The sequence below is a fragment of the Cloeon dipterum genome, chromosome X (genome assembly GCF_949628265.1).
Source record: "Cloeon dipterum chromosome X, ieCloDipt1.1, whole genome shotgun sequence".
Classification (NCBI taxonomy): domain Eukaryota; kingdom Metazoa; phylum Arthropoda; class Insecta; order Ephemeroptera; family Baetidae; genus Cloeon; species Cloeon dipterum.
The window spans coordinates 23550952-23689744 of record NC_088790.1 but is presented as its reverse complement, the minus strand read 5'-3'; the positions used below and the strand labels follow the sequence as shown (position 1 = coordinate 23689744).

Here is a 138793-nt window from a genome sequence, read left to right as displayed (position 1 = left end):
GGAACTATAGCAGATTCCAACGCGTGTATAATTTTCCGTTAACGACCACCAATTGCGAACAGATCGAGAAGCCACTTTCGATGCAATCGCAGGGCTCAATGGCTGGGTAATTCGAGTTTAAACGCAGGCCGATTCCATTTTGAAATCGGTTTTCGCGAGCCGATAAGCCTGGGCGCCAAGCAAAAAGTGCGCGCGTGCGGATTAAAGGGGGGCTTTTGTCGTCGTTTTTATGACGCCGACTCGCTGTGTCCTGTCCACCCCGGCCGCAGATTCGAATTAGGCTGGAGGGGGTTGGGGGAGGGAGGGGGAGTCGCGGGGCGATATTGGTCGGCGCCAGCTTCCTACTACTATTCGGCGCAGCGCATTTTTGCACAAGCAGAGCGAAAGGAGGATTTCGTCGGCGCGAGTATTGATTTTATCCCGGTGGTGCCGCCGAGTGAGTGCGCCGCGCTCTCTTTCTCCCTCGCGCTGCTGCCGCTGCTGCCTCTCTGTGCTCTGCTCTGCTCTGCCGACGGCACCCCCGCGATCAAAATTAATTATTCCTCCACCGCCACAGCCCGCCGCTTTTGCAAAAGGGAAGCAGTCGTCGTCGTCGTCGTCGTCGCCTGTTCAACTCCCCAGACGACCCAGCCAGCCAGAAAACAATGGCGCGCTGCACAAAAATGTCGAGACTGACACGCAATTTTTATCGACGAGAAGTCGATTTGCCTCCTCCAAAGACATGCAGACAGACTCTTTCCCACCAGCCATGCAGCCATCACCAGAGTTTGACTGATCGTTTTTCAGCCGGGGGAATTTTTATAAAATACACACGAACAAATTTTATTCTTTCACTTGAATCGAAATTTAGGACATTAAACAGGGATATGTTTATGTATATTTAAGGCATTTTTTATTTTTAATGAATTCAGGTTTAACAACACTTTTGATGAAGTAACTAAAAACACAGGATAAAAGCCTTTAAATTATTACAAACTGAATAATTGTTTACAAACAAGGCACGTGGGATTTTTCAGGGTAAAAACCTCTCTAACGAGATCATTTTATGCACAAACAATCCTCTCTGATGTTTCTACGGATTTAACAAGTTTAAAAATTCTGAAAGCGCGCAATTTATCATCTATCCTACCAGTTAAAATTAAAAGAAAAAACGTGTTCTAGCTTTGGATTCCTCGAATAAAAAAAATCGAATGAAATACTAAATTCGAGGTCTTCAGCCACGTCCAAATTTACAGTGTTTTTTGTTTCTATTATTTAGTTGAAATTAATAGCAGCTTACTATAAGGATGTATTTCAAGCAATTAATTTTTCCCTATTTCTTCAAAAACCTCCAGCTCGATCAACTGTTATTATTATTATTTATTTTTAATTTAAAAATCTCCTTACATTTAGTCGTAAAGCAGAGTGGATTTATGCTCTCGTAGTGGAGAAATTATACTTTTAAGTTAATAAAATCAGGGATTTTTCTTATCTCTAAAAACGTCGGGTGATTTTATATCATTAAAAATTCCCGCTATTGCACAAAAAATAAATGTAAAACTCCCCAAAACTAGTTTCAAGACATGTGTAAAAATCAGAGTGTTTTTGCTTCCTTGTTTTTAATATTAATCGATAAAAATCTGGAAAAAATTATTTTTGCAAATATTTTGACCGCCAAAAATTAAAAAACCAAACGCTGTTTGAATTGTTTAGACTTCTTCTTGCAAAATAGGATTGTATTACAGGCTGTAAAACATGTTTTCCATTAGCTATATTACCTCGATCTTCATTCAGCCTGTCGATTTTTCTGCAGCAAAAATGCAGAAACAGTCGATTTCCTAAGAAATAAAATAGTTTCTTAATTTCCCCATTTTTTAAGCCTTTATATTTGTAATTTTTTTCCAAGCTGGAAACTTTAATGGATTTGTTAAAAAATCCCTTCCGAGCAAAACAAAAATCCCGGAGACTATAAATGAAAAAATTAGAATCATAAAAAGCTCCGAATCCTGTTCATAAAGCCTGATTTAATTTCATCATCTCTGGTGGTTCAAAAGCAAAACCGAGACAAATTAAGAAGGCGAAGCCTGGCACGGGCAATTCAAACACTTTTATCGGGTTTCGTTGGAAGCAGGTAAATGCGCGCGACAGCCGAAATTGCCACCTGCAGCTCTGCTCTGCTCTGATCCGAGAGAGCAGGTTATGCAGATCATCTTTTCTTTGATATACGCACAAAAAGTGGCTGCTACTGCTGCTGCTGCTGCTGTGGGGTTGGCAGCTTTTTAACTTAAGACGGCGGGCGGCAGGGAGGCGCGGGGGAGGTGTCATGTTCGCTGTAAAACGACCTACTCAAGCAAGCAAGAGAGGGAAGAGAGAGAGAGAGACAGTCATCTCTCGTGTCTCCAGCATCGATTGGATGGCCCGGCGAGCGAGTGAGCGAGCGAAAAAGAGACGCTGACTCACTTTGTTAGCGGCTTCTTGCAATTGTTTCTGCGGCAAACTTTCGAGCCGTCTTTTTCTCTCCCGCCTTTTCGCTGACAAGCCATATAATTTGCTGACACACAATACAATCCGACTGATCGTCTTTTTATCAGATTAGTCTAGTGTTACCCGCAATTTTCTTCGCACGGAGCTTCAAGGAAACTGCAAGAGTAATTCGTAGAGGATTCTTTAATTGCGGGACAGGGTTAAATTTTCCCTGTTTAAGTCGGAAAATTTTTACAAATTTATTTTTATCTGACAAAGAGAGTTGATCATTATGCCAAATAATTTTATGTTTTTTTACTATTTCAACCAAATGGCATTTTCCTTCCTTGCTCTATAAAGTCAAACTCGAAAAGCGATCCTATTATCGACAGTGCTTAACTCGCAGACCACTCTTAACAGGGAAGATGGAAGGAAATTGATGTTTTTAAACTGTCATCTGGTTAAAGAAAGCAAATAAAAGGGTTTATGGCAGAATATTAAGGTTTCCTTGTTAAGCTGATTCCTATAGCAATTAAAAAGAATAATGAATTAATAATTCAGGGCCATTAAAAATAAATTTCCGCTCTTTTGGAAGTAAAATGAGAATTTAATTTTGTTCTTATTTGTATCGATTAAAGGAATTTTAAGACTTTTTCAAAGCCCAACTCACAATTAGTTGTTACAATATAATTTAAATTCCAAATATGCTCTGATAAAACGCCTCAAAATTACAAACTTTTAATTAAATATATATTGCTTAAAGCATCTTTTACATCCATAATGAAAGAAAATTTAAATAGTAAGAATATAACGTTTTCAGTAATTTTAGCATAAATGCAAATATTTGTAAATGGGAAATCATTTAAAATTATTAATTTTAAATAAACTTGTTTTTTCATTCAATTATAATGAATGATATTTTACTGGTAAACTCTACCTGACAAGACGAATCGATCGATATGGGGCGTTTTTTACTTTCCAGAAAAGTCCCTATAATTTTCAGACTTTATAGCCGGGAAATTGGCCAATTTCCCATCAACGGTTCAATAGATGATGTTTTGAAAATTTCAGAGCTGACTTTCATATCACACGTAGCTCTATTTTTGGTCCTCAATAAAAATATTCCGTTTTTTTCTCATTTAACGCAGTGCGTCTACTACAATTAATAGATAATTTGAGCAAATAAACTGTATTTTTAATAAATTTTGGTCCAGAAATCTCCAAAAATTGCTAAATACCGTTTTATTCGGGAAATATCCACCACTGTAAGTGGTTCACACGAATTCCATTGTTACACCAAAAACTAAACAGTCAAAACCTAAGAGATTCCTTTTGTAACAAACAATGATAAATTTATTTAAAAATCATTAGAAATATGAAATACTCCCGGATATAATTTTACTCGTCTTCAGAAGATTTCTCTTTTTACAAAATAATTTTTTTCTCTGTTTATAAGAAAATACAAACAAAAAAACTAACAGTGCAATTGAATTTCTCTTTTCACAGATTGGGCCTTATGTCTCACTTGGGGGCGTTGGCCGTTGCGGGCCGCAACTCCTTCCTCACCTCCATATACCCTGAGAGCAAGCACCCTGGCGCCAACTCGTGGTACTCGTCGTGGGTGCAGCGCTCGCCGGCGGCCGTCGTCGCCCTGAACGCGGCGGCCGCGGCCGTGGCCGCGCACAGCGACCGGCCCAGCCCCACAGGTGAGCTCCAATAATATATATTTCTTTTTTATATACATATGTACAAAAAAATATAAGCGCGGGAGGCGGCGGAGGAGTCGCGAATCCGCTCAATAGCAGCAGACAAATGGGAAAAAAGTTGAAAGGGGAAGTTGGTGGAGCGATATTGCGCTTGTTAAGGATTGATTTTATTTAGAGAGAGAGAGCAGAGAGAGAGAGAATCAAACGCGGACGTGAGTGTGGAGTCGTCGAGCCCGGCAGTGGTGGCTGCGATTGCGTCTGCGCCTTTTCAGGCCAAATATGCTCCTCCGACTAAATAGCACCCCGCAGTAGAATGGATTCTGAGAACCTTATTGGACGGCGCGTGTTGCAGCCAATTTTTCCGCTCACCGCCATCAGTCTCTTTTCCCCCGCACACAAATCATATTTATACCAACGTGGATTTTTTACACGCAGAAAGAAAATCAGTAAAATCTCTTTTGTGAGAGCAGACTAAATTAAGTTTTAATTGCAGGGAATTTTGCAAACGCCAAAAGTCACTTTTGTACAAAAATTATTGATTTGATAATTAAGTTTTTAGTACTTTTAATTGGCTGTAAAGCAAGTGTGCCAAAAGACTTCTACTCAATTCCAGATGCCTTAAAAATAAATACAGGGTTTGGCAAAAGAAAGTTGACATTAAATATACGCCTTTTACAGAAATATCCAAATTTGTGAAACGTTAATAATCATATTAAATTTAAAAAAATATATTTGTAGCACGTATATTTCAAACTCTTAAACCCGTTTCCAAAAATTGTTTTAAACGTCTAATTAATCTAAAATTGTCTAATTATTGCACAATTTTTAATCCTGGACTTTTATATAATGCAAATATTTTCATATTTAAAAAATTTACTGGTCTTTTAACTTTTTGGATTTTAAATTTGGGCTTTTATTTTGACTCTAATGACTTTTAGAATTTTTTGAAACCAATTTCTTTGCTAGTGAAAAACTCCCTAAGCTTTAAATAAAAATTTAATTAGTGTCTTCGTGTGTACATGCATATACAAATTCAAAAATATTTTCGTGTTTTAGATTATCCGGCAAACCCTCATAAAGAATTCTATTGTAAGCCGTGAATACATTAAAAATACATAATAAAGTCTCCTACGATAAAATCTAACAGAAAAATATTATGTCTGCTAGTTTTTGCCTGTCATCCATCAAAACTGAAATTTTATGAAAATTTTCCGCAAAGAAAGAGAACGAATCGTTTAACCTTGGTGCAGGCGTTCCCCAGCACACCTTGTAATTGCTTGGAGAGCATCAACACCGTTTGCCGTAACAAGAACGTTCACTTAACACTATGCATAAGCCATAAATGGGAAACCCTTCAAAGTGCGCAGCTTGCTGAAAACTATTTCCTTACAATATTGAACGAGGAGCGCGCGGCACGACAATCGGCCTAAATTGGCCGCATTTGTACAACACACCAGCCAACACTTAGCTCTGATTTGAGCTGCAAAATTCGTTACTTTCTTACTTTGTTTGTTTGTGTTTTAATCTTTACTTATAACTACTAAAATTAAATCAAGAATTATTAAAATAATAATTATTAATTTTTTTACAGAAAATAAAAATATACTGCTTTTTGGACATGTTTTAAATTCTTCAAATCACGATCTGTTTTGCAAAAATGAAAATATAAATTAAGGATTAAGTGAGAGATAATAATTACAGAAATTTTAAATTCAATTTGAAAGTGCTTTTATGTTCTATTTCATTTCAAAGCTAGATTTGTTGTTGGGGCTTGCAATTAACCAATATTGCAACATGACTACGGAATTTCATCGATATTTTTTATTAAATCGAACCAATCAAGTAAAAAGACTGCAAATGATTTAATTTTATTTATTTTTAGCGCAATATCCAGCATTGATTTTACTTTACACAAATTGAACTTATTTTAAGGTTCCAATAAATGTCAATTTTATTTTCTATTGAGGTAAAAACCAATCATTTCTGACAAAATGTTCTAATTGTCGCAGGTAGCGAGAGCCAAAGTGCCCCGAGTTCTCCCGGCGGAGTGAACAGAAACGACGAGATCCCATCGCCGAGCGGCTCAGCGCGCTCGAGCGTCGTGTTGTCGCCAGGCGCGCCGTCGCCGCGGCCGCTGCCGTCGCCGAATTCGCTTCCGCGCCACTCTCACCACCACTCGCACCACCCCCTGCTGGGCCACCACAGTCCCAAGCCGGACGACTCAAAAAATAAGCCCGCAAGGCCCAGCAGCACCTCCAGCGGCGGCAGCAACGCGGGACAAACTAAGCGCAAGAAGAAGACCAGAACTGTTTTCTCCAGGTCGCAGGTAAATTTTTTTCTGCATTAGTTCTCAGCGTTAGAATTTTTACTTCAAATTACCAAACGTGACAATTTTAATTATAAAACAATAAAAATCTGGAAACTGACGGTAAAAATTTATTTGGCTGAAATGTCAAACGTTTCCTCCTAAAATTTTCAATTTTGGCCATTAATTTAATAATTAGTAATATCTTCTAAAGTTTTAAATTTATAAATATCTAAAAACTTTAACCATTCAAGCAATCTTAATCAAACTATTTGAAGAGGAAACGAATTAAAACGAGCTTAAAATTAGCTCTTTAATTTATATAGGTGTCAGATTTAGAACCTCAAAATCAGTGTGTTTTGTCAAAAAAGTGAAAAATAAATTTTAGAAAATGTTCAAATTTCAACATTAAATTATTTGTTTTCTAAATCTAAAACAAATCGGTATCACTAAAAAATTTAAATTCATTGGGAGTATTCTTCGTAAACATAGCTTTTTGCGGTAAATAAAATCTTAAATGCGCCAATAATTTTAATTCATTTTTGCCCTAAGTGTTTTTCCAGCTTGGTAAACTTAGACGGTTTTTAAGAGTCTCTGAATTGCGGGATTCGATCTTAATTGGCGTCTAGAAAGTTTTAGATGCACAAGAATAATATTGTAGATTTAATTATTCTCTTTAAATTCCCAACAATACCAACCCCATCATTTTCCACATCAAAATTTTCGGTTTTGGAGATTGAAATGCCAGAGTTTTTGACTAATCGGCCTAATTTCCGTTCTGATCGACAGGTGTTCCAGCTGGAGTCGACGTTCGACATGAAGCGGTACCTGTCGAGCTCAGAGCGGGCGGGCCTGGCGGCGTCGCTGCACCTGACGGAGACGCAGGTCAAGATCTGGTTCCAGAACCGGCGCAACAAGTGGAAGCGGCAGCTGGCCGCCGAGCTGGAGGCGGCCAACATGGCGCACGCGGCGCAGCGGCTGGTGCGGGTGCCCATCCTGTACCACGAGGGCGCCGCGCCAGGCGGCCAGGGCGGCTCCGGGGTGGCGTCCGGCTCGGACGGGCCACCCCCCTCCGCGTCCTACCCTGCCCTCTACTACCACCACCAACACCAAGCGGCCGCAGCGGCCGCGGCCGCCTTCGGCTCGTCTAGTCCCGTGAGCCGGCCGCCGCCCCCGCCGGCCACCCTCTCGGGGCTCGTCTAGCCATCACTGGACCTCGAGCGGCGCCACGCAAAGTAGATCCTTTAGTTTCCCCCTCCCCTCCGCCGCCGACTCGAGACACTAGCGCCGCCAACGGACGCTTCCTCAGTTTATAAAGTGTTATTGTGCAATGTGTTCGTTCGTTCGTTGACTTTTTGCAACCAATTCGGCCGCTGCGATCGATTTCGTTTCTTCCACAATCACACACACACACACTGTTTATAATCCTGAATCTACCTCAGCAAGAACGATTAGCAGCACTTCGAACAGTCTTTTTGAGTGACTCACACGCACCACGCCCCTTCTGAACACAAAATAATAATTCCTCATTTAGATTGCAAACAGGTAGACTGACTAAATCAAAAGATCACGCGGAAAGAATAAAAATCTTGTGTGAAACGAAAAATGATTTCGCCCCCACAGCTCAAATTATATATGAATTGTTCGTAATTGAAATCGGCTATATGATTGAGAGGAAAAGTAGTGTATCTACATATAGCATTTAAGAGCAAAGTTGATTTGCTGACGAGAAACATCTCAGGATCCGACACTTTGACATTTAATCACGATATTATATGGAGATTTTCTTCACTGCGATTCCTGATTCAAGCCTTGTGCATTTTTTACGGGATTAGATTTATTTCGACGTGATGAAACCTCCAGAATTTATTCAGTCAATCGACAGCTAATAAGAATTTTTGTTTGAACTGATCTTCATGGTTTTCAGTTCATCGAATCTGAAATCGCAGATATATTCAAAGTGTCGGATCTGAAGAAAGATGTCGGTCGTTTCTTGTGAGCTCTCAGCAGCCAAATGGACAAACCTCAGAAATTTCAAGATATATATTCTGTGATTACGCAATTATTATTTGAATGAATTAAATTGGTAGCACTTATATAAAAGTATGCGCATTCACTGCTGTAGAAAAAAAATAATTCAGAAAGAAAGTTGCATTTTTCACTCCTTCTGAAGTAAATCTCGTGTAATTATACAAATGTTAAACTGTAACACGCTCTGACGCATTATTAAAATGATTTTCTCAAGATAAAATTTAGGGTTTAAGCGGGAAAAAGCTCATCAGCTGCCTGAAAAGATATAGAGAGAAAAAGCTCAGGTGGAGTGTATCGTTTGGTTTTTTTTTTTTTGAAAATATAATTAAAACACAATCACACACTGCGAAAGGGTTAAATTGTTCAGCTTTATGTGTCGAATCTCAGCGATCATCAAATGGCTTAACGAAACCTTGTGAAAAATATACAATATTTTTGCCATCGAATGTATATGTGCTACAGATATGTAACGACTTGTTGTAAATATATACAGTTATCATTTATAGAGGACGCGCGAGTGGATGAAAAAGAGACACGCACTAGTGCGAAAGCAAGCGAAAAGGCTCTCCATTACAATTCATGTTTGTAACATAAATGGAAAATTTAATAAAACCACAAAACTTCGTGTGAAAATACCTCAAAAAGTTAAATGTTTCAATTTGTGTCGCTCTCCTGTTCAAAGCACGCGCGTGAGAACAAAGCGCGTTTCGCGGGTAATCCAATATCAAAAGACGGCGCGGCGAAAGCCTTCCTTCTTCTCTTCTGCTTCAGAAATTTGAAACTTCAGTTTATAAAATAAGCAGCTTATACGGGCTTACTTAAATGCTCTTCTCGTCAACACGACTTTCCTTCCCCCTTTCTGCCAGTCAAATGCGCGCAATATAGTGCCGCGTACGCCGGAGTCCGCATTTCCACTTCTTCCTCGAGCAGGAAGGAAAATGGAATTTTTTTCCTACTAAGGAAGGAATAATGAGACCAGCTTTTCGTAATAAGTAATAAAATAAAGTTTACAAAGATATTAGCAGGAGAATTTAAAATAGGACCTGCCGTTTTTTTCTACCAGAGGGATTAATTTAATTTAATCATGCTCGCTTTTGGTTTAGTTTTTTGGTGGAAATTGTTAACTTATCAAATTTAACTGTCTAAAAAGTGTGAAACATTTTTAAATGATTCCTACCTGACCTAAAAGGTTCCATTTGGGTTGAATAAAATTAATTGTGTGTTTGTGCAGAATTTTAATGGCTGTATTTCGGTTCAGCAACCTGTAAAAATCGAAGAGGGCTATCAATTCAAAAAATTTCGTACAAAAAAGTTCTAAAAAGTTGACCTTATTATTTATTGTAAACTCAAAATTCGTTTAGGATCAAAAGATAAGGTGGAAGGTCAAACTTTCAAATTGAACAAATATTCTAGATTGGACTCTTGTTTTTGGGGGGCTTTTGAAATAACAAATAACTGGACAACCGACCACTTTGTCGACCTCTGACCTCCATTTCCATCAGGAAAGTTCTGTTTCAGTCAAAATTTCCAATTGCTTCCGATTGCTCCCCAATCTCACGTGGAATTACTAATTTATAAAATTAAATTAAACCAATATCTGTATCCCTAATGATAAAATTCAAGGCTAAAGATACTGCTTATAATAATTTTCATATGAATTACAAATTATTTTACCACACAAACTAAATTTCCATTGAAAATAAAGAAAATGGTTTAAAAATGGCTAAGAATGAAATCGATCAACTCCAATTTACTCTATTTATTTATCAAAGTATAATTTCCTATTTGCAAATCCGTTTATAAGTTGGGCTTGATCTTAAACCGTTGATTTTTTTATCAAGTCTATAAAATGTTTATATATTAATTAATTTACTTTTACTTACTTGTTACAAAAAACAAGAAATTTTAGTTAATTGAATCTTAAATCCTTACAATTTTATTTATTTTTATTGTTTAATATATTTATATATATATATATAGTTTTTACAATTAATTTTTGATACATTTTAAACATGTAAATAAATTTTTATTTTTTATGATAATTCTTGTTAGTTAATTAATTAGTTCCTGGGATTTTAAATATTTCATATAAATTTAGCAGCATACCAATGAACCGAAATCGTTAGATACAATAACTCTTGAAGGCACGTATAATACATTCCTAGTTTTATTGAAATTTGAGCTTAACATGTCAATCATGCATGCACGGCAATAATTAGAAATACGCAAAAAGTTATAAGATAAGGTGCGGAAGATCAAATTTTCAAGTGGAACAATAACTATAGGTTGAACTCTCTTTTTTGGGGATTTCGAAATAATAAAAAACTGGACAACCGACCAATTTGTTGACCTCTGACTTTCCTGACCATCAGGAACGTTCTGTTTTAGTTAAAATTTCAAATGCCTTAAAAATTCTAATTGCTTCCAATTGCTCCTCAATCTCACGTGGAATTACTCACGTTAAATTAAGCCAATATCTGCATCCTTATTGTTAGTGATAAAATTCAAGGCTAAGATAAAACCTACGGTTTAAATATTTAAGATAAATTCCAAATTATTTTACCACAAAAAATAAATTTCCTTTGAAAATAAAAAAACAGGATTAAAAAACGACTATAGGAATGAAATCGATCAACCCCAATTACCTCTATTTATTTATCAAAGCATAATTTCCTATTTGCAAAGCAAACGTTTTCACGTAGGGTTTCGTCTTTGCGGGCAATCAACGGAATGTATTTGCGTGTCGTCGGCTATAACTAATTCGATTTTCAGTGACCCTTGACAAAAAGGCGTTCGTGCTCGATTTTGTTTGCTTCCTCTCACAACTGTTGGCGTGTAATTTTCGGCCCGAGAGCAGATAATAAACGCGCGAGGCATGCGCCGCAACGTAAAGACACACACACACAGAGCAGAGGGTGGATGGCTCGGCAGGCCGGGGGTGGTCCCCCTCCGCGCGGCGGTGGCGGCCAAGTAGTGTGTAATGCTTGCTAATAACAAAATAATCAACAGCAGGCGAGCTCCTGCATTAAATAAACACGCGCCTGCCCACCCGCCTGCTCTTTGATAATATCTCTCGCTCTCGCTCTCTTCATTTTTATGTCCGACCGCACTTTAATTGGCAGGGCGTGCCACCGGCCAAATATTTACCGCACCGACTGAACCAGCCAGCGGGCGAGAGCAGAGCGCATTGCATTAGCACCTAAAAAGCGTGCAAACCCGGAATAAATTTAACGCAACCTTCCCGCACAATTATGCGATCATTTGCGTTTAAATGGCGCATTTTTGACGAGCTTGTTTGCAATTGCGTTTAAAGCAAGCAGAGATTTTTATATGAACTTGCTGCAATTTAAATTTAAGCAGGAGTTTAGGTAACTAGTATATAGCAATTTTAGCACCAATTTCTGTAATTATTCTAAAAATATTTTTTACAGTTTTCAAAATGCATCGATATTCATATCAATTTTTTAAGTTCTTACAATACCATCAAATTAGCACGGGATATAGTCAAGTTATTCAATAACCATCTAATGCTTTTAAAACCGTGTCTGTAAACGACTGTAAACCATTTTAATCTGGTAAAATTCCGAGGGAAACCATAATTTGGAATTTTTTATGTCATTTTTGACCTAGGTTGACTAAATTGAAATAAAAATATGTTTTCAGAATAATTTTGTGGGGTTTTTAGTTAAAATCTTCAACAAAATTATGTGTTTTGATTTAACAAAAATAACGAAAAATTTCCCATGAAAAAATGTTTTGTAAAAAATAAATCCTGATTTAAGTAGTTGAGCTACCGTTAATTTTTAAAACAAAAAAATTACAAAATAGTTGTTAAAGTTGATTTACATTTGGTTAAAACAATTAAAATTTATTTATAAAATATTGATTTTAATTTTTTAAATTTATTAATAATTTGTATTTTAATATACTATAACATATTTAAAGATTTTTATATACATTATAACTGATAAATAATTGATTAATAAGTTTTTATTTAATTTACATGAATCCAGGAGCACTCACATCGATCACAAAGTCAATTGACAACTCTCTGATCAGGAAAGCATTGACGAATAATGAAAATGGTGCACATTATGCGATGAAAAGAAACACATTTCTTGAAGTAAATTTTCTAGAAGAATTTATGTTTAGAATTGAAATCTAAGCAATAATATAAATCACACGGCACAGCACTCATATGAAATAGGTAAAACTGCATGATGAATTTTATATATAAATTTATTTGATTCATATATATAGATAAGATATTTTAATGACAAATCAATTCAAGTTTATTTTGCCTTGTAGTAATTCCATACTTAAAAGGGAAACCAGGCATGGTCTTTCTGTCCCCTAACATGCATTTTTTGCATCAAACGCGCATGATGTAAACATGAATAACCAAATAGTCAAAATTTTCTAAATCTAGCAGTGATTCCAAGTTACGGACTGGACACAATTGTTCGGATAAATAATTAAAATTATAATATGGAAATCCCATTTTTCTTCGATTACGATAATTTTTTTATAAAATGTCCTTTGACGAGACAAATCGAGTGGTGGATTTTTTTGTGTACTTTCTGAAAACAAAAATTAATTACAATTAGATCACTTATTGGCCCAATAAAATTAAATAAAACTGACGAAAAAAATATATTAATTTCATTTATATTTCATAATTCTTGGTCTATTCGAGAATTATTCCTCGTTATTTTGGAAAAGTTTCTGTCCGTTGACAAAAACACGAGCTTTTTACTGAGCCATCATAATAAATATCATAAATTTCCGTGAAAAATCGCGAAATAGTCAAAATTGAACGATTTGTCTCGTCTCTCGTCAACAGGAGAGTCGTCGTACTAAATTTCAAAACGATTGAACAAAAATTTAACAAAGGAGACCCCGTCCACAATAAGGTTGCCTCCATAGCTCATATAAATGCTGATATATAGATAGAATAAACCTTCCACTGGTAATTACTAATTTTCTTCTAATTTTCTTACATCTGATGCAAAAAAACCTTTTAGTTTCGGTCGGTATGCGGGGTTTCCTTGTTAGTTGTTAATTTTATTTTCATTTTCAATTGTCCTCAATTAACCTGCAATTTACAAGAAAAAAAATCGAGCTAATTTAAAATTTTCGGCGCAAACCGAAAGAGTGCAATTTGATTTTGATTAGATTATAATACTGATTACTCAAGATGAGCTGCCGAAAAAAATAAGTTTTTTTAGAGCGGCACAAGTCAAAGGACACGGTCGAGCGGTCGCACGCACTTTTTTTCTGTCGTGTGCGTCAGGAAATCTGTCGGGTGGACGCGTGTACACACAACAACACACACATGTACAAAACAAAACGCAGATGACTATAGCTTTGTATGTAATAAAAAACGTATATTATACGCGTGTGTGGTCATCGAGCCGTCAATTTGATAATGAGTGGCCACTTGGCCGGACGGCACACACACGCAATGCGGCCCTTATCGCCGCCGACCATCATTATTTTTCCGCCGTGCGCGAATCAATAGAATCATCCGCGAGCCCTAACGACGTCTGCATCTGCCGCCGCCGCCACTTTAATTCCTACCTGTGTGTGTGTGTGTGTAAATACATTTGTATAATCATCCAACTCAATATCAATTAGTGCCGGGCGCGTGCGTGTGCGATGCGTGTGGTCATCGTGCGCGCACAAAAACGCCTTTATCAATTAATTAACGAGAAATCTTCCCCCTCACCGCCGCCACCGCCGCGACTTGTACCTTTTTATCGCACATGTCGTTTTTTGCTCGACCGCCGCCGCCGCCACCGGAAGTGCTCGTTTATTCATTCAAATCTTTTACTGTTTGCATAAACACACACACAACATTATATTTGAATAAACATGAGAGCGGCTTAATCGCTTAATTTTCTCTCTTAGCTTTTCTAACAGGATACTGACAATAAGATAAGAATTTGACTATCAATTACCACTAGGCTGTTAGTTTTTGAGCTTTTAATCTTCATAATGTGCATGAAAAATGCAATTTTAGGCCTTAACCATTTATTTTGTGTCACAAATTGTTCCATTTTCACCGATATTTCGAGTTCTAACAATCAGAATTGCAAAAACTGCATACCGTTCGATTTGTCTGGACCTCCCCTAGATATTCAAAAGGTTTTGAGGGTGACCAACCCTCATCCCTCCTCCACCTCATGCGTTGAAGTAACGATGAAAATCTCGATCGACACGACTTTTTCAGCAAACTTATATTAGATGATCAAAACTCTCTTTTAAATTGATAAAAATCTTCCCCAAAACTACTACCTTTTTACCCCTTTAAAGAGGATTAAAAAATCTAAATAGCAGAACCAGAAGTTTTATCACTTTTTTATTTAGGAAGTAGAAAAAATGCAAATCGGAGTCGATATATAGGTGTCAGTGTACAAGAGAGATTTTGCGGCGTTTGCAATGCAATAGGTGGTCATCCCCAACCCCCAAAACCCATCGGTTATCTAGGGGAGGTTGAGACGAGTCTAATGGTGTGCATTTTTTGTAATTCTGATGGCTCAAACCCGAGATTTGGCGATGACAATGTTGGCAAAAATGGAAGGGTATTAATTTTTTTAATATTTCCAAGGCCTAAGAATCATCGTGATTGATTAGTCGGCCCAATAAATCATCTTTATCTTACTTTCAATAAAAATCATTGATTTAACTATTTCTATACATCTGTAAACGCATAACATATTGTTCCATAACAAAATTAATTTTTAGGAAACTGTGCACATCATATAATTTTTTAAAAACCTGCCGACCCACAGAAGAAGAAAAATTGCTCCAATAAATTTTTTTAAAAATTAACATTTTAATAGGTGAATTTTTATATCGACTGACAAATATTAGCAAATGATAATAAGGGTTTATTTGTATTTAAATGTTTTTTAAAAAAATACTAAACTCTGAAAAATATCTAAAAAACATGTTTAATCTACTGAATTGAATTGAGTGTATGTAATTTGAACAGATTTCAATGCGTGAATTTGTTTAGACAAATTTAATCTCAACCACACGAGTCATAAATTATTTACTGCTGCAATCGCATTGCCTTGAAAAGATGCCACGTTTGTGTTGCAGGATTTAGCCGAAACGAGTATAGTGTGCAGCGGCTGCTCGGCTTGGCAGAATTTATCGGGGAGCTCAAACGGAGCGGAGAACAGACAGTTTTACGAGCGAGCGCAAATTTCGCGGCCGCTTCTTGGCGAGGGTGGGGCCGGCGCGCAGTCTCTTTTGATTTTTTTCACTCTCGTCGAGTCGGCGGTGGAGATTTCAGGCGTTAATCGGCGGCAGAAGCGAGCTTTCTACCCCTAGGTTGGGGTTGGGGAGGCCGATCCCCTGAAATATTAGCAGGGCTGGAAGTGCACTCTGGATGCTACTTTTGTGAAAGCCATTGCCGCGCCGCACCGGCCGGGCTCTAATCTCTCCCGATGGACTGTTCGTTCGCTCGGCAACTCCACCCACGGAAAAGCTTTTTCTCCTCGCAATGATTGGCACGAGTGAGCGCAAAGAGGGCTTCTGCTCGGCAATAAACGTCGCTCGCTCCCAACACTGCGAATTAACAACAGAGGCTATTAACTTTAGATAGCTGACCGCCGCCGCCGCCGCCGCCACCGCCGCCGCCGCGCCAGAAGGAGCAAAAACTGCGCCTTGAGAGCCGAAAGGAAAAAGCAGCAGCGCCGTTTCTTAATCACGGAGAAAGCTGCTTTATAGCTAGTCTGTCGCCCCTCAAGTGCACTCATTTAATTTCTGATTGAGACTGAAATGGATATCGTTTTAGATTCTTAGACTTTTTTTATAACATTTTGTTTCGACAACTAAATAATTTCATTTTGATGAATTTTAAAAACCAAGAAAACTAAAGACAAGAGGTTAGACAGTCACAAAAATGAATATAAAATGCCCAAGCAGAACGTTATGAGTGAATTGTGTTCTCCTGAACATTTATTTATACAATTGAATGGAAAAATATTAAATTATCTGACTGTATACATACCTGGCGTGAAAATCAACAATCGCATTTTATTTTTCAATGTTTTGTATTATTTTAAATTTTAAATTGGAACAGTCTCTCCTCTGTTGAGCGAGTTTTAATTTACTCATATTTATCGTTAAAACAAAAATGTGGAATTTTTAAATTTTAAAAGAAAATGTCTGTTAATAGATTACAACAAATTCCTTACTGGATTAACTCAGAAAGAGGAGAATACATAAATAGCGGCTCTTTTCCTATTTTTAGGCTTTTTATTTATTTAATGCTGTCGTTAGACTTGAAAGACGACTTTATAAAGCAAATTTTTCCAGTTCTAGACGGATAGCAAAAGCAATAATTTAATACTTAAGAAAATCCTCGAACATCTTTTAAAAACTTTCTTACTTATGATCCATAATCTTTATTCCATAAATTCCCCAGCGGGCAAATTTTGAATTTTTCAATCATTTAATGGTTATTTACCTGCAAAACAACATTATTTACACCAGCAAAAGAGTATTTATTGAATGTCCTACTTTTTACTTTGCTCCCTATGCAAGTTAATTTTTTTAGATTTACAAATTAAATTAATTTATTGACTTTTAAAATCGTTTTTAGTTTTTCATCAATTATTTTTTGTTGACTGCTGATGGCATTATAGCTTGAAAAACCTGAAAAACAGTTCTTAGGTTCGGTGTATAATTTGACCGAAACAATAGCTTTTAATTAGAAAACTATTAAATACTTATCATTTTAACGAATAAAATTTGGAAACTCCCCTTTTCTCGCTTGAAATATTCCAAAATTGTGTCATGCTGGTTATTCCAGGTTTCTTCCATTATTCTATAAAAGGTTGTGTTTCTTAGAATGCCTTCCCTTCGTAAGCGTGAGTATCTGAATTTTGTGAACTTTTGACTGATTTTAGAAATATTTAAAAATTAACCATAACTCTGCCATCTTAGAGAAAAGTAGAGGAATCTCCTTGATGTTTTTTCTAATTCAGCTGAATTTTATAAAAAATATAATTTTAAATTTAATCCTTTACCAAATTATAGCCCATTTTTTAGGAAAGACAAAAAATCCTCTTTTAAAATCGAATGAATAATTAATCTTCTTTAAAAATTGAGTATTTAAGTTTACTTTTTAACGAAAAGTAAAATAAAATATAGCCAAAAAAACTGTAGAATTAACATAAAAAAACAATACCGGTGGTGATACATTTTTATAAACTCGCAGCCGTCAGTTTCATGCGGCTCCCATTAGACCATAGGGTGTGTTTATGTATAATATAAATAATCGAATTGCTTTGCGCGGTCCCTTTAGCCTTCAGCGCTGGCGTAATTTATGTTTATTCAATAGTTTGAGTAATAGTAGCACACTCGGCCGAAAGTAACAACAATATTAGCGCAATTGAGTCGTCCTGGTCGTGAGGAAATAAAAAGCCACTCGGCGCACTCATCGCGTCCCTCGACGCACGAGCAGATTTTCAGGCCATATGGCGCGCGGCGTGCCACCCGACTAAATGCATTCATTCATTTTATTATCTCGGCGAACGAACGTATTAGCGCCCGCCGATACTTGATACCCGCACTTTTGTGGGGTCGGCTGACAGAAATAGAGCTGCAGCATTAATTTATTATAATTCGCTTTTTGCATCGCGTTTTCGCCGCTCTCGTCCGCTCAACAGATAATTGAGGTAGCATGCCCCATTGCCGATATAATCGCTGCAACATATTAATGCCTTGCTAGCACGTGTCTCATTTTTGCACAGTTCAATGCTGCATTTGAATTTTAGTGATTTGATTTCATAGATTTCTAAAAAAATTACTCTTAAAAACGAGATTTTCTTGCTAAATGTACAGTGTTTGATTGTGTTTTCGTGTTGATTCCCCTTTTCGGGGGAAACTGCTAATATATAAAATAATATTCCTAGTGTAAAGGGCGACAGTTATTATGGCACGTTTTGTTTAGTTCAGACCAAAAACTGATGAAAGTAATGGTTTGTACAATTCCATTAATTTTTGCCACGTCGTGTTGAATTCTTGATCAAATATTTCACCAGTTGTATAAACACTAAGAGTTTGAAGTCGCCAACAGATGGCGGCACCGTATACTTTCGTAATAAATTGAATTTTAAGGCACTTCCGCTGCGATTTCAGACTCGAACCTGCTGTTGTGCATTCTTCACTTAATATGCTTTCTTTTGACGTGCTGAAAACCAAAATCGATTTAGCCAATCGCCGTAGAATAGTAAAAAGCTATTTTTTGAAATATAAAATATTTGGCAAAGTTTGTACGGCGATTTGCTAAACCAATTTTGGTATTCAGAACGTCAAAAGAAAGCATATTAAGTGAAGAATGCACAGCAGCAGGATTGAGTCTGAACTCGCAGCGGAAGTGCCTTAAAATTAAATTTATTACGAAAGTATACGGTGGCGCCATCTGTTATTGGTGGCTTAAGCAACTGCAGTGAATTTGGTCGCTCAACCTAGTTCAACCTTCAGGATTCTCTCTCAAAAATGATATTCCAGTGCTACTTTTAATTGAGTACATGTGGTCTAGTGGTCGAATTGATTAAAAAAAAGAGTTTAGTTAATTTAACCCTGCGAAATAAATCATCAATGAAAGATACATCTACGAGCTCATTGAAGTCAAAGATGGGAAACCCGTGCCAAATGGAAAATGTGAAAAGTAATTAAAAATTTTATCACTTTTAATGGTTTAAAAAAATATAAAAAGTGGGCAGCCAGTCACCCCCTCAAAATCTTGCGGGCGAATCAATTTCAATTTAATTACAATCCAAATAAAAACAGAAGAGCAACAAATTTATCAGCCCGAAAAAGAATGAATGCATTTATTTGAAAAATAAAAATCGAAATTTTTGTAATGTGAATATTTCTCTCTACTACATATTTTTCTGATCTGATTGTGCGTTAAAGAGGGGCGCAAAGCAAAGAGCACTACTTGAAACATTGCACACACAGATTTGGAAGTGGCTCTCGGTATTGCAACTAATTTTCCTGTCGCACGTCGGTGCGCGTGTGTGTCTTTTATTTGGTCCATGACACGGCGGCAAATCGGCAGCAAACTAATTGAAAGAGAGCGCCGAATTGAAGCCTCTCTTCCTGGCTGCTGGGAGAGAGAGAGAGAGAGAGAGTAATCAAGCAAAAGGGGGGTGGGACGGGGTGAAGATGCGAGATGACCCCAGATCCATTATTATTTGCCGCTCTGAGGGATGTTGAATAACAAGCGAGAGGGGCTCGTCGGTCGGTCCATAATCGACCCATTACTTACGTCTCCTCGTGCTCGTGCTCGTCTGGCTGGTGGTAATGCGGGGGGAGCCGATTTTAATCATTTCCCGCTGCTTTTGCCAAGATGACGTACAAAGAACACACACACACATACACACATAATAAAGTGCCATCGCGTATGATGTTCGGCGCGCACTGATTGCAAAGCAAAGTGCATCGCAGATTAGATTTCCCCGGCTGCCACCACCGCCGCTTTTGTTGCCTTTTCATTTGGCTGATTGCTTTTTTGACATATAATAAAAAAAACGCAGAGTGCAGTGCAGTGCGTGTGTCCAAATAAATACTCTCCGTCTCCGCTGCCCCGATTAATTCATTCGCAATAGCAGTCAGGTGGCCGCGCTCACTCGCTGCCCCTTTTTTATCTGCGTTTCATTTGGGTGAATTACTGTTTTTAATTGCACAGTTAAAAAAGGGTAATATTTAATGCATAAATAATTGAGGACAAATTTATTTTGTAGATCTAAATGTAAGATTATGTGTATTCTTTAGCGTTTGCATGAATCATGCAACATTTCTAATTAAAATTCACACAATTATTTCAAATTCAAATTTCTGATCATATTAATTCATTTATTTCTAAATCAACAGTTTTGTTTTATTGAAAGTGTCAGGCTATGCACTCTCGCGCGGCAAAGCAGAACATAAAAGTCTTTGATTTCCTCACTCTGCTCTTTATCTGCGCACAATGGCTGCTGCTGCATCTTCAAAGAACAATATTGCGTGTTACATGCGAATCAATAGCGCATTTTGTTTCACTGCACTGCTCTCTCAGCAGCCGCGTTTCTCAACCAATCCCATTGCAATACAGTGCAACACGCGTTGGGAAAGAAGATATCTAGCTTGAATTGTGATTTTTCGGACAAATAAATAATTAAACCAACACATCGTACGAGAATGATGACGCACTTTTCAAATGAAAATGATTGATTGATTGATTGACTGATTGATTGCAGAGATTTATTAAAAAGAGAATTTGAGTTAGAAAACAGAAAAGTATGTATTTTGCGATTAGGTGCAAAAATTGACATCTGTACTTTACTGGTTGAAAGTTACAAATTGAAAAAATAAAATATTAAAATCAAAATAGTTGATAAATTAAGTTTATTTTGACTTAAATATTTTTAAATCTAACTTACAACTCAAGTTTATGAATTCAAAAATAATAATTAATGAGTTTGTTAATTTAGGGACAAATATGTGCTTCCTCATCTGATTTAATATGTTTTCTTACGTGACTCGTCGTGGTATTATCTTATTAGATTTCTATCCAAAACGTCTAGTTCAAAAGAATTAAGAAGTTTGAATTTTTTGTTTATCTTTCGTTGCTTTTTACAAGATATTTATTTAGTTTGCTTGCGATTTTTTCATATTAAAAGAAAATTTGGACAAAACACTTCTTTTCATGCAGAAATGTGGATTTTGGTGCCTTTTTATTTAAATAACTACTAAATTGACTGTAAAAATATTTAAATTGTTGTCTGAAGTATATGGAAAAATATTTGAGAATTTCGTTAAGTCAAAATTGACCTATCAATCGATTCGTCTCGTCAAGGGGAGTCTATACCAAAAATCATCACGGTTGAACAAAAATTGTATTTTTAAATTGATATCAAAGTTGTATAAAAATATGCCAGGGATTAAAATCTTTGCACCGGTGGGCCATTTGTGAAGCTCATACATTAAGATTTGTCTGTTGAAATATCATCAAAACTGAGTTTTTGAGCTTTGCGTGTCTATTTTGTCTTCTCTTGAGGAACTGTTCTTTTAAAAACTCTTTTAATGCATTGAAGTTTTCGTTCAAAAACAGAATCGGTGGGAGATCATTCCCCAGGCGGTAACTTTGAACTTGAAAGCAGTTTTCGGGCACTTCCACACTTACAAACGGGGCCAGCAGTTTCATTTGATGCGCTCTTGTCCTGCCAAATTGATTAACATCGTATAATGCGGTTACTTCGTATTTTAGATAATTCAAGTGAGTCAATAGTCTAACGAATAGAAGTTTCTTTGGGGCAAGAGGGGAAATAGACTGAATGCTTTGTTTAAAACAATTAAAAACCGTCACATTTAATTCTAAATGACGAGTGGCAATTAAATCATAACTTTCAGTTCAATGGTTAGTCATTCACAATCATACTCAACAAATATACAAATTGGTCTTCAACTGACGATCTTCAACGGAGCCAATCTCATCTTCGTACAAATCCGATCCGAGTATTAAACATCCTATTGATTCGTCCTCTACTAACAATAGTAGCTGGTCCATGTCCACGCTACAGCCTATCGGCCAGGTTGCCTTAATAACATACATTTCGCCATAGTAAATACACAATTCATATGAGGAATAACAATGATTTGGAAACAAATTCACATCAAAAATGTACTCACAAAAATTGATTTTGAGCATCGGTTCAAATCACAAAGGTACGCAGATCCGCATCAAAGCGTGCGTCATTCGTGGACATGGCCCGTCGTGGCCATTCCACCTTCAACGAGCTACGTGCTGCACTCGGCCAGACACGCACTCCTAATGCCAGGCTTAAGCATTCGCTCATGCCGGCTCACAAATATTCTCAATAGCGAATTACAAATATTTCCAAACATATCCCTCAGATGGCGAAACATATCAATCATACAAGAAATTAAACGAGTGATATACAATTACTCGTTACAATAGAACAGCGTTTCTGTCTAAGGTCAAATCCAAGATGTTCTAAAGCTCGACATTGAAAAAATGGTCCATCTGCAATTGTCACCTCCAGAAAACCGAAACATGCTTTCTCATGTACAAAAACTTGCTGTTTTTCATGAAGTGTTTTGCAGGTGCGACGGAATACGAGCCGATGGCGTGCGTCAACCTAGGGCGCGTACACCGCGGCGACGACCCGTTGCATCCCACCTGCCCGCATTGATCTCGTTTGATTTCCGCGTTGTGAAACAGTTTTGAGTGATATGCCACCCGCGCTCAAAGCATGCTGTGCGGCACAGTTTCCCTCCGTTTGCAAGGCGTGTCGCGACGACTTAAGTTTGGGCCCATTTCGACTTTTCTCTCCAAGTTGTTGGTGCCCTTTCTCACCGCTTTCTATTCCAAATTGTCATTTTATATTTAAAGTGAGACTGAACAAAGTTATTTTGAAATATGTCGATTTAATGCGAGGTGTCGGTGGCTCGGCGAGCAAGTGGACAGAATTTTATTCCCCTCGCGGAGCAGCCATTAAAAGCAAAATCCCCGAGTCGTGGTGAGGACGGACGGACGGACAGCAGGCGGAGGCAAATGAGCAGTCGCGTGTGCGCCGAGGTAATAAATTTAATAACAGAGATGCCGGAGCAGAGAGACGGGAAAAACACGGCGGCTCTAAATCAATGCAGGCGCCGAGAGCCAAATGCAAACTAACGTGTTTTCTGTGTCGTCGTCGTCGTCGTGGTGGTGGTCGTGCGCATTTTCATTACGAGTCGTCGGTGTCGGGGCTTGCACCCCTAATACGGTATTCCGAGAGTCGCCTATTAAGGTGGGTGGCTCGTAAAAGGCAGCCGGGCGCGCGGCGGCGACAAGCAAACCAGCTCATTTCATCTCTCTTTTCCTCTCTCGCTCGCTCTGCCGCTGCCGCTGCAAACTTTTTGTGACTGCATAATAAAAACGGGTGTAAAATTTCTCCGCCGACAACACAGTTATGCTCTTTCCCTCTATTGGCTTGCTCTGCCTCGCCGACTTGCGGCACACGCACACGCGATATTGCCCGCCAGCGCAAAGCACAAAGCACACACACACACCACAGCCTTGCAAATTGCAATGCGCCGCTGCTGCTGCTTCATCCCTCCTCCTCGCGCCCGGATAATTCGGCCCAAATCCGCGTTGTAAAATTTTTATAGAGCGAGCGAGCACCACGAAAAAGGACAACCAGCTCGCTGAGATGAACGGTTTCATTCGCTCTTTTGTCCTGGTTCCACGAAAAGGAATAATTATGTAACAATTCGATCAACTACTTCAAATAATTCTCAATTATCTTGTTCAATCCACTGCATAAATTAAAAATAATCAAAATTTGTCCTAAATAAACCATTATTTACAGCTAAAAATATAATTTTTATTTTTGAATTTCCCAGAAAACACCTTTTGAAAATCAGGATAAGCAGCTTTATAAAATGAGAATAATAATTGCTCACTCGAGTTTGTATTTTATGAGTGATAGAGCTCGGCAGATTTTATCGAGTGACAGCGAGCGAGCGGCTGTTTACGCTCGAAACGCAGCAAGCGGAGGTTTAAAGATCCGCGTATTCGTTAGTTCTTTTGTTTGCGGCGCGAGTTCAAAAAAAAAATAAATAAAGCTCGCTCACACAGTATATGGAGATGACTTTCATCACAAATATTGCGCGCACGCTGCGTCAATTCCCTCGAGCTCGTCACTTTTATTTTCACGCTCTTTCATCCCCGCGACTCTTAAGACTCTAAAAAACGCGTGCGGCACGCATACGCACGAGTGCACGACAAATTTTGGAACAATCCCTTTTCTTTCACCTCTCAGAAAAAAATTAAAAACACACGAGACGGTCCAAACTCTTGCTTTTTAATTAAAATATCTCTTGTCTTCATACAGGAGCGTGTGAATTTTTCTCGTCGCTTTTATAAAGGCTAGAAAATTAGTTTTTAATTACATATATTAATTAATTAAAATTTCGAAAAATATTTTTAATTAGGGAAACTGTGTTTTTGAAACTTAAAATTGTAATTGTTAGCTGTAATTTCCGTTATTTCTCATTCAAAAGACTAACTCGAGTGAAATTTGGACGGCTATTGACAATTTAATTTAAGTTTGAGCAATATTTTCATGATCGTTTTTTAACGTTTAGAATATATAATCATGGTTATTTAAATTATAAAAATATTTTTAAAGCCCTTTCAAAACTCTGAAAAATCTGAAGAAATTAAATTTTATATAAATAGTCAGTCCCGTTCTTTGTAGATTAAAAATTGTTAGGATACTTATTTTAGTTTGGTGTTTTTAGGTTAAAAATCGAAGTTTAAGTAAAATAATTAGGTCATTAATTCATCTAAATATTTTATTTAATTAAAATTATTACACAAGGATACTTTTACCCCGCTCTAACCTCAGTTTGAATTTTAAATTCAAGTATTGAAATAAATCAGATATTGCAAAAAATGATCACAAAAATTAAAACATTTGAGAGAAAAAGAGCACTCAGTTAATTTTGTGCTTAACTTACTTGAAATTCCATGAATTTTGCCAATCCAAAGTCTACTTCTGGGAAGCATGTATCTGAAAAATACTAAAAAAAACTACGTGGAAATCAGATTTTCAATTTTCGGGGTGTCGCTGCGTTTGATTTACATTTAGGGATTTTGCAGGAAATGCAACGCGGCACAAGGAGGGTTGTGTGTGTGTGTTTTATTTTTCACTCCTGCTCGTGAATTATGATTATTCGGCGAGGCTTGCGGCACAAAGAGGAGCGCTTAGCCAGATTACAATGACAGCGAGGCTCAAGTTGAGAGAGAAGAGAGATCCTCGGAGGAATGCAAACGAGAAGACGCGGAGCTCCCCAGGGTGCACGATACTTTTTATATTACTGTTAGCGCGGCGGGGGAAACAAAACGAGGGATAAATGAGAAAAAAGTCAGCCGCATGACAAGCAAAGAGATTCCGCACACAAATAATGCAGCAACATTAAACCGCGCGCGCACCAGGCACTTTCATAACACTACTACAAAATAACTCTGCACCGCAGATACAAATTTAAAGCTACATGAAACCAGGGTAATTTTTTATATGAATGTAGCTTAATGAAACCTTAATCCATGCAACATAATTCAAGGAGGCCCTTTAAGATGATAGGTTGACCGATTTTTTTCGATATGGCAATTTCGGAGTTTTAAAAATTGTTGAAGTTAAAAATAAAATTAAAATTCTAATGTTGGATGCACCTCCGAGAATTTTGGATTAATTGATTTTTCTCGTCAAATTTCATCTAGGTTGAATAAAAATTGCAACTTTAAATTTGGTTTTACAATTTTCTTACAATATTTTATCCTTTTATGGTTTGTTCTGGGCTCCATGTTTTATTTAATAATAAACTTCAATGGAAAATATCCATGGGACTAAACAAACCCATTTATTTCAAATTGATCCAAATTTTCTTGTAGTAATGAAGCTGAAATTTAAAATCTTGAATTGCGCTTGATACATACTAGTAGGGATTTATATGGGTAGAGAAATTCTGAGAGGAAGAATTAAACATGTAATTTTTCCGAACATTAATAAATACTAATCTGAGCAGAAAATTTGGAATATTTAAGAGATTTTTGTCTTCCGCTTAACTATATTTCGACAAAAACCTACGCCCAGATCACAAATTTAATACAGTCTATGATATATTTATTAAAAATCGTCATTATAAATTAACAAAAAGTGGCTTCAAAAATTACATTTTGAAGCACCGTTTAATACCAATAAGGCAGCAATTTATTTATCCGAAACTGATTAACTCGCATCACATGCAGGCGTCAGAATTGCTGCGTAATTTTTAATCTTTTAAAGTGGAGAGCATTGTATTAACCATCCGAAAATGAAGGGTCATACATAATTGAATTGTTGCATTTACTTTCCACCAGAATTTTTCACTTTTCTTTTTATCTACTTTTTACGAAAATTATTTAATTGACGAATTTCATTGAAAAATTATACAAGTTTCAGAGCAATGCTGAGATAAAACATTATTTCTCATATCCTCTTACAAAAATATTGCAAAATATTTTAACTGCATGAAATTAAACTATTTAATCACCAATTTCGTGCATTACTTTTTTCAATAATGCTGGTTTATTAGCAGCTCTGCACATTTAATTAAAAGGAGACTATCATTCATACCTCAAAGAATAAAAATTTCATACGCTGATGAAATTTCAAGAGAAAACTAACTTACTTTATTAAATATCCGATCAGATAGGGTTGGAAAGTAAAATGTCAGGGAAATAGTTACAAATGCCTTTTATTTTGTTAGGAATCAGTGTTGTCATTTTACAGATAAAAATAGGTCTAATACCCTGAGCGTGGTGGAATGCATACCATTAAAACAACAGCAGTTAGCAAATGCAATAAATGTTGAACACATCAAGAAGTTAGGTAACATTTTAGGAATCTCACAGCACTTCAAACAGCTTCGGGGCGTCCTCACTAGCAAGTTTCCTTTTTGAGGGCTTCTTTGTCTTGGCAGCAGAATCCTCAAGCATCTCACTTCTATCCAGCAGTTGATTCAGCTCAGCATCACTAAAAACTGCGACAAAATGCATTTCAAATTTAATAAAATTCAACTATTTTTATAATTTAAGTTAAAAATCTTTAAATGCAACAGCATTTCTCACCATATCCATTGGCCTGCACTTCTCTGGTGTAGTCCTTGGAGTTGAGCAGCTTGAGCAGTTCCTCAGGCGACAGCTCACCATTTGACTCGAGCTTCTTGATGTTCTTGTGGCCAACAAAGTGTCCCTGTTTGATGATGAGTTTCTCGAGACGCCTCTTGCCAGTGGCTCTCTCGACCATACGGCGGTCAATCGTGCCGTCCGTTGTCAGCCGGTACACCACGACAGGCTTCGTCTGCCCAATCCGGTGGCAACGGTCTTGAGCTTGCAGATCACATTGAGGATTCTAGAACGACAAATTTAGTTAATTTTCTCATGATGTAATTTAAGAATTTCAAGAAATTCTCCTCGATAAAAGTTAAAGGCGATATTTAAAAATTGTTTATTTTCAGGGCGTTCTTGCGGGCCCGTAATGTATATTTTTGCATTTGAATTTGTTAAAATTAACCAAAAATAAAATTATGAAACTGACCCAGTCGCTGTCATAGATGATGACAGTGTCGGCGGCAGTGAGATTGATGCCGAGTCCTCCGGCCCTGGTTGAGAGCAGGAAGGCAAAGATCTTGGGGTCCTTGTTGAAGGCGGAGATACTCTGCGCCCGGTCCATCACTTTAGTCGAGCCGTCCAGGCGGCAATAGTTGTAGCCGCGCAGCAGCATGAACTCCTCGATCAAATCCAGAACCGACCTCCACTGCGAGAAGATTAGCACCTGAGAAATAAAACGGATTTTGTTATTCAAACTGATAATATTTCAGCCAATTTACTCTTCAACGAACCTTGTGCCCTCTTGACTTGAGTTTTGCCAGCATGGCGTCTAGGACGAGCATTTTGCCAGCTTTAAGTACTAGATTTTCGTCGATGAGCGGCTCCTTGGTGCCTTGGACCAGAGGCATTTGAATGAGGTACGGGTGGTTGACCACCTTTCTCAGATCGACCACAATGCTGCACGGATTCAAGCTGGTTATCACGCCTTGCTCAATGCAGTTCTTCATGAAGGTAGATTGGCTTCCTGAATTCATCTGAGTGTGGTATTCAAGATTGGCGTTGTACCTCTCCTCACTGAAGCAGCAGAAAATCCAAATTAATTTGTAAAAAAGAGGTAGAATTGAATATTAGTTGGTGGTGAATTTATTTCATTTGTGTAACCTAGCGTATTTTTTTTTATTTTGCAGATTCATTAAAAAATTAAATAATTTTTGTTAAGTTCACCTATACTGTGGTTAAGCATCTAATTTTTCTGGAATATACATTTTATTATGAAACTAAAACACCAGGAAAACAATTAAATTAATTTACCAAAAACTGCAACATACAGGATTAGAAATATTTTCTTGTATAATTTTTTATATTAAATAATTGCTAACAGAAAACAACAAAATGCACTCACAATTCCGCATCAGTAAGCCTGTCCATGTTGTACTTAACAGTAGCCTTGCTTTTCCTCAGTCTTTTGGCCACACATCCTCCTCGATCATCACTCAGGATCTCCCTTTTCAACTCTTCTTCCTTCTCCTTCTTCAACTGCAATCCAAAAGCATTTATTAGAAAAAATTTAAACACCAAAAATCTGGCCTTGTCAAACTGCTGATTGAAATCGATTTAAATTAAATTACCTTATCCTCCAGAACCTTGTCGTGAATGGTCCTATGCAGAATGTGTTTGTAAAGATCAGTCTGCTCCGGGGTCATGGGTGTGAAGACGAGCAGTTCCTTTTTTGGCGGCAGCTTTAAGTCAATGTCGCACTTCATGCGACGCAGCATGAATGGCTGCAGGATTTTGTGCATCTTTGCGATGATATGGTCCTTTTGCTCACGCTCCACAATCATCTGGTTTGTAAGGTCGCGGTCGCCTGTCTCGTTGCTCATGTCCGTTACGACAAACCAGCTTTCGAAGGCGGACAGGTCGGCGAACACGTCAGGAATCAGGTAGTTCAACAGAGACCACAGCTCTTTCAGGTCGTTCTGAAGAGGCGTGCCCGTCAGCAGCACGCGACATTTACTGTTGTACAGCCGCATCTCCCTAGAAAATAATTTAAGATGAATTATTAATGTTTTAATAGTACAAAACCTTAAAACTTATCATCGGAATAATTAATTCCATTCGCCTTTAGTTATTAATTAACAAATCTATAAAATTTAATTTAAATAGCCCAGCTATAAAACTACCTTCCAAGTCTGCACTTGTGATTTTTTATTCTGTGGCCCTCGTCAATGGCAACAATCTCCCAGTTACGCCTTTGCAGCACGTCCTTGTCTCGCATGGCCACTTCGTAGGACGTGACGACCACAGGGTATGCCCTCCCCTCGAAATCCTCGCACTGCACCGTGTTGAGCTTGCCAATCTTTGAGCCCAGCAGGCGCCGCTCGTCCTGCGTGCCGTGATACAACAACACAGGCACCTAATAACCAATTAATATAGAAGTTTTGGTCAAAATTTGGATTTTTACTCTTGGACAGAACAAGGTGAACTCGTTGATCCAGTTGGACAACGTGGACAGTGGAGCCACGATCAGGAACGGGCCCTTCAGTTTGTTCTCGATCATGTAGCAGATCAAGGCGATTGTCTGGATTGTCTTTCCTAGGCCCATTTCATCAGCCAGAATTCCATTCACTCCGTTAATGTAGAGCAGCTGTAAAAATTTAAGAATTCGTTAGTGTAAATTTGTAAATCATGCTCAATTTTTTGTAAGCCAGCTTGTTACCTTGAGCCACTCATACCCATCCACCTGGTAGTCTCTCATACAGGCTCCTTCAAGCAAGAAGGGTTGTCTTGCATCAACCTCTATTCCCATAGGAGAGATTTTCGTCCGCAATTTGTACTCACTCCTGACTTCCAGCTCCTCTTTCACCTCCTTTTTCCTCTTCTCCAGCTTAGCCTGGTGAGATAATAACTTTATATCTTCTCAAATACAAAAAATCAGACCAAACCTTATCCTCCATATACTGCTTAGCGGTGGCCTCGGCTTCCTTCTTAGCTTTCTTTCCACGTTTTGACGGCCTAATTAAAAATTAATAAAGAGCAATAAATTATAATTCCAAGCACGCACTTTTCATTGACTTCGGCGGGCTGCTCCTGCTTCTTCTGCTCCTCGATCCTCTGGGCAATGAAGTTTGAGAAGAACTCGCTCTGGCCCAACAAAATAGACAGTCTCTGCAGTCTTTTCTCAGTCTCCTCCTCCTCACACTTTTCCTGTGTAATTCAAAAGTAGTATGCATCAAAAGCCTTACACAAAAACACTTTAAACCAACCTTGGCCTTCCTTAATTCAGCGTCCTCGTCCAACTGCCGCTGCTTCTCAAGTTCCTCCTCCTCAGCTACCATCTCTGGAGTGATCTTGACCTCGTCCGAGTTGGAATCTTCATCCAATGATTCCGAACCATCGTAGTTGCCTGAATCAGGCGATGATCCTCGGCTGCAGCTAATTTCAGTCTTCACATCAGATTCAAATTCTTTTTTCTTCACGAGATCCAAATTTGTTGCAATCTCCATGGTTGATACCATACAAAACTTGCACACTGGAAAATTCTGAAATTTTAAAATAAGTACATAGCATGAAATTCTTCTGAGGTTTGCTCACACTATGTACTTCTCGTTTTTCTCCTAAATTACGAGAATCACGCTTATTTAGCACCGTATTATGCTACCGAGAAGTGTGGTCGAAAAGTGTGAGGTCTCTAGTAACACGTGTTAGAAATATTTTCAGTGACATTAACACAAATAAATTTAATAATTTGAAAGTATCTATCTACGTATTTTGACACCATAATAATAAATAGCTTCATTAAATAAAACAAAACAGTAAACAGTCAAACACGTCGTGCATTTAACTATACATCTAACTGACGTAATCAATGAACTTATGTTTTGTTTTTTACTCATGTGTTACACATCATATGTGTATCTAATCCACCACAATATTTCGACATAATTCTAAATCAAAAGGTAATATATTTATGTGATAAATAATAATGCTACTGCCACAAATTCGTAGGATTATCTGCATTGTTAGAAATCGTAATAATATTTACCGAGCTCCGAAGCAAAATTTAACTGCCGGGAAGAGAGCGAATTATTATGTCACCCCTCACCATACAGCGGCAACGTGAATGTGAAAGTGAAACCTACAAATCTAGACAATGCGCGGGAAATTTTCTTTCCGTGCGTCAGGCAACAGCGCAAACAAACACAAGCAGCTGAAGCGGCTGTGTAGTTGTGCAGATGCCTTTGCTATTTACACTGACGAATCAAAGGACATGAAAATTGGCTAAAAGAATGTAAAGGATGGACTCTAAATTTAAGAAACTAGCCAATGGGTTCTTTAAATTTGTAATTAGTAGTTTATTGATCATGTATTTCAATATTTTTAATTGATATAAAATATGTCTTATTTGCACAAACTGGCACCACGCCCTCGTCATGTACACCTTTCTCGCGGCCAGTGCTGCCAAATTGAAACTCATTTCATTACACTCGCTCCACGCCCCTCATTTGTCTGGTCTCTGGTCCGCTCTGGTCGAAGGAAGACAAGAAAAACACGAAAACAAAACAAAGTCAAGGGCATTGAACTTGACTGTTGACGGGAAAGAATAGGAACCCCTGCCGGATTAGTGCGAGTCCAGAGCACCCTATCTGTTAAATAAGTGTCACGAAGATATACATACTCATTTTAATAAACAAAAATCTCACAGGATACATAATTGTGATCGATTGCAGCTAAGATTTTTGGTTAGTGAAACAGGCGTCTTAATTTCCTATCAAACAAAATGACTTCTCGAGCTATTTTTCTGCTCACACATCATTTATATGTGTAATTAAGGTGGTCCGATTGCTGAAGAAGAAGCAACCCTCAAGTGTCGTGTGATGTCATCTTTGCAAAAATCCATACTTAAATCCAGGCTACCTCCAACTGGTCTCTCTTATCCAAACAGGCTAGTATCACAAATTGATTTATGCGTAGATTATTACAATAAAATTGAAAACGTTTTTAGAATGACAAGCCGAAAGTCTCGAGATTACACTCCCACTACTTGGGACCTGTACTTCAAGGAAAAGCATTCTGTCGTGGTGTCCGAGACGGACACTTTCTGCGCCTACACGGCTGGCGAGGAGGGCAACCCGATTTTGTGTCTGCTTCATGGCGGTGGCTTTTCAGCCCTCACCTGGTCTCTATTCGCAGTACGCATGGAATTTTTAATTTAACTCTTTTTACCGTGCACCTAAATTTTATTTGAATATGAATTTAATCACTTTATATTTAGTTTTAAAAAAAATCAATCTCATATTCTAAACATGAAATTTAAATTAAATTATCTGGAAAGGGAAATTGCAATTTCTGCGCAGAGCTGAACCATTAAGAAAAATGTTTATTTTAATTCTTATGTGATAATCGCAATAATTGAGATATTTTAACAAATCTGAAATTTCAGCAAGAAGTGACGGGAATGGTGCACTGTGAGGTGGTGGCGATTGACCTGCGCGGGCACGGTGAGACGGTGACCTCGAACGACGACGACCTCTCTGCAGACACCCTAGCGAGGGACGTGGGCAAGGTGGTGGAGCACCTTTTCCGAGACCGCCCGGAGCCTGTCCTACTGATGGGCCATTCGATGGGGGGAGCGGTCGCCGTGCACATCGCTCACATGGACCTGATTGCCAATCTGGTCGGGGTGGTCGTCATCGACGTGGTTGAAGGCACGGCCATGGAGGCCCTCACCTCCATGCAGAGCTTCCTCAGAGGCAGGCCTTCCACTTTCAACTCTCTTGAACACGCAATTGAGTGGAGGTAGGACTTCATAAAGCTTCATTTTTATAATAAAATTTTGCCAAATTAGAAAAAAATAATAATTAATAAAAATAAAATCCCTCTGGTAATAAATTAACCAGAACTTGCTGTTAAAAAAATTATTAGAGATGCATTAAATTTAATTTCAACCTTTGTTATTAGCGTGCTTTTTTAGTACGCTTTTATTAGCATGTGTGGTACATGTGGACCAAAGGCTGGCGTTTTCTACTGTAACTTTGTGAAAATATGTAAAAATTTTGAAAAAGGGATATACTGACCTCTGTGGTGGGGAAATTTGCCCCTTGCAATCACCATTTTCAAGAAAAAAATGATATTTTTCAAAAAGAGTATTTCAATTGGATATTTTCAAATTAAAAAAAAATTGCAACCCCTGCTTAATTAATTTTCTAAATTTTGTTTTTGTTTATCAGTGTGCGCAGCGGTCAAATCAGGAATTGCGAGTCGGCGAAGGTTTCGGTTCCAGGGCAGCTGAAGAGTATTAAAACAGGCGAGGTTGGCGTCACCATGATAAGCCACGAAGCTGGAAGCTCGAACAGCATCGCTTGTACGGAGATTTTGGAGGAAGAAAGCGAGGTGGACGGCGATAAGGAAAAGGCGGCTGAGCAGCCTGAAATGCCTCCTCCGGGGGAAGAGGTAAAACAAAAAATACTGTCTCTTGAATCTAATTAAACGTTTTGTTTTAGGAGAAGAACGGATTCACGTGGCGAATCGATTTGCGAAAGACTGAACAACACTGGCCCAGCTGGTTCCAAGGTCTGTCGCAAACTTTCCTCGAACTTCCAGTGGATAAAATGCTGCTCTTGGCGGGAATCGACAGGCTGGACAAGGCTCTCACTGTCGGTCAGATGCAAGGTAAAAGCAAGCGCTGTGTAATCTTTGGAGTTAGTCCAAAAATTTACCATTTTAATCTTTCAGGAAAATTTCAAATGCAAGTTCTATCCCACTGCGGACACACTGTCCATGAAGACTCTCCGGACAAGGTGGCTTCGATTATTTCTAATTTCTTGGTCCGACACAAACTTGCCGAACCATGCGAAAATTTCGAGAGGTAATTTTTTTTATATTTTTTATGCTGAATTTTAGTTTGTGGTAAATTTGAGCTCAATTAAACAATATAGGGACATTTTTTAATTCAAATCATGCAGCTCCAAAGGAATGAAATGTATTTTTTAATTTTCCCTGAACATAATTTAAAAAAAAAACTAAAATATTTTAATCAATGATATTATGAAACTTCAATTGGTTAGTATTATTTAAAATTTTCATTGAACTAATATATTTTTGGGAGAATTTTCAAGTCTCTGTAAAACGGGTAAAACGATACAATTGTTGAGTCAAAATATTACGAGCCTAGATTACAGGTTACATATAAATTCAATTAATTTACCACGAATTAAAACAGCTGTTCATATCCTCGTTATTAATTATTATAGATCCAATTTTATTTTTAATTTTCTGCAGATCCCTCCCGGCGTGTTAAAAGGACATGAATATATGGAGATTCATCACTTCTAGTTTTTATCTTTCTCACAAAATTTGCTCGACGTGTTTAAAAAGCCGTTTTTAGTCATTAGTTATTTCATTAAATGTGTACCCGAGACTTCTTTGTGTATCAACTCTGGAAATCTTAAAAGATGTTCCCCTTGTAAGTATGGAGAAGACTGCTATTATTGGTCAAAGGCTCACAAATAAAAGAATAATATGCTTTTGCTAGCTGATTATGCTGTATTTGGTTAAACGGAACAACAGTTTCATTATTTCAGCCTCTGTTGCACAGCAACTATATATCGTGTATTAAGTGCCTTTACTGAAGAATACCTTTGGAATTTATTGTATATATCATTTATTCGTGTAGTTTTATTATTGGTTAGCAGTTCTTGTAGAGCTGGAAGTAGATAGTAGGCGCCGTCCTACAACAAAAAAGAACAAACACTACTTTCGAGAATTATTGATTCTAACAAAATAAACTCACCTGCATTGCTTGAGCTTGGTGATAAACTAGTACTATCAGATGCCTCTAAAGATGCACCTCGCTTCTTAAATTTTTCTGTTCACCAAATTTAATTTAGACAAATGATAAAAACAAAAAGACATCCAAAGCGTACCTGGCAAACTAAATGGCGCACAAATAAACGGGTCATCAGGTATATCGTGGCTTGTGACTAGACTCTCCTGACTTCTAATGTTTTTAATACCTGGAATATTAAAAGGGACCAAATAAATAATCGAGCTGTGTTTCCACGAGAGTTAAACGATTTATACAATTTTAATTTGCACGATAATTTAGACCTGAGATCAGAACAGGTGAAAAATCGAACCCTGGCGTCAGGATATCCAAAAATCCAGGGTGGAGCTCAAATGAAAATTTAAATAATCTAATCTTTCGCGGAAACAGCGGAGAGAGGAGACAAAGACAAACCAGCTGAGCCCATCGGGTCAAAATCGCCACTCGACATAGGAGAAAAGGGTGAAGTTCCAAAGGGATTCCATCCGGCCACTGAAGCTGTCAGCAAGGTGCTACCAGAATTCAAACTCTGAGTGGAGCCTACAACGTCCTTATTATCACAATAGTTATCAGCAGGCAAAGGCTCGCCCGGCAAGTTAGTGCCAGATAAAGTTTTGGTTGGCGCGTCGAATGGTGTCGCAAACTGGTTCATTTCAAATACTCTGCAATTAAATTAAATTTAAAATCCCGGTTGGCCTAAAATTAATTTCAATTTCTCACCTGTTAAAAGTTGTGGTATCACTGACATTTCTCCTATGTCCTTTTGATACGTTTAAGTTTACTGACTGGGGTGGAGAGTTACACTTAGTGATGCTTTGCGGGGCTGGCTGCTGCGAAGGCTGAGTCATGTTTAGCGTAGGAGACGCAAACACTGGGAAGCCCGTCACGTCCTCTGCGTGTTCAGCACCTTCTTTGAAAGGATCTGGGAATTCTATAGAGATATAAATTGAAATTTAATAAAAATAATAATAAGGAAAGACACAAAATTATTTCAATTGTTCTAGAAAAAAGGGTAATAAGTACCTGGCGAAGAAAAGAGATCCTCGAACGCTTGGTTTTGGTGGCCGCCCATATTTGTCTCGTCCGCAGCACTCTCTGCAGGCGCGTGCACGACCTTCGGAGCGACTGGTGGGTTGAATTCGGCCGGCTCTGGAAACAGCACCGTCGACGACACCGGCTGCACCAGCTGCCGCCGCGAACTCTGCTGCGGAGGAGGAATCGGCAAGGCGCCAACCTGCACCTGATGACCTCCCTGGTTGCAGATTTTTTAATTTACTTTTTTGAAATTTATTTACTTCTACGGTGACAGTTACCAAAACAAAATTGTAAAAAAGGATATTAGTTATTAAAATCTTAGAAGGAAACATTTTACCAAGCTATAAGCTATTTTTCCAGCTGAGATCTAAATAATAGGACATTTTCCGGGACGTAAAAATAGACAATCTTTAAAAAATCATCACAACCAACAAAACCTGCGTTAAATTTCGATTTTAAAACAAGTGTATTTCTTCGGAGCACCATTTCCCTCTCGGACCAGTCAAATTATAAGTAATTATTTAAATTTACAACAAATTAAAACGTAATTCAAAGAGTCTTCACTTTTAAATTAATAATTATAATTCAATTTTTTTCTAAACTTCACTCTTTGATACCATTTTGATCTGAAAACTACATTTTTGTCATAATAAATTTTTTAACTAAATTATTTAAGCGCTAAATTAGTACCTTTGGTCTTTGTCTGGGTGTGACGCTGGTCCCTTCAACGATGGGCTGGATTGGCACACTCTTTGGTATTTTTCCTAAGGCGCTTTTCACTTCTGACTCTCTTTCGGGGCACGGGAGCTTGTCAATATCGGCTGGGGTTACTTTCTGCAAATTAAATATTCATTTGAATAAATGAGAATAATCCAGATTGAGGGGCTACTCACATTAAGATTTTGCACAGGGCAGTCTTTGCCCAAAAGCAGGAATGCTATATACGCTACTTGATAAATATCTGGTCTCTTATCCTGATCTGACTCTAGCATATACTCTGAAAAACGTCAAAATTACTCTCAAAACTCACACAACCAATAAATTTTAGCGCTTACTTATGAGACAGTGGAGGCCTTTTGAGTATCTCGAGTTGTCTGGAATGGTAAAGTGGCCGGTCTGGATGGCCAGGGTGCTCTCGCCAAAGGGCAGAGCGAAAAAGCACAGCTTGTAGAGCAGGCAGCCGAGTGCCCAGATGTCCGCTTTCGTGGTGATCGGCTGCCCGGAGTAGAGGTCCACCATCTCTGGCGCTCGGTACGACAGGGTCGTGTATTTTTTTATTTCCTCCTCCACGTCCGTCACTCCGTGCACCACAGGGTTCAGCACCTTCCCGGTTGCCGAGCCAAAATCACACAAAACAAAGTTGCTATGCTCATCCAACAAGATGTTTTCCACCTGAAAAATTATGGGTTGTGTGTAAACAATTAATTTAATCTTAATCTTGATAACGGAGGATTAAAATTGTTATGAAATAATCTATGTGGAATTCTTTTTGACAATAGGGGTTTCAGATAAAAATTAATGGAGAGACTGACCTGAAAATTTCTAATAATCTAAGAAATTATGGGAAACCTTTGAAAAATCGTTAAAAAAATCAGGATTTATTGAAATCTGGAAGCTGGCTTCAAATTTAGATTTACAAACACAATTCAAATTGTATATTCTGTAATAATTATTTAATTCTTTTGGAGCTCCACTAAATTGAATTACATTGTTTTCTTCAATGAGAGCTCAATATATTCCCCACGTCAATATTAAAAGAGTTTCAATTTCAGTGTTTTGAGTCATTCAATTTAAAACAATAATATTGCCAAGAAAAATATCCATTAACCGAGCATTTAACTATATTTCAAAAAAATATCTGAAGTAAAAAGACCAAGCGTAATAATTTCAGGATGAAAAACAATAATTTCTTTTCATCTTGAGAAATTTATTTCTCATTTATGTTAAATCTTAGCTTCACCTGGACTGTGGTTTAAGGATAGAAAACCTTTGTTAAAAATCAGGAAGGCCAAGCGGTGGAAAAAACGAGATGATTAGCTAATTCAACGCTTAAACTAACAATAGTAAATTTTGTTTTTGACAAACAGTTGTGTAAAAATTAAGTTGCTGCTATCGGCTGAATTGTTTTCAATAAAAAACAATTTATATAAATATGCAAACCTTCAAATCTCTATGGATGATGGGAGTCTGGCAGTGGTGGAGTCTTGATATCGCTTCAACAACATCACAGAAGATTTGGAGCACTTCGAGTTCGCTGAACCCGGACTGCAGGCGCTGGTTCATCATTTGGAGTATGTGTGTTCGGCAGTAGGGCATCAACATTAAAACTTCGTACACGCCGTTCCCCGTGTGTGTGATGCTCGAGTCGATGAAGCCAATTATATTCTTGTGGCCGCTCAGGTTGCTCTGTAAATTCAATCGTTATTTTGTAATCGAAATCCATGATTAATTAAATTAATTAGAAACCTACGGCGATTTGTATCTCGCGTTTGGCCACATTGAGGTCGACGTCGTTGTTGACGTAGAGCCTCTTGAGGGCGTATTTGGCGTTGGAGCTGCCCTTGCAGAGGAAAACGACGGCGAATCCTCCCTCGGCGAGCACGTCCTCGACCGTGACCGAGTGTTTGCCCACCGTGAAGACCTTGCCCACGTACGACTGCGGCTCTTTGGCTGCTCCGTCCGCCCTGGTGTCCAACTTGGAGAACAGCTTCTTCATTTTAGCGCTGCTTCTGGAAACGCAAACGCAAATACACGACTGACACACTTTTCGATCATATGTGTTGAGCAACACAATTCGATAAATTCAATCGACTGACAGCAATGCAAAAAGAATTTAGCCAATGAAAGGCGTGCCAAAATTAATTAATCGAGCCCGAAAAGAATTGATCTACTTTTTTGGAGCAATGATAAATATAGTGTTGCCACACTTATTATCACTCGCGCGCCGCTCTCCTTTCCGCTCGGCTGTCAGAATGAACTGAGAGATAGATAAGAGAATTAACTCCCGAATGAAGCAAATAGCAAATTAGGCAGCACACACGGGCCTATAAATATATTATTGCCAGCGCAATTGCGGCAATGCGCAATTATTTTTACTCGGCGGTGGCGCTGGCCGTTGACCCCACCTTTCTGCAGTTCATCGACGGAAAATCGAGGGTGTGCTCCCTTTTCCGCAGTCCTTCCGAGAGCACCCTTTCGCTCTCCAGTTTCTCCTTCTCTCCTCTCGTCTCCTTCCTCCCCGCCGTGTTGATCTCTCGCTCTTCTCCACCCCCGACGGACTGCTGCGATCTCCCCCAACGCCCCCGAACTCTCTTTTTCTCCTCGTCCCGCTTCCGAAAAGCAACGTCCCACGGAAATAATTCCGTGACACTTTTTTTAAACTCCAACTGTTGTAGTTGTACAACCCATCGAATTTGTAGTACGTCGACGGGCGACGGGCCGAATAATATCGATTTTCTGACCATCAATTTCAATGCAGGCGCATGCGCAGCTTTTAGCGCCAAATTACGAAGAGTTTTGAAACTTTCCACGAATTGTATACTCAAGGCTCTCTCAATGCATTTTAAAACTCGTTTATGCTGTTTTGAAACTGCAAAAAAGTTTTATTGGGTCCAGAATTTGTTTGGCAAGTTACACTTTAATCGCTATAATTACACAGTGTCGCCTGCGCGGACATAAAAATTTCTTCGTGCTACAAACACTTGTCTTGCGACTCGTCGTCGGCATCGGCATCGGCACACAACTTATATACCCATGCGATAGCGTAGCTCCCAATAAGGACCAAAAATGTGTACAATATATATATCCCGTTATAGGCAGGCAAAATTGACAGACTCCGACTTCTTAGTTATAGCGTACAATGTTTTGCCACTTAAAAATTAATCAAATAATAATTATACAGATATCGCAGTTTTTTCAAAATGTAATATGGACAATCAACAGTGTTTTTATTCAAACTTAACTGCTCTGCTGTAATTTAATTCAACTTGCAACTCAACGATGATAACAACGAGATAACCCACGAACCATTTAAAATCACACGATCAAAACATATGTATTTCCAACTTTTCTGCCACGCGCGCGCGCAGCTCTGCTTTCACTTAATTCACTTCTTGATCAAAAATCGTGTAAAAACCATCAGATTGCGTGTGAGTGTGTAGTCAATATTAGAGTTTACTTCAGACGTTGAGTAACATTGGCGAGTGCAACTGCAAAAGCTTGGAGGGCTGAGAAAGGATATTGGAAATCAAGCGTGTAAGCATTTCCGTCAATTCGGCCGAACTGCATAACCTGCAAAACGAGAATATATCATTAAAAATAACTCGTAGTGACCAGAATATTCAGTTTAATGGGGTATTTTTGCTTTTTTCCTGGAATTTTATGCCTGAGAAGATTGAGCTTGTTTTTTTTTAATTTAAAAAATTGCTGTCTTGTAACTTGTAGTTTATTTTAGAGGAAAATTCCCAAATAATTTCTGATTCTATATATATATTTCATTTTAAAATTCATAGAGATTAGAACAAAGTTGTCAATATATTTAAATTTCAGGTTGAATTTTATTGTTGAGAAAGCAAATATAAAAATATTCATGGTTTCAATGCAAGATGTGGCTTCAATTTCAAACATATTATATATTAATTTAATTGTTAGTCAGAGAACAATAAATAATACAACGCAATATTTGTACTTTATAATAAAACAAACACTCTTGACCTCTTTTAATCGTATTATTCATAAAAACAAAATAAATGAATAAAATTGGCTCAGAAAATATTTAAGACATCATTTGTTAAGCAAAAACATAATCTTTAATAACATTATTCAACTTCGATAAAATAGAAACTTTCGACAAAAATGTAGATTTTCCGAAAAAAATGGTTATTTTTTTCAACCACAGCAATTAAAATTTATTTTTGGTCTTAAAATCACAGTCTCTCTTTAAACCTTCAAATCAAAGGCCGAATTTCATGGATTAAAGCGCCCTGCTCACACTGTTAAAGTGGAATGATACTGGGCAACAATTGAAAATTATTTAAATTGTTGGATGCCTTAAACAATTGAGCGATAAACAATTTGTTCAACAATTTGCAGTAATAAAAAAAGGACCTTCCTACAATAAAAATTCAAATTTTGCCAATTTTCTCCAAAATTTACAGTGCTTGAACATATTTTCTTGGCATATTCCGATTCCTCTCGTCGAGATCTGTCTGACGGTGTATGCCACTTATTTGGGAAACTCTTGGTTTTGAAATTAAATCGGATTTCAAGTAAGGAGACAGCTATTACCATTTGAAAAGCACGGCAACTTTCCAGCCAACTTTCTCAGAATATTACAGAGTGCTTCTTAGGTCAATTTGGGTTTTAACTTAATCATAAGGGATGAGTTTTTGCACTGGCAACAAGCATTTTCCAGGCTTTTCCAGTATCATTCCTCTTTAAAAAAGCTGAAACCATTTTAAATTTTTCGAAAAAATAGCCCCTTTTGTCACTGGTTGAATTAGAAAAATGTAGAGCATGGTGAATAAACTCGAGTTTTTGGAGCCGTACCTGCTTTCCTCGGAATTCAATCTGAAAGTTTTTGGCCGACTCCTGCGTGACGCGGCCGCCAAAGTCGAGCTGATAAACCTGGCTGTTCTCGTTCCACATGGGGGCCTTGTTATGCATCACAAATTCCCTGTGCCTCGCAGCAGCAGGTACGGAGGGAGGGTCGTTTTTTCCTTTTCTTAACTATTCACAAATGAAAAGTAATATATATATATATAAGTTTTTTGCTTTGAAAAAAAAGGAATTTCGGACCTTTTGTCTTAACTGCGCTTTCTGAAAGGTTTCGAGATCTCGAAAGTTGCGCCCGTTTATCACTTCCTCGTTAGGACACGCAACTTCGTCGTCGGAACTTTCATTTGTGTTGCGGTTTTTCCACACACGCCTTGACAACAAGGGTGAGTTGAGAAGGTGTCTCCTGCAATCCAAAGCAAAGCTTCTAAAACAAGCCAAGAGAAGAAAGAGAAAGTGTTAATAAAACCATTGTGCTCGCGTAAAGTGCAAATAAATGTAATAATAAAGTTTTGCTGGCCATGCTCAGCGTTTTAAGCGTGTGTGCGAAGTTGTTTTTTGTTTTAGCTGCGTATAAGAATGGTTTTAAACGCACCTCAGGGGAGACTGGTTCCTTTTCTTCTTTCCTAAGGCTGGACTGGCCGGCGAACTGTGCGGCAGTCGCGACGTGTGATTATTGTGTTCGGTCGCGCTGCTCGCCAGTCCGTCGTTTTGGTTCACAAAAACATGGTCCTCGGCCTTTAAGTCTTTATTTTCCGTTTGCTCCACTTCCTTCTTCTGCACCGGCTTCCGCGTCACCTGCGATTTCTGGAAAGTCTGCAAACAAAGAAGAGTTTATGTAATTTACAGAACACTAAAGTTTGAATTATAACGCTCTCTAATTTAAAAAAAATCAACAAATTTTTGTTATATTAAAAACACTTTAAAAACTGCGTAAAAATTCACCTGATTGCAAAAATTTAATTTAGATAGCTACATTTAATTTTATATATCTTTGCAAACATTTTTTTCTTAAAGTAATGTTTGGAATAAAAACTGTTGAATATTTATTTAAGAATATTATGAAAAATAAATTACAAAAAGCAAAAAATTTTAAATCAAAAAGTGTGATGATATAAAAATTGTAATTGAATTTTTAGGGCTTACAAAATAAAATTATAAACCCTGAATTTTTTTAACAAAATTCAAACGTATCCCTAAAAGTTTATATACCCCTTTAACCCCTTCAGTTCATAAGGGTGTGTCTAGACGAGTTTTTTGTGGATTTTGGACGGTTTAAGATTAACTTTTCAGGGATAATTGAGTTGTAATGGTTATTTCGCTGTTAAAATTTAATTAGGAATTTGAAAGGGGTGGGGTTCGCACCCCCTAAACCCTGCAGTTAAATTTAAGAGGCCGAGATGAGTCTAACGGTGTGTAGTTTTTGCAATTCTTACCATTTAAAGCTGATAATTGGAAATGCGAATATTTCCAAAAATCGATTTTTATTTCATTTTCAAATTGACATTTCTCAAAAAGGAAAAATATGTATATTCTGAAATTTTCACACAAGTTCACACGTTCCTTAGGACTAATTATGAGGGGATTTTCGGGATTTCAAAAATTTAATTTTTTTAAATTTAATTTTTTTAAAGTTACGAAAAACAAAAAATATTTGAATAAGCTTTTAACCTTAGAATTAGAGAATTAGTGTCCATTCAATTGGCCTCCATGAGAGGAATCCAAAGCACATTTTATTTTTTAAATTGGACCGGAAGGGGGTGAGATATTGCGTTCTCAAAGTTTTATAAAAATTATTCCCACCTAAAAAATTGCAAAAAAGATTAGGCTGCGTTTTTATCTTTGTTTACAAAATGTAAAATTAAATAAAATAAAATTCTCAAATTTAGTTCAAAATATCGAACAAATAAAATATCTCCTCATATATAATTTTGAAAATTGAAAAGCGCCTAACCATGTTGGCGTTTCCGCGAGCCTGCTTCTTTCTTTCTGCCGAGGGGAAGATTTCGCTGGAGTCAAAGCTCTTGCTCTTGCCGCAGTTGCTGAGTTTCGGTTTCGGCTGCTCCTTCTTGTGCACCAACACGAGCCGCTTGGGGGGCGCGTCGGCGGGGTCGCCGAGCGGGCCGTGCGAGTTGAGCGTCAGGTCGACCAGGTCGAGGTAGCCGACGCTGCACGAGCGCACCATTGGATCCAGCAGGATGCTGTACGTGGACGGATTGACCACCGTGGGGCCGCGCCCGGGGGCCGTCACTGCCCCCGCCGCCACAGCCGCCGCCGCTGCCGCCTCCTCCTCCTTGCACAGCGACGACACCGCCTGCTTGTGGCTGCACGCCTGCTTCTCCCGACGCTTCGTCCGGCTCTGCTCCTTTGCCTCGTCCAATTGGCTTGCCACCTGAAAATATTATTTTTTTTTACAAAATTACTGATATTATTTATAAAGTTTCCCACTTTCAAAATTAATTTTCAGCCGGAAGAAATTTTTTATTCGTTCCTACAGATTTTTGTAATGCGTATAATTTTGACATCTTTATTTTTAATTAAAAATTAAATTGTTACAACTATATGCGTTATTTTAAAAGAGATAATATCGAAGGGCCAGAAATAAATTGTATCCGTTCCATCCAAATATTAAATTAATAATCAATTGAGGTAACTTCTTTCTCTATTTTTGGAATTTTGAAAAAAAAATCAATTCAAGATTTTTGCAGTTACCATTTCTTAAATTTTGTTTTAATTTTTTTGGTGGACAAATTCTTAAAAAAAACTACCTAAAAATAATATAATTTTATTATATAATTAGAATTTTACGAATTTAAAAAAATAGCCCAGAAAAGTCTGTGTGGGTTTGTTAATGATGAATAAATCAGACTGGTTGTTATTCCTTCTAGAAGCAAAATTATTTTCTTCCAAAAATCTTCCTGTCGAAGTGAGTTTCTTTAATTTAAAGTAATTTTTAAATTCCCTTTTTGTCTAAATATTTTTTTGTTGAATTAACCTTGATGGACGACTTGACCCGCATGCTGGTGCTGGGCTCGGAGGGCAGGTCTTCGCGCGGCGCGACGGTGTGCTTGGGCGTTTGGGGCTCACCCCCGCACAGGGGTGGCAGCGAACTGGGTGCCCGCTGCAGGCTGGCGGAATTCTCGGTCGCCTTGGTGCTGGGCCGCGAGCTGCGCGACGACTGCTGCTGCAGGCGCCGCGACTCGCCGGCCGGACGCGGCGTCATCGGCGCGATCGGCAGGGCCAGGTCCGTCAGCGGGAGGCTCCGTTGATCCACTTCGCTCGCCGCTAATAATATTACACACAAACGACAATTTAAGATCAATAATAAACTTTTTATGGTGTTTTAATTCCAATTTTAAACTGAAAAAACAGTCGGAGGACAAAATCGATGAAATTTACAACAGAAAATAATGCTTTACTAGGAAATAACTACTTGACATTTTGATTTTTACTAATTCATATTAATTTTAAGATTGATTTTGTGTTATTTTGTTGTAAAAAATAAATAATAATACAGATTTAACTTACATTCAGGTGAAGTAAGATTGCATTTTAATGAAAAAAGTACAAAATTATATTCTGTGCAAGTCCGTTACCTTCGTAATGAGGTTATCAACTCTATTTAAATTTATTTATCAATAACAAAATTGTTTTAAACCTATTGCATACCTTCGTCCTCATCCTCAGAAAAGAGATGAGGGTTGAAATTTGGGTCGGGTCCGAGAACAACGTCATCACCGAGCTCAGTCATTACCAGCGTCATTTGCCTCGGTTGCAGATGCAGCAACGACGTTTTGTAGGTTATCTTTTGAACGAAGCGAAAATACAATCAAGCACACACGGTAATGGCGAACAAAGAATAGTGTGCACTCACGTGTCCCAGGTTCTCGGGCAACGACTTTGCCAGGCCGTGCACTTTGAATTTCGTTCCCCAAATGTTGGACGTCACTTGTACCAGCCTGGCGTACTAAAATTATTGTCACAGCTCAGCGAAAATTGCGATGAATAGAAAACAGCACCGACCTCTGGTAAAATATCTACATAAGTCAGATCATCGATTTCTACGAGGTCCCGTTTCTCGTGCGCCCGCCGGCACCGCCTTTGTCTCATTTGGACCCGCGGACTGGCACAACCGTCGTCCATGTCCGAGTCGGACGAGTCGGACGTCAACCGGCCGTTTGGAGACACGTCATTCAAGCGCAGCTTTGTCACGTCTAACAATTCCGTCTCTGCCGAAGTTAAAAAAAAAGATAAAAATATTAATTTTGTGATCAAGAAGTGCTGGTCTAGCCCTTGGTTATTAATGTGGGGGTGCTTGCGAATTCCAAAGTTGTGCGAAAAATTGAAAACATTTTTTGGACATTAAATAATATCAGATTTTGATGTTGGAAGGAATTCATCCCTTCTCGTATGTCACCCCCTCTACAATAAGAAACGATTGCATTCATTTAGTTTTTTTTTTTAAGAAAAATATATTCTCGTTGAAAGACTTATTTATATTAAAAAGGGATGAAATTTTTGCACATCTTTTCGCAAAGTTACAGCTGAAAACCCAGCCTTTCGTCCACAATAATTAAAATTCGCGCTAATAACCAAGGGCGAGAGTGATTATGGTGTTTTAATAGCATTTCAAAAGAGGGAAATTTTCAATTCAACTGAGTTAGCAAGTTCCACAGCTCTGAAAGTTAAAAATCTTAACGGAATTTTACATGGGAATCGCTTCAAAGCCGAAAACGGATGAAAATTTCCCCACGAGGAAATTAAAAACTGCGAACCTTCCACTTGAGGGTCAAATATCACAAATTCTGGTTTGATTTTGCTGGTCCTCTTGCCCTTGAGCAGAGGGACTAGTCCTCCTAAAAATTCCAAGTACAAAGTATAGCAGGTTCCAGCAGTCAGATTGGTGTCTTCGTCGTGTCTGATCATGGTGCAGTACAGCCGGAAGTTTTTACTCGGCGGTCTGCTGACGAACTGGCGCATCTGATTGATTTCTGGCAGGTAGCACTGCGCATATTCAAATGTAAAAATTAAACCGAATTGCAAGCCTCGATTTCCGATCGCACACACCTCACTAACTCTGATAGTCTGAGCAAACAGGTTCGACAGAAAAACTCGAATTCTGGGCGGAAGGGGCAGAGCCGGCACCTGGCTCTCGGACTTCAGCTGCATGTGCGTTTTCAAACCGCTGAGCATTTGCAGGCTGGCAATTCTCGTCGACACCCAGGCGATGTGCATCTGGCACCCCGTGGCGATAAAAAGGCGCTTGTCGTTGTGGCCCCAAGTCAGGGCGGTCACGTTGGACTGGAAATCGTCAAGAATTTCGTCAGAATAAAAGTCAGAAGCATTTAATTGAATTTTATCGTTTTTAGCTTAGGAAAAATCTGAAGAAATAAATCGCGTCTTGGGCACGTTTTACGCATTACCTGCCTGTACGGAATGGCCGTCGAGTGGATCAGCACTCCGTTGTCGGAGTAGAACTGGAGCACGTTCGTCTGGCTGTCGGAAGGCACGGTCGATGCTTTGGTGCCCGCCACCGCCAGCAGTTGCCTCGAGTTGCTCCACTCGATGCACACGCCGAGCAGTCCGGTCTGCAGCTGGATCGGAGACACGTCGTCGAAGCTCTTCATCAGCAAAATGTTGCCGTTCTTGAAGCAAACCGCCAGCACGAAACCCCGGTTGTGATCTGAGAATGAGAAAAAAATCAGTTTAATAAATTGATTTTAAGGAATTTATTTACATGGACTAGTAGTGTCAGATTCATTTTCCTCCATCTTAAACTTTTCGCAGCTCCAGGCCATGGAGACGATCGGCCCGAAGTCTTGGCACAGCTGAATTTGCGACACCATGGCGCCGTGCACGTCCATCACGATCAGACGGCCCGACGTGGTGCCGAAGTACACTTGCTGGTCGTCCGGCGTCCACAGGCCGCACGTGATGGTCGACTCCAGGCTCAGCATGGACGACCAGTAGCGCTGCCCGGCCACAGACCCCACCAGCACGAATCCGTCCTGATCAAGACGCAGTCCAAAATTTATTTTGAGTAATCGTAATTATTGGAAAAAAGCAGAAACTGTTGCTGATGATAAAGTATTTTTTTATCATTTTACGGAGGTGTGAAGGATTTTTTTTTTATTTAAATTGAACTTAAGGTATCGTAGACAATATTTAATACGATGGGTCGTTCTATATTCTAAAAATATGATATTTCAGAATATGTTCAAGGCCTTGACATTTTTAGAAATTTTATTTATAAAAACATTTTGCTGTATCTTTCCTATTTACCTGTTGATACAAATTTTTGTGCAATCTTATAAGTCAATTTAAAATAAGAAAATATAAAAATTTAATTCGACTCCTTGTAAATCATTTTGGGGCAATTTATCAGTAGCCGCGTGCTCTTTAATTTTCTTTTTACCAAGTTTTAAAATTTAAAAACTGGTTATTTCTCTTAAATTGTGAAGCATTGAGCGCTTTTAATCAGTTCGTTAAAACTAAAACGTATAATTAATACTCTAAGTTTCCTCTCCAGGGATTTTCTACGAGAACGTCCAAGAATAAAAATTGCTGATTGTGATAAAATTATCTATGAAAGGTTACAAAAATATAGAACAAACGAGACTAAACTCTCAAACTTAAAGATATAAAAACGAACAAATATTTCAAATTTATTTTGTGAAACAATTCAATTTGACGTTGAAATCAAATTAAATTAAATAGAATTTAAAAATAACTATACTAAAACAATTAACAGTTAAAAACTGTTTATTTTTGTCTCTCTTGTAACAATTAATTGTAGATTGTGGAATATACAATTAGCAGAGAAATGTAAATTATGAAAATGATTTATTTATTCATTATTTCGTTAACAAAAGGCTATTTTTTGTGGAAATACGCGTCCCAATCTTTCTGGCAATTATTAACATGGTGTTTACAAAATAATGAATAAATAAATCATTTTCATAAATTACATTTGTCTGCTAATTCTATATTGCACAGCCTGCAATTAACTGTTACACTCTTTTGAAACTAACCAGCACTGGATCATTTAAAAATTATTTTTTATTGTTGCCTCAACAAATGGACGGTGTTGCTTTAGCTCAAAAACATTTGTTTCCGAGAGAGCTGCAGAGCTAAAACCTGATCCAAGAATCCAAGTGTTTTTGTAACAAAGACCAGACTGATTTCCTGAACGTTTTTCTGAAAGGAATCACTCTTTTGTGGCACACATTGAGAGCAAAAACTGATTCAGCAATCGTTGTGTTCATTTTTGTGCTGATTATTTTTCGAAACAAAGGCGGCCGCCGATCGGGGGTTATGCAACCGGTTTGTTACGTGGATTGCGCGGGTTGCATAAAGCTGAAATGGAATTGCGCGAACCTGATAACAAATGAGGGCCATGCGGCCGTCGTGCGACCATGAGAAGTGAGTGACTGGGGTGTTGCGATCGTTGATTAGTTCTATGCTCCAGCGGCCGTCGTACTTGATCCACACGAAAATAATTCCAGAACTGTCGCACGACGCCAGTTTTTGGTACGGCTCGTTCCATTTCACTAGAATTATCTGCAATTTTTTTTGTACATTGCTTAATTTTAATTTGGAAATAAAAATAACGCAACCGACCTCTGAGCGGTGTCCTCGAAGGTTGTAGTTGGTTCTCAGGGGAAACTCTGAATTTTTGCGCCAGTGCGAAGTGGTGAAGGTGACGCCGACAATGCCCCGCACGTTGCCCGCCGCCAGCCAGCCTTCTTGGTAGTAATTTGTCCTGCTCAGCTTCCAACCTTCATCCTGCATGTCACACACACACAACACACAACATGCGCCCTCATTATTAATACTGCCAACCGTAGTAATAAACTCATGAATAAACATTGGAATAACTTAGACTTGATCAACGTGTCGAAATGCATTAATTCAAAATAAATTACACCAAGGCAAAATGGGTCAGAACCGCATCAATTTCCTGGTTTAAATTATATTTGTTTAGGTCGAAAATCACGAATTTTTTAGCAACGCCTGCCTTAAAAAAATATTTGCCAAGCTTTTGCCTCGAAAAATGTGAAATAATATGAATAAACCGTGCATTTTTAACTGGAATTTTTAGTAGAATAGAGAAGGAATGCGAGGTTTGTTTTATTTTGCATTAATTCAAAATAAATTAGATCAAGGAACGCATAATTTTTTTACTTTAAATTAGGCTGAAATTCCGAATTTTGTAGAAAAGCTAGTCATAAACCAATAGATTTTTACCTTAAAACACAAATTTTGACACGAAGATGGTGAAGCCGTGATAACCCCTAATAAGACTATTTTTTGGTTCCCAATTTGAATATTTCAATTATATGATTGTGAGGGAGCGATAAATGTGACAAAATATGTTCCATAAAATTAATTCACGCATGCTGGAAAGGAGAAAGCCAGAAAGTAGCTAGTCGGAAAGCCATCGCAATCCTCCCAAATTCAAATGGACTCGTCATTGTAATGCAGGAGAATCAAAATGTAGGCGCAAACCAGCCCGCAATTGACCCCAAACACCGCTCGGATTCTCACGAAGCAATTGCACGCAAAGCGAGCGCTCAACAACGTGAGCCAACGTTTAGTTTAGGTTTTTTTTCAATTATTTTTCTGTTGCTTGTTACTTGAAACGAGCACGATTAGTTGAATTTCAAGCCTTAAAAAATTAAATATTTATTAATTTTTTCATCCCATTTTATGCTTTAAATTAATTAATTAGAGTGAAGAATTTGACCCAGTTTTTAGCTGTTTTTTTTGCTAAAAACTGCAACAAAAATTATTCAAATAAATAAAAACAGAAGTGGTTTCCTATTTAACGAAAAATCAAATTTAATTTTTATTTCTGCGTTTCATTGTTGTTGCACAATTTTTTAAATTTGTAAGAAACAAAAAAAATCGTAAAAATTTCTTAAAATCCGAACGTTTCAAAATAAAAAGTAATAATTCAGAAAACTAGAAAGTACATTGATAGGTATGATCTTATTTGCATTCAAAAATGAGAAAAGAGTAAATTTTAAATGTCAGAAATTGTTGTCCTTCCGTTTAAAAAAGTCCGACTTAATAACTACAAAAAAAATTACAACATTTCCATGCACAGTAACTTAAAAGTAACGAAACCCAGAAATTTTGAGAGTCAAATCCCTTTCGAAATAAAAATATTTGCACATTTTTCTGCTAGCACCTTTATCAGTTCAGTTTTATTAAATTTTAAATATGTTTACAGCTCTGGTAATTTTCCAGATGAAATATTTCTATCTTTAACGTCTGAACTAGAACAAATAAACAAAAGAAATTGTACTAAAACCCTCAAGTACTTAAATTAATTGAATGTGGTGCAACAGCAACAGTGGCGAATGATGCAACGCTCCATTTCGCCAGAGCCAATTACATACCAAATATTGCCCTCGTTTCGAGTCAGTGCGGAATTAAAAATATATCGACCGTTGCCTCTCTTAGTGGATCACATTGTAAATCGTGTTAAGCACCTGGCTACGCAGTAAAAAGCAAAAAGGCGTACCTCCGGCAGCTCATCAGGTACTTTTCCCATCCACGTCAGGGACAGGATGGAGCAGTCGCACTTGGCGTTCAGGTTCCTCTCGAAGTGCAGATGCATGTTGGCTTAGCTCATCTCGAAGAGCAACAACACCCAACTGGCTGGCGCTAACCTATTTGTGAAAACATATCCAGCAGCAGCAGCAGAGAGCGACCAAGCTGGCGGCTGGCTGCCTCGCTCGCTCACTCGCTCACACCTCCTCGACGGAAAATCAATACCGCCGTTATTTCCCGAGGAAAGCAAGCAGGACCTAGACCATGAACGCGCTCTTGCCAAAAGCGCCGCCGCCGCCGCCACCGACAAACACGCCCTGCCAAAAACACGGCATTTCGAAATCTCCTCAAAAAAATTTGCACAAAATTTTAAACCAATTTATTTAATTTGAAAATAAAACTTAAAAATAATTAAAATTAAATTCCACTGTCTTTTAAATGGGGAAGAAAGCCTACAGTATGATTTTTTGTTTTTAAAACATAATGTATTTTTCTCAAAAGGGGAATTGGGGTGGCGCAAAGCAATTACCGAGCAGCGCACGTGGCGCATGCGTTGCCCACGTTTTATTGGCACGACCAAAAGTCCTCAAAATTTCAACCCCTCTGAATATCGGTTAAATAAACCACGCATTTTATTCATTGAAATGAAAATTCAAACGACCCTGAGTGTGAGCAGCGTTTTTCTTTGAAATCATATACATATTAATAAAAAGCACGCAATATGAGACGAGCTTACGTGTTTAATTCCGTTTCCATAGGAACGGGTTATGAGGACAAATTGCGAAGGAAAATGTACGCTGTAAAGAAGTTTTAATTGCATTTCACGCGCGAAAAATTACTCACGAAGAATCGTGATGCAGCAAAACCAGCAGATCGGCGAGTTTTTCCGGGACCAATTTTTCTCGCTTTTCAAAACCAGGCAAAAGCACGAACGGAAGCTGAAGCGGAGTGACTACATCAACGAGCAAGTCTGGACTTCCCTGTGTCGGGTTTGTTAAAATTTACTAGGTTTTGCACGGTTTAAAAAAATTATTCGTTAGGTTTTGAAAGTCGAAAAGGACTACGAACTGTCCGCACCAGACGTTGCTGCGTGCATCGAACACATTATAAAAAATGTTTTGCCCACAATTTTCGTGCAGAAATTTCAAAAACCTGCAACAGAACAACTGGACAGGTAATTCTACAGCAGCAAGTTTATTCTTCTTTAAAATAATAAATTCAACAAGTTTATTCTTCTTTAGACGAATAAATTCTTAATTTATTTGAATGCAATTGAGATTTTTGAAATTAAAATATTTCTAAGCTTCTCTGATTGAAAATTTAAATAAATAAATTTGATATGACAAGGCTAGGAAATTCTGGTTAATTAACTTTAAATATTTAGGCGCGTTACCTTTGGTCAATTAAATGTTTATTTCACTTTTCTTTTAGACAGAATCCTCTTGAAATTATTTCTAGTTTATGCCCTTCCTCACATATTCGTTCTGTGACAAGGTAAAGAAATGTATTATATTGATTTGAAATAAAATGGCAATAAATAATGGCCTTGAACGCTGTTCCGTTAGGGGGCGCGGCCCTATTCATTCCTCCTCCACCCTTGTCTTGAAGGAATTAATTCATTTTTCTAGCGCAAATTGCAACGTAGCTGTTTTAAATCAAACAGAAACGTATATTAAACCCTCCCTCATCAACCCCTAACGCACACCCCATCAAAAATATATATTTTTGCATGTAAGGAATAATTTTCCAATCACTAATTAAAAATGGTAATAAATTACTTTTACATGTGAGAAAAAATTCGACCCTAAAACAAATTTTATTTGGCGAGAGTTGCATTACAAGAAAAAGTAAAATTTACCTAGAATATTGCAGTAATGAGATTTTTTTATTAAAATGCTGAAACTTTTTTAAAGTGGAGTGCAACTGGCTTACGACAAAGTTTCGAAAGAAAAAAGGGTGGCCCTGCTGGAGTTGCAGTATCTGGAGGCGTTGGCCAGGATGACCAGCACGCTCAACAAGTGGCTCTTCTACTTCCAAGTCAAGGAGATGATTTGTCAGCTGCAAAATCCGAATTACGACGGCGCCAGGGTTCCGGTCCAACCGCACAACCAGTTGACGCGCCTGCCCGCCGGCGACACAGTCCATTTGTATTCGCAACTGAAAAATTCCCTCGACCAAACTACGCCAGGTTAATAATACTCAATTTTATTTTTAAATTAAATTAATTGCGTGGTTCAAATAGACTGTCAAAGTTTGGATACAAAACGGTTTTTCAACCTGATGCAGAATTACGAGATGGAGGGACAAATGCGATACAAAAACGCCAACGAGTTGAAATGCAAACTGGGCAGAATGGAAGTGGAATTCCAGGCACAGAGGGTGAATAAACTGTTAAACAGGTAACGATTTAATTGATGAAATTAGGAAAAATCGCTTGCCATGCTGAGAGACTACACTGAAGAGTTGGAAGGACAGAAAGAAAAGCTGGAGTCGCTGAAACTCGTCGCGCAAGTCAACGCTGACTATCGGTGAGACAAAAAACACAAAATGGTTCTATATATATTTTTTGGCGAATATAAAAATACATTTTGTTCTCATTTTGCAAGCACAAACCCGAAGAAAAATTTTGCCGAGGAGAGAGAAGAGCTTGTTACCGTCATTTCTTTATTTGAAAACGTCCTGCACACCAATTGTCAGGTATATTATATTTTATAAAGCAAAATATAATAAGAAAATGTATTTCTTTTCAAAGACCCTGCGGCCCACGCAAATGATAAGTCTTTTAGAGCGGAAACTACAATCGATGCACAATGAAATTTTTCATCTGCGGAGAGGAATTTCCGCCACCGAACAGGTTATATTGGAAAAGGTAAATTGCAGCATGAGCGAAAGAGCAAAAGTTTCAATAATGATGAGGATTTTCAGGAGTGGATTGCCAAGGAAAGGAGCAGACTGAAACATTTGGCGAAAATGCACAGCGTGCAGAAAAGGGCCGAGCGTCTGGCAAAAAGGTCGCAATTGGCTCTCTTGCAACGGCAGGAAAAGGTTCATTTTAAGATTATCTTCAGATGTAAAAAATTGATAATTTTTTTTATTCAGATTACAATTGAGCACAAAAATTATTTTGTAAAAGTGCCTAAAAAGAAAGCGAGATCGCCGCCAGTCGAGGTGGACCACCGCCGAATAGAAGAGCTCGTCTGCTTTGACGAACGTTGCGGCGAAAAGTTGTTTGTGCAAATTTACGAGCCGCTTGAAAAGGCGTCGGAAAGCAACAGCAAAGAGGACCAAATGTTGACAGAGTGGATAGTAGAAGTTAAGAAAAACGGTCCCTCGTAAAAATTTAATTAATCATAACATTTTGAAATTACACACCAACCTAATATTAATTTAAAAACAGTGGGAAATTTTATTTGAAAGAGCAAAGAGCGAAATTTGTAGAAAAAATTTATTTACATTTATATGTGAGAGGTGGTTGGACAGCGGAATTCCTTGTTAGGCATCTGTAGTGCTTGAAAAAAAATGACGTAGCATTCTGGTTTTAACTATTCAAGAAAAAATTGTTTTTAGTCTCAAGAATTGAATAATATATAATAATCTTAACTGCACGGTTTCCTCCTAGAAATACAGTCAGGTGTTTTTGATGAAACCTAATACAGCTTTGATTTTTATATAGGAATGCTTTATTGTTTGAAACTCCACGAAATTTGGGTAACACATGGTTCTTACTCGATATAATAATCTGCAAATTTAAATTTTTCCATTTCAATCAATATTCAGCAAACTATAATACGAATTATACAAATCCAAGCGCAAGTGTGTGCACCGGTCGATAAGAAATTTGTGTCACTATCCACCTAGCGAACCGATGAAGTATGTGGAAAGAAGAGTCAGGCAAGAAGTTCCACTCGGCACTAACATCCGAAGCAGCTTGCTGGAAGCGCCACCGCGTTTTTCTTTCCTTTTTTAAAGTACACGAGAAATGTTTGTCTGTATTCACAAAAACGTACGGCTCTGTTCGCATGAAAATAATTGGTTCTGTGTGTCCAGTGTTCAATTCGCCATTGGTGCGTTAAACTCACTTATCGTGTGCATCACGGCTGCGGCGCTGAGTTGGCATCCGATTTGCTTGGATCTGAGGACAAACAAATTGGCGTCAATGAGTCGGAATGTGCTTTCAAGAGAATAACCTATTGATCGGATTTTTTTTAATAAAATAGCAATTTAACATAAATGGATTATAGAAGAGCAAATAATTAAGATAAAAAGAGCTACTCACAGGCCGTGGGAGGCGTGCAACAGTGTCAGAGGCAATGAACTGAGCTTAGACGAGGACTAGCAGCCACTATAAGGGTTTCTCGTCCTCCGGAGGGCGTTGGCAGCCGGGAAAGGCCACCTGGCCGACCTCGCACTTGTACAAATCGACGAGACTCGGCCCGGTCGACTCCTCGGGGCCCTGGTTGCTGTTGCTGCTGCTGCCGCCGCCGCCGTTGGCGCCGCCGTGCACGTTGCGGTGCCGCTTCAGGGTGAAACGGTCGCTGAAACCCACGTCGCAGATGTCGCAGCGAAACGGCCGTTCGCCTGTGTGTACTTTTCGGTGGTTTTTCAAATGCGTCCCCTGAAATCGAACACAACAAAGGTTAACAACCAATTGGTAAACCTTTTGGGATGTAAATAATTAAAGAGGTAATAAAATGAGAACACTAATATTATTCATTTTGGTGCAAGGTTGCAAAACACCCGCATTTTAAAAAAATGTACTTATTATTTTCTCATGATCTTAACTTGAAAAAGTGTCAGAGAGAAATTTCTAGATATATATTGAGGCTTCAAAATGGCAATTTAAAAAATAAAAATCGCCCAATAGAGGAAATTTTGTCCACTTCGACCGCAAATTTTACATTTTCACACGGGGAAAATGGAAAAAATTTAATTTCTTGCGCAACAAATTGGTAAAAATGGAGTTGAAAAAACCAGTGGTGAAAAATATCGGGTAGTAAGCAAATGTAACCCCGAAAATGTGTAAAGCATCCGATGTGTTTTGATTAGTTTTAATTTATTTTATCTTTTTTTTCTTCGAACAGTAATTTAACAATTTTTATTAACACAAGAGTAGTGTTTCTAAGTGGCGAAACTTCAATTCAATCGAATTAAAAAAGAAACATGTTTATAAAAATTTATCTCCCTATTATGGAAATTCCCTTGAGTTCAAATAAGCTACCAACAGATGGTTTCAAGCACGTCATCAAATAAAAAATGCACAAAAGCAGTACTGAACCTGATATTGCAATGTAATTGGCCGAAAATTTTAAATAACCGGAGTGGTAATGGCTTTCAACAATAAGTCCATCTGGCTAAATTTATGAAATGTTTTGAGCGGTTCTGGGTGAATTTCTAGCTAAATCTTTTGCCCAGTGGCTGGCCATTTTCACCGGCGGGAGGCGCGGCTAAAATTATTTTAAACGTGAAGTTTGATAGCGCCGAAGGGCCAGAAGACATTTTACGGTGGCTGGCGGCTGCCCACGAGACTCAAAATTTGCCCGTTGGCGCGACGCAGCGTGGCTGGCTGAGCTTTAGAAAAATTGACTATTTTTTATACAAAAAATCGAAAAGTCCGTTGAGAGGCCAGATAAACGAGTAAATTCTTCAAATATTCCTGTTTTAAATACTGGGGGAAAACCTTTGCTATAAAATTAGATTACATTATTAAAACCAGATGTAAAGAAAGAAATTTTTTTTTAATTTTGCCACAGGGATCATAGTTTGGCCTGTACGATTATTTAAGAAAAAGTGCAAGAAAATTCCAGTTGTTTGGAATTTTTGTATTAATTTGCTGTGGAAATCAAATTAAAATTATTGTTGAAAGTAAAAATTTATTTAAAATATAAGGTTAAGAAATTACTTTGGTGATAAAAATTCGATATCACAGCCAAAAAATTAAATAATTGTAATTTAAATATAAAAAACACGATATTCTTTTTTCAATGTCCACCCTTTTGACAAACCCTTGAATAGTATGTCATATTTTAAGCCAATTCGACTCATTTCGGTCAGTGCTCAAGCAAATGATAGTACCTGGGAAAAGGAGGAGCCACAAATGTCACAACGATAGGGTTTTTCTCCAGTGTGGATGCGTCTGTGGTTCCAGAGGGTGGAGTGCCTGGAGAAGCGCTTCTGGCAGATTTCACACACATAAGGTCTCTCGCCGGTATGGATGCGCTCGTGGTTCTTGAGATGCGGCCCCTGGCTGAACTCCTGGCCGCAGGTCGAGCATTTGAACGGCTTCTCGCCCGAGTGCACGCGTTTGTGGTTCTTCAGGTAGGCCTGTTTGGCGAACGACGCGTCGCACTGGTCGCACGCGAACGGCTTGTCCCCTGAGTGCAGCCGCTTGTGGCTCCACAGCGACGAGTAGCGCGAGAAAGTGTTGTTGCACAGCGTGCAGTGGAATGGCTTGTCGTCCCTACACCAAAACCAGAACAGATTAGAATTTGGAATTTAATTTTGTGAGACAAGGAATGGTTTTGGGACATTTTGAATAATTATGCGATTTCTCATCTCCTTGTGGCACAATTTAAAAAATAAAAGTGATTAGGAATTAGGATTCTTCTCGTCAAGGCAAAGTATATGAATGAACACCAAATTTTAAGCCATAAGATAAGATCAGAGGTCATTTCGGGTTACTTTAAGATAATTTTTCAACAAAATCTCGTTTCTTTTCAACTGCACACTAATAGACTCATCTTGACCTTCCCTATTACCGAAATGAATGATGAAAGAGACCCTCCACCTTCAAATTTTCAAAGAACGCCCTTTAAATATTGAAAACCGGTAGGGGTGGTTTTTAATGGTATTTGGAACAGTTTGAAATAATTTTATTAGCATGGTTGGTTAGCAATGGGTTGAAAGGGGGTGGTATTGACACCCCTTTGACCCTTCAGTTCATTAGGAGAGATCAAGATGAGTCAAACGGTGTGTAATTTTACCAATTTTGACGCTCAGAACCCAAGATTTGGCGTTGTTAATTTTAGCAAAAAAAAAACAGTCGTATTTTATTTTGAATTTAATTGAAAATTTATCATGAAAAACTACCGGACCCGCGAAAAGACCGAACGGTCCCTTCAAAAAGGACTGTTTTAGTTTTTGGTCACCTTTAGGGCCGAATTTTTCTGACTGGGGTGGATTTTACTAAAAACGTAAGTAAAAACCAGTTTTATTTTTTACTAAAGTTCACATGTGCCTTGGATTACTTTAGATGGGCTTTGCAGATTTAAAAGAAAATGAAATCAACATAAAACCTATGAAAGCAGTTTTTTAAAGAAGTTTGTTGATTTTGCTTGATATATTTATTTATTTTTATCAATTAATAAAAGCAGCTAGAGGCCCAATTATTCGTAACAACGAAACGCCGGACGTACCTTCCTTCGAAAATTACTCCAGACCCGTTGCAGTTTTTGCACTTCTGGGGGCAGGGCGGCCTCCGCTGGTACCTGCCTTTCATGCCCTGGGAGGCGAGGCAGTCGTCGATGCAGTTCTGGCAGCGGGTCCTGTTTTGGAAGCGCTTCTTATTCCTGCAATGGCACAGTCTCCTAATGAGCCTAATGAGCCGTTTTCCTCTCTGTCATATCTACCTGTTGACGATCTCGGCGCCGCAGATGTCGCAGCCCTTCCTGGTGGCGGCGCCGGCCGTCGCCTCGATCTCCTTGTGGTGCGCCTGGCTGTGGTGCGACTTGAGCTCGGAGCTGTTGTTGAACGCGGCGCCGCACTTGCACAAATGTGCCCCTTTGCCGCTTGACTTCTTGTTCACCAGCTCGCATTTGTAGCCCGTCGGGTACATCTGGTTCATCAAGCTGTAGTTGTAGCTGAAGTGCTGGCTCGCCGCCGCCGCAATGTCCGCCGTCGCGGACGTCGACGCCAACAGGCCAGGCGCGGGAATAGACACCGGTATTGCCTGGAAAGCGATTTATTAAATTATTAATAGGACTGTCAAATTTAGACGGTTGAATAATTTTTTCGGAGCTTACGGAACCATCAAATGTCAAATTTGGGACGAATCGTGCAAGTGTAAGACACAAAATCGTGTTAAGCGGCCAGAATGTCTAAAAAGTGTAAAAAATCTAGGGAATTGTTCTCATGATTTTTATTTTTAGCGGAATGTTTTGCTCCAATAGATTTTTAAACTGTTTTTTTACACATGAAAGAAGATTTTGTAGCAGGTTTTGAACTGGTTGATAAATAAACATTCCTAATTTTAGTAGTCAATTATAAACCCAAAGATAAAAAATCCAGAGCAAAATTAGACAAAATTTCTCTCAATAATTGACTGTGAGTTGAGATGTCCTCAAGGCTCAGAGAATTATTCAATAAATCCCTCTTTAAAAATCTTCTGGACGTTAATTTGGAGAATTTTTGTCGCGAAATTCCATTTTTCGGTAAAGAAATGTAAGAAATTTGTTCAATTTATCCTAAACACATACCAAGTTGTGCTCTTTAAAGAGCAAGAGCACGATTTTGCATCGAAAACCATTGAATGTTTAAGTAAGAAATTGACTAAAACCGATTAATTAATTATGAAAAGCCATCTACATGAGCGACGTCTGTTTCATTTGCTGATTAGTTCAATATTTTATGCAATAACAGCAAGGATTTTCTTAAGTTTTGCAGAATTAATTCCATCACATTAAAACAGGCCCATAAAGACGCAATGCTTTCTCTTTAGCCCCTTTAGAAGCTTCATAGTTTGTACTATCAAAATATGAAATCTGGCCAAAATTGAACCATCCAGAGATCAGGGGTTGAAATATCTGGCAAAATTTGGACAGTTCTTCAGCAATGGCCTTTATTTAGGGCGAACCCTGGCGTTAGAAAGTGCTCTTTTGCCACGGAGGAGGAGTAAATGGGCCACGCAGCTGGCGGGCCGATTCGGGCCATGGGCCACTCACTTTCGGGTTCATCTCAGTCGGGTGAGGGATTTTGATGAGTGGATTCTCGTTTGCGGGCGGCTTCAGCACCCACGGCGGGTCCCCGTTGCGGTAAACAGGCCGCACGTTGTTGCTGCTGTTGCTACCATGGGAAAGGTGAGAGTACCTGCGGCAGCCCCATTCAAACGATTAGCATCATCATTCTAACAAGGCCGATGCCAACCCGACTTACATAAGTGCCGAACATTAATGCCGATTGTTTGAGGAAGAGTTCTGCCAAGAGCAGATCCGATGAGTGGCTGCCCAGAGCTCGAACAAAACAACAACAATCTCAGGCCAAATGGATGACGAGCTAGGCAATGCTGACACTCGATGGGATGCAGCCGAGACTCAAGCTCCAAGCTCTTTCTCTCCGTCGCTCCCCTAATGGGAATGGGATGCTAGTATCGATCCGCCATCCGTATCGATACTTGAGTGTGGAGGAAAAAAAGGGGGCCACGGGAGTCAGCGGCAGATTGAAATAAATGGGAAAAGGTTTTATTTTTAGTTGAAATTCTTTTAAGCTGAATTAGTGGGGTTCAACGTTTTATGAAGTTCTGAAGCCACATATCGAATTATGGGGAAAACAATATTTGGAAAGCAGAAGGGTCATGACGATGTTTATTTACATCGACGTAAAAAACCAGCTCCTGCCACGCCCCTCTTTAAGAGCGGCATTATCGAATGAGAAAAGGGGGAAATGGGAACATTTCAGTCAAATGTGGTCCAACGCACATGAAGCAATTTCATCAAAGAATTCTTCCACAATACCTCTCATTCAGAATTACTCGTTGATTTAAATATAAAAAAAATCAAATTTTTTTTGTTTTCGAGCTATAGCTCTTCTTGGTGTTTGTAACCGCCAACAGATGGCGCCAGCGCTTTTAATATAATTTTTGGCCACTCACTACAATTTAAATACGTACAAAAAATCCTTTTACTTTGCGCATTCTTGGCGAAAAAGACGTGAACTATTGATTCAGCCAAATCGTGTTCGTCATAAGACCTTTTTTCTTATTGTTAGGGCAATATGTACTAATTCGTCCTGGTCCTGGAAAAAATTGCGCAACGTTCAACGAACACCCAAATTTTCATTGTCAAATTGATTGTTGACCTTTTCTTGCAACAAGGAAATTCGCGTTTGGTTGTTGAAAGTTACGCATTTTTGCCGGGACCAGGACGAATTAATTTTGCTGTCATGTTTCCACCAACCCTATCAGAACTTTTTATTTTGAGTTCGTTCAGTATAATTTAATAATCTATTTTCTCATTTGAGCCTTGCATACAATCAAGATTTTTTAAAACACGTGCAATTATTTTAAGATATAGTGGTCGCGGACCAGACAAGATTTATTTTAAGTTTGGACAAGAACAATATTGTGCAATATTTTTTGACGGCGCACAAAGACAAATACATTCAATTGAATCAGCATCAATTTGTAAAAAATCATCACAAAAAGTTTCCTAATAAGGAGATAAAATTCGTTTTTTGATTTAACAGCACAATTTAAATTCAATACTAAGACAGAGTTATATAATATTAAAAAGTGTCATTTCACATAGCAAGCCTTAAAATTACCCTGGAATATTTCAATAGAGGGAATGCAGCAATCTACAGCCAGAATCTTGTACTAATATTAATTTCCTGTCATGCTCTCCGCCTGGAATCAATCAAGATATTAATTTTAATTCAAAACTAAATCATGTGGGTTTGGATTACTTCGTCAATGCGGATCTTGCGCTCAGTGGGACCGTTGAGGAAGCTGTCTTGCAGATCCTTCGACATTGCTTTCACGTTATTTGCGTGAATCACGTCATTTGTTGGAACCTAAAGTTTTTAATTATATAAACTGTCCAGCAAGGCCAATTTCAGGGAAGTTTACCACTCCGTCCTTCACTTCGAGTAAAAGTTCATCAAGAATTTTGATGAAATGATCAGCATTTTCCAGGGAAAACACCATGGGCGGCTTCAACTTCAAGACATTGTTATACGGCCCGTCAGAACTGAGCAGAATGAAGTTCTCTCGCATTCTTGAAACATAAAAAAGCGTTTTTTGAGTTTAAAAAAACCCATTGAATTCAGGATTGAATAATTTTATCCCTCAATTTTTACTAGTGTTTTGCTGTTTTTGTATTTATAAAAAAATTAACCTTTTAACAACGTAGACAGCCGCATCCGTCGCAGGCTCCTTCGTGATTTGGTCTTTGACGAGTTCGATGCCGACAAAGAGGCCAACTCCTCTGACGTCGCCGACAACGGTGTGCTTCTTGCACATGATTTTGAGCGAGTTGATCAGGTGGTTGCCGACCCGTGTGGCGTTCTCCTTCAGATTTTGATTCTCAATCACGTTCATGACTGCCAGGGCAACGGCGCAAGATACTGGATTGCCACCATACTGCAAAAGGAAAGGTCGGTAAAATCTGTTTCTCACAAAATGGAAATTTATTTAAGTTTGTGGTGAATTTTCGGAATTAGAAGTGAAACACTTTCGGTGAAGTCAAACTCATTTTTAAAGATTGTGAAGGTTAAGAAAAAATAATATATATATTTTATTTTAAAAGTGTTGATTTAAAATAGTTTTTTAAGTTTGGACCATATGAAAAAAACATCTAAATGAAATGATATTCAGCGAAGAAAATTTTAAGCAATTATATTTCAAGCCATTTTGAGCTTACAGCGATATTTTTAAAAGAAATATTTAAAAAATAATAAAAAGATGGCTTTATACTTAAAAATTTAAAGCAGGTTAAATTATGGAACTTCCGGAACTCCACAACTCGTAAGCCGTTAAATTAAAAAGATTTCAAACCAATGGTCCTAGAATCCAATAAATTCACCACAAACGAAAACATAGCATACTTATAAATTCAGTCAGAAAACTTTCTGGGTTTGTGAAATACAATTAAAATAAACCAAAACTACGGAATGCCCTAAAATGGATAGAAAATCGATAAGGCATATAATGGGATCTTAATTTGCAACTCGCTCATTCAGTCTGGCTCACTTTTTAACTTTTTCTTTCAAAATAAATTAAAAGCAAGTTCATGCTTCCCAGTTAGAATCATTCACCACAGGAGAAACACTGCATTTAGTAAAAAATCTTTCGCTCAGTGAGTTTGATCATTTGGCAGACAATAAACATACTGTGTTGAAGTATTCAACTCCAGTGTTTTTAAAACTTTGTGCAATCTCCCTGGTTGTGATCACGGCTGCGACCGGATGTCCGTTCCCCATTGGTTTGCCTGGCAACGTGTGATGAGCTTTGAAGAGTACATCAAAAGCATCTTACCAACTGTCACGATGTCAGGGATCAGGTCATCGCCCTGCAGCTCGAACGCCCACCACGACTTGCCAACGCGCCCGAAGCCCGTTTGCACCTCGTCCGCGATGCACACGCCACCCGCCTCCCTGATGATCCTGCAGAAAATATTCCCTTTAAGAGGATGGATCAATTTTGTGGTTGATTTGCTTTACTTGTAGACATTTTTGAAGTAGTTGGACGGCGGAATGACCTGACCACCGCAGCTGAGCATGCTCTCAGCGATGAAGCCAGCGATCGAACGGCCGTTGTTTTTCGCCTCCTTGCACAACGCCCTGACCTCCTCAGCGTACAGGGTGCCCAGGTCATCGCCAGGGTACTTTTCCTTCGTGTACTGGCCGCGGTAGCTGTCTGGAATCGGAGCCTGAAAAGTATCAGAGTTAACCAACTGAACACCAAGGCTGTAAATAATTAATTTTTTAAACTGTGCAATTTTTACATCTTCCCCGATTTCTTAAAAGTTAATTTATTTGACTGGAATACAAAAACCTTTTTGTTAATAAATTATATTCATAATTTAGCATGGGAATTGAATTTAAATTAATTTTCAGAGCAAGATTTTATTTGTTATGTTACGAAGCGACATTAAGAACGTTTAGATATGACCAACTGAATTTAAATCAAATATTCCACCTCCAAGAGCAGAGGGTGAGGCACACACCCCGACCATGACCTCATAAAATTATAAAAAAATTATTTTCAATCCAATGTGGGTCAAAGCTGTTGAAAATCTTGACGAAAAATAAAATATATTTCCAAAGATCTCGATTTTCTGGGTGAAAAACAAGTCAACTTTGGCTTTGATTATCTCGAAAAAGAGAAAAACACTGATCATAAATTTGTTGCAACGTAAATTTGACTTTGGACAGTTGAAATTTTATTTACTAGAGTAAGCCAGAGAAATCATGTAATTTTTGGGCCTCAATGAATTATTAAAATTACAGAATCAGCAATTCAATTAAAATCCCCCTAAAATTTCCTTGTGATCCAACATAAATAATATTTCTTTTTTAATATTTGTAATACTCGCGCTAGTAATCGGTAAAAATGAAGCAGTGGAAAAATAAAATAAAAAGGCATATTTACCACGTGCACCCAATCTTGTTTTCCGCTGCCGCCGGGCAGATTGAACTTGTACGGAGATATATCAATCAAGGTCGAAAGATGTCCATGGTAGGCGCTGCGAATTTGAAGAGAAAACAAATAAAATAGTCAATCAAACAGCTGGCCGAGCCATCAATCACGACCAACAAGTCAACTAGACTTGATCCCGTGACGCCAATTAAACGCGATAAAACTATTTTCGCTGAGAATCAGAGTTTATTATTCATTTTATCGATTCCCCAAGCAGTGCAATCGCCCCTCTGTTTTCAATTCGAATCCCGCTGATTTTGAAACGCAGCATGACGCGGAAGCTGAAAAGTTTACGCAATGGAATTTTTTCCTTTCCATATATATATTTTTAATATGTTTGAACGAACGCGTGTAATAAAAAAAAAATATAGGCAGCAGAGTGCTCACGTGTCTGGCACTTTCGTACCATATGATCCGAGTAGGGTTTATTGGACTCGTGCAGTTAGAGGAAAGATAAGCCACTTGTTTAAACAGCTGGCTACATATATGATTTAATTTATTTAAAAGCCAATAAAACTGTGAATCAATTCTAAGCTGTATTATGCAGGATTTTTTCAGGACTTAGCAAGAGGTAAATTTAATCGATTTCTTGTGCAATGCAGTCATAAAAAATTTGAGATTTTCAGTAAACAAACATTTGGAAAATTTACGGATACTCACTGGTCAATGATGACAATGTCGTTATTTTTGGTGTAAGTGCGTGCGAGCCGGAGTGCGAGATCGTTCGCCTCGGAGCCTGAGTTGACGAAGAAACACACAGAGAGCGGCTCGGGCATCAGGCTGGTCAGCTTTCGAGCGCAAACAACCAAATTGTCGTGCAGGAAGCGGTTGTTCGTATTGAGTGTGGCCATCTGGTCGCATCCGGCCTTCACCACTTCTGGATGGCAGTGCCCAACTGGACCGGACAATTGAAAAATTCGAATTAGAGAATTGCGCATCAAGGAAGGAATTAAATTAGCCGAAGGTTCTGCGTCACCGAAAGCCATTAAATTCAAATCTTTTACGCGTATTTTTCAAATTCGCCTCGTCAAGAGGATTCTACGCACAAAAAATCATCACGATTAATCAAAAATTTAATTTTTAAATTGATTTCAAAGTTTATCCACTCGAAAAAATTGCTAGATTTAAAATACCCAAAACATAGGAGGTCTAATTTAATATACAATTTTTCTCATCAACTTTATTAAAAATTAATCCCCCTTTTCATTTTGTCACAGAGTAAATTTATATTTTAATCCATGTGACATCATTTGATAAGGCGAATGAACGGAGTGGCTGGCTGGTTACCGTGTGCCACATTATTGATGCAGTCCAGGAATCGGTTGCCTTTTTCGTCATACATGTATTGGCCTTCGGCTCTCACAATCTTCAGCGGGTCCGTCTTGTAGAAAAGCGTGCATGACGGTCTGCAATCAAATTAGAGGGAAAAAAACGACCAGTTAATTGCGCGTTGTAACCTCTGGCACTTAGAGAAAGCTATGTGCCCTCGATTTAGAATTATTCAAATTAGGCGTGATAGCTAATTTTAACTAAGAGACAATGACACAGCAGATTTGAACTCTCCGTTGGGTATGAATGATTAAAAAACAAGTCTTTGCGAAATGTGTATACCATAAACCCTGTCAAAGGTTTTTATCAGCCTGCTCCAATCTTCACTCATTTGAACTTTGCCCACTCGGTGCGCACAACTCTTGTTTTATTTACTCAAACACAACACTCGTGTTTTCGTCGGTCGTCAAGATCGAATAAAATTTTCCAAAGGAAAGCTTTTCTAAAGTTTCTTCACTATCCCTCCTCAAAAGTCAGGATGATCCCCGATTAAACTTGACAGGTGACTTTGGAAAGTTACAAATTCCCTGAATTTATCTTCTATACATAATTATGTTATCAAAAAGCGGATAGCAACATTTCCTTTATTTATGTCGTAGAGTGTTATTGTTTAAAATGCCGCGATCGCAATCATCTGCTTCCGATCGCGGATTTTTCCACTGGCTCATCCAGTTAAATTCGATAAACGCGCACATTAGACTGGAAATGAATCCAGACGGTTCCTCAGCCACTAATTAATTGCTAAAAATAATTTTTATTGTTTTAGAGATGCGAGATAATTTCAAGTGGAGCGTTATCAACTCTGTGCACTCTGTATTATTATTTTTTCGATTTAAAGATCGTTCACACTTTTCCAAGTCAAAACCATTGCACAAAAAAGCTTTGTTTTGCACTATTTAAAAAAGAATGCAAAACAATCCATTACACTTTCGTAATTAATTTTTGTAAAAACATGCCACTGCGACAACTGTCAAAGAAATTTTTTAACGTTAACCTTGACATTGATATTTAAAAGCTAGGTTTGAATCTTTTTTTAAAAAAATTAGTGCCGCAGCCAAGAAAGAGCGGACTTGAAATTCGACTTGCGCAACTCTTCAGACCTCTCGGGAATAATCCAACGAACGAGACTGCTTCTTTGCACCACTTCTTGGCATTGCAGAAAAAGCAAAAAAAGCAGTCTTTAAATAAATAAATAAATAAATGACCTCGGTTAAGTAAGGCAAAATACTGGGCTTCTTGGTGTTACCGAGACGAATGATAAAATTAGAAACTGAAGGGTTCAAAATGAAAAATAAAAAAGTCAAGTTTTTTCTGGCAATGCGGTCTTTTTGATCTAATTTGTTAGAAAATTCTGTCATTATAGTAATTTTTTTTAAATAGACCTCCAGGGTCTAAAAGGTCATTGGGGAGAGGAAAACCGTGCTATCCGTTGCTGAGTGCGGCAAAATTTGGCCCATCGCGAAGGGAGCGGCAGTTGACAACAGCCGAAGTGTGATAATAGCAAAAAGCACCGGAGGCAGAATTCAGCATTTCTCATTCTCATGCACATAAATTATAAAAAAAAGTGAACAGAAGAGTTCTCCGGCGCTGACGTAAATCAAGTTTCCAAACAATGCCCCCGAATCAATCAATATAGGACAAACACACACACATCTTATCTTTTGGATACGCAAATTGTTTGATGTTTATTTATTTGGCGGCGGTCAACCCAAAGCACAAACACGTTTGCATAGCGATCAGGAGGCTCGTCCGTGGATAGTGTCAATATTGCGACACGTGATTGCTCGGGCAAATATGTATTGAAACCAAACATTGGAAAAATTATCAAAATCACGAACTGAACGAGTGACATTGAACTCGTTTTAAATGAGTTACAAAAAAAAAATTAATCAGTGGCTTAACACTCGGGGGTGCGCAGAGCTGCAGATAAGGGTGCGCGGGGTCATGTAGAGGTCTCCGGCCATAGCTCAAAGGCGATTTTACACGTTCTGCCCGCCCAAGCCGAAACTTAACAGCTGGGCAAAATTTTTAAAACAAATTATATCCCTCTAATTCCCAAAATTTTGAAATTTTGGAACCAAATTACCCTCTATTTTACTGAAAAACTATTTAAAAAATTTAAATTCATCAACAATAAATTAAACCTTGTATCCAACTATCTAGAAAACAAAATAATTAAATAGCATCTTATAGAGGAGCGTGAAATTGATTGATCCGCAGTGAGAGAGGCTGCAGATGGAGACGGAGAGAGAGCTGGCTGGATACTTGCCCGACGTATTTTTGCCTGAGGTTGATGGTTTCCGACTTGGTGAGCGTCTCCCCGTGTTCCTGCATGGTTGGTCGAGTTCCTGCGTGCTCGTCCCGATTGTCCCGATGTGACCTTTCGGACTGTCACGCCAGTTTGTCGCAGACTAGCAGAGCGAATGCTCGGCAGACCGATTTTGCTTGCTGATTTTTAAGCCATGCTTTTTGGCACCTTCCCCACTGTGCGGATCAAGAGTTAGAGAGGGGAGAGGAGAAACGGAGAGAGATAGATGACATCCAGGCCAAGCAAGAAAGCAAGAATTGAGGTTACAGAAAGGAGATGAAAATAGGAAATAGAACAGGAGGGAAATTCTTTAATATAATCAGCAAGGAGCAGGGTTCTGGATCTAAATACAAATAAATTCAACAAAATCGTATAAAAGGGAGTGATTGAGGCCAGGAATAATTTTAAGCTTTTTGAATGGATTAATAGAGTTTAAAACTCCCGCCAAATACCCCGTTCCATTGCCAGTTGCAGTAAATTGGAAAGGAAGGGAAGGCAAAACAGGTCACGCCCACTGAAACAGCTGCTTCTGCCCGCTCTGTAGTGCTTTTAATCGTGCGTAAATCATTGAGTTCGTTTGTTTTTCTATATTTTGCAGCGTACCAAGAGGTGCCAAGCGAATTTAGCCGAAATATTCGTACCAGAAATCACTGACGAAGCTCTGATTTCTTTGAACGAATAGAAAACGTGAGTCACAAGTTGTAGCATTTCGTCAGATTCCGCGACTACATACATACTGCGTATGACAGAAACGTTAATTTCAAGGTCTTGCAGTTCTCCAGTCGAGTTGTCATGGCCCATAAAAAATTAGACGATTACACGGAGGATGATTTGAGACAGGATCAGCCCATCACCAGCCTGAAAATCCTGGTCATCGGTGAGAGCAACGTCGGAAAATCCAGGTACGAAGTTGTTCTGCATGAATTCCAAACGAGAAAACAATTAAATTTGCAGCCTTATGAACCGTTTCATCGATGACACCTTTGACCCGAACATGGCCAACACGATCGGCGTAGACTACCGCAGTCGAGTGGTCAATGTCGACGGACAAACCGTGCAGTTAGGCATATGGGTAGGTTGCCTTCGCTGAAATTAATTAATTCTAAAAATAAACCTGTCTCGTCATGCATTCTCCAGGACACGGCCGGGCAGGAGCGGTTTCGCACACTGACGCCAACGTACTACCGCAACGCGCAAGGGGCCGTCATCGTGTACGACGTGACTAGGAGACAGACCTTTGAGAGGGTGGAGCAGTGGCTGCAGGAGCTCGACGCCTACGTCAACCGGACAGACGTGGTCAAAATGATCGTGGGAAACAAAACTGATCTTGTAATCGAATCTAGTGAAGCCGGCTCGAATTGCAATAATGACACCTCTGCTCGTGTTTGTGCGCAGAAAAACCGAGAGGTGAGCCGTGAGGAGGGACAGCAGCTCGCCAGACGACATTCAACGCTCTTCATCGAGGCCAGCGCCCTTGAAAACGATAATGTTCAAGTCTGCTTTGAAGATCTTGTCTACCATGTAAGTTGTTTAATTTTAATACATAAATATGAAAATTATTAATACGTACTTGAAGACAGTTAAAAAATTGACACAAAATTACATTTTGACCGACACAATATATTTTTTTAATTATTTTCAATAATTTTGGTATTTGACAACAGAATTAAATATTCTTATTGCAGAAAAACGGCAGACAAATCCTGACTTTTCATTTGTTTGAATTTGTACTGAGGAATTGTAATTTTGTCAACAGAAATTTTGTATTTTTGCGAGTATTATTACGCCGTCCTTATTGTCCGACACCAGAAAACAGGGCGTTTTGTGTATTTGTCTTCAATTTAAGTGTGGAAATGTATTGTTATAAGTTTCCAATAACATTAATTATCTTCTGTCAGACCCATTGTTGAAATTTCCAAATTTTAATATAGTTTTTACAATTTAATTAATTTTAATTAATAATTTTCGGGTTAATGTTAAGCATTTTGCTCTTACATAAATAACTTACAAAGCCCGGAACGAATCCTAGAGACGAATTTTTTCCTAAACGTCATAAATGTAATTAATTTTTTAAACTCCTTCGTCCTGGTAATATCCGCAAATAGCTCAACAAACACTCAAATTTTAATTGTTGAAATGATTTTGCCCTTTTCTTGCAACAAGTAAAATTGAGTTTGGTTGTTGAACTTATTTCAAGTTAATTGCAGCGTCATAATTTTCTGATTTACATTTAAATTCCAGATTTTGCAAACGCCTGGTTTGTGGGAAGCGCGAGTGCAGCCGGGCCGCATCCAGCTGGGAGATAACAATCCGTCGCTATCCGAAATGACGTGGAACTGCATCAGCCCGAACTGCAGCCTGCTGTAAGCGAGACAGACTATCTGAGAGAGCAACCAAGTTACCCTCAAATCACGTGCTTACGAACTGTGTTTTAAAAAGTAAATTTCGGGGGATGTGATATATTAAATGAGCACACTATTATTCGTCTATCAACTCGAGTTGAATTGCAGCACACAACATGTTATTTTCGGCTAGCGCTCCGTGTCTGTGCTGTCAAGTGTAATGATTGCGCCTTAATTCCCTTTAACTGCTAAGAATGTGTGGAAATCATCGATTTATAACCAAAATAACGTCTGTTCCTGTTTTCCTCAATATTTCTCAGTTCTTTTAATTAGTGTATTTGATTAAAAAAACATTTTGATAACAAATTCTGGTTTTTGTCAAATATTTATTTACAAAACTAGCATATTTAAAAATCTAGACCTACACAACTAGTTAATAATTAAAATTAAAAAACAATAGATAATTCTTTTCGGTAAGAAAGCAGTCGTGCAAATAATTATCAATTACGTCAGGGTTGCATTTTTTTACAAAAAATTTAATCGTCTTAAAATCTTTCCACATAATGTTAAATGCTTTGAGTATATCGCTTACCAATGAGCGGAAAACCTTTCGTTTGGCGCCTACTTAAAGTTAAAAGAGTTGTGATTTATCAGATTTATCATCACAGGAACCAATTATAAATAATTGATTTAAACCGATTTAATTGCGAGGAAAATCACGCTGATTGGCTGACGTATCGCGCATGACAGCAGCTCCCGCGGTTGCCTAGCAACAACTCTCGACATGCTGCTGACATGCGCGTTGCGTAAGCCAATCAGTGGCGAGGATTTTTGCTGCTATCTCCGATTTTCGTGTCTTCCCTCGCAATTACAAATCATTTTAAATCAACTTTTTTTAATATGTTCTGCGAGGATGAATCGATAGACGAACTCTTTACACCAAGAAACAAATAATAAATCATTTTCCACTCATCTACCAGATGAGGCATTATTTAACATGGGGTTCTTATGAGAGGAACAAAGATTCGTTTAACTCATGTCGTGAGATATTAGTAAAAAATCTGCAACCTTAAATGAGGTAATTCTTGTGCTGATCATCACAGCTTTTTCCGAGAGAAAGCTGTGAGATAGCGTACGTATGTGAAATGCCGATACATTTGTTTATTTTGCAACTCCATTGTCACATGCTTGTGCAAGTTTGCATGTGCATGGAATCGCAGAAACATTCAACTCATTCATTCAGTCGATCACAATCTCAAAATATTAATCTCTAAGGGAAATGACGCCGTCGTATAATTGCGTGAAGGGCGTGATGCCTTCGATAGGAAAGGGGTCGGGCAGAGGCCGGCCTTTGGGGTTTTCGAAATTGAACGTCTGCAGCAGGTTTGTGATGAATAGGAAAATGTTTGTTTTCGCCAGCGTGTCTCCCATGCATCTCCTTCGACCTGAGAGTAGTTAAGAATTTAATGTAAAACATTTAAAGGATTATATTTTTCAACTCACCAACTCCGAAAGGAATGAAATGGTCGGGCAGAGAGACTTCGTTCTTTTCGTTCAAGAACCTCTCTGGCTTGAACGTCCATGGATCTTCATACAGCTCCTCGTTCATGAATATTCCATGGTAGTTGACCGCCAGAATTGTGTCCTGTTATTTAAAATAGTTATTTTTTTAATTTTAAAGGGTTTTCATAGCAAATTTTTAACAACTTAAAAATACGGGGATAATTTCATCAGCTTTTTCTTTATAATTTGAAAAATATTCATTACACCTATTAATTAATCTTAAAATGTACTGGCTAAAAATCAGTATTTATTTATTGTTATGCTGCAAAGCCCAAAAATAACCCTCTTGGGAAGTTTTAATTTTTTCAGAACGTCTAAAGAAACACATATATCCAATCATTTTTTCCCTCACTGAACTGGGTTAACTAACTAAATTTCAGCCAAATTGAGCAAAACCTGTATTTTTAAATCAATTTTGAAAATTTGGGCCGTATTAAATACCCAAATATTGCTAAAATCGTTTATTCGAATATTTACTTCCACTGAAAAGGCTTCACGAAATCAATTACTTTATGCACGTAGCGCATCCTTGATAGTAATTCGAATTTTTTAAGACAAATTTATTAATTTTCACATTTTTGATATAATTTATACCAAATTTGAATTTTGAAAAGATATTTAAAGCATTATGACAATTCACTAAAGTGTACCTTAGGTATGGAGTAGCCCATCAACGTTGAATCAGCCATCGCTCTGTGCGGAACCGCGATTGCGTGTGCAACAAAAACTCTGATGGACTCGTTGACCGTCGCCTCCGTGTACGGCATTCTGGGATAAAAGCGGAATTTAAGTTCAAAGATCTCAGACCGAAATGGAATTCAATACTTGGGCCGATCATCCAAGGTGACGGGTCGTTCCCTGCCGACGACACTGTCAATTTCCTCCTGGATTTTTCGCACCACGTGCGGCTGACGCAGGAAGTGCAGAAAACCGAAACTCAAAGATTTGTTTGTTGTGTCTGATCCGGCCATGAACATATCCATGCAAATCGCCATCAGTTGAATGTCTGAAATTTTATTTTGATTTATACTTTAGTTTTTTCTGCACGCATAAATGATTTTTTCAAAATAACTTTTCTGGAATATATTTGAAGGGTAATGTTCGCATCTTTAGTCAAAATAATTTTGCAATTTATATTAATTTTTTTATCTGCTCCTGAAAATAATTACTGTTTAGAATTGTGATTATAGCTTCAATGTGTCTCAATTAAAAACCGTCTTTTTTGGTTGGTTTTAGAAATTTTAAAACCAGAGTACAGAACATCTTTTAATGTTTTACTGTTAAATATGATTTTTCTCTAGTTCATCTTAAAGTTAATTTAAATAAGTTTTCAGTTAAATTTAATAGGTTTTTTTCATTTGTGTTTTAAGGTTCGGAAAATTCATTAAAAATCCTAAAACTCCATAAATTATTTCGGTTGATTTTCATGCTGTATTAAAGTTAAAAAAATTCTTAGTACATGTCTTAGAAAAAATTAAATTCACTGCTTTTTAGATATAAAAATCTTGTTTTGCTTTCATTCAATATAAAATCCACAAAATCTGCAATTAGTTCTGTTGTTAAAATTTTTTGTGTCCAATCAGCAAACATTTTGACCTAATTTGTACACAAGAACAAATTGATTACCCGTGTAATTGGAATCCTCGTCCTTCCTGGTGTTTGACTCGGCGATGAAGACGTCCATGAAGTCCCTGGGGGAGCCTTCCATGTAGGTGGTCTTGTGGCGGAGCAGCTCGGCCTGCAGGAATTGCAGCAGCTTCTGATGACACGTCATGTAGTAATTGTAGCCGGACGCCTCGGGCAGCACGTAGCGCAGGATGGGAAAGTGATTGAACAGGCAGCCCGTCATGTCCATGCTGGCGAACATGTCTGATAGGATCTTCTGCAGGGTGCACAGCTCGGCGTCGTCAGGGTCGTAACGCTTGCCTGCCAGCATCGCCCAAATCGTGTTCAGCACCGACACGCCGAAAGCGTTGTGCAGCGGCATCAACGTCTTTCCGTCCTAAAATCAAGATATATATCAATTGGCCTTTCTCTTTCACTAAATGATCTCAAATTGATCTATGGACTGATTTTTCCTTCAGATATTATTTGACTTAAGATATATGACATTTCTAGAATGATTGACAAGGCAGGGAAAAAAATAAAGCTCAAGTTTGCAGCTTTCAGGTTTTAGCAGCGGGGGCAAGATGTGCGATAAAATTGGTTCCCACTGCGCATATTCAAGATGGCGACTGAATAGGGGAAACAAAAAGCTCTCTTTGGATTCCCGTACAAGTATCAAGAGTTGGTTTTTACGATCCAAAAGACAAAATTAGCACAAGTAATGCAATTTATGTAACAATATCGAAGAAAACTTAGTACTTTTCGCGCATTTTCACGTGACCGTTTTTCGCGCCATTCTCCATCGGACGCCATACCTGCGCGTTGCACGAATCTGGCCCCCGCTGGGTTTTAGGAAAAACTACAGACTAAAAGGACGCAATATATATCCAATTTCCCCTTTTTTTAACTTTTAATTTCGTGAGAAACAATATTTACGTTGTGAAAAAATGTATTTCCTTATTGTACGAAATAAAAATGAGTTTCACTCACGGCTGTGTTGCTGATGGCAGTTTTGAAGTAATCAGTCAGAGCTTGCACCTCTCGCATGATGATGGTCTCCATCTGGCTCGCTTTACCAAGCCCGAAATCCCTGAGGTGGCGCATGAGGAAGCGCCTCTGATCGCGCCAGAACTCGTCATCAGTAAGCAATACTCCTAAAAATCGGACACAAAAACAGAAAAAAAACATAAATTATTGTTCTTTGAAAATTTCACGCTAATAGAAGCACGCGTTTACGACTTTCACAGTTTTTAAAAATTCAACTATAGGGTTGGCTAGACCAGTTTGAGGTTTCATCCCCTCAGCCAAAGTTTATACGTCCCTGATTTTTTCAAATCGCACCCGGCGCCCCCGAGCTAGGGTTGCCAAAGCACTGCGGTCGTTCAATTCTTTTTTTCGACGCTTCAAAAAAATGGTAACTGACCTCTGCGAAGTCCCCAGGTGCGGTGGCGGTAGAAGGGTCCTCTGGGTCTGCCGTCGAACTCTGGCTTTGTGGCCATCTCCTTGACCAACTCGGCTGAGGTGAGCACCACCTGGACGTCGTTGCCGACGCGCAGCCCGACCAGTTTTCCCTTGCCGTACTGCTTTGCCAGAAATGTTGCCGCCATCGTCAGGGTGCCAAGTTTCTTTCGCCACCGGGACACCTCCGGAAGGCTGCCGATGATCGGCCACCATGTTGGCCCTGAGATTTAAAAATAATAATAATAATTAATTTCGGAAAGGAGAACTTCGGGCTGGAAAGGACACTTGCCTGGCGGGAAGTTTCGCGGCTTTTTCACATCACGCAAGATTAACAAGCCGACCACGAATATGAATAACAGCGGTGCCAGCCACATAGCCTGGAAATGATGGAAATAAGGATTTTGTTTCGAGTGAGAAACATAAACAGTTCACAAAAAAATCATGTTACAAAGATGACGGAAAATACATTAAATTAAATTTAAGATTGTTCTTATTCGTGGACTTCACCTATTATAAATTAAAGAAATAAATAGTAATTATTTCTATTTTATGGGATGACATCAAGCTATTCTCTATTCTAATACAAATTTTAATCAATCCTTTTTTAGTTTGAGAATTTAATTTAAATATTTTTGATCTGCAGATGCTTAAAATGGAAAGTTAAACATGATCTTTTATTTCAATAGCTGGTCAAGTGGTTGATAGTTTTTGAAAGGAACAAGTAGTTAAACCGAAATTCAAGAAGTAGTATATATTATCAGTCGTTGTGTTACGCAATATGCGGTTGTGTATATTATATAAAGTGAAGCACGTGCGTGCCGTGCCTCCCCTTTCACTCTCTGCTGGACCACTCGATTTCAATCAAATTAATTTACTACATTTGCGTACGTGCAGAATATCTATATTCTTTTACGGTCAATGCACGCGGCGAAAAAATGCGTTGGGAAAGGAGAGAGAAACCGAAACCCAATTTTGGAGCGCGAAATGAATATATATGTGTGAGACTGTTCTTTCAGTGAGAGTTGTGGGTAAATATTTGTCAGAATTCTGCGCAACCTAATTGACGCAAGAAAAATTATCATCGTGTGCTAGAGAAAGGGGAAATTTTTCTTTCGTTTTGTTGATTAATATTTTGTTGCTCTTAATTTCACTTTTCATTTGACACAAGTGGGGCACGAAAAAGGTTTGCGCTCCTTCCAATAGAGTAAAAAATATTTTCTAACACAGAAAAAAGCCAAAAATATAACTAAACACACATTTTATTTCAACCGAACAAAATAAAAAAGCACATTTCCCGCTAGTAAAAAAAAATCAACCCTTTGGCGATTTATCATTGTTTTTAATGAGGCAAATCTTTTATATTCAGATTTTCCACCTTTGAATTTTACCGAAATAGGAAAAAATAATTTTTTATTTACCTCAGGAGCTAGTAGGCTTGGTTTGGTAAGTAAAATCGATGCGGCTCAACCGAGAAATCCAGTTTCGGAGGTGCTGCCGGTCCACGAAGGTGAATACTCAACAGGTGCTTTCACAAAATATGATTTCGGGTGGCACTCACATGCGTGGCTCGGTTGACCAGTCCCTCCAGCAGAAGCTGCATCAGTGAGACGAAAACGCCGCCGCCGCCGCGCCACACACTCCATTCGAGAAGAACAAAAAATGTAGTGGGAAACATTCTCGCACGACCAGGTGCCTACCTTTTTTTTCGGAGTTTAAACTATACGTAATAAGCGGAAGAGATTGGAACCTAATTTGGACCTGTATTTTGCATTGTGAGAGCACAGCTGCCGACGAGATATTCGCATGTGTCAAGAAAAATAAAATGTTCAAGCGGGTTTAACGGCTTTTGTTTGATTCAACGATTAAATATCACACTCTTAATACTGGTTTTAAAAAAAATATTGCGCACGGTTACAACACTTTGAAAGTCTTCCGCAAATTTAGTACGTTGAAAATTTGGGGTCGTTCCCCCTGCAATACTTGTTCGTCGAGTTTGTTCAGCTCATCAGCGAAGAAGAGATTGTTAAAGGAGCATCGGTCATGTTTTGTTCAGAACTGAATTTTAAGAAACACTCATTAGAAATGCATGTCATTTTAATTTTTGAACAAAATCGTCTAGGTGGAGGAATTTTTAAATAAATTTTTAGAATTAATAAAACTCGGCATTTTTATATAATTAGTAAAATATCTTATATCTGATTTATAGATCTGTAAACGAAAAATTTGCTAAACAGCAACATTTTTTTTAAAGACGTTTAAATAGAAATGAAAAAGGGCTTAATGAAGGTTTGACCAAATATTATTTTTTATTCTCTCACGGAAATACGAGACTTAAATTTTCATTACAATTAAATTCCTGTCTCTAAAAATATAATTATCCAAGATATTTCCGGAGCTTTTTAACAGCCACTATGCATTTATTTTACTAAACTTATAGTTAATAAAATGATGGATCTGCTCTAAATGCTAAATCATAAGGAGATACATATGATGCAGAATGTCAATCACGATGTGAGCTGATCAAAGTTGTTTTTAATTTAAAAGCGCCAGGCACAAGATGTAAAATGGTGTTGCCAAGGAGGAACAAATGTGCAGAGGTGACTTTGCTTTTTACTACCGAGCATCCTTTTGCACGAACCAGTTATTGCCAAAGGGTAGATTTGGAATTCCACGGTCATTTTTCATGCTGGGTTTCAAAACCTGAAAATTAATAAGCACTCCGGATTGTGCAATTATGGCTACCAAGGAGAGGCTTGGCCCCGATTTACCTGAGCAGAAAAACGTGATTAATCCAAATCTATACAGTTACTTTTTTATTTGATTAAAAATTTGGGGTCGTTTCCTCCCTGCAAAACTTGTTCTTCAAGTTTGTTCAGGTCAGCGAGGAAGAGAATATGTTTTTAATTTAAAACGTCCGAAACAATATGCTATATTACATTGTTGCCAAGGAGGAATAAACGTGCAAAGGTGACTTTGGTTCTAATTACCGAGCATCCTTTTACGTGAACCAGTTTTATTGCCAAAAGGTTAATCCCGGTCATTCTTCAGGCAGGTATTAAAATTCTGAAAATTAGTTGGCATTCCTGGATTGTGCAATTATGACCACCAAGCAGAGGCTTGGCAGATTAACCTTTGCTGAAAAACGTGATTAATTTAAAACTATACTCATTAATTTTATTTGAATTATTAAAAGCTGCTCCTAAAGATATGTTTTTACAATTTGTTGTTGCAAAATTTTAAAATACGGAAATCTTGTCATACAATTCATACGGTGTTTGCATAATCATTGGCATGCAAATTGGAAATGAAAATTCGGGGGTCGTTTCCCTTGTAAAACTAGTTCAACAAGTTTGTTCAGGCCAGCAGCGAAGAAGAATTATTTGTTGTAGGAGTATCGGTCATGTCTTGTTAAAAACTGAATTTTAAGAAGAAATCGATCTACATATGGCATTTTAATTTTTGAACAAAATCATCTAGATGGGGGTATTTTTAAATAAACATTTAGAATTAATAAAATTCAGCACTTCTATATTAGTAAAATATCAGAATGTTAATCACGATTTGAGCTGATCAAATCTCTTTATAATTTTAAGCGTCAGACACAAGATGCTTAATGGTGTTGCCAAGGAGGAATAAATGTGCAGAGGTGACTTTGCTTTTCATTTTCGAGCATCCTTTTGTACGAACCAGTTATATAATTGCCAAAGGGTAGATCAGGAATTTCCCGGTCAATTTTCATGCAGGTTTTCAAGGCCAGAAAATTAATGAGCATTCAGGATTTAGCAATTTAGCAGAGGCTTGGTACATTAACCTTTGCTAAAAAAAACCTTATTTATTTCAAACATATAAGTATACGTATAGTTATTTTTTTTAATTGACTACCGCTTTAAAAAGTAATCAAGATTGATTAGATAATAATTTTTTACTTGAATGATAAAAACCCGTTTCAAGAAAGCTATATGTATTGCCCCTTGCGGATGTGTTTTTACAATTTGTTGTTGCAAAATTTTTAAATACGGAAACATGTCATATAATTTATACAGTGCTTGCATAATCATCTTGGCATGCAAATCGTTTCTTTCTGTTTATACTTTAGGGAAAATTCCTGAAAATGAAGCTTTAATTCTTTCCTTTTACAGTTTTTATACCTAAACATTTTTATGCATATTTTTTAAGTTAAAATAAAATATAGTCCTTAAATTTTTGGTCAGTTAGCCTCAAAAATTAGATTTTACCAAAACCTTTTCTGCAAAATTTAACGTAGTTCTTATAATTTAAAAATTTACATTGCGATTTCATGACAGAAAAATTACATGCCGTTACAATTAAAATAAAACTGCTTAAAATCTCCTTTATTCGTGCCTCTTGTTTCGAAGACCTCCGTTTTGTTAATTTTCTTTCTTGTTGCGCAGTGAAAGGAAAAACTGGGCCAGTCGGCAGAGAAGCGGCGGCGACAAACAAAGGCGTGAGATGAGCATCCGAGGCGACGCGTCGATCTGTGAGGGCCTTGGTTCACCTGCCTGCGAGGAGGAACAAATAATTAGCGAGCACCAAGGCTAAGGTGGTGCTCCGCTTGGGAGAAAGTATCACGCGGCACTTTCACTAGGAAGTTCCCATCAGCCGGCCGGCCACTCCGCCTAAATTATGCCTCAGCTGCTGCTGCTGCATGCGGAGCGGACGGACCAAACCGCGTGCTCATGCTCACGCAACAAGCCCCGAATTATGTCATCGCTGCTCTTTTTTTCTTTTCCGATTGCCATTCTCTTGCACGTCCGGTGCTTGAATTTTACAACCGCGAGATAACCAATAAAATCTATCGCAATCGACTATAATCATTGGAAATTAGTTAATAACTCTTGAATCGATCAGAAAAAAATCAGACGAAAGCTTCCTATGATTTTTAATATAATTTTTCCTGTAAATCTTGATTTTGTGCGGAGCAAAAAGAATTTTCTTCAAAAGCTGCCACTCATATTTTAACGAGAATAGTAATAAAAAACAGGTTAGATGTTTTTGTCCAAATCTTGATGATTTTTGGTATAAAGAACCTCTTGACGTGTCAAATCGATTGGTAGATTTTCGGAATTCTCATGAATTTTTCGATACAGTTTACTTCGGGTGCCTAAAAATATTAATTTATTAAAATTTGATACATATATTCAAACTTAAAATTTGCTCTTTTTTTATTATTCCGAATCTTTAATAACTATTATATAATTTTAATTTACCACTAGCATTTTTCGTCTGTTTGGACAGTTTAAAAGCTATTTTTTAATTTTTCATTTGACGTTCCTCTACGGTTTATTTAATATCGGTAAGAGTTTTTCATCAAAGGAAAAAATGGATGTCATAAAAAATTAATAAAAATAATTGAATCTTTTAATTGAAAAACTAAAATTGTGTGTATTAAGTTGCCGTTTTAATTTTGCGAGGAAATTGGCTTTCGATTTTTGGTTTTCCTCGGAATCACATTAAAAACGCTGAAAACAACTTCTAAAAAATTAGGTCACCGATTTGGAGCGTTCAATCAAGTGGTCAATTCTTTTTAATTGTCGTTTTCTCCCGCTTTTCACCAGGAAAAATGTTTAACTTATGCACAACTTTGTGTTAGTCATAAGACATTTTAAAAATTTCTAATACACGACATTTTTCCACTAACAGCTTTTAACAGTTTCTACAGCTTTGATTTTGAATTTCTATGACTAAAATTTTACCTAAAACCAATTTAATATTTTAATGAATAAAAGAACGAACGTTTAAAAGAATTTTTGAATAATTAAAGGGCTAAAAATTGACCTTGTTTAGAAAAACCATACGGACAAAATTGCAGCCTAGAGGTGAGGCCAAAAATTTGCATCACAACCATTTTTCTAATCTTTTACCCACTCTAAATATAAATTCCAATAATTTTGTCTTATCTATTTTCCAGCGTCTCAAGTCTCAATAAGCGTTGTTTGAAAATATAGGTCAATGTAGCGAGAGTTCGGCGCCTGCTGGCGATGGGTTATTCGATGCGCGATTTTTTTTTGTGCCTTTGGTTATGTTTTGGACCAGTTTGCATGGATGATCCTGCTGCGTTTGAGATTAGAGACGCTCATCGCTAGCTGTGGCGTTGGCGCGTTTCACTTTTTGGCACACACACCGCGCGGTCGGTCGCGTGGCTTGGGGAAACATAAAGCAGTTGCTCGATCTGCTCGCCGAGCGCGCTCAAATGTTTGTTTTCGCTCATCGCGCAAAAGATCGCGGCGTGGCTGTTTATTTACCTTAAGCCACACTTTCTGTTTAATTCAATTAAGTGCAAAATGATTTAAAATTTCGGATCTGCACCGAGCGGCTATTTTTGCTCAATCGCGAATGACGTGTGTCGTGTGTTATGCAGCCGAAATTTGTCAACATTCCAGAAAATTACCTATAAAAATTTCTTAAAACATTTTCCTTTGATTTTTTACACTGGTAAAAATGTTTTTATGAACCCATGATAAAATTTATATCGGCCAATTAAATAGGAATTTGAGTTTTTTTTTAAATATTTACTTCAGTTGCATATTACTGTCAGAGCTAAAGTTGCTATTTTTTAGAAATGGATAAATACCTTTATCGGACAGTCTCACAAGGAAACCTTTAAGATTGAGCGTTTTTGTTTTTGGTAAAATTATTGAAATTTTTAGTATTCAACGAAAAGGAAAATTGTTTGATCTGAGAGAGATTGCGAGTTACAAATCTTCGTCTTGGAAAACCTGGAAAATAATTCAAAATCAAATTGTGACATTGCACTTTATAGGGAAATTTATAGCATCGCCTTATATCGGAGCTTCCAATCGTTGCGGGACTATGACAAATGAGCACAAATCATGCAGTTTATATGAACCATATTTAAAATTGTCTTAATCGGTTGAAAGTAAAAGGAAAAGTTCAGAATTATATAATGTCGCATGTGGAAATTTATCTCACTGCAAAAATTCCTGTCCGATTTTTTCCAGTCAAATTGTTTTTTAAATTGCAAAATTCAGGTTCATTGATATTTAAGACACATTTTATGTCTACTAAATATTTCGTGTTGAATTCTTGTCCGTGTTCCAATGGCATTTAAGAATCATTTTTAAAAAAAATCTAAATAATAATAAGAATAGTGTATATTAATATGTATTTTAACTACGGTTAAAATTGCGTTCATAAATTCAAATAAGGAAAGAAAAGTCACGAGTTTTCTTTGTTACAGTTCTGCATTTTTAAATGCAAATCGTGCAAATCATATAAAAACTTCTTTTAAAAAAAAATTTAAAAATTATAATTTAAAAAAACCTTAGTTTGTGTTTTTGGTGCAATAAACTCTTTAAGAATTTGACATTTTTATTAAAAATTTTACAAAACCGAAAGAAAGTGGCCATTGCACCGAAAATAGTGGAAGTTTGGCTTAAATGATCATCAGAAACGGTTCAGACACCGTCTAAAATTTTCTAAATTTCACCCAAAAACAATAGAACATTTCGTAAAAATGACCAAAATTCATAGCCCTTCATTTTCTACTTTCCGGAAAATTCCCTAATTTTTTTCTTATGCCGGGAAATTAGCTTATAGCTCATTAACGATTCGAGATTATTTTTTGAAAAATTTCTGATCTGATTAATACGTCATGTAGCACCATGTTTCTTTTCGAATTTAATTCTAAAAAAATCATTGTCAATTTAATAATTTTACAAATTAACTATTAACATTATTTTCCGGAAGTAAAAATAACGCTGGAAAATTCGGTCAACATAATTTTAAAAATAGGGAATTTTACCAGCTTTCAGAATACATTTAGTTTTTTACTCTAACGATTAATTAAAATCAAAAGCCCGGAACTAACCTTGTGGGAAATTTATAATTTTTCCGGAACGTTAAAAACCCCTATCTATCGATTAGTTACTTCATAGACAGTGTCTACACACGAAATTTCAGCTAAATTGAGCAAAACATTTGAAATTTTGGGCCATTTTCTTAAAGCAGTTCCAGAAAAAATTTAAATCAGTTAAGATCTAGAACAAGATTTCAATTCATGAGAAATATACATTCAACGGTCTAGTGAAAACGGTTTTTTGGCAAGCTCCGTGCGCGCCACCATAATGTCTCAATTTTGGCTGCCGCGCGGCTGCGTTATCATCTAATGGGCTCATTATCGAAGGCGCTTGCTTAGAAGTCGCGGCCGCACAGCTCGAGTGCTATGTAGTGAGAGCAGAGAGAAGCAAGAAATCTCGCGCGCGTCGCTCATTTCAAACACACAAGTTTTGAACGCGTGTCAGTTGCTGACTATTTATAAACCAAAGAGTTGAATAATGCCAGAAGGGTTGCAGAAAAAAGAGTTAGCTCGTCAAATGCGATACGTGCGCAGACGTTTTCAGTTTATTTCACATTCGTCTCGCCCCTTCAAAGACACCAAATCAGCGTGGATGATTTTTCTAATGATGATGAATCACACAAAACCCCGTCTAACTAAACCAAAAAACTATTCGTAAATGATTGAGAGTTAATTTAAGTCAATTTTATGTACCAAATATATTCATTTTTGTTTTAAAATGCTTAAAATAGGAAAAATAAATTTTTCAAACAGCAAAATTGATCATTAATTCGAAAAAGGCATAACTATCGAAAAACGGGTAAAATTCTGCGGTAGCCACAAGCGCAGCTGATCAAAAAAATTGGTAACCGCACTTCCAACTTTCACAGCCGCCTGATTGTGTCATAACGAGAGAAAAGTTCCGTCAATTTAATTGTTCAAATACAGCTGAGGTTTTTATAGTCATTTATACAGCTCGTCTAGCATACTTTTTAAATGTTTCATAAATATTAACACGACCAAATTCTCACGACTGTGACTGTACTCTCTCCCCCTTCAGTTGTGAGTCATTTTTGCCAGCGCTAATGCCGCTAATCGATTCCTGAGGGCCGAATAAGGTTAAGTAGCCGAATTACTCGGTCAACAAGAAGTGCCGAAAATCGGTGACAACGCAAAACCGTTACTTTTAGTGGTTTGAAACTAGCAACAAGAACGCCACCGATCAATCAGAGATGGATGCGGTTTCCAAAATTGACTTTTTGACGTAGCGACAGCAGCGCTACAGCGCCTGCCAGTGAAAGCGAGAGGCAGCCCTGTTACTCGACTTGCTTGCTCCGTGTTAAAGAGCCAAACACCAGCTTATCTGATTGGTCGGCGGCGTTCTTTTGACACTCTTGGCTAAAGGTTCAGACCAAAAACCACCAAAGCAATGATTGCTACGTTTCTGTCGGTTATTGGCAAATTGCGTGGAATTCTAGATTTAGTGAGTCGGCTTCCTAGAGAGTATTTCAAGACAAGAAATGACAACCAGAAACCAGAATCCTGGATTGTTCCTGAAAATCCATCCAGACGACTAGATGTTTTTGCCGAAACACGACAGCACAGAAAGTTTAATTATATTTCTTGAAAACAAAAAGTCAGATATAATATTTCACACGAGAAAGGTTTACAAGACGATAGAGGACTGAAAGACAGTCTTTGACGAAGTTTTTGAGCACACCAATCGATTCTTGAGAGTTGAATTGTATATTTTTTCCGACCAAAAAGTCCAGCGTGACGTGCGTAACAGAGGTAGAACTTTTTCCCGCCAAAACAATCTAAACCTAAATGCGAGTACTGCGCATGCGTCAGAGCTGGTTTGAGCACTTGCAGAGAGACCGCCTGTAGGAATGACTTCTTTGTCAGATCCAGCCAGTCTGACGCATGCGCATTTCTCAAGTATAGGTTCATATTTTTGGCGGTAAAAAAGTTCTACTTTTGTGCTACGCAAGTGGAGCTGCACTCTATGGTCGGAATAATATCCATTTTACCTGATTCGACCCTCCAGAATTGATTGGAGTGCTCAGAAACTTCGTCAAAGACAGCATTGAAATGTTTTTTTTAATTATAGGATAAACAAGTATATAGAGGTCGTAATAAAAATCTCACGTTTATATCCCTCTAACTTGTACAAATATTCGACTTATTTTTTAATTTAATGTATAGATTTCTCAATTTCCTATCCTAATTCGACCCTCATGAATTTATTGGCCCTATCAAAAATGAAATTAGAGTGTTGCTTAATTTTAGTTAGGGTTAAACGCTACATTTATTCAGTTTAGGAGACATTGATAAAACAATTCTCCAGTCTGCATTTAATATCTAAACTTGAGAGATGTGGCAATCGCGGCATAATCCCGAAAATAGAATATTTGGCTTGGAGAAAGACTAGAATAGCAGTTTGTGCGGCCAAAAGTCGGCTGGATTTGCCAGCGAGCGCGATCAGTTTGCGATGAATTTTCCGGCCAGAGCGGAGTGGGGCGCGGGGGTTGTTGTGTGGCGGGGTGGATTGCATCTCGGATTTAGCTCCCCGCGACGAGAATAAATGCGTTTGTGTGGTGCTGTTTCTGCAACACCCTCTCGAGCGAGCGAAAGAGGCAGCAGCGGGGCGGCGTGTGACCCAAAAATCTGCGGCTTTTTATCACTTTGTTGTCTGCGCGGCGGCGGACGCGGCGCTGGACGGCAGCCGCGCGCGCGACGGGAGTCACTTTTTTTTGTTCTGCATGGAAATAGATTTGATTTAGTGCTGACAAAACAGAATTGGAGAATTTCCAGAAAGGAATCAACACCGCGTGCGCTCAACAAGAATCCCCCGGCCGCGCCGCTTCTCTCGCCAAAAAGGCCGAGCGTCGCGTTTGTATTAATACAGCGCCGAAATTTCTTTACAAACTGACACGCCAGCGTCTCGTCGCTCTGCGCCATGTTATTGCAGCTGAATGCTAAGTGCTGCTCTCGATTTTGGAATGGCTACACGCTCATTAGTGCTACGAAACAGTGCAATAAATGCAAACGAAACAAGAGAGCTGCTAATAATTTATCTTCTTTGTCTGCTACAGAAGGGTTCTTAAATTGAAATTTACGGCCTTTTCATGCAGAAATGCTGTTTTTTAGATTTTCTTGGGATTTATCTCGAATGTATAGAGTTTGAAATGATTTAAAAATAAGTTTTTAGTTTCATTTTGGAACGAATATTTTTCAAAAAACCACAAAAAACAATAATAGGAGTTTTTTATGTTTAACATATTAAAACCTTTTGAATTGCAATTCTTTCGACTTCTAAAATTAACTTCAAGATAAAATTCAGTTCGTAAATTCTAATTATTTTCAACGAAAATAAATTTCAATTGGGATTTTTCAGGATAAAAATACCCGTAAAAACTTATTTGGCAAACTTCGGGCATTGAATAGAGCAAATTTGAAAAAAGAATACAAGAAAGAACGGGAAAATTGTAATTTTCACGTATTTCGCATTTAAAACGAATAAAAAGGCTAAATAATGTATAAATCTTAACATTTAATTTGTACTTTTCCGCTTCTAGAATCAATAGGTTTCAAAAAACAACACCTAAATTGATTGAAAACTCATCTGAACAATATAGCATATGTAGCAAAATCCACATACAAGTTACCTTCTTCTGATTTTTTAAAGGTGTTTATTAGGCTCTTTTTTCTTTAAATAGATTTTATTTTTTCCAGTTGTGACTTATTTTTAGATCTCCTAATAATTCGTGATCATTTGGAGTCTAAAATTAAATCAGCGCCGCACAGAAAAAATAGCCAGGTCCTTGTGAGTCAAATTTTGCGATTCACCTCTGGTATTATCCGCAAAAATAAAACTACCAGGAAACCTCATCAATTTGGCTTTTCCACATTTTTCCAAATTTCACACCCAAAAAGGTCATGTTTTGCGCTGAACATGAATGTTAAAAATTCATTTACATTTCTGAAATCACAACTAATGGCATTAGAATTTATATTTTATTGTTATTATCAATTGATATTTTGATTATCCAACATGCAAATTTCATCATTTTTGAGGAAAAATATGTAAAGTGGCGGAAATTCCTTTAAAAAAACTTTTTCCGATGCTGTCCGGCTTTTTTTCCCGAAAAAAGGGGATTTTGCCACCTTGTTATACATTCCTAACTTCACACATTAATAAGGGATGAGTTTCACATCGATCAGAGCACAGAATTTGTTTGTTCCAGCTCTCTTTCTGCAGAAAAAAATTGGGAATGAAGAGTTCAATTATTAGTGCTGTGTGAAGATTTATCTTATTAATTAGACGGTTTCTTTAGGCAGATTTAGACAGTTTAAAACGGTTTTTTTAAGACATATCGTTTCACCCCGCATTGAACACTTCAACTTTAAGCTTTTTTAAAGATAAATCTTGGATTTTTGTACAATTATCAAGATAATTGTCATTTTGAATGAGAAATATCTCAAGTTCACGAAATTTAAATAATAATTTTTGATGCAAAATCTATGACATGTTTATATTTGCCCTGCTAAACTAACAGAAAATTATAACAAAGGAAAAGGGCAACAAGCAAAGGGCAATTTTCATCTCTTTTGAGTTTGAATTGAACGTTATCTCAACCTAAATATATTTTCTCTATTTGCACTAAAACGAACAAGACGTGATTTTTTTAAACGAAAGCAAAATTAAATATTAACCACGGGATTTTAGACGTTTTTTTACTTTTTTACGCCTTTTAAACGCTTAAATGTGGTTTTTGGAGGTGGTGAACATTTTACGTTAGGTTCAAATGGCTTAAAATTGCATGACTCGTGCTCATTTGATGGTTCCACAACGATTGGAAGCCAAGATAAAATATAGCTGATATAGCTGACCGTCTAATTTTCACAGCCCTCTTTTAATTCATTGATCCCAAGCCTCAGAACTAAATTCAGCAGATCGATCTTAATCGCTGCAGCATAATTTGAAAGACGTCAACCCGCAGCATAAATTGTTCACGAATGAACAATTAGGCACGTTTTTATTCAAATTTTCCCTTCAGAAACAGGGAGGGTTGTTTAATTTGTTGCGCGGGCTGAAATGAGGCCGAGAAGTGCGCGCGGAGTATGGGGTAAAAAAAAGCAGCATTCGCGTACACGTACTCTGCTCGCAATCAAGGGGTCGGTGCATTTCTGAGCACCGGCGGCGGCGGCGGCAGCGGCGGCGGGTTGCAAGAATGACGTCACTGGCAGCAAGAATGACGTGCGTCGCGCTCGCTTTATGGATGTGCGGGGCGGCGGGCGGGTGGCGGCGGCGGGCCGGGGCGGGGGCACTACAAAAGTGGCTCTTTGGTGCTCACTTCGGCGCACAGTCCTGCGTAAAATCGATCGGACGCGCAGCACTGGCTCGGTCAGTGCTGCCCCTCGGCTGCCGCCGCCTCCGACACGGCCTCCGAGTTAAACGGGCAAAATTAAAAAAATAAAATTAATAAAAAAATTTATCCAATATAACCGGGGGTGGCAGGTTTAGAATCGGGGGGTTGGGGGCGGATCGGGCCCCCGGGGGTGTCGGTTTCGGGGTTGCGGCGGAGGGCGGAGGGAGGATGGGGGCAGGCAGGGGTGGGCGCATGCGCGCGTCGCGGCCAGAGCGGTGCGAGCGAGTTCTTTCTGTCGTCGGTGCTTCTTTTGGCCTGGTTTAATGTACACACCCACGTACTAAAGTCCGTGTCTCATCCCTTGCGATCGGCGGCTGATTTGCCAGCTCCGTTCTCTGGCCCGCTCGAAAACTGGGACGCATGGTTGCTGCGACACCTCTGCCCGTGCATTCTCGGCAGCTGCTGCGGAAATTTCGCTGCTTCTGACGCTCGCTCGCTCGCTCGCTCGTGTGCCCCGCGTGAGAGTGTCAGTGGAGTGCACCCCGTTCGCGCCCCCCGTGACCAAGACACCCCGTGCGTGCAACGCTGGCAGCCGACAACGGCCCTGAGGTGAGTCCAGGCCCATTCTTCGGCCGGTGCGAGAAAGGGGGTCACTTTTCCAACTAGTTTGCTGCCAAATTTTATTTTGTTTGCGTCATAATTGGCTCGCACCGATTTGGCCAGGCCGCACTTGCAGAGCGTGCAGCCGCAGCTCGAGCTCGAACTCTTAATTTCCAAAGCACATACAGCCTGGAATTGGACAGGATCGATTTCTAATGGCACGAATTTGTGCAAACCGGTGAGATATTGGATTTAGGCCGTGGCACCATCTAGTGGCTGTTCAAAAGCCGAATTTCGAGCCCCTATCCAATCCGAGTCAGCGCAAAGAGGGTCTTTATCTGCCAATAATGGAATAAACTGTGCATTGTTGGCTCTAGGGAGGAAAAAGCATCTCTAAATCAAAGCCGGGCCTTAACAAAAAAATTCCAGCTCAACCCAATCTAACAGGGTGCGATTTTTTTTTTAAATAAATAAATCTCCCTTTCTTAATCAAATTAAATCTTTATTTCTCAACAACAAATTTTATCTCCTTCCAAATATCTGAATTTTTGAAAACTTTGCGCCACAAATCGTCTTGGGGCAGAGACGACACTGTGCCGGCCGGCGGGCGGACAGGCGGCTGTGTGCTCGTTCAGAGGGTGAGTAAGAGAGAAGCCTGTACAAATTCTCAAAGTTATAATATACACGGGTGGTTGGCAAATCGTCGACCTCGGCTCGCGGTAATAAGTGCCGAGCGAGCGACCCACCTCGCCCGCCCGCTCGTTCGCCCGCTCGCTCGCTCGGTGGGTGCTATTGATTTGGCGCCGCTCGCTCGGTGTGCCTTCCGAGAAAACGCGACTGGTAAAAATGCTGGCCGGCCAGCCATTCAATCAGCAATCTCGTTTCTCCTCGCAGTCGGAAATTTGGGCAAAGGAGCAAGAATAAAACATAAGGGCCGTTTATTTTCGGGAGCACGCGACCATTTTAAACCGCAGCTCAGCGCGTGTCCTGCGCACGCCAAAACGGGCCCAGCAGGTCGATGTCAATAAGTTTCACTGTCAAGCCGACCGACTGTCCGTCTGTCCGCTGTCCGACAGTGTCCATCTTCAAAAAATGCGGCCGGTTCTTTTGTGCCGCCGCCGCGCAGCCAGCCAGCCAGCCGCGGGAAGGGGTGTCTGCTCACGTGCGCTGCTCTATTTCGAGAAATCTGCTTCGCGAGATAAATGGTCGGATGGACGTCAATAGATTTATTAACCGCGCGGCGGCAACGGCACCAACGGCAACTCGAGCAACGCTAATTATCCGCGAGCTTCTTTTGCCTGCCTGCCTGCTTTGCGACCGACCCACCGGCCGGCCAGCCTGCCGATCAATGGAAACACCATAATAATGCAATACGCCTCCAGCACGTCGTTTTGCCGTGACACTCTCTCAACTTTCAGGCAAAGTTCAACAAACGTTCGCTCGCTAATGACACAATCTGGCTCGCTTACGTAACCGCGCAGCAAAAATTCAGCCCACACTATTGAGCCGTTTATGTTCCATTTACCCGCCGCAAACTCGGTTAAGTGATTTACGATCCACCCCAGCGCTTAATCCGCTCTTACAACAATCACTCGATCTGAAATGAGGTGTTCTGGAGGAAATTACTTTTGTGTTTTCCGACCGAAAATATAAGCATGTTCAACCCTCAAAATTTTTCCATATTTATTAAGCCTCGAAATGGTCAAATCCACATTTTAATGGCGCCACCGTATACTTACAATTCTAAAAGGCACTTCCGCTGCGACTTCAGACTCATTCCTGCCACTGTGCGTTCTACACTTGAATACTAATGTATTTAAATGAGCTAAAACAAAAATAACTCCAGGCAATCGCCGTAGAAACGTTAGCAAGGATTTTTCATTTTTCTACGGTGGTTAGCTGTACTGATTTTTAGTTTCAGCACGCGAAAAGAAATGATTTGCAGAAAGAGTGAATCCTCAATCACAGCGAATTTGCCTTCGAATTGTTTGTATACGATGGTGCCATCTGTTGGTCAATTTCTAGTAAAATTTTATTGATTTTGTTTATCAAAAAATCTAAAGAAATGTTACAATTTTCCATTGTGTCCAAATTTGTAATGTTTTTGCGACGTTCCTGTTCACAGCTGCCAAGTGATTGATTTTAGGTCAATCAATGTCAGATTCAATCCTGCTATTGTGCATTATTCGCGTAAAAAGACTACATTTGACGTGCTGGAAACCAAAATCAGTCCAGCCAATCACCGTAAATATTTCTTTGCTGAACTTATTTTGTTTTTAAACACAATAAATGAAATAGATTTAAGCCAAAGAAGCAGGATTTAATCTGAAATCGTTGTGCAAGTACCAGAAAATTGTAAATAATGAACTCTAGCGGCATCCAACATTAATGGGGAATTTTTGGAGTCCCTTCAAGCTTTAATAAATGGATTCGAACAATGCCTTTCCCAGAAAAAGTCAATTTTTTAATAAATTTTTTTGACGAGGTCCCATTCATTTTTAACGTACTTCAAACGAGCGAAAGGAGGGCCGTGGGGAGTCGAATGTTTTTCCTCAGCGGCCACAATTGGGACGAGCCGAGTGCATCAAAGGAAAGGCATCCATCTGCGCTGCTCCTTTTCATTGTTGTTGGCCTTAATTAAAACAACGGAGTGAGAATGGTGAAAAGGACCGTCCTGCTTTTTGCACCAGTTAGTTGCACTTTTGACAGCAGCTTGCAAATTAAAACCGTCTCTTGTGGTCACCCTGTGTCCAGACGGACGGACGACCCAATTTTCGCTGCTTCAAATGATAAAAGCCGAATGAGTCGTGGCATTTGATTGATTTTTAGTTCTTCCCACGGAAAAATTGTCAAATCAGACATTTATCTCTAGGAAGATTAATTTATTTTCATTTTTTGAGAGAATTATTTGGTATTTATAAGGACCAAGGAGAGAAAATTGGGCTATTATGGGTCAATACAATTTTTTCCATTGAAGGAAAATAAAAATAATGCCACATGACAAGAAATAAACTAACCCTGTAAATTAATCTAAAATCAATTTATCAAAATTTTAATTTCCTACCAATTATCTTCACGGGCCAATTTTGTGATTTAATTCTTTTATTTAAAAAATCTGGTTTTTGAACTAGGCTCAGGCGGCTAAAAATAAGTAAAATGAATTGAAAAACTCGTTCACACACTTTCGTAATTGACAGCAGCTTGGATAAGCATGGCATAAAATTAACTGCAGAGGATTGTGAATCACCGGCTGTTGAAAACGATTGACTGCTCTCTCGTTGCTCAACACGATCAATGACGAAATGTCGAGAAACCCCATCACTCACAATCAGCCTTCTTACGACATAACTACCCCATTCATTTTATATTAGCATATTTTAGATGTTCGCAAAGGAAAATGTTCAATTACTTTGAGGATAATTATTTTAAATCCTGCTTCTTTCGTCCATGTGGCTCAATCAAAAAGGACGCTTTGTTGGTGAAACATTTTCCATTTGAGATGGCAGTGTTTGTTGTGTTAAGTGATGCCACAAGTTTGCACTTTAAAATGATCTCGACGGGGAAATATTGATCAGGCAGGCGGAACATGTACTGTGTGCACGAATTGCGAGATCGATGAGCTCCGTGTCTGCGGCGGCGTCGGCGGGCGAATGGGCCAAATCCACTGCGATTCGAGTTGTTGGCTACGGTCCCCTCTTTCTGTTTACGCTCAAATTGTGCAAGTGACAATTTTCTCATCGCAGATCGAGTTTCGGTCGGTTTCTGGAAAGAAATGAAGCGGCGGGCCCTCTCGTGTTTTAACCAACACACACGAAGCGGCAAATTTACAATTTATCGATCACGGGCAGGAAGGCGGGCAGGCGGGCAGGCAGGCAGGCAGGCGGGCGGGCGGGCACTTCACATTATTATATTGCCACTGCAGCCGGTCCGATTCGTGCCTACTCGCTGCTTGCTGCGCTGCTGGGAAAGAAGGCCAATTTGGACGCGACTCGGCGCCGTCAGCACCTCCGCGCGGCCGCGCCGCTCGCGGTGCACAACTCTCGAGTGGACCGTCGAGAATGTGTGCACTTCATCCGGCCCAATCAGATTTCTATCGGCACGTGGAGAGGGCTTAATCACCACATTCGAGTGCAGTCGACGTGTTGTGTAATACCTCCCCCTGCAAAATAATGCACCCCACACGGGCCCGAGATCAATTAGCTTTTGCAGATCGTTCCACCAGATTGCAATTTTCCATTGTGGGCTCGAGCAGATGGAAATTGTTAAGCTCCTTTTACATGTTTTGCGAGGGCAGCAAAGGATAAAATAATGCTACTAGACAGGGTGGAAATTAATTTAGCTCTGAAAGAGAGTTGCAAAACCCCGAAAATCCGCGTTGTCAAAATGCATAATTATAAACCTTGGGGATTGGGCTCAAGCCAAAATCAACCAAAGAAGCTCTGTAAATATTTTTGCACAGTTTTTTAAACGGCGTGAACCATTTTATTTTATAATTAACAGTTCCCCCGAGGAATGGAGCACTTCATTGGATAGATATTGATGGAAACAGTATCAAAATCAACATTGAATCGACCACGAAAATAAATTTTGGAGAATAATTTACAAAATTTGAGTTTAAGTTGTAGTAAGATTCATCTTTTGATTTTGCAAATTGCAGAGTCTCATTATTCTAACAATCAACCAACAATTCAAATTATTTCCATATCCCTATTTCCTTAAATTATTCAAATTTTGGCAATTTTCACCAAAATTTGCTCCACTTTACCATATTTTCTTGGCAAATTTCAATTCCTCTCATTTCTGGGGAAACTCTTTCTTATTAAAATAAAATCAGATTTAAAGTAGAGAGACAGAACCTTTTCTAACAAATTTACAGCGCCACCTAGCTCAATTTTGGCTTTGATTGAATCCACATGGATTGGTATATATGCATTGGCAACAAGGATTTCTCTTGGTTTTTGAGCAACAAATTATTCCAAGAGTTTTTTCAATGCAGCACTCACAGATTTAAATTTGTGAACCTAAATATTTTCTGAATCTTTTGATGAGAACAGAAGGAGCCTGAACTTCAAACGTTCGCTGCTAATGGACCGCGTTTTATTTCCAGCAGGCCGCATGGCTTGAAATTACCATTGGGAAGTGGGTCAAATTTTAATTTTACCCTCGGTGGCGTCGGGCAGTGCAGCATGGGGAGCAAAAAAATAAATTCAATTTGCCTCGACAAAAAGAAAGATCTAATTCTCGATTTGGTGCGGCGCCAAGTTTTTGCACAGACTTGTGAGAGCAATATTTGTTGCCCACTCGAAGAGTGAATTGTGCAGAAAACACGTCGGCTATAGCTGGCTGAGAAGCCGGCAATTATGTTTGCAACTGTAAAAGGTGTAAGTGCTACTTGCACAGGAAATTTCGCTAATTAGACGGAATTCCGCTGACAATAAATGCAAATTAGGCCACCCGCAATTAAGACGTGCATAAAGCCAGCTTACTTACTCTCTCCTTTCTTCACCATGATGTAAAATTAAAAAAAAATGTGCTCTCAGCTCACATCCTTTTTCCTGCCGCTGCCATCATTCTGCTCGAAAAATTTGGCACCGACAGTGGAGTGACGAGCATATTGCAGATATTAGCCGAGACGAGCGTCGAATTTTCCTCAAGCGAACAGGCGGTCCGTTCTAGGAATTTATTAATCAATTCAAAGATGCCGCTGCATAATTCACATTTAGAGTATAAACTTTCCTTTTGGTCTCGAGGTTTTCCTCGTCATTTAAATAAGAGATTCCAGGGGAATTTGAAATTATTTAAATAGAACCAGCCCGTTGGCTTGCATTGTTCAGGCATTCTCAGGAGTGTCAAAGTAATGGGAGATATTTGAGCAGTTTGGGGATCTAATACTGGCTGCCCAATGTCAGAGATGGTAAAAGGTGGTTAGTTCAGTGACTCGAAATTCTCAAATAGCACAACGGGCTGCTTAGACTCGCAACTTGCTGATTTTCGCATCTTTCCAGTGGATTTTAGGGACAAATGTCTGGCGTTTCAATAAAAGACGTCGGTACGGAGAGACGAAAAGATGGCCACATTGGGACCAATGTTATTGGGACTTTGTAAGCTCATAGCCCACGGGATGTGCTGAGCAGAAGTTAACAAAATTATCAGCAGAAAAAACGGACAACCTTAACAAATTAAATTTTTTTAAATATGTCTTTTTAAAGTTGATCTTTACATTTTGCAACTTTGGTTCAAGCAAGAAGTGGTTCATTCTCAACCTATTTTTTACCTACTCTTAAAATTGGGGAAAAGCTCAAATTTACCCAGGTTACGGTTTCTGAGAAAAATGGCACTAAAGTTTGCATGCTAATCAGGCGATGAGCACGGTATCCTAATAAAAACTCATGATTTATTTCGCTAGAATGGAAATTTACCAAAAAATTCGCACATCAGGACAAGAGGAATGGAAATCAAGAAGGAAAAAATCATTTGATTATTTCACATTGTTGATTAAAATATTCAAATTAACTATGATCATCTGCTAACTGTGGTAAACATATCAAATTAGTTTAAATATTTGCCCTGATTAATTCACTTTGAGCAAACATTCATCTCTAAAATGGGTAATAATCAAACAACCAAATTTAAGATTTTGCCCTCTCCATGCTTTTCTCGTTTGATTTAGATTCTTATTCTTGTTGCGATCTATCTAACGGTGCGCGAATCATGAGATAAATCTCCCTTCTGTCGAAATAAATCATGATTAAGGAGACACTGATCGAAGCTTGATTAGCACGCAAACTTTCAAGCCAATTATCTCGGAAATTTAAACGGCGCACTCTTTGGAAAACATTACCTCATTCCAAAGTTTTATAAATGTACAGAATTTCGCAGTACAGGTCCACTAAAATATATCCCTTTTTGCTCAATAAACAACATATATTCTGATTTTCAAGCTGATATTAGAGGTGTGGACCCTAACCTTTCGACGAGGAAGGAAGCTCATGAATTAGGATTGCCGGAACTAGTAGAGCAGGAAGTTTCTGTATAAAATAAAAGGCTCACTATACACCGAGGTAGCTGCTCCTAATTTCAACTTGAAAATTATGAAAACCTCGAGGGCATCTGCCTTTATAGGCATTATACCAACAGCAAATTAATGACAAGAAACGGTTGAAATCCAATTGAAAGATTTAGTTGACCGTTGCAACAATAAAGCCAGGCGCAAAATGCTTGCGTAACACGTGCAACAGATGAATAAAAAGAAGATTTATCATATTTTTTTATGAATTATGCGATACAAAATATCTCTCCATCTTTATTTCATTTTTTGTGACTTGCCATTCCGGCAGTTGAATTTATTTGGTCGTAGAGAAGAAGGATTGTGAAAGAATGTTGCAGCCCTTTTTATTGCCGAATTGTGAATTCAATGTAAAAATCAATAAGAACCGTTCAAATAAAAATTACTGCGGAAAATTGGCGTGTATCTTTACATATGTCTGTGATTTCGAGTCAACAAACCCGTTCGCTTCCTAAATTAATTATGTGCAAACGGTTGGAACGACTCATTTGCGAATAAAATCACGGAATGGAAAATGACAACCTGTGGCGAGCCCTGAGCGTCTGCCAGGGTCGCGTCTCGCTTCTCGGGCGAAATAATAAACGCGTGTCGGCGGGCGAAAAATGCAGGCGAAAGGCGCGCGGGTGGGCGGGCGACTGCATAAGCCCTTTTCGCTAGCAGCTAGGCGGCAAATATTGACCCAGTTTGTGGTGGGTGGACTCTCTCTCTCTCTCTCTCTCTCTCTCTCTCTCTCTCTCTCTCTCTCTCTCTCTCTCTCTCTCTCGCTCTCTCTCGTTACTTGCCAAAGGGATAAGCGGGGTACGAGGTGATTGCAGGCAGTGCTGCCGCGCGCAGAGGTGAATCAATACTGGTTGCCCGCCCGCCCGCCGTGCCCGCCTTGCCTTGTGCCTCGGTTGGCTCGGCTGGCTCGGTCGGTGGGTCGGTCGGTCGGTCGCTCGCTCCGTGCACGCCACTCGCTTTGTGTTCCCTGCTGGTGCGCGGCACCATCCGACCTACATCTTCCTTCCTTCACACACGGCCTCAAAAACTAATCAGCTCGCGCGCGCAAGGTGCTTGCCCGGCCGCCGCCGCCGCTTGTCCGGCCCCCGGCCTAGGGGTGGCCGCACCGAGGCCTGAAAGGGAAGCCAAAACAATCAGGCCAGCTGCGGAACTTTTTTTTCTGTACAACTGATTGACTTCTGAACGCCAGTTGGGAAAGAATTACTCAATTCCACTCTTAAAACCGTTTTAGCAGCCCAAAATTTGCTTCTAATACCACGTTAAACCACGCAAAATGGTCTACATGATCAGTGAATCTATGATTTTTCAAGCGATTTTAAGTTTCCCTGGGAAATGCTATTTTTACCTGTTGGATTTGAAAAACAGAAAATGCTTTTACTTACGTCTGGCTTCAAATCATCGTCTTTTTGTTGAAGGAAAATAAAGTTTTTAATCCTGTTGAGCTTAGGGAAGAAATTTTTGCCTCAAAAATGATTTATCTTCATTGAAAATGATGAAAAACACCATTGAAAACATCTTGAAGCTAAAATATAAAAGCGGAAAACACGAAAAAGAATTATCTTGAAAATGTGAAGTTATTGGCATTAATGGGAAAAATCTCTATTTTTCATGTGAAATTCCAAACTATTACAAAAAAAAGATTGGTCCACTTAATCTCTCACTAATTTTGGAACAAAGTTATCTCCTTAATTAAAACTAATTGGCACTTTGAAGAATTTTATGACCATTCAAATAGAACAAAAGGCAAAAAGCTTTCATGGAGTTGAAAGTGCTTAATTGTAAAGGACTTTCTCTTCAATAACGTGTGAAACTTGAGCTAATTGAGGCGAGAGAGGCAAGTTTAAAATTGAAACAAAGTATTAAATGCCTTTTGTGTGCCTTCCAAAATGAGCAAAACATTTCCAGCATTTGAAGCCACACCGTTACGAGAAACTACAAAAATTACCACAAAACTCAGAGAATCGTTTGGAAAATTGTTAAATTTGTTTTTGGAAAAAAATTTCATTCATAAATTTTTTTAAAGTAAAAAGATCACAAAATTCTAGAAACCATAGATTCCAGAACCTGTGTAAGCTACAATTTGTCCTACTATATACCAGCAATTTTTTTAATGCAATGTAAAAATATTCGCAACGGAAGGATGCTGGATTATGACGACAGGGTATGCAACACGCTTGGCACGTGTGACAAGCGGGTTGACGTTCCGGCCATCAGGCGAAGCGTGTGTGTGATCTTTGTGGCCAAGAGCCGCACGATTACTATTCATGGAAACGCACACAGAATTCATTGAAAATGTTGCTGAAGGTGTAATCAAGCGTTATGGATTAACACCTGAGAGCAGGCAGCCGACCGCAAGGCTCGAAACGCAACCGCCGCCACTCAATTGCGGTCCTTCAAATTTTATTTCTCTTTATTATATTATAATACTAATAAATCGTGTTTCTCGTTTGTTTCAGAGTGGCTTTTCAATCTTTTCAATGGCACTTAGATAAAAATTGGAAGCCGTGTCCACGGTAGAAGGTGAGTTTTCATCTCCATTTTTGTTTTGGTTTCGTCAATTTGAAAATTTCTTTGTGTTTGAAGCCAGAAACAGATGGAGCCACGATTAATACAAATTTTAATTTGACATGATGAAAATTAAAATCAGTCGAACCAGACCTGGTAGAAACGTCAGCAGAGATTTTTGTCTTTTCGTAGAACCCTAAAAATTTAATTCTAAGTCAAACTATTTGTTTTCCATTAATTCGAAATATTTACTGGTTTTTTATTTTGGAATACGTCGAAACATAAAATTTAGAAAAGCCAAATTCTGGCTCCATCTGCAAACGCTTACAAACATTAAGGAATTTCCCCATCCGCTAATTTGGTTAGTTTTCTGTTTTCAAATTGAAGTCAGTTTTGAAAATTTGGTACCAAAAACCAGCTCGTCCTCGCGTCTTTCAAAGGAAAATTGTTGCTTTGAATTTTTAGCCAATTTGGAGCAAATTGTGCTATTTATATCTCGACAGATAGACTGTTAATATTCAGATGAAGGCAAAAAACTAATGAGAATGCCATTTTTATTTTTATTTCAGTTTCGTTGCAGAGAAAGTTTTTTCTTTGTTTCTATCAAACAATTTTTCCTCAAAAGTAACTGGCAATTACCAACTTGAAGAGAATTGATACTGAAAAATCCCGAAAACCCCTGTGCATAAACTAAACATTAAAGGATTGATTTTAAGTTAAAACTGCCTTTTTAAGAAAACGTGACAGAAATTTATTTAAATGTAATGTTTCCCTAATGTTAATTTAATTTTATTGCACAACAAGGAGTGTCCTCTAAAATGGCATAAAATAAAATTCAAGAACATTAAATTCTGGAGAAAATTTGCAGCTTTTTTACAATAAAAGTGTCCTCATTTGGTAAAAAAGGAAAGGAAGGAAATACTAAACGTAAACTAAGAATCCACACGTTGACATTTTTTGTTTCAGTTTCGTTAATTTCTTCCCTTGTCCTACCTTCCTTAATATGTATAATAATTCAAACAATCAACCTGACTGTTAATTTAGAGAACAATTTAAACATTTTTCAATTATAGTCCGTTGAATCAATCTTCTTTTGTAAGACAGAAAAAGAAAATTGGGTAGGCTACAGTTAAAATTCAAATGCTACAAATTTTCCCCAAAATTTAGAAGTTTGACCATATTTATTCGGCAGTTTTCGATTCCTTTCGTCGATTTCTATCCAACGGTGTATGATAATTTTTGGGAACACCTATGATGCGAAATAAAATAAGATTTCAAAGTAGGGAGTCGGTCTTCACCATTTTAAATTTGCAGGCATTTTTTCTAATAAAAAACTCGGTCAGTTTTCACTTTAATCGGATCCCCAGGGATTTGTTTATGCATTGAAAACAAAAATTTTCCAGGGTTTTTCAATATCAATCCTAATTAATTTCATGGCATTGCTTTTGTTTGTTGAGAGAAAACAACAATTTATTCAATGACTTCCAAGCTAAGGAGAGTAAAGCTTAACTCTCCCTATTCCAAACCAGACATTAATCATAATTACCTCTTTACGTTTGTTCAAAATATTATTCAAAAACATTTACGTAGTTCTAACAAAACCGTGTAATCGTCTGGAAAGAGTAGAAATGCTTTAATTTCTGCATTTTCCGGCGCATTCGGGCCGACCGTGATATGAATTTCGGGGTTGTGTTTTTGCAGCGATTGGTGGTAGGAGAGGACATGGCGACGATAGACGGGAGACCTGCCATGTATGGGGTCACCCTCAAGCAGCTGCGGGAGCTCATGGAGCACCGCGGTCGCGAGGGGGTGGCCAAGCTGGAGGACTTTGGCGGCGTGCAGGACATTTGCAGGAAACTATACACGTCGGCGACCGAGGGCCTGTCCGGCTCGGAGAACGACCTCGAGCACAGAAGAGAGACTTTTGGCTCAAACACCATACCTCCCAAACCACCCAAAACGTTCCTACAGCTTATCTGGGAGGCGTTGCAAGATGTCACACTGATCATCTTGGAAATAGCTGCGTTAGTATCATTAGGCCTATCCTTTTATCAACCACCAGACGAAGAAGAAGGTGAGTCACACACTCCAGACTTTCTAACACCCCTTGTTCCTTTTTTTTTTACCACCACGCCACTGCCGCTCCCGTGACTGTGAAATTGAGGAAGCTATTTTTGTGAAAAGCGTTGGTTTTCCCCCCCATTTAAGAGGGACTGAGGCGTTTTTTTCCTTGAAAAGCTTTTTTTAATTTACCCTTTGACGAAACAAAGTTGGCATGAGGTCCACGATATTTACACCATAATCAGTCTTTTACACAAATTAAAAATGTTTCGACAAAATATTCATTTTTACGGGGTCTACGGGATAATTTTGGAAAGTTTTGAGACCAAATCAACACTAAATTTCGTGTCCTAGGAATTTATATTTACCATAACAACAATTTTCAAATTATTATCGGTGAAACTCTAATTGCAATAAAAAAGGCAGAATTGGGAAATCTTGCGTAGATCTTTTTTTTAATAAATATACAAACGTTTTAAGCAACATTTGGATCGTTCGAATATTTTAGATTCTTCATTGAAGCAAAAAATGTTATTTGAGCGTCATTTTCTTGGTTTATTTCTAGGTCACAAGTTGAACTTTTCGTGAAAGTTCAAACGAATTCACGGTTGACGAATCCAGGCAATTATCCCGAAAATTCTGAGACCCTAAAGAATTAGATATTAAATTTTTAAGGGCTTATGAACTTATTCTTATTTTAATTTGATTCAATACAGGTCTAGAAAACTAAACTTTTTCTTCATATATTTACTAATTTATTATTTTCAAAAATTTAACCGCATATAAAATTTAAGTTTTCGATACATTTAATATTGACAAAAGAATTTAACAGATGTATTAAGAATTATTATACCGCCGAGGGATGGTAAAAAATTTAATTGATTTTAGGGTCGATTTTTTATAATAGTAAAATAACTGTTCCAAAAATAAAAAATAAGGATTGTTTAAAAGGACCAATACGGCTGATTTTGACATGAAACTCCCTAATTCGTGCGCTCATTTAAAGTCCAACTCTAACCATAAAGAATTTAAGCAAGAACATTTTAAGGAAAATTCTATTTTATTATTTTTGTTCTTGTGCGATGAAGTGAAAAAATGACCTCGGAACGCATTGTTGCGCAGAAAGATTTTATGTTGAGCCTTAGAAGGAAGCTCATAAAAATAGCTCCTCCGTCCCCTAATTTCATAACTCTCGGCTGCGGCGGAACAGAGCATTTTTTGTGTCTGTTATGAATTTGCGAGGGTGCAAAGCGGTGAGCATTTCAGCCAATTAAGGGGCTTAGTTAGAGTGGCTTGACCCATTTGTTCCGATTTCTGCTCCCGAGGAAGAGGCGGAGGAGGCGAGTTCTCATATATACATTCGCGCCATGTGTGCGTGTGTGTTTGTTGCAGTTGTGTATCCAGGCGACGAAGAAGGCCACCATGGTTGGATAGAAGGGTTAGCGATTCTCATCTCTGTTATTGTTGTTGTGATTGTGACCGCCTTCAATGACTACACCAAAGAACGGCAGTTCCGCGGCTTACAGAGCCAAATTGAGGGAGAACACAAATTTTCTGTGATCAGAGGAGGGGAAGTGAAGCAAATATTTGTCGGAGACATCGTTGTTGGAGACATTTGCCAGGTAATTTTGCCAACCAGCGCCAGTGAGAGAGTGCATGCAAAAGCAAACTTTCGGTCGGCCGCTCCACCGAGCACAACAATACACACAAACTCGCGGCTACTAGCGTGTTTGTTTTTCACCCAGCGGGAATTAGGCGATCACGAATTTGCTTTGACAAAGTGCGAAAACAATCCGGCCCGAAATACATCGAAAATCGATCCTCCCGAGGGAAGCAAGGAAGCCACGAGCAAAATATTTGATCAAAGAGAAAACGTGTTTTTCTTTTTCGCCCCCCGCGCTATTGTGCCTGCATGCACGCTCGCCGGCTCTTTTTTATTTTTACCAATCTTCATATATTTCATACCCGACATTCTATCTCTATTTTAGGTAAAATACGGCGACCTTTTACCGGCGGATGGAGTCGTAATTCAAAGCAATGACTTAAAAGTGGACGAGTCTTCGCTAACAGGCGAATCAGACCATGTGAAAAAGGGCGACAAATCAGATCCTATGTTGCTCTCAGGTAATTGTTTTCTATTAATTTTCTTGACGTCACAAAGGAACTATTGGCCAAAATATTCGGATGTTTGATTTCAAAGACAATTTTTCTTTTATTTCTTAACTAGTAAAATTTGAAAGAAGAAAATTTGGTCTGTATAAACAGTTTTGAAGCGCAAAAAAATTGGGAAAGGTCAGAAAATCATTTTAATTGACGGCTTAAGAAAAAAATTTTATACGGTATGGCTAAAATGGGTAACATTGATATATATTGCAAAATGAGTGTCCTATAGTTTTTTTAAGTGTCCATATCATTTGTTAAAATTAATTTTAAACTGGAAAATCTTACAAACGTTTTTAATTTACTGCAATTTTTAAATATAGTATTTGAAAACAAAAAAATAAAAATAAAACACTTAAAAAATTATTTCTTCACTTTAATTTCGTGCTCACTTTTTTATTGTCTTTTCTTCCCACTTTCAACCAATCAAAATTGTCGAATTTATACTCAATTTTTGTGTCGGTATGACGTTTTCATACCAATCTGTTTTTATAAAAAAAATAAGTTTAATCTGTTTCGCATTTTGATTTCAATTTTGAGCTTTGATTCTGACTTGCAATGACAAAAAAAATATCTTGGTGTTTCTTTATTGGCCATACTTTCCAAATATTTATTTCTATTGTTTGAAGAAAAACAGCAAACCCTGAAATTGAAGCTGTAAAAAGCAATTCATAAACTTTGAATATAAAAGCCGATGATTTGTAATAAAAAATACGACGTAATTTTCATTCGTGGAATCGATTTTGAAAGTGCACCAACCTGCCCCAATTCAGTGTTTTTCAAGCCCATATATTCCAGTGCAGCAGTGGAGTCATGACCGCAGATTAACGAGAATATGCGCGCCCACACGAACGTCGGCTAATTAATTTCGGGCATTTTTTAGGCACGCACGTGATGGAGGGTAGCGGGAAAATGCTGGTTACTGCTGTGGGTGTCAACTCACAGGCTGGCATCATTTTCACCTTGCTTGGGGCTGCCGTCGACGAACAAGAGGCAGAGGCGAAGAAACGCAAAAAAGGTGAGATAGACGCCGCCGCGGCCATAATTGCAGCAGCAGGTCCGTGTGGTCGATGTAAAAAGTGTACATACAACATTTTTCACTCATTTTACAACCACATCCATTTATTAAAATTAATATTAAATAATTGCTAGGGAAAGGATATTTCCAAAATTCCAACTAATGGGTGCAAACAATTTTTACGCAAAAGAAAAATCCCGCCCGTAATTTGCTAGAGTTGAATTTGACTCATTTCCATCTTCTCCCTTTACTTGCCTGTAATCTTCGCACCCAACCTCAAATCCGAGAGTGAAATTTCTGTACAGCACTTCTTCAAAGAGAAGTTTTCGATTTTTCGCAAACAATTTCGGGGTTAAATAAATAAATTAAAAATGATTTTCCTTTTTTAGCAATCACGACACGGCTGTGTGTGGCTTTTTGTGTGTCAGCTTGACTAGAGAATAATATTATATCGGTGTTTTTTAATTATTATATTATTATTTATTGAAAGAGTGCCGCCGCCTCGATGTGTGTTGAAAATAAAACTAATCCGCCGATTTTTAACTAATTTGGATAACGATTTCTAACTATAAATAATGCCGCTGAGTTAATAGACTGATTTGTTTTGACACGAGCGAGAGAGTTTTGCTAAAATAATCGACTTCTCCCATCATTCCTCCCTTGTTGCATGCCACCCTACGCAGAAGCAAAAAAACAGAGGAACAAGAAGAGTTTGACAGGTGACTATCTCACTTTGAACACGTTCATGCCCCGCATGCTTATTCTCATATCATTTTCCAAGCCTTTTGCATTTTCGAATTTTCGAGCCTGCATTTTTTTCTCTCTTTCTCGAGTGGGAGAGAGCTGAGTGAGTGAATTTTGCTAATTCGTGCGAATTTGTGGCACCGCCAGGCGAGGAAAAGGCAGCCATCGAAAACAGGAGCACCGCCGCAGCCAAAAGCGAGCCTGTGGAGGAAGTGGTGGTGGCTAAAGAAACAGATGACAGTGCTAGCCACAAAAAAGAGAAGTCAGTGCTGCAAGCGAAGCTGACTAAATTAGCCATCCAAATTGGCTACGCTGGTGCGTCCCACTTCAATTCTTACACTTGCAAAATAATGTTCATTTAAAAATATATATTGCATAGTTCGTTGATCAATTTTTGCGCTTAAAATTGATACTCAAAAAAATTTCGTTGAATTATTATGTCAGAATTTATGAATTTATAGGGGGATTTTCGGTGTTTATTTTTTTAGTATTTTTCAGCGGGGACCAGATTCGTGCGACGCGCAGATATGGCGTCTGGTGGAGTATGGTGCGAAAAATCGGTCACGTGAAAATGCGCGAAAAGTACCAAGTTTTCTTCAATATTGTGACATAATTTGCATTACTTGTACTAATTGTGTCTTTTGGATCGTAAAAACAAACTCTTGACACTCGTACGGGAATCCAAAGAGAGCTGTTTGTTTCCCACATTCAGACGCCATCTTGGATCTGCGCAGTGGGAAACAATTCTATCGCACATCTGGCCTCCGCTGGTATTTTGAAAAAAGCCAATTTAATATGAAATAATGTAAAAATAAATTCGATCATTGCAACTTTGATTAAATAGATGCAATTACTGCTCAAGAAATTTGTGAAAAATACATCCCTGCTCTGACACCTTTCTCTTTCTCTTCTCCGTAGGTTCTACAATTGCTGTGCTTACAGTGGTGCTGCTTGTGATTCAGTTTTGTGTACAAACTTTTATTATCGAGGGAAAAACATGGAAGAACTCGTATGCCAATCAGCTTGTGAAACATCTAATTATTGGTGTTACCGTGCTGGTGGTCGCAGTGCCTGAAGGACTTCCATTGGCTGTCACCCTCTCCTTAGCTTATTCCGTCAAAGTAATTCGTGTTCGACGCAGCAAACTCGAATTAAAGGGGATGCATACTGTGCGATTGAAAATTAAACAAAAAATGCAGTATGTTTGAAATTTGAACCTGTTTCAACAAAAGTTTCGTAATAAATCGAATGTCAAACTTTTTGTCACATTAATTGGCCAACTCAAGACCGTTAACAGATGGCGCCACTGTTCATTTTCAATTTTCGGTTATTGCAATTTTATTTCAGAATAATTAAATTTAAATGAATGGTGGCGCCATCTGTTGACGGCTGGTGGATTTTCATGTCTTTCGGCCGTTGGTTCGTGCGAAAAAGCATCAGTATCATTCCGCTTTAATGCCTGCCGCGATCCGCACGTTGACCTAATTGTGTTCTCCCGCAGAAAATGATGAAAGATAACAACTTAGTTCGGCATTTAGATGCCTGCGAAACCATGGGAAATGCCACTGCCATTTGCTCTGATAAAACAGGAACATTAACTACAAACAGGTCCGTATTTAAGCCACGCCCACCGCAATTTAATTTTTAAAAAATTTAAATTTTCCCAGAATGACTGTTGTGCAGTCGTATATTTGTGAGAAATTATGCAAAACCACCCCAAAGTATTCAGACTACCCGGAGCCAGTCATGAACCTGCTGGTCCAAGCGATCGCCATCAACAGCGCGTACACGTCACAAATTATGGTAAAACTAGAGTTTTTAATTTTTAAATTTTAATTAAAACAATAAACATTGCAGTGCACGGAACCTGGCGAGCTTCCTAAGCAAGTGGGTAACAAGACTGAGTGCGCATTGTTGGGTTTCGTGCAGGCAGTCGGCAAGAGCTACCAAGGCATCAGGGATGCGCAGACCGAGGAGTCCTTTACCAGGGTGTACACCTTCAACTCAGTCCGCAAGTCGATGAGCACAGTCGTTCCAAGACCCGATGGAGGCTACAGATTGTTCACCAAGGGTGCATCAGAGATCGTAATGAAAAAGTACGCCTTTAAAAAATCATTTAAATTTAAATCCTTAATTCTAAACAAAAATCTACTCAATAGCAACGAGTTTTTCCACAAGAGAATTGATTTTTTGGCATGTTAGGGTGCTAAAGAGGTGTAAAAATGACCAAGTTTGCCCAGAAAAATAATTAAATTCACATTTTTCCGGAAAATCTCGAGAAATTCTCTCGGCATTCACAAAAAAAAAATATCTCGAGGTCTATTGATGTTAGAACTTAAAAATTTGTACTAAAAGACGGCCATTTAGACAGCCCTCAACCTTTAAATGGATTTCCCAAACTCTAGTTTATTTTTTTCTAAATTAAAAAAAAAAATCCCCAACCTGATTCCAGGTGTGCTTTCATTCACGGACGTGACGGCTGCCTGGAGAAATTCACTCGCGAAATGCAAGACAGGTTGGTGCGAACGGTGATCGAGCCGATGGCCTGCGACGGCTTGCGCACCATTTCGATAGCCTACCGAGACTTCGTTCCTGGCAAAGCGGAAATCAACCAGGTGCACTGCGACAACGAGCCCAACTGGGAGGACGAGGAGAACATCGTCAATAACCTCACCTGCTTGTGCATCGTCGGCATTGAAGATCCCGTGCGACCAGAGGTCAGTCCCGAATTAAATTTAAATTTATTTTTTATTAGCATATTAGCTACAATTTTAAGCTTGTTCTCTCTTTATAATTAAGTATTTTCAAAAGGTTTTCTGTGCGTCTCATTTAGACACCAAAAAAAGGACGAATCCAACAAATTTATAATTTAAAAATCGCCATAAACCATCTAAATCGCTTTTAAAGGCTGATAAACACCTTGAAAACGCTCAAAATAATTTACATTGTCAGTGAAAATAAACAGAAATCAAATTTCTCAATTATATAAATTTATAACCCCGTGTGTGAAATGAAAATATTCATTTTTTGTCGAAAATAATTACAATTTTACTAGTAAAAATTTCAGGAAATTTAACTTACATTTATATAATGCTCTTTGGGCTATTTAAAAAAATATTAAATAAAGCAAATTTGATTATTTGTCAACAGGTGCCGGATGCGATTCGCAAGTGTCAGCGAGCAGGGATCACGGTGCGAATGGTGACGGGCGACAACATCAACACGGCCAGGTCCATTTCGATGAAGTGCGGTATCGTGAAGCCGGGCGACGACTTCTTGATCATCGAAGGCAAGGAGTTCAATCGGCGCATCCGCGACAGCCACGGCGAAGTGCAGCAGCACTTGATCGACAAAGTGTGGCCCAAGTTGCGAGTGTTGGCGAGATCTTCACCCACGGACAAGTACACACTCGTCAAGGGCATTATTGACAGCAAGATAAGCGAGTCTCGAGAGGTGGTGGCTGTCACCGGTGACGGCACCAACGACGGCCCCGCACTCAAGAAGGCCGACGTCGGCTTCGCCATGGTGAGAGAGAATTGATGATACAATTATTTTCATTCAGCAATAAGAATTATTATTGAGATTCATATACACATTTTTAATTAATTTCGCAGGGCATTGCTGGCACCGACGTGGCAAAAGAGGCTTCCGACATTATTCTGACCGACGACAACTTCAGCAGCATCGTCAAGGCGGTCATGTGGGGCAGAAACGTGTATGACAGCATCGCAAAATTCCTGCAGTTCCAGCTGACCGTCAACGTGGTCGCCGTCATCGTTGCCTTCATCGGAGCCTGCGCCGTGCAGGACAGTCCCCTCAAGGTAAAAATGGATCGATTCCGCATCGAATAATTCAAAGAAATCAATTTGTTTTTCTTACTTTTATTTATTTCACTATTTTCCTTGGTCAAACAATGATGCGAGCAAGATTTTTCTTTCAAGGCAGAACACTGGTCAGTTTTTTGTTATTTATTTTCTTACATGCCGCCAATACGATGTCAATGTCCAACTTCTTTTTTTAATAAATAGGATCGCCGTAGTTTCTCCCTTCTTTTTACATGTCTAAATTTTCGAATTAATGCACAATTTTGTGTGCCAGTGATCTTTGCTGACAGTTAAAAATTTATTTAAACCTTTTATAAATTTAAAGTGAAACATTTTCAAGCCTTATTTCCATTCGTCTAGAAGTTTTCCGGGAAAACTAAGAAAAATTTAAGATTGAATTTCTTTTTACAATTTTTTATTTAAAAATACTGCAATTTTTATTCACATGATTTGATTCTTTTCGATACATATAAACATTTTTATTTTTGGCAAATTTTAATAAGTCGCACACAACACTCTAAAAGTCAACCTAAGAGAATTAAAATCATTGAATTGTTGTATTATAGAATAAAAAAAAATTAGAACCAACGCCTACAATATTTACATACTTCTTTGAGATAAGAAGGATTTTCTGAGTGAACTTACCAATCCTTTATTGCATTTAAAATTATATAGAAATTAACAACACATTAAAATAAATAAAAAAATTAAATATAATTTTCCCTCCTGCCAGGCTGTCCAAATGCTGTGGGTGAACCTGATCATGGACACGCTGGCCTCATTGGCCCTGGCCACCGAAATGCCGACCTCTGACCTGCTGCTGCGGAAGCCCTACGGCCGCACGAAGCCGCTCATTTCGCGCACCATGATGAAGAACATCCTCGGCCAGGGGATTTACCAGCTGATCGTAATTTTCACGCTGCTCTTCTTTGGTGCGCATTTTGCCTCTTTGTGAGCGAGCGGCGATAATGATCTCTCACTCTCTCGCAAATTGCCTCGCAGGAGACAAGCTGTTGGACATTGAGTCAGGTCGTGGTCTCCCGGACGGCGTTCCCGGAGAGCACTTCACTATTATTTTCAACACCTTTGTTATGATGACTTTGTTCAACGAGATCAACGCCAGGAAGATTCACGGCCAGAGGAACGTCTTCAGCGGCATTTTCACCAACCCCATCTTCTACTCCATCTGGGTCGCAACTATGGTATCCCAGGTAAACAATTATTTATTTGCGGATAAATATTTTTTAAATATAAAAAAAATCAAAGATGATTCCTACAATGCATTAAATTAACTAACAAAATTATTGCAATTTCTATAGCCGGAATTTTCCAATTAAAAGAAAACATTTTTTACAAATTTGGATGATTTTTTAAATTTTTTAGGAAGCAAATAATTATTGACCGTGTCAATTTCACGATTTTCTTGTTCAAAAGTTGTATTTTCATGTTTAAAACATTTCAGTAAAAATTCAGATTGTTCTTTGGTAAAATTTCGAGTGATTTTGCAGGGTTCGTGGTTGACTAATTCAGACAGTTATTCCAAGAATCCTGGAACTCTGAGGAAATACAAAAACAATTTAACCTTTCGTTTTGTAAAAACAAAATATTTCGGAAACCACCCAATAATAAATTAATTTAAAATTATTCAGGAGAAATGTTCATCCCTTCAAAATTAATTTTTAATTTTAAACAGAAAAATGGAAAGAAAAAATTGTAATACAATTAAAATTCGGATTTCACTGAAAAAACTAGGTGGACCCTGTCTTGAGAAGCATTATTTGATCTACTTTCGCAGGTCCTCATTGTTCAATTTGGTGGAGTGGCATTCTCGTGCAAGAAACTGACGTTAGAGCAATGGCTGTGGTGTCTCTTCTTCGGGGTAGGAACCCTAATTTGGGGCCAAGTCGTCACAACCGTTCCCACCAGAACGATACCAAAAATATTCTCGTGAGTATAAAAAAATCCATAATTTCATAATCACATATATTCGATAACAAAAAATTAGAGCAGAAAGTTTTGCTAGTTGTTATAATGCCAGTGAGCAGAAAAAACAGTCTCTGACACTTGATTGCGAACAAGCTAGTACGAGAGAAAAATCAATTACAGCTGGGGTCGAGGAAATCCTGCGGAGACAATAGCTTTGGGCGAGGAGGGACTCGACTCCGACTCTGATCGCAAGCCCAGAGCGGGTCAGATCTTGTGGATTCGCGGTCTGACCAGACTTCAAACTCAGGTATTAAAGCGCTGTTGTTTTTTCTACTCGTTTTTTGTGTCTCAACAACTACAAAAAAAAACCAACAAAAAATATGCTTTTTGTTTTTTCAACTGAATTTTCTTAACCACTGATCGACAGCTCACAGTACTAAAGTAATATGTATTCTCACTTACTGCCCCGATTTTCCCCTGCTCCCTGTACATTCTCGTAGAGCCACCGTGTATATATGCGTGGAAAGCTGCGCGTGTGTGTGTAGCAAAATTCTCTGCCCATGCGCACTTAAGTGCAGAAAATCACAAATCAATGTGGAACAAACCCCCAGAGATTTGCAACGGCACATGCATAAACGAGTGCACACTTTTGATCACAGCAATAAATAAAAAAAACCACACACACACACCAATTTTCCGTGCATATGTATATTTTTTCTTGTGTTCTTTCTCAAAGTGCAACTGTGAATTGAATCAGTAAAAATCAGGCAAGGATCTGTAGCCTTTCGTCTGTTCATTCTTGGTCTATCTCCTTTGATCTCTTTATCACACAAACAGCCTCATTCAAACTCGACTAACTCATTTGAACTTATTCCATGCCAAATGAAAAGATTTTTTCCAAAATGATCAGTTGACTTTATTAATTAAGTGTAAATAATTTTGTAAATAATTATCCCTATAATTATCTTTCTTATTTTTGATCCCTTTTCTCTCTCTCTCCGTCGATGAGCAGCAAATGAGTGTCGCGGCGCTCTTCTCATTTTCTGCTCACTTTTTAACTTTTGAACAAATTAGTGCTCTGATCCTATGTATTAGATGAAAATGATTGGTCCAAACAATTTCTCTCTCTCAGATCACACACTGTTCTATCTCTCTCTTTCATTGAGAAACTTCTTTCCTCTTCCCTTATATTGATTAGTTACAATCTATTTATCTTTTTGACATTCTCAACAACACACCCTATTGAGAAGAGAAAAAATTCTGAATTGCTCACACACGGTCCATTTTTTTTAAAAATACATATTGTGGTGCTATCTATACACAAGTTGAAAACGAGGAATTTAATTATATAAGAAAAGCCAACACCTTGCCTGGTTTTTTGACCGCTGCAGCATTAAAACCGTATTTCTTCTGGTACGCATTGAACTACAAAAAAAAAACACTAGTATTTTTCTGTGGCTAAAGTGGACTTTAACTATGGTTGATTGTGCCTGAAAAAGTCGAGTTTTCACCCCCCGAACCGTCGCTTTTAGTCATGTGTGGGAGAGGCAAGCTCATTGTTTACATGTCCGAAAAAAAACTCAAACGCCATGGCACCGTTTTCTGCAAAGTCGAAAGAGCCTTTTGTGTTATTTTTAGTTTGCAGGCAAGTAGTAAATCCATTTCTATGCAAACATTCCTCATTGTGCTAGATTGTGCAGTCCCACACACAAAAACGGTCTTCACTCGAAAATGTGTTCCATAATCTCAAGGTGTACACATACAATTGCGTGAGCCAAAACCAAAAGCTAGCCAATGAGGATGAAAATGAGCCGCGCGGTGTTGCAAGCAAAGCAAAACAAAGCAAAAACATATAGCATTTAGGCGGACACGATAAAACTGGCTGCTTCAAAAATCTCGATTTGGCATTGGACATAATTCTCGTGTCGCACGCATTTGCAAGCATGAACAATAAATTCTCTCATATTCATCTCGTACGTCTGTCTGATAACGTGTCTTTTTGGCTCTAACTCTCAGTTGATGCGTCTGTGTTGCTCTGACAGAATTTTTACCGCTTATTGTTGTGCTGACTAAACAAGAACGTACGTATAGGCAATTTGTGAACTGAACAAAAACAACCAAATCTATCCATCTCTCTGGTGTTATATAATCAGGATTTCTAGAACGAAAACTTCATCTTTCAGTGCAAATGTATCGGTGGAGCAAATAGTGTCGGGACAAACTGCAATTTAAAAAAAGATGATAACGGAACATTTGTTGTATTGTGCAACCCCTACTTGGATTTAAGTAGTGAACCAAATCGTGGTTTGGGCGCCTCGGTGGAGCTTCCCGTGAACGCCTCGCAGCCGCCTCAACTGCTGCCATTCCCGACACCTACTTGGGCCAGAGAAACGGCCCTCTGAACCAACAAACGCACCCCGCCGATGCCGATCGATCGAGCTATTTCAATATTCCCAATTCGAAAACTTTACAAAATCAGATTGCATCGTCTCCCCCTTTCATTATAATATGTTATATAATATATATTGTTTATATTAAACACAACAACTACTCTATATACACACTAAATACGAATCTTAAAAGATTTTTGTTCGGAGCTATTTTTCGGCAGTCATTCTAATTTTTGGCATGCTGCTTTCTCATGAACGATATTATTATTATAATCATATTTATCTATATTACTCTTCAGTTTGTTGAATATGCTCAAAGATATTATTATTTATCATTTCTTGAATGCAAGAAACGTGTTTTCATTTATAAACACAATTTATTTTGTTGCAATATATATTGTAAAAATTATTTTATTGCTGTTGATTGCTTATTAGTTGTTTACTCGGCGATTGTTATAGGTTACTTGATGTTATGATTATAATATATTTTATTACAAAACATTTTGCTTTTTGTTTCGAACCCAACTCTTCCTAGGAGCAAAACGCCTGCTCTCGCTCGCTCTCTTCTCAGATTATATATTTATATAATTATACAACATATATTGTATGTGAACGCTTTTTATGGGACACAGACCTGATTGAGCGGTTTCATAATCACTTATTGAACATTTTAATTTCATCCCGCATATACTATAATAAGTCAACTAGCCAAAGGCAAACCATTGCTATGAACTAAATACAGTAGGCACAATATATATCACACTGCGAGAATTAGGCAAAGACGAGGTCAAGACTGTTCATCGTTCCGATTTTGTCATCAATATGGGTGTGTGACATTTTGATTTGTTTGTACTGCACTTGAAATTCAGCTGCTTATGCGTCTACGCTGCTTTCGTTTGCCTCTGTATGCATTTTGCCCTCATCTCTCTTTCTCTCTCCTCATCTCTGTTCGTATTAGCAACCAGCAATCTCGTCTTTCTCTCTCTGTTATTCCTCTCTATCTCTCTCTCTTTCACTCTCTCACCCACCACTGTGCTTGCGGACTTGCCTGTTTATCACGCTGTAGGTGGTTTATTTTTCAGAGAGCCGTTATATACAAATCATACCCGACTTTCAACCCAGACCATGAAATCACTAGTTTTCCTTGATGATCTGTATAAATCGTTCCAAAAGTGCTGAACATAATGGGAGAGCCCCTTTCATTTAGCTGTAAAAAGAAACGCTTTGAATAAAAAGTCGACGTCGTGTTCTTCCAAAGCAAATTGATGCATGCACGCGATCTCGCAACTCCCTCAGTCAGATTTGTCGTCTCTCTTCCTCGCTCTCTCTTGTGTGTGAGAGAGAGAGAGAGGGAAAGAGCCCCGATTTTAATGCAACACGTGCCAGATTGTGCATGAGTTAGGTCCGTTTCCATCATCAGTGTTAGAGCGCAGCCCCCCGCATATTAAACAGCTCAGCATGAAGAAATATATTACGGGTCGTGTCCTACGCAAATTTCTCATGTCACACCCCGCGAGATATATCGACCAAGCGGCACTCGAGATTCTTTCTTTCTTTTTTTATAAGCCCAACACGCCATCCGTTGCACAAGATCAAGGAGTATGGCGCTCGACTTGAGCTTAAGTCTCCATTATTTGCTGCTTCGGCAAACAGTTTCAATCTGTTCGGCGAATGGGACGCGTTAAGCGCCAGCTTTTTCCGGAATAAAACCAGTCAAATCCACACAATATTACATTTTTTACCTCACGTTTTAATTTACTTTTAAATTAAAAATTTTGATTATATATCATTGTTACCATTGAGACAATTTACAAGAGAATAATTACGATCAAACAGTTCTTAAAAATAAAAGTTTTTAAATGGATTTTGATAAACTGGATCAAACTTTTGGATGGTTTTAGACACTTTTAACTCTTTCACTAAAAAAATAAATTTTGACCGCCAGTTTCAGGATTATTTTCCTTAATTTAGAATTGAATTTTGTTAAGTTCCAAGGATTTCTCTATAAATAATTCAGAAGGTTTCAATTTTTAAATGTACAGAAATTCAGACTATTTATTCCAAGAATCTTTTGCACATTGTTAAAAATGGATCATTGTGTTTCTTAAAAATTAGAAATTATTGGAAACCCGGGAAACCCCTAAAATGCTGGTTAATTTATTTTCATTTCACTTGACAGGTCTAACAATTAATCAAACCAACATATAGTAATAAAAAAGTTCAACTTCTTCAGTTCCGTCATATAATATAACCAAGACAATTTGATCCAGCGCAAAAATAATTTTGAAACAAGAAAATAAATAATTAAAATGTGCAGCCAAAAATCTGAATAAAACAAGACATCCTCAAGTTTCAGGGGACTTTGAAAAATTGCACACAATGATTTCCACCAAATTAATTTCAAATTTGACTGGTCTACTCGAATATGCATTAAAATTTAGTTACATTTTAAACAAATAAATCGGAAAATCCGGAAATTGGTCGAAGTTGGCAGCTTTTTGGAACGTTTACACGCAGGGAACTGACAGGCTGATTGGTACAGCGATCCGCGTTTCAGGCCAAAATTTCGAAAGCCCAGCATCGGTTCCACATCATCAAGGAACAGAGTGAGTCCGAGTCCTATTTACTCTCTTATTCTCGTTAAAATCCGACCTCCTGCCCGCCTCCACACTAAACAGCATAAATCAAGAGTACATAGTCCTTTTCCTCTCAAGTCTGGAAAATGTAACGAGAGCGGCGAAGCTATGAACCAACCAACCAACCAACCATCCAACCAAGCATCCAGGTGGTGTGTGTTGAAATGTTTTGCTTGCCTGTGATTGCAGCTGCGCGTAATACGGGCGTTCAAATCGACTCTTGAAGATCTCGAGGAGCGCCGCTCCGTACACAGTTTACACAGTCTGCGCAATTCTCGTAGCATGACCGGGGGGCAGCGTCCGCTGTCGGACGGCGGCTCGTACGTCGACGACGCCGACCAGTTGATGCCGCCGGTGTCGCCCTTGGTGAACAACAAGCTGTCGTCGCGCCACTACCTGACCACCAGCTCTCCGCCGTCGAAGAACATCTCTCCGGTCGAGCAGCCGACTAACAGTTCGGACGCTAACCTTGATCTCGAGACGCATGCCGGCCTGCCTGACTTTAGCCACCTGATTGCCACCGGCGGCGGCAACAACGCACCGCGCGTGCTCGTAACGGCGCCGCTCACCACCACCAACGGCACTGCGCAAGCGCGGCCCACCGCAACCGCTTCCTCGTGCTCACCCGTTGGTAGTAGATCGCGAGTTCCGCCACCCCCGCCGAGAAAAGCCTTATACCAGTCACTCAACACATCTTCACCGCAAGCGGAACGATCTCAAGGCCAACCACCACCACCTGAACTGCCCGACCTGCCGAAACTCGTTCACGAGACTAGCATATAAAAGCAGTTATCTCCGCGGCGAGGCGCTCACTCGATAAATAATTCATACTCACATATAATATTATATATATTAAACACGATACGATTCCTTCGTCGATTTTAGCCCTCATGTCTTTCACTAGTTGAGTGTAAATTCGTAGATTGGATCTTCTCTAATATATTCGAACGTCAACGCAGTGGACGTTTTTTGTCGTAAGGACCGCCAAGGGGAGACGCCATGTTGGCACCGCTGAGACGTGTGCGAACACTCTAGGTAGCGAAACATGGCGTTTCCGCGCCGGTCCTGGTCATGCCTGGTGGACCTAAACTCTCAATCTGAACGTCTTTTCTCAACTAGCTGTATCTTGGTTAGGATTCCTGAGGCCGGAATAGAATCTGTCCACTGTCCGCTTAAGGCAGGTCCCAACGCAATATCTTTGATACGCTTCCAAGCCGTCTGGCACCGATGTAGATACTCTATTGTAATTCAGGGACTGTCCGTTCAACTCTGATTGGACACAAGGGTGATTTTTTAATCGGATCGAACCGAGCGAGTCTTTGCTTTTTCTCAAGAGTCTTTTAACGCATCAAACGGTTAAGAAGACTGCACTGGATGTTAATGAACAACTCAAACACACTTAACAATCACTGCGCGCTAAAGACATTATCCAGATTCCACTATCTAGACATTCATACACGTCCATTCCGTAGTAGTGGAGATCGAGAGTTGTTACAGCAGTTTCGTCGCACTATATATTGCCGCAATAATTCCAAGAAGTTAAGTAGTTAACGTAGATAATTGTTGATTCTCAGACTCTCTCGATTGAAGGCGTTGTCACTTTTTGCGGGAGTTCGTGTGAAAAAAAACACTAAAGTTAAAACGGCAGGTCTGGTTTCTGGTGGTAGTGGTGACGCTTTTTCATTCTGGGCTTGTTTATCGAATGTTACGATACGTAGTGAAATCGACCAGCTCTCTCGGTACGAAAAGTGGAAATTTTTATGCGTGCAGAGCAGTCGGTCGATTTTCCTTTCCTTGGGACACGAATTTTCTAATATGGTTATAGCGATAGTAAATTATTGTGTAGCGGAAGTTTCTCGAATCATTGATAATGCTGTTAAAAGAAAAAAAGGAAAATTACCATTATTAAAGAAAAAAAAAACTACTGTAGGAAATATTGTTACTACACTGTCTCTCACTCTCTTTATTTGTAGAAAATGCGGGTCACTTTCGGCGCAATTATTCCAGGAGTTGGCTCGCTCGCTGCCGAAAGTGACCTTCACACGTAAACAATTCACCTTAGATTAAAGTAACTAGCACTGCATGAAAACCATAAAAAGAGTGTGCCAAATGAACAACTCCGTGAAATGCTTGCCAGTTGGCTCTCCCAGGCGCGCGTAAAACGTAATGCTACCTTTCAAGGATATCTAAATTATTCATAAAAACACACTTTTCTTATTTTTTACCGTCTCACTTTCGGCTTGAAGAGAGGAAAAGTTAAGTGCAACAACAAAAGAAACAACAAAGCAGCAAACTTGACTTTCAGTGCGTGCGAAGCGAAAATATACACGATGTTGCTGCACTTACACAGCCTCGCAAAGTAAATGTGTATTATCACCTCTTTCAAATATTCAACGTCAAAACAGGTTTGCGAATTAATATTTTGAGGCTCTTGAATAAAGGTTGTTACCCATTTGCCTGGCACAAACACTTATTATATATGTATTATTCTCTCTCGCATTTTGTTTCCATTTATTAATTCTACTTGGATCCGCCCCAGTTTTGATTTCGAATTTTTAACAACGTTATGCAGGGTTTGCTAAAATAATAAATTAACTATTACCGTGGTATATCATTAACCAAAATTGTTTTGATTGTCTCACAACATTTAAAAACAAAAATCCTCTATATTCTGACGTGTAAATATCAGTGACTGCTTGCAATGATAACTCCTGCCTGGATCTCCTCCGTAACACGCATAATTTTGAATTAAAAAATATATAAAAACTGTACATTCGTGTGTGGCTGGCAGCCAGTACATTAAATTTCTCAACCTTGGTCCTGCTCTGCAATACCCGCGACTGCTGTTGACTCCCGAGCCCAAAGTAGTTTTGCCCTCTCGTAATTGTACAAATTGGGCCGAGCACCATTTTACCGACCCACACGCCTCATGTAGACTCTGAAATCGCTGCAGAAAATACAATGCTAACAATCTATTTATCTCGAGCACCACAAATGTAATTATTGCTATATATATATACTAATTGGACCTTTGGAAACCTCTTTTGCGTTTTGATTTCTGCATTTTGGTTCAGTTCTAAATTGAGTAATGCCTCTGGATTCTTCCTCTACCAACATTATAGTTGCCATTTGCATTTAAAGGTGATAGGTGGTGAATTACAAGAAAGATTGATTCCGGTCCCGTACAGCAAGAGCTCCACAGATCAAGCTGTAAGCTGCTCTCTTTGATATCTGCTCCGTTTGTCGGCAATGTCTATTTTTTCAACTTTATTTTTCGCCGTTCCTTTCTCGATGTCTATTATTGTATGGCTTGAATGTTCTCACGCGGTATACTCAACTCAACAAACTTTTAACAATAATAATCAGATTCTAAAAGATAATTTCACCACAGTCAACCTCTGCCATCAATTCATTCCATTTCTACGGGTTAAAAACTCTAATTTACAAAAAAAAAAACATTTCCTCGTCTGTTGTGCAAATTCGTTGAAGCTTTAGTTGGCATACAATTTATTTTTGTAGTTAGATAACGAATTGCACAAGTGAAAAGTTTTGCGGCGAGGAAATGTCTAAATCAAGCCGTACACACCGTTTTTCGGCAACTGTAGTGAATCGTTCAACACTGACACACGTGCATTAATTTTAAATGTTTTCTGTCGTCCAATGCTTTCGATTATCGTGTTTTCTTTCTTTTCTGTGTTTCTACATGTTTAATCAACACATTTCCGCAGAGAGCTGAAAACCTGTTGGTTTATCGGCTCTCTGCTTTTCTCATTGTTGTCTCTTTCACCCCGTTGTAGAAGTAACTCTGTTCGACTCTGCGTGTCCTCAGTGTATGCTTTCTGTAATGTCCATGTGTAGATGGTAGGTATATTATACCTGACAATGAGATCGCTTTTGCATTCGCTTTTGTCTGTCAACACACGAGCACAATTCGTAATTTTCGTTTTCTATCGTCCTGACACCGGTAAATTCCTAGTGCTTCACGATTCCAGGAAAATTAAGTTTAAAAACGCAAGCACATGTATTACCAGAATATATAAATTTTCAGTTTTTGTGTCAAAAACACAGTAAGTATATTGATTTCGCATGAAAGACAAATCTTCAATTGTTCAATTACAAAGGGCGCATGAAAAAATTCAAATTTTTACCGCATGAACGGTTTTTGCAAATTTTTAAAACTGATTCACACTTTTAATTGCAACCAATTTTAAATATATATAAGTAATTATGCTTGTATGAAAAATCCTTTGATATAAGCATAAGTTACGAAAATTGAAAAAGTGCCCTCTGCTGTTGTGTGTCATGTGTCTCGAGTGTTTTTGTTACACCAGAATTTTGTGTGTTCTTTGCAGATCCGAGTAGTTAATGCTTTCCGACAAGGTCTAGATGCTCGTTATTGCGAGAGAAGCAATCCATCCCTGGCCGCGGTGCTGCAAAAGCAGTCGTCGCTCAGTAAGAGACTTTCACAGACATCTTCCATTGAGTACGCAGACAACGTGCCTGACGAACTCACCATTCCCGAGATCGATGTTGAGCGCCTGTCCTCGCACAGCCACACAGAAACCGCTGTCTAATGTGTTATTGTACATTACGAGATTCACAGAGCAGACACAATATACTTAAAAAAAATGATACACACACACACATAAATATTATAGCCCCCGCCCGCCCGCCCGCCCGCCTGCGCGCGAAGAAAGAGCATTCACTCGTTTCGAGAGCAGTCGAATGTGGTACATTCATTATACTTGCAATTGCACAACACGCCTGTGGCGTTCCTAATTCATTGTTATTATCCCCCGCCCCCTTGTTGATTAATCTCTATGCGCTTTCGTTCCATCGTGTGTCTCGTTAGGACCTTTCCGAGTGCTCAAAAATCGCCTTGGCTAAAATTTACCTTTTCAATTGTTTGGGCGAAACTCGTTCGTTTGTTAAACTCGCCACTTACTCCAGATCGCAGTGTCCAAAACATTATAATTTTTTTAATAGCGTTCAATTCCAGTGACGATTGAAATAAATGTAATATTATCAAAGCTTATAAATTGAGCTGTCACGCGAAGCTATTGAAAACGCTAAAAATTTCAAAACGATTGAAAAATGAGACGAAAATTATCATTTGACTCGCGTTTGAAGCTAAAATACGATTTTGTGCTTAAAAATTCTGCTAAAAACAACTTCTAAAAGCTCATTTTCTAAGCCTTTGAACAATGTGCTATTTTAAATAGATATTTTCTGATAATTCGTCCCTTCTAATTCGTGAGTACGCGACGCGCGTTTCACGGTGACTTTGACTTGACCAATCTCGAAAATTCCAAAATATTTCACCAGAAAAAATAAAGTTTCCCTATTTTTTATCATGCTTCTATGCATTTTTTAGTAATTAAATAATTTAATTTAGTGGACTGAAAAAACTGGACACTGTGGATTTCTAGAAAAGCAGCGACTTTTTGAACACATTTTCACTTTGCTCATTGTTGATTTTGCATCGTCCAGTTTAATTGTTGACAGCTAGCTTCATGCACTACCGCAGACGCGAAGCAATGAACATGAAAAAAAGGCTTTCTTGAGCGCAACTCGGAATAAACTCACGTGTGTTTTTAACTTAAGGACGCATTTTGCCGATTGATTGAGACGCAAACACGGCGAATGGTTGAAAAATTGTTACTGAATTGTATAAATTATACTAACACGAAAAGCAACTCTTTCTGTCATGCTTACACGATATCCGTTTTTCTACTGAGACGCATCACTTTCATATATTATTGGAGCTCTTGGCCAAATTTTACACATATGATCTTGTTGTATTTTGTACACACGCATTCTCGCTGATCATTTTTGTCTGTTATGCTTTTTTGATCGTGTCCCACGCAAATTGTGGAATAGAAGAAAATTATTCCTCACACACGTGTCTGATGCGAATTTGTATAATACTCGGATCAAACGGAAAATTAATAGGTAACCGATATTTGCACTCGGACGTTTGTAACCAGAGACAGCAATATTAATTAAAAATAAATTATAATCTAGGCGCGCGCGTTTGCAAGAAGTCTAAAATTTCGGTTCGTCTTGAGTTCGCAATTAGCTGTACACTTAACCTACGCTAAGGCACATTTTAAAAGCTAATAAAATAACACACGTGTAAAATTAATATATATTTCATAAAATAGTATTATTACGTATGATATAAGCGATATAAAAGATAATTTAATTTATTTTACAAGGTATATCGGTGTGTGCACTACTTGGATAATTAAGCAGAGCAATACTTGAGCACGTTTTTATATCCAGCTCTCATTTGGTTTATCTGCTGTGCGCGTAAACGAAAATATCTATAAACGAGGTATACCGTAAAAGGAGCATGTGTAATTTATATCCTACTGACAAAAAAAACGGAGAGAAAACAAGCAAGAAGGAGACTTTCACTGAAGCTGTGCATGAAATATAAATTGAATGAAAATAAAGAAAACATCAAATTTGACGCTGTAATTTAAACTAATATAGCAATAGAAATAATAAAAGTGTTTCATTTAAAATGAAAATCAAAATATGTATAGCGAAAGTTCCTCTAGAATGTGTTGTTGATTGTTTTGCGGATACAACGAAGCGCCGCTGTTCAAATTCAGGGTTCGGAACGAAATTCATTCCATTTCAATTCCAATAAAACCTGCTCGGAGATGCAATATCTCTTCTTGTGCTCAATGAGTGTAATTCAAAGACGAATAGTGCCTTGACATCATTGCGTTCGAAAATTTCCATCTGTTGGTTCCGTAATTGAGCTCCTCTCTCTTTCTCTTTCTCTCTTTCTCAGCCTGAAGAAACTTTTTATGCCCGCCCGCCCACCCACGTGTATTTCCGAACCCTGCTGGTCTCGAAAAGCGGCTGCTTTTCTACTCTGCGTGCATAATATCGGTTACCTGCCATCTTTGAGAATATGCAGATTCTCATCAAACAGTCTCTCTATCTCTCACTCTCACAAGCTGCACAAAAATTAATGTGAAAATCTAAAATTTTTCGCTATCGCATCACTCACTATAAAACTAATCTTGTTATACCACGACGTATTGTTATGTTGTTTTGAGAACCAATACTCTACGATGTGCTTCTTTCAATATAGATGATACTCGATCCTTTTAGTAAAGGTTAGTGGAAACATGCAAAATATACACACACAAACACACGAAAAACGCTAATAATATTTAAAAAAGAAAAATCCAAAGTAATTTGAAGGGAATAAAGACATCTTGCACCAGTTACGAAAGAATCCATTATTGTTGTGCGCGTGTAGTACATTTAATTCAAGACTCGTTATAGACAAAAAGTTACGACCATTATTTAGATGCAAAAAAAAGAATAAATTTGGCCATCATGATGCACCACTCACTCGGTAAATTATTATCATAGTGAACAGTAGATTACGACTTTCAAACAATAGCAAATAGAGGAACAATAAATGAGCCAAAATACAATTTTATATAGCAGTTTTGCGTTTTTACCTCATCCTCCGTTTGCGTTTCCACGGGCACTTGACGAAGGCCGTAATCTACTTTCGATTGTTATAAAATATTGTGTGTCAAAAAACGCAATATCTCTTATTGTGCGAACAGCAGGTAAAAATCTCACTGATTATTTGTTGAATTTATATAGTCGATATGAGATCAAAAGATGAGACGTGTAATAATTTTAACTGAAGACCACCTTAAAATCCACACGACTGCAAGTAGAATGTACACTACTAATTATTAAAAATTACTGAGACGTGGCAAGACACGCAAATCTTCAATACTCTCTCTCTATCTCTCTGACTCTTTTGTGTCCATCGCAGTAGTATTTGCAGCGCTTGGAACTTATTAAAAGAAAAAAAATAGTAGGAGTGTGTGAGATGCAGCGCGGTTTGATTGTTTAGTAAACACAAAAACTCAACAAACATAGTTCAAACAAGAATTTTCGCTTTGTATTCCAAGAAAGATAAGAAAAGGAAATTGTTCGGAGCGCAGTCGTTTAAGAAAAGTGTTCTAGGCCCAAATCTATGAAATAGGTTCACACACACGAGATATTTTCAAAATCAATCTCAAAGCTAGTAATTCCTGTCTTGCGAGAAATTAAAACAGACACGAGAGAAAGAGATAAAATACACATTAAACATTAACAGAGTAGCAGTATACAAAAATATAGCGAGTTGCAAGAAAATAATACACACCTTGAGGAGAGTATGTGAGCAAAAAATTGACATACACACTCCCTCACTCACTACGTATAATTAAAAAAGATGCAGCAGCAGCGTTAATGTGTAATTATTTTTAGTTTTTCACTCTCTTTGATGAGGAGCGTGTTGCAGTTTAAATGATGAACCAGTGTACGTATTATTTGATTCCACAACCAGTACGACAATGATTCAAACACACACACTCACACACACACACACACGTACGTTTATAAATAACAAAACTCTTGCGCAACAGGTTATTGTATATCATACATTGCAAGATACATTGTAAAATAATGTAATACAAAAGAAAAACGCTATGAAATATAAACACAAAATATTTTTTTGTGTATGATGCCTTTTCGTTTAAAATAATATATAAATATATATGTTCATAGCCACCATTATTAACCGTTTTTACAAAAATAAAATTTTTAATGTCTCAAATAAATACCTTGTTGAAAATATTATTTTTTACTTTACTTTCACCCTCTTCCCCCTGCGGAAAATACTGAGGCTAAATGAATAATTTTGTCTGTTATATTTTGTAGAAAATAATTAATACACAATTTAAGACTACCTTGAAATAAAATATATATTTCGATGCCTAGATCACTCTGAGAACTTTAGCAGAGTTTGTTTTCCGAAAAGACGAGTTGAAATATTTTCCAGCAGATTTTATTTTGCCAATTTAATGAAGATAAAATTAAATTAATTAATTTAAAGGTAATAATTGTTAGCGAGTCTCAAAGGTGGACACAGTAATGACTGCACAAGCAGAGAAAATTTCAACATCATGTGATGATGAATTTTACTGATGCGATTAAAACGCATCCGAAAATATTGTACTGCATTTTACGATTTGTTTTGCAAAAATGAATTAAATCATACAAAATTTTGTCAAATATCTTATTGATTAATCCTACCTCATCAGACAGGAAGAGGGCAAAACCTCGCATTTTGAATTTAAATCAGTAAAAATAAATCTTGGAAGGGTTAAGGAATAAAGCTGGAGGGAACGATCACAGCCCTGGCTTACAGTGCGTCAGTGCAAATAGCACTTCCCCCCACCATCGCATCACAGCTGATTTTTGTTTTTATTCTCGACGCAGCCCCGCATCTCTCGCAGCATGCTGCCGGGTCTGGATATGTAATTATTAAAAAGAATGAGACGGTGAGAGATAGGATAAAAATGATCCGCGACCTGCACGACCTGGGGCTGGGCCTCATAAGTCCAGGGCGCCTCCGCAGGGTCGCGTCCGACCGGCTGGCAGTCAAACTGAGGCTGTCGCGGCATACCAGGTTCCTTCGCAACCACAGAGGGGCCATCCTCAGCCTTGACGTCGACGGGCTCAGCGGCCGATTGTATGGTCCAAATTTGTTAAATTATAATTTATAGCTAATTTTATATAATCTCTTCTTGTGCAGTGTCTTGGCTGCGTCCTCGCCGTCGAAAATCACAATTCATGACCTGCAGAAGCCTGATTCTGAAATTTTACCTCCACAGTTCCACGGTAATCGGAATGCACCAACGTAAGTGTTTTCCGGACTTTTTATATTATTTTTAATTAATTTTCTTTTTGCGAAGGTTGTATTAAAAAAATGGTATAAATGAATGTCTAACTGAACTATATTTTATGCACGGCATAAAATTAAGGGGGTGAGATGAATTATGAGAGTGAGTTTGCAGTAGAGCACTGTGCGGTTGCGGTTTTGGTACTAAAAAACCGCAAACCGCCCACCACAACCGCAGATGCGGTTATAATTTTGCGGTTGCGGTTTCATTTTTGCGGTTGCGGTGGAACCACCAAAAACCGCAAATCTTGAGAATCAAAATTTACCATTTTTATTATGCGACTGTTTAGCACGGGTAGGGCGTCGCGCGGGACGGGTAGGGCGTCGCACGTGATGGTTTAAGGGCATCGCGCGGGACGGGTAGGGCGTCCTGCAGTCACGCGGGACGGGTAGGGCGTCCCGCGGGACGGGTATGGCGTCCCGCAGTCACGCGGGACGGGTAGGCCATCACGCGGGACGGGTAGGACATCACGCGGGACGGGTAGGGCGTCCCGCAGTCACGCGGGACGGTTAGGGCGTCCTGCAGTCACGCGGGACGGGTAGGGCGTCCGGCGGGAATGGTAGGGCGTCCCGTGGGAATGGTAGGGCGTCGCGCGGGACGGGTAAGGCGTCGCGCGGGACGGGTAGGCCATCACGCGGGACGGGTAGGGCGTCCCGCAGTCTCGCGGGACGGTTAGGGCGTCCTGCAGTCACGCGGGACGGGTAGGGCGTCCGGCGGGAATGGTAGGGCGTCCCGCAGTCACGCGGGACGGTTAGGGCGTCCTGCAGTCACGCGGGACGGGTATGGCGTCCCGTAGTCACGCGGGACGGGTAGGGCGTCCCGCGAGACGGGTAGGGCGTCCCGCAGTCACGCAGGACGGGTAGAGCGTCCCGCGAGACGGGTAGGGCGTCCCGCAGTCATGCGGGACGGGTAGGGCGTCCCGCAGTCACGCGGGACGGGTAGGGCGTCCCGCGAGACGGGTAGGGCGTCCCGCAGTCACGCGGGACGGGTAGGGCGTCCCGCAATCACGCAGGACGGGTAGAGCGTCCCGCGAGACGGGTAGGGCGTCCCGCAGTCATGCGGGACGGGTAGGGCGTCCCGCAGTCACGCGGGACGGGTAGGGCGTCCCGCGAGACGCGTAGGGCGTCCCGCAGTCACGCGGGACGGGTTGGGCGTCCCGCGAGACGGGTAGGGCGTCCCGCAGTCACGCGGGACGGGTAGGGCGTCCCGCAGTCACGCGGGACGGGTAGGGCGTCCCGCAGTCACGCGGGACGGGTAGGGCGTCCCGCGGGACGGGTACGGCGTCCTGCAATCACGCGGGACGGGTACGGCGTCCCGCGGGATGGGTACGGCGTCCCGCAGTCACGCGGGACGGGTAGGGAGTCCCGCGAGACGGGTAGGGCGTCCCGCAATCACGCAGGACGGGTAGGGCGTCCCGCGAGACGGGTAGGGCGTCCCGCGAGACGGGTAGGGCGTCCCGCAGTCCCGCGGGACGGGTACGGCGTCCCGCAGTCACGCGGGACGGGTACGGCGTCCCGCAGTCACGCGGGACGGGTACGGCGTCCCGCAGTCACGCGGGACGGGTAGGGCGTCCCGCGGGATGGGTACGGCGTCCCGCAATCACGCGGGACTGGTACGGCGTCCCGCGGGACGGGTACGGCGTCCTGCAATCACGCGGGACAGGTACGGCGTCCCGCGAGACGGGTATGGCGTCCCGCAGTCACGCGGGACGGGTAGGGCGTCCCGCGGGACGGGTATATGTATAACGTTGTTGTAATTTCTGGGAATTCGCACGGCACTTTTTATGATATACCATAAATTTAAAAAAATCTCCTTTTTTTGAATAAATTAAGTGTTAAATCTAATATCAAGCCAATCAACTACTACAATGTTATTGATGCATCATAAATGGAATATTTGGGCTTCTTTTAGTGGACAAGTTGATCGGATCAAGAGCCACTTAAATGTGTGCCCGCAATTAAAAACCAGGCCAAATTTTTCAGAATGGCGTAATTTTTAGGATATCTTGATAGTTATTTCATAACTTAATATAAATTATATTTTTCCACTTTTTGGGTTCTTTGAACCTCCAAATCTCAGGTTCCAACAATCAGAATTGCAAAAATTTCCTACCGTTAGACTCGCCTTGACCTCCACTAACAGCCCAAGTGTTTATGGGGAGCTTACCCTCATCCCCTTTCAACCCCATTGCTTCAATTTTAATAAAAAAATTAATCTGCTTTCATTTGCATCGACTTGGCTTCAAAACATTTAAAATCATCCTAAATTCCTACTGAATTACCACCCCGCCCATTCAACCAAAACTAAAAAAAATGTTTTTTAATAAAATGTAAATTAATAAAATTATCCAGAGCTATAAAATGTTATTCATTTCCGAAGGGTTTAAAGTATAGGGGTGGAGGGTAAGAACCCCTAAACCCTTCAGCTGCTCAGGGGAGGTCAAGACGAGTCTAACGGTGAAAAGTTTTTGCAATTATGATGGTTAAAACCCGCGATATGGAGTTGCACGCAGAAATAATTAAATTTAAGCCTTGCCAAAAGAAAACTATTTTGTTCTAAAACATTAAATAAATTGCGGTTTTGCGGTAATTTTGCGGTTACCGCAACTACGGTTTTGGTCAAGACCGATGCGGTTGTGGTGCGGTTGTGGTTTTTGATTTAAAAAAATGCGCTTACCATGGTAATGAAAATTGACACCGCACAGTGCTCTAGTTTGCAGATAGTCTAAAAATACTAACCAATTTGGGGTTGAACACTCGTCAATTTAAATTTATTATTACCAGAATTTGCGACTCTGCTGATTTTCAGGGCGTTTGAACTGTTTCACGAGAGCGTGTGCTGCGTGCAGTGGTACCCTGGCAGCGTGAAAATCATCACCTCTTCAGGCAAGGACGGCAGCTTGCGAATGTGGGACGTGTGCAATAGGGTGGTATGTTGCGAGGTGAAGCCGGTGAAAGAAAACCGACTCACCCAGCACCACCAGTCTCCAGCCTCAAAAATCCCCTTGGTCGCAGGTACATTTTTTTACAAATATATTTAAGATGATTTTGAGGAATTTTCCGATTTTTTGCAGTGGCGTCACCCTCTCCAGGCATTCCGGTGCTCGACCTTCGATACGGAAAGAGTCCAATGACACTGAAGAACACGCTGGGCCCTGTCACCTACGTGCAGTGGTCTCCGACTGACGAGCACGCTATTGCCTCTGCAGCAGAGTCGGTTGTCCTTCTCTGGGACGTCCGAATACCCAGCAAACCGCTTCTCAGGGTAAATCCAACAGGGTTGCATTTCCTTCCCAACCGGTTATTTCACCACTCAACTTTTACCAATTTCTCGCGCTAGAAATGCAAGAAAATAATTTATTCCATATTTCCCTGTGAAAATTTAAAATTTGCTGTCAGAGAGGTCAAAATTCCCTCTTATCGGCATATTTTTTCTTTTAAATTGCCATTTTGCTGCCCCAATTTCTCCAAAAATTTATCTCTGACAATTTTTCAGGCCGAGGTCATGAGCTAATAATTAGAAAATTATTGAAAACCAAGGTGCAAGAAACTGGTTAAAATTGAAAAATAAAAAACGCATTTTACCACTGCATTTTTTATATAAAAATGCGGGTTTTTGCAACCCTTAAGTCCAATGACAGTAGACACAATATTATCAAATTCTATCGAGATAAAATTGAATTTTAGAAAGCAGTAGAAATAATGTATTTGCATTTTATTTACCAAAAACGATTTTATAAAAAGTTTGAAAGGTTTATGAAAAAATTGGATATTTAATTTGACAAGAAATTTAGTGCTTTCATTTATTTATCTCTAAAAATTTGGGGAACATATTATTTATAATATTTAGATAACCAGAGGAAACAAATTCCATAGCCATAATTTATTGCATTTATTTAAAATTTCAGAATATGAATTTTCAAAATTGTCTATTCTTTGATACAGATGGACATGTCCAACTCGAGAATGCCAGCAACAACCTCAACCTCGCACATGGGTCTGGTGAACTGCCTTGAGTTCAGCCTGGACGGCCGGACGCTGATTTCCTACGGCACCGACAACTCAATCAGAATGTGGGACACACAGAGCGGCGTACTGTCTGACGTGAACTGCGGCTCCGTGGACAATTGCGTGAGGGTGAGCGTGCGGATGGCGCTGAACCGCGGCAGAAGAATGTTTGTGCCGTCGAGACACCACATCAGGGTGTTCGACCTGGACACGGGCGAGCGGGTGCACAACCTCAAGGGCCACATGAGCGACGTCTACTGTGTCCGCTACAACCCCCACTTTGAGATACTGCACTCTGGTGGCAGGGACAGGAACGTTATCAATTGGACCATGCAGAATTATAAAAATGTGTGCACCAAAGCTGCAGAAGACAGTGACGACGAGAATTGATCTTGCGTACCTAATCGAATCAAATTGACTGATTGCTGAATTATTTGTCAGGATTAAAAGCTATTTATTTTGAAAAGTACTTTGGTGGTGTCTTTCCATGTTAGATTTAAATCCACCCCTTTTCCATTTTCAAAGTTTAAAAGCTTGGAAGAAAAAAAATGAATTTCTCATTAAAATCCGCTTGATTAGGTGGCAGTTGTCAGCCTTCACACAAAATTTATATTTTTTGAGAAGTGGTTTAGGAGTAATTTGAAAAACGGTTCGAATTTTTGGCTTAAAAGGAAACTCTTCAAATCCAGTTCAATACATGTTTTTAGTTTTTGGTGATACCATAGAATTCATAGTGTTTTTTTCTTTTAACGATATTTGGAGATTTTTTTGTTAAGTATAAATATATTGCACTATGAATCCCAGACTAGGAGCATTGGCCTAGAGGTGGGAGGCGGGAGGGAGGCCAGGAGGCACGTGAGAATTTCTGAAGAGTGGAAGGCAATAGAGATAAAATGTAAAGAGTGCAAGACAAATCCTGTTAAGTAGGCAAGCTGCCAGAGTTTTTTCCAATATTCCTCAGTAAAAGACGTGAGATTGGCAACGGCACTCGACCTTGAGAACCTTGACGTGGAGACAGAGGAGCAACACACGCTGACAAAATGATTTACGCGAAAATTATAAAATGTTATCATATTTTAATGTAGAAAAATCTACTTGTTTCATTCGCTCACAAGTCAGCACAGTAATTATTTAAATAAATATAAATAATAAATAATAAATATAAATAATTTAAATTTATTAAAGATTTTTACTCAAGTTGTTTTCAGAAATTTCAAGAAACCACGTAATTAATTTTTGTAAATTATAACATTTCCTTCAAGTCTATAAGGAAAAAGAGTGTGTTTTCAGCACTGCGGTTAGAATAAAACTTGCATTTTAATTTTTGATCTTTCAATTTTGCTCATGAAGTCATGAATTTATCAAAAAAATTGACTTACATTTTTACCAACTCAAAGATTATCAACTGATATCCTGCTAAGCAAATAATAATGTTCTCAATCAAAAATTTTTACTCGTTTGGAAAGTTGCTGCTTGCCCTGCTATTATCGAGCTCATAATAATCTGCAATCACAACACAAATTAATTCACGTGCATATTTTAGCGTTCAGCTTTTGCAATTGGAATTCTGCAACTGTGCAATTAATCACTTTTCCTTGCTCCACCACTCTCGCAAGGAAACACGGTGCGGAGTGGGGCTCCTTATCTTCTTTGTTTTATTGAGCTGAAGCCGCGAAGAAGCAAGCGGTGTGCAGTTTGGCTCTGGAGTCGCTCGCGCAAGCACGCAAAATGAAACTACTCGGCGCGGCTCTGCTTTTCGCCGCGGCCCTGGTCTCAGGGTACGACCGTGATTATTTGTCTATATAATTATTTGTATTTATGTTGTTCTTCAGGCAGGACGCTCCTTTTTGGACGTACAAATGCGAGCAGGACGGTATTTGCTACAAACAGCGATTTGGTCAGGGGACGACGCAAATTCAGTCGCTGGCCGTCTGCAAAATGTTCTGCGACGCCTACGCCGCGCTGTGGCCGCGGCCCACGGGCGCCATCAGCCTCACCAAGACGCTGGTGTTCGTCGATCCGCTCAAAATCCGTCTGACGTCCAAGACCAGCAAGGAAGGAAAGTACAACACTCTAGTCGCCAACCTCGAGCAATACGTCAAGTCCATCATAGAATCGCAAAACAGGTGAAAATACAACATTTTTTTATTTTTTAATAAGGAAGCGTTTTAAACTAATGAAGTAATAATTTAACTTTGGTGAATTTTCCAATAAAATATCTGCACGAAATTCCAGCCAAATCGTGCAAGAGTGAAGAGAGATAGTTTTGGCTATAGCAAGAAATTTCCCCAACTGTAGAAATTTTCAGGATTAATAATTATACTCAAAAATTACTATTGGTCCATTTCAAGCACGAAAAGCTGTTTTCAGGGCAAATTTTTTAAGTTTTTCTGAAACAATTAAAACCTTGACGGCTTGTACTTTCGAGGGTTAAATAATTCTGAGTGTTTTAATATTTTAGGCTAAATTTGTTACGTTTTTGTCAGTTTTCCTGAGCCAAAATTCATAACAAGTAAACATTTTATCCTGACTCGTGGCTTTTGGTGTAGATTCTTCAATACATTAAAATTAAAACAAAGATATAAATTTCCTTACTACAATTTTTGCCACAAAAACGCTTTATTTTATAACCTATAAATATCCCAAAAAATTATTACTATTTTTGCAAATGGTTCAAGAGGAAATGAATCTTGAATTTTTCAAATTTCAATTTATCCTTTCTCTGTGCAATACGACGAGGAAATAAAAAATAATCAAAGATTTCTCTATCTCTCATCTCTCGGTTTAAAAAATTATTTTGATTCAAATTCCAGGCCGCAAACCGGAGTAGTTTCGCAAAGCTCCGACAAGTCTGCACGAGCCGCAAAACGCGAACTTGACATCGTGCTGAATGTCGCTGACCCCAACGTGGTGCGCCCTGGTCTAAGCGTGGACGAGAGCTACACGCTCAAGGTTATCACCAACTCAGGTGAGCAAAGAAAAAGGTCTTTATACAGCTGCTCTAAGCCTCAGTCGCTCTCCTTCAATATGCAAATCATCACAGCTCAGCAAGAAAAAAACCGGACCCTGGCCAAATGTCAATGCACTCGATAAAAAAAATTGCTCGCCTTCGAGAAGGAAATAAAAATATGACTAATAGCTATTTATATGCAAAAATTTAAGTTTTAAGTTTCAATTTAAATTTTCTAGAAAATAATTCAGAATTTCAACTGCTTTTGTCGTTTAAACCTTTGATTTAAGAAAATTTTTCATTCCTTTTTTAAAAAGAAATTTGACAAAAAATTATTTCGAATGCTTAAAGTCGAAAGAACAGTTTTTATTATTTTAAAAATTCTCTTGGTTTAGTTTTAACCTAATAAAATCATTTTTTAACCCCATGTAGAGATAAAACAAAACAATTTTTTGAATTTTCTCAGCGGAAACGGAGCCAATTCACGCCGAGGTGACAGCGAACAACATTTTCGGCGCGCGGCATGGCGTGGAGACGCTTTTACAGCTGGTGGTGTGGTCCGACCTGGACAACTCTTTGGTGATGCCGATCGAGGTGAACTTGTCGGACGCGCCCGTCTACAAACACCGCGGCTTTTTGCTCGACACGGCGCGAAACTACTTCTCCATCGAGTCGATCAAGCGCACGATCGACGCCATGGCCCAGGTCAAGCTCAACGCCTTCCACTGGCACATCACCGACTCGCACAGCTTCCCGTTTGTGGTCAGCACCAAGCCAGAACTGCACAAACTCGGCGCCTACACACCCGAAAAGGCACGCTAGAACATATTTTATTAATTTTTACCGTTTTAAATAAAATAAAAATGGATAAAAGGTTGTTGGTGTCGATGCAGCTTTTTAAGTAATATTTTTATTATCTTCCAGATATACACGCATGATGCAATTAGGGACGTCGTTGAGTACGCGAGGGTGCGAGGGGTTCAGGTTATTCCTGAGTTCGATGCTCCGGCCCATGTTGGTAAGGATTTATAACCTGCAATAGTTTCGCAAGCCCTATTAGCCAGAAGTAGGTGCAATACGCAGTTTAAATTTCAAAGAGCGCCTATCTGTCGCCATAATCTCTCGTAAACACCTTGATATGCAGGGGACTTTTATATTATCTTTCCAACCGTTTTAGAAAATACATAAATAAATACAAAATCAGCACTAGAATTCAAGTATTTTTATACATGACAAAAAAATTAATATAAAAAAATTTAGGCGAGGGCTGGCAGTTTGGTGACGCGGACAATTTGACCGTGTGCGTGGGACAGGAGCCATGGACCTCGTACTGCGTGGAGCCACCGTGTGGGCAGCTCAACCCTCTGAAGGACGGCGTGTACGAAATCCTGAGTTTGATCTACAAGGACATGCTCAGCGTCTTCGACAGCGAGGTCTTCCACTTTGGAGGAGACGAGGTAAATAATTTTATTTAAAAATGATTCAGAAATTAAATTAAATCGAATTCAGGTGAATCTGAACTGCTGGAACAGCAGCGCGGCGGTGACCGATCTCATGGCCCAACAAGGATACGGACGAAGCGACTCGGAATTCCTGCGCCTGTGGAGCGACTTCCAGGAGAGGGCCCTGACCGAACTGACCAAGGCCAACAACGGCACCCGCTTGCCCGGAATCCTCTGGACCAGCCACCTCACTGAGTCTGGAAAGGTGTCCAAGTACCTTGACTCCGGAAATTATATTATTCAGGTAATTTAGCTAGAATTATACTATAATCTCTAAACAATTTAGTTTTCTCTTGGCCTCTAATCTGTGTTAAGATAAAAAAGTCTTGTTTGTCGTCAGGAATTCCTCTCAAAATGAGGTGGTTAAAATTTAGAATGAATATCAATCCTTTTTTACATTATAAATATTTTTCTCATAATCACGTTGACAACAGGTTAAATTCCCGTTAGGAATTTGATTTATTTTAAAATATGAAAAATTTAAATTTGAGAAAATGGCTTATTCCTTCATACATTTTTTTTTTAATTTGATTGAAAAAAAACCATAAATTTTCAGGTGTGGACCACCGGCAAGGACCAGGTGATTGCCGAACTGCTGCGAGCTGGTTTCAAAGTGATTCTGTCCAACTACGACGCGCTTTACTTCGACTGCGGTTACGGTGCCTGGGTCGGCACTGGCAACAACTGGTGTTCGCCCTACATTGGCTGGCAGAAGGTGTACGAAAACCGACCCAAAAAGATTCTCGAGGACCTTGGAGTTTCGCAGTACGCAGACCTTGTGCTCGGCAGTGAGGCGGCCCTTTGGAGCGAACAGGTCCGGTTTTAAATCAAATTAAAATAGATTTATAATAATTACTTTCCATTTTAAAAATCGAAGCTCAAAACATTTTGTTTAAATGGTGAGGAAATTCATTGTTTTATAATTAAATTTGAATTTCAGGTTGACGAACAAGCTCTGGATGGAAAGGTTTGGCCGCGTGCTGCCGCCTTGGCCGAGCGTCTATGGAGCGACCCTGACGAGGACTGGAAACAGGCCAACATGAGAATGATCAATGTGCGTGAAAGGCTGGTGAGCAGAGGCGTGATGGCCGACGCCCTGCAGCCCGAGTGGTGCCTCCAGAACGACGACAAATGCAAACTCTACTCATAAACTATTGTTTTTCGTTTCGTCTTAACTTTCGTTACTTTTAAAATTTTTAATAAAATAAATAATACAATAAACTGGATTTAATTTTATTCCCTTTCCAAAATAAAAATATTCACTGCTCTGTTACAGATTTTACGGCTCAACCATTCTCAATATGGCAGGGAAGGAATGAAATGAAATTAATTTAAATTACTTTATATATTATATAATATCATGTTTTTCTTTCCATTGCAGGTAACATTATTTTTAGGCTGTCATGTACGTTTTGAAAATCAATTACATCCGGGAACGTAACAATTTACTTCATCTTTCTTTACAATTAATCACTGTGTAAGAATATTGTATTTCGTAAAACGTTTAGATTGCTGCATATATCCGTAGTTCCGTAATCCAGAAGACCAATCCGGAAATAAAAAAATTTCCATTGCAGAGAAGACTGAAAGTTTTTAGATCTTTTTTGTGCAAGGCTGAACAATGGTTTTTTTCGTATGGCTGGCAATGAGCAGTTGAATACAACAAAATTATGAAACTTTTCTCAATCTTATTTTGCGTCCATCTAACGAGTCTGTGTGTTTGCGAAACACTTCAATTTTATGTAATATCAGGAAAGCCACTAAAAAATCTTGTGAATAATAGTCGGCTCAATATAGTATTGTGAGTGGATATATCTAGATTTCATCCTGGTCCCGGCAAAATTGCGTAACTTTCAACAACCAAACGCGAATTTCCTTGTTGCAAGAAAAGGTCAACAATCAATTCGACAAGGAAAATTTGGGTGTTTGTTGGACGTTGCGCAATTTTGCCGGGACCAGGACGATTTCAAGAATCTGATTGCTACCCTTTTTGCTAGATATTGAGGAATAAAATAGGATCGGTAAATACCTGGCAAGAACATAATAAAGGGATCTGCACGCTCCAGCGCGTGTAGCGTATTTACGTGATTTGTACGTCTGTGTATACAACATTTGAGAATTTTGTCATAACTAGAAGCTGTCGTATTCCTATTATCGTTTGATCTATGGCTTGGACAACAGGACAATGCGAAATCAAATAAATGTATATCGCTGACCCTGTACTCAAAGGGATGGGGGGAGGATTATAAAACGCACTCAAAAGCATTATGTTGTGTATTTTTCACCATTCGAATCGCGCTCGCATTGTTGAGGCATTTTCAGGTGGTCAAAGCAACTGGAATAAGTATAGCACCTGCAGAGCCCCTTTCGTCAAAGATTACAAAAGGGACGATTAAAAGAAGTGACTAAAACTCCACAAATAACTCGATGGGCTGCTTAGACTCACAATTTGCTGTTGTCCGCAACTGTCCAGCGGCCTTAAGTATTTGTGACAGTGTTTTAGCATAATAGGCCTTGTTTGGCTCGGATATCTCTTGATTGCCGACGTTTAGTTTCAAAGTAATCTTTATTGTGGTTCTGCAGGGTTATTTTGCCCCATACATTTGCCTTATCCAGACAAAATAAATTTAGTTTGTACATAATTGTTTAAAAGAGTTAGTTCTACATTTTTTTGAAATACTGTTCTTTTAAAAATTCCTTGAAAGCGCTTCGGTTTCCGTTGAGACACAAATTCGGCGGAAGATTGTTCCAGAGGCGGTAGCTTTGCACTTGAAAACAGTTTTTGTCCTGCCAAAAAGGTTTACATCGTGCATTTTGGTTACTGAATGGCACATATAAAGCGGACAATTTTTATACAGAATTTTCTGAGTCTGCACTAACACGTGCAGATTTCTCCTATCAACTACATTTAATATTTGACATTTTTTATAGAGAGCAGACAGTTTTTGGCCACGTTTGACATTATAAATATCGCGAATTACATTATTCTGCAGTATTTGTAGCTTATTTAATTGACAGGTACTGAGATTACAATACACAATATCACCATAGTCCAAATGAGGTAGGATTAAGCTCTTAACAAGTTGTACTCTTAATTTAAGCGACCCGATCACTTTTTCAAGTGCCTTTTCTCTCTTTTTTATGTATATTTTAATGTATATGGTGTAAGAGGAATAAATAAATATAATAATAATAATATCTGTCGTGTAAATCAAATACCTCGGAGCGGGGTAGCGATAAGGTGTTCAAATTTGGTCCATGCTCCTCGGCGGCCACTCGGGCAAAAGGTTCAAAAAATCAGGTATTTATTTTTTATTGTTTTTTAGATTTAATTCACTCTTAAAGCAATGGTATTTTGAAATTATATTTAAGAACGAACAAAAGGACACAATTAAATTAAAAGTTATGTGCGTTCGCACGTCCCAAACACACAGTTTAACAATTCATGACTTGAAATAAATATGAGCTTTCGAAGGGTTAAGTGCATAGATCTGTTTGTCTAGCAAAGAATATAATGAAGTTGTTGGTAATTGTTAGAATTGTGCGAATTTAGAATTTAAGCCGATCATAAATTTTTATAAAGTTAGAGTGAGACCACTCAGACCACTGGCTACATATTTTGGCGATAGTTGATTAAAAATTCGACTCTTTATTTCAAAATTTTAAATTATAACAACTTTAAAAAATATGATTCAAAATTTAAGCTCAATATTTTCTTATTAAGATTTGTCTACCGATTTAATCATCTCTCTAAAATACCCAATTATTTTTTGTTCTTCTGTCAACTGAAGTAAACGACAAACGACTATATAATATTTTTTGAAAAATTGGACGTGCCAGGCTGCCCAGAGCGCAATTTAAATCGTAGAGTACAAACAGAGAAAGGCAGGGGAGCGAGCGTGCATTGTGAATGAATTAAAAGCGAGATGGAGCGCTCGCTGCTGCAGCTGGTACGCGTATTCAACTCCTTCACTTCACTTTAGCTCTCATTCATTCGCTCTGCTGGAATACGGAACGCAAAGTGAGAGCAGAGAATTATAAAGAGCGGTGGAGCAGCAGCAGTCAGCGGTTTGAGAGCGCAGCCAGCCAGCCCAGCCCAGCCAGCACACAGATAAAGAGGAAGTAACAAATCTCTCTCTCATGCACACACACACACACACACACTCGCTCTTTCTCTCTCGGCTGGCTTTAATTGAATGATGCTCCACCGCGAGAAGAACACTCGCCGCCGCCGCTGCCGCCGCCACCACGGCCTCCCAACATTCCACTCGCTCGCCAAACGCTGCACCTCCCACAACTGCTCCAGTTCATTAAACTTTAACACAGTACTGCCAGTTAAATATGCCTTACATACTAGATGTCTTTTATGCGTATGTGTATATATTTTAAACAATAGTGAGTTTTTTTATTTCAATTTTGTAACAAAAGTGTGTTTATTTTTGTAAGGTTTGAAATTAACATATTTTTTGCAACACTTCAACGTGGATGATATTTTCTGGAGGGGTTGCCCTAATTGTCCAATGTCACACCCCAAATATTAGGCGAAAAATGCGAAGAACTGCCTGCATTACAGAGGCTCAAAGTTTGCGGTTTGTTGAAAAAAGCGATTTTTCAGAGAGTAATAGCTTTATGCCTGAATTGAGTGTAACAAGTTATAGTCGATGAATTATGCTCGCCGCTAAATTCCCCTGTACATCAACTTCTGCTGCATGCTCGCCCCCTGCCCAGGATTCAGCGTCGCCGCGCTCGCACCCGCGCTCGTGTCTCCTACCGCAGGAACCCCGTTCTCTCCCTGATTGGGATTTTTACCGAATCTCTGTCTACCGCCCAACTGCCCCCTTACTGCAACACTACTCGCCTTGGCCAAATCTGCCTGCTTTTTCGGCGGCTTCTTGTATATCAAACTTGGAAGCGCAGGATTAGTCGGCGCGCTCGGCTCATCGTGATGGTCATCCAGCGTGCTCCTGTATCCTCTCAAAATCAAGACCTGCGGAATTCTTATTATTTTCTGATTTTATATACGTGTGAGCTAACATGTATTACTCAAATCGACTATAACTTGTCACATGAGTTTGAAAAAATGGTGAGGAATATGTTTCCCCAGATGACCAGCTTCGTAGGTCAAAAATAAGGGTCACAAAAATCAAATTGAATGCTTCAAAAAATCTGACATACTTTTTTGAAAATATCTAAATAGCCAAAATGTGGCCCATTAAAGTGTCAAAAACATAATAAAATGTTGGTATTGTTTTTTGAGGACATCAAGGTCTAATTAATTAATTTTTTCACCCTGAAAATCGAGATTTTT

At 38.9% G+C, this 138793-nt stretch overlaps 13 protein-coding genes across 23 annotated transcripts in view; 7 read left to right on the top strand and 6 right to left on the bottom strand.

Annotated features, from left to right (window-relative positions):
• LOC135946719 (homeobox protein HMX3-like) overlaps nt 1-9183 on the top strand; it is a 20060-nt gene extending 10877 nt beyond the window's left edge. The window contains exons 2-4 of the mRNA XM_065495046.1: nt 3949-4148; nt 6158-6474; nt 7243-9183. Of these exons, the coding sequence (XP_065351118.1) occupies nt 3949-4148; nt 6158-6474; nt 7243-7656 (931 nt within the window). The 3' untranslated portion in view covers nt 7657-9183. The remainder of the gene's footprint in view (nt 1-3948; nt 4149-6157; nt 6475-7242) is intronic.
• A 17594-nt stretch (nt 9184-26777) lies between these two features.
• Nucleotides 26778-31331, bottom strand: LOC135946613 (lymphocyte-specific helicase-like). The gene is made up of 13 exons (XM_065494904.1): nt 31191-31331; nt 30412-30687; nt 30210-30352; nt 30091-30160; nt 29865-30038; nt 29610-29792; nt 29329-29561; nt 28777-29182; nt 28551-28684; nt 27940-28222; nt 27636-27872; nt 27167-27449; nt 26778-27078 (listed from the first exon to the last, which is right to left on the bottom strand). Exons 2-13 carry the CDS (start codon nt 30661-30663, stop codon nt 26945-26947), a joined length of 2532 nt encoding a protein of 843 aa, XP_065350976.1. The 5' UTR covers nt 30664-30687; nt 31191-31331; the 3' UTR covers nt 26778-26944.
• A 352-nt stretch (nt 31332-31683) lies between these two features.
• Nucleotides 31684-34703, top strand: LOC135947477 (protein phosphatase methylesterase 1). 3 transcript variants are annotated; one of them, XM_065496371.1, is made up of 8 exons: nt 31685-31887; nt 31979-32090; nt 32151-32337; nt 32589-32944; nt 33376-33598; nt 33649-33817; nt 33881-34013; nt 34427-34703. In XM_065496371.1, exons 2-8 carry the CDS (start codon nt 32023-32025, stop codon nt 34443-34445), a joined length of 1155 nt encoding a protein of 384 aa, XP_065352443.1. In that variant the 5' UTR covers nt 31685-31887; nt 31979-32022; the 3' UTR covers nt 34446-34703. The 3 variants fall into 3 exon arrangements, with proteins under 3 accessions (XP_065352442.1, XP_065352443.1, XP_065352444.1); XM_065496370.1 differs by having other exon boundaries at nt 31684-31887; nt 31979-32337; XM_065496372.1 differs by having other exon boundaries at nt 31685-32090.
• Nucleotides 34704-34791: 88 nt separating this feature from the next.
• On the bottom strand, nt 34792-39403 carry Nak (Numb-associated kinase). 2 transcript variants are annotated; one of them, XM_065496365.1, is made up of 12 exons: nt 39131-39403; nt 38476-38734; nt 38166-38411; nt 37061-37397; nt 36899-37002; nt 36696-36839; nt 35994-36222; nt 35691-35901; nt 35385-35632; nt 35071-35160; nt 34938-35012; nt 34792-34875 (listed from the first exon to the last, which is right to left on the bottom strand). In XM_065496365.1, the coding sequence occupies exons 2-12, from the start codon at nt 38719-38721 to the stop codon at nt 34826-34828; spliced, it is 1980 nt and encodes a 659-aa protein (XP_065352437.1). In that variant the 5' UTR covers nt 38722-38734; nt 39131-39403; the 3' UTR covers nt 34792-34825. The 2 variants fall into 2 exon arrangements, with proteins under 2 accessions (XP_065352437.1, XP_065352438.1); XM_065496366.1 differs by lacking the exon at nt 39131-39403 and adding an exon at nt 38897-38918.
• A 180-nt stretch (nt 39404-39583) lies between these two features.
• On the bottom strand, nt 39584-51386 carry Tusp (WD40 superfamily protein Tusp). 2 transcript variants are annotated; one of them, XM_065496364.1, is made up of 16 exons: nt 51088-51386; nt 49179-49343; nt 48936-49118; nt 47296-47566; nt 46982-47241; nt 46626-46859; nt 46334-46562; nt 45582-45787; nt 45433-45525; nt 45228-45363; nt 44554-44843; nt 43513-43950; nt 42154-42374; nt 41802-41964; nt 41553-41732; nt 39584-40295 (listed from the first exon to the last, which is right to left on the bottom strand). In XM_065496364.1, exons 1-16 carry the CDS (start codon nt 51181-51183, stop codon nt 40179-40181), a joined length of 3282 nt encoding a protein of 1093 aa, XP_065352436.1. In that variant the 5' UTR covers nt 51184-51386; the 3' UTR covers nt 39584-40178. The 2 variants fall into 2 exon arrangements, with proteins under 2 accessions (XP_065352436.1, XP_065352435.1); XM_065496363.1 differs by having other exon boundaries at nt 41802-41985; nt 51088-51385.
• Nucleotides 51387-51837: 451 nt separating this feature from the next.
• LOC135947474 (uncharacterized) lies at nt 51838-54636 on the top strand. The gene is made up of 9 exons (XM_065496367.1): nt 51838-52105; nt 52157-52290; nt 53030-53304; nt 53359-53495; nt 53541-53644; nt 53723-53813; nt 53869-53985; nt 54042-54161; nt 54216-54636. Exons 1-9 carry the CDS (start codon nt 51971-51973, stop codon nt 54450-54452), a joined length of 1350 nt encoding a protein of 449 aa, XP_065352439.1. The 5' UTR covers nt 51838-51970; the 3' UTR covers nt 54453-54636.
• Nucleotides 54637-54773: 137 nt separating this feature from the next.
• On the bottom strand, nt 54774-60438 carry LOC135947475 (zinc finger protein OZF-like). Of its 2 annotated transcripts, none has more exons than XM_065496368.1 (7): nt 60264-60438; nt 60053-60197; nt 58742-59061; nt 58529-58696; nt 57189-57573; nt 55393-55731; nt 54774-55248 (listed from the first exon to the last, which is right to left on the bottom strand). In XM_065496368.1, coding segments are annotated over exons 1-6 (1293 nt in total). In that variant the 5' UTR covers nt 60266-60438; the 3' UTR covers nt 54774-55248; nt 55393-55458. The 2 variants fall into 2 exon arrangements, with proteins under 2 accessions (XP_065352440.1, XP_065352441.1); XM_065496369.1 differs by having other exon boundaries at nt 58529-58681.
• Nucleotides 60439-61383: 945 nt separating this feature from the next.
• Nucleotides 61384-68350, bottom strand: LOC135945226 (5-phosphohydroxy-L-lysine phospho-lyase-like). The gene is made up of 11 exons (XM_065492778.1): nt 68123-68350; nt 65812-65930; nt 65185-65419; nt 64477-64570; nt 63546-63754; nt 63361-63488; nt 63216-63313; nt 62222-62466; nt 61954-62101; nt 61791-61898; nt 61384-61731 (listed from the first exon to the last, which is right to left on the bottom strand). Exons 1-11 carry the CDS (start codon nt 68185-68187, stop codon nt 61708-61710), a joined length of 1473 nt encoding a protein of 490 aa, XP_065348850.1. The 5' UTR covers nt 68188-68350; the 3' UTR covers nt 61384-61707.
• Nucleotides 68351-68667: 317 nt separating this feature from the next.
• Nucleotides 68668-70628, top strand: LOC135945227 (ras-related protein Rab-18-B-like). 2 transcript variants are annotated; one of them, XM_065492779.1, is made up of 6 exons: nt 68668-68848; nt 68936-69063; nt 69116-69233; nt 69299-69490; nt 69557-69682; nt 70403-70628. In XM_065492779.1, exons 2-6 carry the CDS (start codon nt 68954-68956, stop codon nt 70526-70528), a joined length of 672 nt encoding a protein of 223 aa, XP_065348851.1. In that variant the 5' UTR covers nt 68668-68848; nt 68936-68953; the 3' UTR covers nt 70529-70628. The 2 variants fall into 2 exon arrangements, with proteins under 2 accessions (XP_065348851.1, XP_065348852.1); XM_065492780.1 differs by having other exon boundaries at nt 68927-69063.
• A 241-nt stretch (nt 70629-70869) lies between these two features.
• LOC135945225 (probable cytochrome P450 303a1) lies at nt 70870-76967 on the bottom strand. Its single transcript, XM_065492777.1, has 9 exons — nt 76551-76967; nt 75422-75509; nt 75095-75352; nt 74662-74825; nt 73693-74068; nt 72892-73072; nt 72717-72834; nt 72007-72148; nt 70870-71948 (listed from the first exon to the last, which is right to left on the bottom strand). Exons 2-9 carry the CDS (start codon nt 75504-75506, stop codon nt 71767-71769), a joined length of 1506 nt encoding a protein of 501 aa, XP_065348849.1. The 5' UTR covers nt 75507-75509; nt 76551-76967; the 3' UTR covers nt 70870-71766.
• An 11637-nt stretch (nt 76968-88604) lies between these two features.
• Nucleotides 88605-123920, top strand: PMCA (plasma membrane calcium-transporting ATPase 3). Of its 5 annotated transcripts, XM_065495450.1 has the most exons (21): nt 88606-88929; nt 98443-98506; nt 100193-100565; nt 101945-102174; nt 102541-102676; nt 103596-103730; nt 104414-104449; nt 104622-104789; nt 105393-105595; nt 105976-106082; nt 106142-106277; nt 106332-106570; nt 106927-107191; nt 107625-107999; nt 108089-108295; nt 109032-109230; nt 109301-109509; nt 110094-110245; nt 110405-110531; nt 118392-118460; nt 119603-123920. In XM_065495450.1, the coding sequence occupies exons 3-21, from the start codon at nt 100214-100216 to the stop codon at nt 119822-119824; spliced, it is 3567 nt and encodes a 1188-aa protein (XP_065351522.1). In that variant the 5' UTR covers nt 88606-88929; nt 98443-98506; nt 100193-100213; the 3' UTR covers nt 119825-123920. The 5 variants fall into 5 exon arrangements, with proteins under 5 accessions (XP_065351521.1, XP_065351522.1, XP_065351523.1 ...); XM_065495449.1 differs by lacking the exons at nt 118392-118460; nt 119603-123920 and adding an exon at nt 115440-117874 and having other exon boundaries at nt 88605-88929; XM_065495451.1 differs by lacking the exon at nt 118392-118460.
• Nucleotides 123921-124570: 650 nt separating this feature from the next.
• LOC135946951 (DNA excision repair protein ERCC-8-like) lies at nt 124571-129502 on the top strand. The gene is made up of 5 exons (XM_065495454.1): nt 124571-124815; nt 124879-124983; nt 127835-128040; nt 128100-128290; nt 128971-129502. The coding sequence occupies exons 1-5, from the start codon at nt 124643-124645 to the stop codon at nt 129421-129423; spliced, it is 1128 nt and encodes a 375-aa protein (XP_065351526.1). The 5' UTR covers nt 124571-124642; the 3' UTR covers nt 129424-129502.
• Nucleotides 129503-130676: 1174 nt separating this feature from the next.
• Nucleotides 130677-134682, top strand: Hexo1 (Hexosaminidase 1). The gene is made up of 9 exons (XM_065494389.1): nt 130677-130811; nt 130866-131159; nt 131847-132001; nt 132450-132796; nt 132908-133001; nt 133244-133440; nt 133493-133729; nt 134042-134299; nt 134426-134682. The coding sequence occupies exons 1-9, from the start codon at nt 130762-130764 to the stop codon at nt 134633-134635; spliced, it is 1842 nt and encodes a 613-aa protein (XP_065350461.1). The 5' UTR covers nt 130677-130761; the 3' UTR covers nt 134636-134682.
• Nucleotides 134683-138793: the final 4111 nt, after the last annotated feature.

What these genes read in the sequence shown, in the direction of transcription:
- LOC135946951 (XM_065495454.1), top strand. Translation starts at nt 124,643, where the DNA reads ATGATCCGCGACCTGCACGACCTGGGGCTGGGCCTCATAAGTCCAGGG. An exon ending in GGTAATCGGAATGCACCAAC is followed by an intron (nt 124,984 to 127,834) that starts GTAAGTGTTTTC and finishes GCTGATTTTCAG; the next exon opens with GGCGTTTGAACTGTTTCACG. An exon ending in CCAGCAAACCGCTTCTCAGG is followed by an intron (nt 128,291 to 128,970) that starts GTAAATCCAACA and finishes TCTTTGATACAG; the next exon opens with ATGGACATGTCCAACTCGAG.
- LOC135945225 (XM_065492777.1), bottom strand. Translation starts at nt 75,506, where the DNA reads ATGTGGCTGGCACCGCTGTTATTCATATTCGTGGTCGGCTTGTTAATC. An exon ending in CACCTGGGGACTTCGCAGAG is followed by an intron (nt 74,826 to 75,094) that starts GTCAGTTACCAT and finishes TCCGATTTTTAG; the next exon opens with GAGTATTGCTTACTGATGAC. An exon ending in ACCTTGGATGATCGGCCCAA is followed by an intron (nt 72,835 to 72,891) that starts GTATTGAATTCC and finishes CTTTTATCCCAG; the next exon opens with AATGCCGTACACGGAGGCGA.
- LOC135947477 (XM_065496370.1), top strand. Translation starts at nt 32,023, where the DNA reads ATGTCATCTTTGCAAAAATCCATACTTAAATCCAGGCTACCTCCAACT. An exon ending in GAACACGCAATTGAGTGGAG is followed by an intron (nt 32,945 to 33,375) that starts GTAGGACTTCAT and finishes TTTGTTTATCAG; the next exon opens with TGTGCGCAGCGGTCAAATCA. An exon ending in TGCCTCCTCCGGGGGAAGAG is followed by an intron (nt 33,599 to 33,648) that starts GTAAAACAAAAA and finishes GTTTTGTTTTAG; the next exon opens with GAGAAGAACGGATTCACGTG.
- LOC135945227 (XM_065492779.1), top strand. Translation starts at nt 68,954, where the DNA reads ATGGCCCATAAAAAATTAGACGATTACACGGAGGATGATTTGAGACAG. An exon ending in AGCAACGTCGGAAAATCCAG is followed by an intron (nt 69,064 to 69,115) that starts GTACGAAGTTGT and finishes TTAAATTTGCAG; the next exon opens with CCTTATGAACCGTTTCATCG. An exon ending in TGGGAAACAAAACTGATCTT is followed by an intron (nt 69,491 to 69,556) that starts GTAATCGAATCT and finishes GTTTGTGCGCAG; the next exon opens with AAAAACCGAGAGGTGAGCCG.
- Hexo1 (XM_065494389.1), top strand. Translation starts at nt 130,762, where the DNA reads ATGAAACTACTCGGCGCGGCTCTGCTTTTCGCCGCGGCCCTGGTCTCA. An exon ending in GCGCCTACACACCCGAAAAG is followed by an intron (nt 132,797 to 132,907) that starts GCACGCTAGAAC and finishes ATTATCTTCCAG; the next exon opens with ATATACACGCATGATGCAAT. An exon ending in CGATGCTCCGGCCCATGTTG is followed by an intron (nt 133,002 to 133,243) that starts GTAAGGATTTAT and finishes AAAAAAATTTAG; the next exon opens with GCGAGGGCTGGCAGTTTGGT.
- LOC135946613 (XM_065494904.1), bottom strand. Translation starts at nt 30,663, where the DNA reads ATGGTATCAACCATGGAGATTGCAACAAATTTGGATCTCGTGAAGAAA. An exon ending in AGCAGTATATGGAGGATAAG is followed by an intron (nt 30,039 to 30,090) that starts GTTTGGTCTGAT and finishes TTATCTCACCAG; the next exon opens with GCTAAGCTGGAGAAGAGGAA. An exon ending in ACAAGGTTCTGGAGGATAAG is followed by an intron (nt 28,685 to 28,776) that starts GTAATTTAATTT and finishes TTTGGATTGCAG; the next exon opens with TTGAAGAAGGAGAAGGAAGA.
- LOC135947475 (XM_065496368.1), bottom strand. An exon ending in CGACTGAGATGAACCCGAAA is followed by an intron (nt 59,062 to 60,052) that starts GTGAGTGGCCCA and finishes ATCGCTTTCCAG; the next exon opens with GCAATACCGGTGTCTATTCC. An exon ending in GGAGTAATTTTCGAAGGAAG is followed by an intron (nt 57,574 to 58,528) that starts GTACGTCCGGCG and finishes GTTTTGGTGTAG; the next exon opens with GGACGACAAGCCATTCCACT.
- Nak (XM_065496365.1), bottom strand. Translation starts at nt 38,721, where the DNA reads ATGAAGAAGCTGTTCTCCAAGTTGGACACCAGGGCGGACGGAGCAGCC. An exon ending in TCATCCATAGAGATTTGAAG is followed by an intron (nt 37,398 to 38,165) that starts GTTTGCATATTT and finishes ATAATTTTTCAG; the next exon opens with GTGGAAAACATCTTGTTGGA. An exon ending in GCCCTGTGCAAAATCTTAAT is followed by an intron (nt 36,840 to 36,898) that starts GTGAGTAGCCCC and finishes TTTAATTTGCAG; the next exon opens with AAAGTAACCCCAGCCGATAT.
- LOC135947474 (XM_065496367.1), top strand. Translation starts at nt 51,971, where the DNA reads ATGCAGCAAAACCAGCAGATCGGCGAGTTTTTCCGGGACCAATTTTTC. An exon ending in GCAACAGAACAACTGGACAG is followed by an intron (nt 52,291 to 53,029) that starts GTAATTCTACAG and finishes ACTTTTTTAAAG; the next exon opens with TGGAGTGCAACTGGCTTACG. An exon ending in AACAGGTTATATTGGAAAAG is followed by an intron (nt 53,986 to 54,041) that starts GTAAATTGCAGC and finishes GAGGATTTTCAG; the next exon opens with GAGTGGATTGCCAAGGAAAG.
- Tusp (XM_065496363.1), bottom strand. Translation starts at nt 51,183, where the DNA reads ATGCATCTGCACTTCGAGAGGAACCTGAACGCCAAGTGCGACTGCTCC. An exon ending in AGACTATCAGAGTTAGTGAG is followed by an intron (nt 46,563 to 46,625) that starts GTGTGTGCGATC and finishes GAATATGCGCAG; the next exon opens with TGCTACCTGCCAGAAATCAA. An exon ending in TTCTGAGGATGAGGACGAAG is followed by an intron (nt 44,844 to 45,227) that starts GTATGCAATAGG and finishes TAATATTATTAG; the next exon opens with CGGCGAGCGAAGTGGATCAA.
- PMCA (XM_065495449.1), top strand. Translation starts at nt 100,214, where the DNA reads ATGGCGACGATAGACGGGAGACCTGCCATGTATGGGGTCACCCTCAAG. An exon ending in CCTTAGCTTATTCCGTCAAA is followed by an intron (nt 105,596 to 105,975) that starts GTAATTCGTGTT and finishes GTTCTCCCGCAG; the next exon opens with AAAATGATGAAAGATAACAA. An exon ending in ACGATACCAAAAATATTCTC is followed by an intron (nt 110,246 to 110,404) that starts GTGAGTATAAAA and finishes AATCAATTACAG; the next exon opens with CTGGGGTCGAGGAAATCCTG.
- LOC135945226 (XM_065492778.1), bottom strand. Translation starts at nt 68,187, where the DNA reads ATGCAGGAACACGGGGAGACGCTCACCAAGTCGGAAACCATCAACCTC. An exon ending in TACTTCAAAAATGTCTACAA is followed by an intron (nt 63,489 to 63,545) that starts GTAAAGCAAATC and finishes TATTTTCTGCAG; the next exon opens with GATCATCAGGGAGGCGGGTG. An exon ending in TCGAAGTGAAGGACGGAGTG is followed by an intron (nt 61,899 to 61,953) that starts GTAAACTTCCCT and finishes TAAAAACTTTAG; the next exon opens with GTTCCAACAAATGACGTGAT.